The sequence below is a fragment of the Prionailurus viverrinus genome, chromosome B1 (assembly GCF_022837055.1).
Source record: "Prionailurus viverrinus isolate Anna chromosome B1, UM_Priviv_1.0, whole genome shotgun sequence".
In the NCBI taxonomy this organism is placed as follows: Eukaryota; Metazoa; Chordata; class Mammalia; order Carnivora; family Felidae; genus Prionailurus; species Prionailurus viverrinus.
In genome coordinates, this window is record NC_062564.1 from 31,493,706 (window position 1) to 31,631,685 (window position 137,980).

General features: G+C 47.0%; 2 protein-coding genes across 2 annotated transcripts; one reads left to right on the top strand and one right to left on the bottom strand.

Moving 5' to 3' along the window:
- Nucleotides 1–223: 223 nt before the first annotated feature.
- Nucleotides 224–69,466, bottom strand: DPYSL2 (dihydropyrimidinase like 2). Its single transcript, XM_047857019.1, has 14 exons — nt 69,174–69,466; nt 65,680–65,768; nt 63,765–63,949; nt 28,821–28,985; nt 25,852–25,913; nt 25,259–25,339; nt 24,661–24,729; nt 20,293–20,413; nt 11,474–11,630; nt 10,866–11,007; nt 7,976–8,146; nt 3,013–3,192; nt 2,012–2,177; nt 224–659 (listed from the first exon to the last, which is right to left on the bottom strand). Exons 1-14 carry the CDS (start codon nt 69,210–69,212, stop codon nt 568–570), a joined length of 1,719 nt encoding a protein of 572 aa, XP_047712975.1. The 5' UTR covers nt 69,213–69,466; the 3' UTR covers nt 224–567.
- A 64,873-nt stretch (nt 69,467–134,339) lies between these two features.
- PNMA2 (PNMA family member 2) lies at nt 134,340–135,434 on the top strand. The gene has a single exon (XM_047854912.1). It carries the CDS (start codon nt 134,340–134,342, stop codon nt 135,432–135,434), a length of 1,095 nt encoding a protein of 364 aa, XP_047710868.1.
- The last annotated feature ends 2,546 nt before the right edge of the window (nt 135,435–137,980 follow it).

Here is a 137,980-nt window from a genome sequence, read left to right on the forward strand (position 1 = left end):
TAGGATGTCCAGTTCAAACCCCTTGTATTAATATTGAATTAGGCTCCCCAATTTAGTATTTAAAAAAAAAAAAAAAGACAACAACGCTCTCCCCCCTCCCTCACCCACCCTCTCCCCCAGCCCCACAAAGAAAACTTTAAAAATTTAAAAAGAAAAAAAGGCAGCTCTGGGCAATTCACTTTATCTTCCCTCCCTCCCCCCCCCCCCGCCCCCCCAACGAAAAGGAAGATGAGAACAAGTACAACAGAGCTTGGAGATGAAAAATCGCCCTCGTTGTGATTCGCTTTGTGTCACATGTCTGAGTGTTGGGTGCGGTTCCGTGTATGGGGTTGGTGGGCAGACTTGGGTGTGATATTCGTAGATGTACGGGGAAGTGGGTGAGCAAAATCAGTGACTCCGGGTGAGGGACGGAGTGCAGGGCCCGAGAGGGAGCCCCATGAACTGGCTGCCCCACAGTAACTATCACAGGCTCTTAAAAAAAAAAAAAAAAAAAAAAAAGGAAGGAAGAAGTCTCAGAATGTCCTCAGGTGTCCCATCCCCATCCCCAAGGAAGTTGCGGCCGGACCTCTAGCCCAGGCTGGTGATGTTGGCACGGCCACCAGGGGGAGCCACAATGCGCTGGGTGGTGCGGCGGGGAATGTTGTCGTCAATCTGAGCACCTGGAGAGGAGACAGGGACAAGGGGCTGCGGTCAGGGTCAGAAACAGTCCCACCAACGGTTCCTGCTTCACAGTTCCTGCTTCACGCCTGAACAGCACAGCCCAGGAGAAAAAGGGCCCGGCCCGTACTTGCAGTAAACTACATATAAAAGAACACTCAGCTGTTGATTGACTGAGACTACATCCTGCCCCTAATCTCATTAGGCAAATTAAGTGTGGCTTTTCTGAAGGTTTCGAGAGCCTTCTCCCTGGCTTTTTATTCCCCTAACTCTGTACCTCTGCTGTAATGTGCTTCCTGAGATGGGAATGGCCTGGTGAGATAAAATAGAAACATTGGGGCGCCTGGGTGGCTCAGTCGGTTAAGCGTCCGACTTTGGCTCAGGTCATGATCTCGCGGTCTGTGGGTTCGAGCCCCGCGTCGGGCTCTGTGCTGACAGCTCAGAGCCTGGAGCCTGCTTCGGATTCTGTGTCTCCCTCTCTCTCTGCCCCTCCCCTGCTTGTGCTCTGTCTCTCTCTCTCAAAAATAAATAAATGTAAAAAAAAAAAAAAAGAAATGTTATTATGCCCGTTTCGCTTTCTGAGAAAACTAGTAAGGTTGGTTATTTTTTAAACTTTTGAAAACTGGTAAACCATTTAATGGCATACACAGTGACTCTGAAAACCAGCACTACCCGACAAGAAAAAAAAATCTACCGAATTAACTGTTTCTTTAGCATGCCATAGCATAGAGATCTGAATACTTATCTGGGGCTCAGGGAGCTTGAAAGGTGGAAGGTTTCTAGCCGTGGGCCAAAGGGAGGGGCTGGAAGTTTCAAGTAGGAAACTTCCTGAACATCTGGACCTCTTCCTCTCACCTTCCCTGACATCATTCGCTTTCCCCGAACTAACGACTGTTATATTAACGACTATGTATATTAACTCATTTAATCCCCAGCCCCATGAGGCAGCTACAACTCTTACGCCCATTCTCCAGATGAGGGGCCCGAGGCACGGCTGCATCTGGCTACAAAGTGAAGCGATTCAAACTCCAGAATGGTACCAGCTGAGCTACGAGAATACACTGTACACGTGGGGGCGAAGGGAGTTCCAAAATACCACAACACCCTCGGGATGGACACGAGACTCTGGAGAAATGTCCTCTTAATACACTGGGTTATATGTACACAGAGTGTATGCATCAGGACACAGGTGACAGAAACTCATGTGAAGATTCTGAAACGCATCTGGCCATTTCATGTAAGTTACACCTCCGGGGATATTAGTGTTTCTCACCCACATCATTCTGGATTCTAGACTCGCTTGCTCCACTAACGTGGCCCTGCAGAACAGGGCCCCGACACGCCATAACCGTACCAGACAAGCTGAATCCAGACTGGTGCAGGTTCCGGACAGGAGGGGCCTGCTGCTTGGCAGGAGACGTCTTGGCCGAGGAGGCTGGGGTGACTGTCTTGGGCGTCACGGACACCTCGCACACGGGTCCGTCGTACAGGCCGCGGGGAACCCCTCTCAGTTCTGCCAGCTGCAAAACACAAGGGCCCGTTAACTCGGCCCACATTCACAGAGGACATCTCCCCCGCACCTCTCCTAAGAGGGAAGGAACAGCAGTCGGGATGCGCCTGTGAGATGTGCGGACGGAGGGCTCCCCTGACGGGCACGTATGGCAGGGACAGAGGTCAGCGAGGAGCCAGCACCCACGGCTCCAGGCCAAAGCTCCCCCAAGGGGGACCGTGCGTAGCTGGTTACTCCACAAAAACCGATTAACGTTTCTTACCATTTTTTCCCCAGGAACTTTAACTCACACCCAAGGCAGAACCCCTAAGCATGTTGTAAAGAGGATGTGCTCTCTTAGTTAAGATCTGGCCCCCAACTTCCTTTTCAATCTCACCCTCCCTTGAATTCCCTCGCAGCTCCATCCATTCCCCGCCTCACCGTCCCCAAGCACCGGCGCTGTACGATGCCCTGAATACACTGTACATTTTCCATGCTCATGACATTCCAATTCCCTTGTCTCCCTTCTTTGACTTGTCAAACTCCTACTTAACCTTCCAAACCCAACTCAAAATGCCCTCTCCCCATGACACTTTCCCCCATGACTCCGCAGCAGTGGCTGCCTCCTCTGAACCTCACTACTCATCACAGCACATACCACATCATACTTGATTCTGGCTGGCTTAGACATTCCTGACTCATGCGCTGGTATTCCGAACTCCAGAAATAAAAACATCATGCTTCCCTTTATCCCTGAACCATCCCCTCCCCCGCACCCATCTTGATATTCTAACTCGAAGTGTAAGCACTTTTGGAATCGAACTTAACCCATAATAAAAACAATTCGTAAGATCAGAGCTACTCACTCTGCTCCTCGCCTTGATACGCTTGTAAACAAAATCAGGGAAGGGCTTCCGGGGGATGTAGCGCCCAGAGCCTTCGGTGACATGAAGGGTGCCATCCTCCAGGACGATCTTCCCCTGGCTGATGACCACCAGTGGAGAGCCACGGCACTCCATGCCTTCAAAGATGTTGTACTCAAGAGACTAGGGAGAGAGAGCGCATAAACTTTAGCAGACTGCCTGTCGTCCTGGCGAGGTTCAACCAGTCTGGGGGCGCCCCCTGCTCCGTATCACACAGATGAAAGAAAGGCCCAGAGATGAAGTCCTGTCCCGACTGGCCACCCCAGCAGGCACTCAACCTGTCTTGATTTCCCTGTCTAGAATATGGAATAATCTTTCCCTACTTCTCAAAACTTTGGGGGAAAAAACAGCTGGAACAGAAAAACCGTATGGAAAAGCGTGAAGGTTTGCAAATGCTACACTAACGTAAAGAAAACGATTCCTTGCATTAGCAGTGGCTCTGTCCTCACGGACTCAAGCCCCAATCAGGTTAAAACCCAAAGGCTTTCTCTGACCAAGTTGCAAATTTCACTTTGAGATGAGCATCCATGAGCCGGCTTTCCCGGTTTTCCAATCTGTCAGGGATGTGGTTACACTGCGGTCCCTGAACGAAAAGACCGTGGCAACTCAGGCCATGCCTTCAATAACACGTTTGAAGTCTAGCTAACTTCTAGCTAACTTGCCGCGATCCTTCTAGCTTCAAGTGTTGCAGTGACCTCTCCGTGTGTCCTCCTGGAAAATACGCAGGAACCTGACGTGCATGTGAGTTTGTTCTTGCAGAACAAGGCACCGGAAAAGGGGAGGCACTACTCTTACGTGTCACAGTCCCATCCCGTGGCTTCGGCTCACCCACTGCTACTTATCCACAATGCCCCGCGCTTCTTCCTGCCTGCCCCGTGCATCAGTACAAATGGCCGTGGCCGGAGAATCAACAGGCAGTTCTCACCTCAAAAAGCAGCCCGGCCTTCTAGAGAAGTCGGACCAGGTTATCGGCACTAAAGGAGTCAGTCTGTGAACAGAGGGCGGTCACAGGACACTGCAGTTCAGGAGAACGTTTCTGTTTGGCACAGTGGCTAGGCAGTGCGGGGAAGCGCCCGGCTGCCCTAACAGCTCATGTTCAGTGTCAAAATGCAGGGGTGTTGACTGAAAACTGCAAGGAAGGGGGCGCCTGGGTGGCTTGGTGGCTTAAGTGTCCCTCTGTTGGTTTTGGCTCAGGTCATGATCTCACATTTCATGGATTCGAGCCCCATGTCCGACTCTGTGCTGACAGCGTGGAGCCTGCTTGGGATTCTCTCTCTGCCTCTCTCTCTGCCTCTCTCTCTCTCTCTCTCTCAAAATCAATAAATACTTATTTAAAAATATATATATTAAAAAAAAACAACAACAAAACCCTGCAACGAAGGGCTGTCAGCACTGCTCTGAGACTCCCGTGGAAGGAATCCCGTGGAAGCTACCCAAGAAATAAGGCAGAGGCACCTGGGGGATGGGGAGGGGGCTCCACACATGCATTCCGGGACCAAAGTGTGTGCCCCAAGCCTAAGACTGCCTTCCATCCCTGAAATCAGTATCAGCAACAGAGCTGTGCAACCTGTCGGCCTCGATGGAACTGGGCTCTTCCAGCAGGATCCTTGCTTTCCCCCCTGGCCTGGGGGATCACCCCACTGGGGCCATTCAGCGCTCAGCCTGACATTCTCCTAGACCACGCCGGCGACAGGAACTCGGACCACCAGCTTGCCGGAGCACCAGCCTTCAGCTCATCTTCTCAGCGGACGCTTTTGCCTGCCAAAGTTGAGGCACGCCAGATTCTCTGCTCCCCCCTTTCTCCACGGCGGATCCAGCTCTCGCCCAACCTAGGCGACGCACAGGCCAGCCCTCGGTAGCACAGTGTATCTGCAGAGGGGCCTCGTGTTACACGCCTCGTCTTGGCGTGTTTTCTCTCACAGCGGTACGTAAACTCAGGGAATCCCTCCAAATCGGAGGCATCTTAGACTGGGTGCAGTCCAGGCCCTGTGTGTGGGAACTCTGAGCAGGGTCGCTTGAATCCTGCCTCAGAACTCGTGTCTTCATCTGCCTCTCTCCCAGGGCTTTCGTGACGGTGACCGCACACAAGGAACCTATGTGCGTAGATCATGTTGTCAGAATCCTATTGTCTCTGAACTGACCTCTGACGGGGTGTGCATCACCATCTGAGGGCATTAAGCCCTACCTCTTCCGGGTCACTCCGCAGCTAAGTGTCTACACTCTAACAAGCTCCTCTTCTGCCTTACCGAAAGACTGGGGACAGCTCTGGACACGGGGCCATCCATCCGCCCTGGGTTCGGATCCCAGTTCTGCCACACACCAGCTGTGTGACTCTGGACAAGCCCCTTACACTCCTGAGATTCAGCTCCTCGCCGACCGGGGACAAAACCTGCCTCGCAGCACTGGCACCAAGATTCGGTGAAATAAAATGAACAAAAGCATCTAGCACGTTACTTGGCACAGACCGGGAATTTAGGAAATGTTCACTCCTCCACGGCCTGGTTTTTTTTTTTTTGTTTTTTTTTTTTTTGTCCTTTCCCAATAAGATGGCAAGCTCTTCAGTTTCAAAGCCATCATGAGACGCATACACTGAGTTTAACTGCCTGTAAATGACTGATCACAAATGCCTAGAAAGGCTTTCGGCCGTCTCCCATTTTCGCAAGATGGAAAGAACCAGCCCCCTGACTGTAAATGACTTAACATGAACAAGCCCAATGGTTCAGATCACAGCTTAGGGGATACAGAAACTACCCTCTGTCAAACCACGAGGCAGGGAGGCTTCGCTGTTCACCAGGTAGAGACATTTTTAACCCACATCCACCCTGGCTCCCTAAAATAACTCATCTGGCTGGATGCCTGAAAAATCCAAGCAGAGGCTTAGCAACAGGGCTCTCAATGATAGTTAGCTAAATGCTCCAAATTAAAGCTAATTAGCCCAGTGGTATGAAACACTGTATTACATAGGGAAAGCCTCTCATTTGTATTTTCCTGGATGATTAAGGCTGCACAGATGTGCTTAGTATGGGCCCTGAATCAGGTGAGGACAGAAAAGAGGCGTTTTTCTTACGTGGGGTTGCCTGGAGGTAAAGGCAGGCCAGTGCTGTTGCTCTGGAAAAGCGAATGTGTGAATGGCAGAAATCTGTCTTCTCGATTTTTCACATCCCCTCTTCTGCCAGGTGAAGGGCTCCAAGTGCAAACTCCCTAACTAGGTCATCTGCAGCTTAAATAATGAGTCCAGTTCACCCTCTATCACCTCTGCGGAAGGGACTGCCAAGGAGGAGAAGCATTTCCTCCATCGAAGCCTGACCAAGAGGCTGTACATGCAGTCTGGTAGGGAAGAACCCTGGACAATTTTGGCTTCTAATTCTGGCTCTACCACAAAATAGCTATGTAACGTCAGACTGGTCACTTACGCTCTCAAACCCTCCATTTACTTATCTTCCCAATTGGGGTAATGGTGCCACCCCTACATTGAGAAGGCCGGATGAAAAGTAAATGGGACTGTGACGTTCATGAGTAAGAATAGCTAGGTTCACTGGGCAGGACCCCAGGAGCTCTGCCTGCAGAGGCCATTCTGGACCCCCAAGATGTTGTGATCTAAGTTACAAGTAGGTGTGGCTATAAGGCTATGCTGGGAAGCTAAGCCAGCCAATGGGGAAGGAGGAAAAAAGTCAACTCTACACATTGAGAACTGAGCAACCTTCCCGAAAGACATCCACCATCCAGGCACCTACAGGTGTCCACAGAAGCTAGAGGTGAGCCCCATAGCCCAAGCACCTCTGTCCAAACAGGAGAGGCTTGGGATAGAGCAAAAGGCCCAGAGCTGTCCTAGAGAGACCCCTGAAGCCCACCCCGGATCTGCCATGGCACCTGGGGGAGGTGTCAGTATTTGCTGGCCCAGGCTATGTGGGGTGGACCGTCTAGAATCAGATTCCCTATGTGCCCAGCTTTCATTTTGATTTTTACGTAGAATATCCTTTTCATTCATTAAGATTTCTTAATGAATTCCTAAGAGTTTCTGACATAAAACACTTGTGTCCTATGCCCATTTCTTTTCCCTTTGTGTATTTTCTTTCAATATTTAATACACACACACACACACACACACACACACACACACACACACAGTTTTTTCTATGAAGAACTGAAGGTATCTCACAGCTCTAATGCCACTGACCTCGCAAAATCACAGGACAGTCAGAGACTTTGTCTAAACCCCTTCAGGTCCACTGAGGAGCCTGAAACATGACATGAAGTCCCTTACCTAATGTCTAATTAATAACACAGGGCATCCTCAAGCTCTGCGGTGTAGACCAAGAAGCAAGAGATACCCTAAACTACAGATCCTAAAATCATGATCAGAATACTGCTGGAGATAGTTCTTCTATTTGGGAAGAAGTCAAAGTGAATGAATTCCTTTAGGACAAGAGCACCTGTCACTTAGGTTTCTGTCCAACAACACTGAAAAGCAGTGGCTTAAAAGAATCAAACTGTGCATCTCAGGGTGGACATCTGAATGTTTGACGTAGGTCCCTCGTGGTAAGCACTGCCACGAGAGGTGTTGTATCCAACCACTGCACTCATGGGATGGTGCCTGACTTCCAGAAGCTTCTGATGTCCTGGCATGACTTTAGAGGCTTTGGAGGTCTACAGACAAAGACCTCCATCTATAAAGAGTCCATGGGACTGCAAAATGGTGATAAGAGTAACAGTCTTACTGATCTCACCAAAGATAAGGAGATGGCTATTCTCAACAAATTGCAAGTTATACTATACCCCAGGAAATGTGTAATATATCTTGCGGCTCATTCATATTACATCAAGTTCTTTCTGGGGACTCTCCCTCCCTCAGTCTCTGTGACTACAATTCATTCAGATTGGGTCCATGCAGTATAACAGGACTTACACTGTTGTGGGTCTTGGCAGAGATGGTTTTAACGCTGTCGGGGTCCCAGATGACCAGGTCAGCATCGGATCCCACAGCAATGCGGCCTTTCCGGGGGTACAGGTTGAAGACTTTGGCTGCATTGGTGCTGGTCACGGCCACAAACTGGTTCTCATCCATCTTCCCCGTGACCTGAGAAGCACAGCACATACATGCACACACACCAAATGCAGGTTACAGAGTTGAAAGGAGCAATGTGACTTCGCAGAAAAAAAAAAAAAAAAAAGGAACACGCTTTGGATATACACCACAACTTAGACGAGCATAAAGGGCATTGTGCTGAAAGAACCAACCTCAAAAGGCCACAAGCCCTATGATTTTATTTGTATCCCATTCTGAAAATAAAAAAGTTACAGAGATGGAAGACAGACGAGGGACGAGGTGAAGATTCCTCCAGGGGCCAGGGTGGCTATCACAGGGCAACACATAGAGGGTGTTTGTGGTGATGGGGGAAGTCTGGGTCTTGGTTTTGGGTGGTGGTTACATGAACCTATATATGACAACATGACAGAACCACACACACACACACACACACTGTGTCGCTGTCAATGTGTGGGCTTTGATAAGGTGCCATAATCACTTGTTGGTAAAATGGAGGAAGAGCACACAGGATCCATCTCTCTGTTCTGTCTTTGTTAACTGCCTCTGAATCTATAATTATTTGATAGTGAAAAGTTAAAAAAAAAAAATTCTAAAGGGGCTACAATGCCTCTTCAGGAAGGATCACTTCGGGGAGCCTGGGTGGCTCAGTCAGTTAAGCGTCCAACTCTTGATCAATCTCAGCTCAGGTCATAATCCCACAGCTCGTGAGTTCGAGCCCCACGTCAGGCTCTGTGCCGACAGCGTGGAGTCTACTTGGGATTCTCAATCTCTCTCTCTCTCTCTCTCTCTCTCTCTCTCAAAATAAACAAACATTTAAAAAAAAAAAAAAAGGAAACAACATTTGGCCTCAATGACTGTCCTTTTCAAAACTACAAGTCCAGGCTCAGGCTTGCGGTCTAGCCAACCCAGAGGTCCCAGCGCCCGGTCGGGGCACCGCACCCGTGTCATGCTGTAGGTGTTGATCAGTTTCCTCACGCCCTGCCCTGCAGTTTCTCATCCCTACCCCTTAAGTTCCTCTTCCCTTTCAACGCAGATCAGAGGAAATGACCGCCTGTCTCTGAGTTAGGGAAGCCACTCTAAAGCTAGGAGAAAAACGAGCCAAGGAAATGAGCAGGTATTAAAGAGAGAGGAAAATACAAATGGCCAAGAAGCACATGAAAAAAAACTTCACTTTAATCAGTCACTGAAGAGATTAAACGTAAAACAAATTCACCCCTCAGATGGTCAAAGTTCTATTTTTGGATGACAATACCAGTTGGGGCCTGGTAGAAGAAAACGGCACACACGGCTGGCAGCATACAAGTTGGTGTAATCTTTGTGGAAAGAACTTTGACGACACATAGCAAAAGCCTTAAAGATATACACACCCTTTGGCCCAGGAAATAGCACTTCTAGAAATTTCTCCTACAAGCACCATTAAAGGTCTATCTAAGAAGGTGTTTACAACATGTTCATCCCAGTAAAAAAAAAAAAAAAAAAAAAAAAAAAGTCAAAAACAGCATCGGGGCACCTGGTGACTCAGTCAGTTAAGCGTCCGACTCTTGATTTCGGCTCAGGTCATGATCTCACGGTTCGGGCGACTGAGCCGTGCATCAGTCTCTGTGCTGACAGCATGGAGCCTGTTTGGGATTCTCTCTCTCCCTCTCTGCCCCTCCCCTGCTCTCTCTCTCTCTCAAAAATGGATAAACTTATATAAATGTTCAAAGAATTACAAATGAATTACTGTCCAGCATTAAGATGGAATCTTTTGCTACTAATGACCAAGTTTTTCTAAGTATATTTAAGGATGCGAGGACATTTTCATAACATACTGTTTTAAAACAAGCCACAAAACAGTATATATGATGCCCGTGTTACCTACACTCTCACACACATATATCGGATACACATGGGTACTCTTGCACTGGCAGAAACTGAAAAGACATTTGCCAAAATCTTAATTGCAGTTATCTGAAAGGGATTTTTACTTATTTCCTTATTCTTTTTGGAATAAGGATATATGGTGTCCATACTCGAAACAAATCATTAAGAAACAGAAAAACCTGTTCTGTTGTTGTGCTTTCAAACACTGAAAATGAAAAAGCCCAAAGACTCCTGAGAGGTCGGTGTATGTTCAAAGCAGGCCTGCCGGAAGCCTGGAGTGGGCAGAAATGCTAACCCTAGAGAGCCCTACTAGACAGTTTTAAGGAAATTATGTCCATTTCCCAGAGTAGAAGACTGACTGAGACGGTCACCGGGTTGCTAAGGAAGTTTTTTCCTGACTGATCAAAAAAGTCCTATTTTATTATTATTTCTTTTTTTAATTTTTTTAATGTTTGTTTATTTTTGAGAGAGAGGGAGGGAGACAGAATCCAAAGCAGGCTCCAGGTTCTGAGCTGTCAGCACAGAGCCCGATGTGGAATTCAAACTTGTGAACTGCGAGATCATGACCTGAGCTGAAATTGGTTGCTCCACTGACTGAGCCACCCAGGTGCCCCAAAGTCAAATTTTAAAGAGTCTCTGGGTTTTCTTTTTCATTTTCCACTGATTCACAGACGATAACGGTAAGAAATATATATGTATTATTTAGGAGGAAAGGGCCACAAGGAGTGGTCTTGGATTCCTAAACCTAAAAACTCCTGTCACACCAGCACCAGCTTCTAGAATTTTCTCAACTGCCATGTCAAGGCTTCCAGGAGACCCAGGACCCTCAGAGGAGGCAGCCGGGGGAAGCGGACACTAATCCACGAGGGAGGCTCCCGCTCCTTACCACAGCCTTATCCCAGATGACGGACATCCGCTCCTCGGTGCCATTGGTGCCTTCGGGGATCAGGGTGAAGTTGTCCTTTCCCACAGCCTTCTGGGCAGTGTTGAATGTGCAGTGGGCACTGCCAGTGACCTGAAGATCTCCGCTGGAAGGAAAACACACGGCTGGCTTGTAACGAATCTCATACCCCAAAACATCCTTGGACATGTTTTTCTCATTTGCGGGGCCACTGACGGATTTCGAAAGAGCCTGTCCTCCCCTCACGAGATAGGAGATTCGGGAAGAAGTGACATGGTACCAAAGCTTCACACTACATCTCTTTGGTGAGGTGTCTCAGCTTCTGGCCACGCCGCACCACAGTGGGACCCTTTTGATCTCTCGTTCATTCCCTCCGGTCGGCTTTCAAGACGGCCCAGGATTTTATCTAGAATTTCCTGGCAGGACGACGTCAGATCGATAATCCCCTGTTCCTGCTTAGCCATCTGAATCTGGAGAACAGAGGTCTCTCTGTTTGCAAGCCTGCTTTTGCCCGCCATGCTGGACCCTGACAGGTCAGCCTGGTCCAAGGAGAGGCTGAGACGGGGGAGTGTGAACATGTCACCAAGACTCACCAGGACAGCAAGGAGTTCAGGAAGTCCGGAGTGGTCGGGTCAGGGCTCAGGGGTGGGGAGGTGACAAAAGCGGCGGCCTTGGCCCAGTTCTTGCTCCAGTAGTGGGAGCCATCAGTCCCCAAGCTGGCGGTGATGGGCTCACCATACACCACGGTTCCTGTCCAACAGGAAAACAAAGCTCAGTAGGATACAACAAGGGAAGGAAACCACCCTATGGGGAACCACCAACGCCTGGCAACAGGCCAATGGCTCGCCATCCCTTACTCACCCTCTCGAAGGCAAAGACCTGGATGGCCGAATACGTCCACCTGCCAAAGTCACCAATCTAACGTGCGCTCCCTATGATTCTACCCCTGGGTCCCGCTCTTCTACCTCAACACACTCTCTTACCTCCTACACTGCCGATTCCCACGTCTCCTAACAGTCCCCAGCTCAGACTGCGTCCAAGCATCCAGTCCCGAGGGCTGTCTACACTCTTACTTTGGGGTGACCCACGGCACCTCAAACTTGACCTCATGCTCATCAAATACTTTCTCCGCTTCCCAACATTGCCCAGCTCTCTTTGCACGGTCCAGCTCTGGCCCCTGGACTGAGAGAGGAAGTCAGACATGGTATCAGTGGGCCTGAGGTGTTTGAGAACATGTATTCAGCCCTCCAGATGGGTCCAAGAGACAGCCTGGATCCCTGAGTCACTGCCTGAAGGCAGCTGTCCTTGAGAGCCACCAGATGCAGCACCAACTCGGTGAGACTGAGAAACAAAGGACTCTGCACAGTGATGCTACTCAGACGTCAGTGTATCCGGAAGCTTGGTCCAACTTCATACATTGTCCAAGAATGTCGATTCCCTGATGCTCACTCAAATCACGTTCTCTTCTCTGTCCATTCAGGTGCAAGCCACAAAGTCGGGAGTCATCAACCCACTGAATGCCCGTGCTTCAACACTGTAAATACACCCTTCCCTTTCCACCTCGCGTTCCTTCCCTTCCATCAGGCCTTCTTCCTTTCTCCCTGGCTCACTCCAACAGAGCCTCCCGATCAGAGTCGTACTTTTGCTTTCCCAATGTTCCCAGGTTTACTTTTGCTTTCCCATCGTTCTTCCCTGCCTCTCCGCTCATTCTCCAGGACCCTTCCAGACTGATCTTCCCTATGCATAATCTTCCCAAGCCATCCTCTTCCATAAACCCCGAAGGAGCCCTTCTGCTTTCGAGAACGAGACAAACTCCTCCCAGAAGCATCTTATCCAGCATCATGTTAAAGCTCGTCGCTTCCTCGACGTCATCTACGACACACCTGGTCCTCCCTTCCAATAATCATCCAGTTTTCAATTTTTTGATTCTCCGCTTGCAGAATCCCTGAAGAAAAGGAGTCAGTCTGCACACAGGAGGCACTCAATAAATGTGTGTCAAACTGATGAAAGGGCGTAATGCTTTCTTAGTTGAAGGCATCAGGGCTGGGATTTCACCTCAGCCAGCCTTAGGGCCACCAGGAATGTGACTCTCCTTGCCTCCTCCCATCATAGGAGGGCTAACCCCACCCCCCACAGCAGTCAGCCAAGGATTCCCTCTTCTCTAAGGACAAACACTTCCCAGTCAGGAATGTGCCTCCTTGCCTCTCCCCAGCCTCTTCCAAGGACCTATCTCTTGATGACATACCATAACACCTTCTCTGCTGCCCTAGAGCCGGCTCCTCCCGGCTGCCCCCTCTAGCCTCAGGAATTTCACAAAGGAGCCACTCTCCAGCCAGGCAGTGTTCGAGGCCACTGGCAGGCAGCTCATTTGAGGAAATCAAGTTAACCATGCCCAAGCGGGAGAAACCAATCCAGGGCTCCAGAACCCGGGGGGAGCCTCACACAGCAGGAAGCCCCCAGGCAGAAAAGGGCCAATGCTCAGAATCACCTGGAAGGGCTCCTGAGTTCCCGACTCATGCAAAGCCGGCGGGGCGGCTGCAGAAAACTGCCCCCGCTCATCCAGAAGTGGAAAAACACTGCACAACGAACAGGCCTTCACTGCTGCCAGGGCCACTTATGAAATACAAGCGGCTGAGCAGACCAGCGCTGGGCCCTGGGCTCTCACAGGACCTGAGGCTCCTGGCTTTTGGTTTGCACATCAGTCCCACCCCCCCCCCCCCCCCGCCCCCACAACTGCCGGAGCGGGATTATGGCTCTTCTGACCCAGCCAGGAGGGGAGAGCTCAGCAAGTCATTAGGAAAACAAAGGATCTGTAACCCTAAAGGTTACCAGCTTGGGTCATGAGTAGGTTCCAGAGAGCAGAAGTGCTCAGAGAAAAAGCCTGCTTAGACCGTCTTTGAAAATCACCGGTTAAGCGCGGACGTTTTCCTGATTCTCTCGTGAGTTGCTATGGCTCACCCTCTCCCTGGACCTGCTCTTCAGTCCTCCCTTTGGAAGCTTTAGCACGAGGAGGAGCTGGTTCCTGGAACACCTCCTGGATCCCACCAAGTGTGAGTGCCCTTGACTGTGACCTTCATCCCACTCTACTGGGGTGGGTCCCGTTCTCTCTGCGCCTGGGAACATGCACCTCCCTGCAAAGGAATGAACCCAGCCTGCAGCCTCTGAAAAACCTGGAACTGGAGCGGGCGCTTCAAGGCCACTGCGGACCCAAACCTGTCTCCTTAGGCCAAGGCTGAGCCAGGACTCCTCGGCCAGCGCCAGGCTAAGATGGGGATAAGGGAGAAGGAGGGAGGCGTCTTGTAGCTCATCTCAGCTTTGTCCTGTTCAAATTTCAAGGGAATCAGAGGTCCTTGCTGGCTTTCCATTGATTTTTCTTTAGCCCCCAAAGGCAGGGCAGGGGTTAAACCAGCCTGTAGAAGGCCTCCTCCTCCAGGGAGAGGTAGGTCCACAGGTGGGGGGCTCTGCCATTCAAGACTGATGGCCCCCCAGTACCTCCCCAGGGTACCGCTCCCATTTTATAAACACTGTTCCCGAGGGAGCCATGGATGAGCTTCTGGTCCTCCATCAGGCCACAGACACCACTAAACTGCGTGCCAGAAATAATAACCAATGATAATAATAAGCCACGAAATAGGCTTAAAGGGCCTTTCCACACTCCTCTAAATATACTGCTGACCCTCTCTTGGCGGCAGTTAGACCTTCATGACTTTCTTCTCCAGGGAGAGTCTGAACTGCAGGATGTGACCCGGAGCCAGCCTTTGGCAGGCTCTCTAGGATGGCAGGGAACTGCAAGGCCTTGGGGGTGGTGTTTATTCACAACGAGCCTGGGGCCTGAGTGCATTCATGAAGAATAAATGCAAGGCTGGGGTTTAGAAATGTTTGACAGCTCCTGGCTCTGACAGTTAAGTCATTTCCCATTAACTAGAAGCAAGAGGACAAATCCAGAGCAGAAACCATGGAAAACCATGTAGATGTATTTCAAAACACAGCCACAAAAGCACATTATAAAACCAACTGGGACAGTGACTCTCTCTCTCTCTCTCTCTCTCTCTCTCTCTCTCTCTCTCCTCTCAGAGAACCTAAGCCAGAACTCAACAGCCTAGGGCTCGTCCATGGATAACCCTGTCAGATTTTGGTACCAAGGGTGGTTCCAGAGGAACAGAATCAAAAGTTTTCTGAATTGATTCTGGGGTTTCTAGAATTGCCTCTCTAATCTGATTTGATTTAAAGGCACTAATGCCTCTGTTAAACAGACGCACAAAATATCACCACTGCATACGCCTTATACTTATCATAAGAGGCTAAGTCTGGGTTGACCACAGATTTGATTCCTTAGAATACTGTTGGCAAACTGAGTAGAACACGACTGCCTGGTGGGTCCAAATAAAGCAGAGAAAGAAAAAGTTGAGGCCAGGGATTCAAACTGCCAGCCCGAGTGCTATATAAATGACCCGAGAGTTTCTAGATCTGCCCTGAAAGAGACCTTCTCTCTAGGAGTCTTTTTTTTTTTTTTAATTTTTTTTGAATGTTTATTTATTTGGGGGGGGGGGCAGAGAAAGAGAGAGGGAGACACAGAATCCGAAGCAGGATCCAGGCTCCGAGCTGTCAGCACAGAGCCTGATGCGGGGCTCAAACCCACAAACTATGAGATCATGACCTGAGCCGACGTCAGATGCTCAACCGACTGAGCCACCCAGGCGGCCGGCAGGAGTCTTAAGAGTTTAGCCGGCTGGAAACCAAACCCATGGAGTCATCCTGCTGTATTATAACACACACTGAATTCCCAACCTGCCAAGGGCATTGATTAGGAAGGAATTCTGCCTCGAAACAGCCTTCAGACCCAGGTTGCAATATCCACTCTTCCCGGAGTCTCATCTCTTCCCTGCCCCTCCCCACCCTGCAGACTTCAGCCTTAACAGCAACCACATTCGCAAGAGCCAATTCCTTAAGATCAATCTCTTTTTTTTTTTTCTTTCTCTCTCTCTCTCCCTCCCTCTTCCTCCCCACCCCTCTCCCTCCCTCTCTCTTGTAAATATAGACAACAATCTTCTGTTTCTCTGAAGGGCCCTAACACAGATTTTAGTGAGGTTTTATGACATTCACAAGCCAACCCATATGCCACTCTTTGGGTTCAAGGTGCTGAGGTGGCACATTAGCTTAATACTAAGGCGTCAATCCCCAAGTTGGGGTGGTCCTCGCAGGCTCGATGAACCCAAGTTTTTCATGATGCTGGAGTCACTCCTATTGGCCCACAGGGCATAGGAAGTATTGGCTCAAGTGTGGGTTCCCAGGGTTTAACATCCCTCGGCGGTCACCAAATGTTCTAAACATTTCCGCATCTGGGTTACGGGGGTGGGGCGAGGACGATGGAGAAGGAGGTCTATCAGAGGAGACTACCAGGCATGACCTGCATGCTACCATTCACACACAGAGGGCACCAGCAACCACACTAGAGTTCACTCGTGGACAAAGTGCAGTCTGAGGGAGCCCCTTCTAGAGAAATCCCCACACTAGACCCTCAGCGGGGAGACAGGTGGCCAGGAGTCTGGAACTACGGGCTGGATGATCTGGGGCAAGATATTTACTTTCTGCATTTTAATTTCTCTTCCACGAAATGAGCCCTATTAAATCAATCAATGTCTAAGTGCTTTTGAAGAGTAAAAATTGTCCAAAACAGTCTTTTCTTGGCCGTGTCTTCATTTCCTTATCTGCGGAACGGGACTGATGATACACGGCCCTGCTGAGTGGCACAAAACGGAGGGGCAGCGCGCGAAAATTTGGCTCTCTGGGAAGACTGCGTGCGGTCGTGCTAGGTCAAGTGCACGTGGAAAACAGTCTCATTTATATTCATCTCACTTTATCACTTACTCTGTATGCCTTGTCTTAGATTTAGGACCAGCAAGTTTCTAGGTGGGGAAGTATGTGGACATTAATAAAAAGACATAAAATCATGATCTTTCAACGGCTCTCATTTGTAGAGCAATGGTGGGTCCCTCATGCAGCCTGACCAATGAGACAAGGAGGGGTGCACATCCATAAATACTTGCCCCTTTCCTTCCTCTGAGCTCGAACCACACTTGGCTTGCCCCTCTTTTATAACATTGACCATTTTCCATTGTGACTTTTTGTGCATGTGTCCCACCCCTACGAGTGAAGAAGCTGGGGGCTGGGACCATCCAGCACCATGGCCTGAAATATCACATAATAAAAGTTTGCTGAAGGGGCGCCCGGGTGGCTCAGTCAGTTAAGCGTCCAACTTTGGCTCAGTTCATGATCTCATGGATTCTGAGTTCTAGCCCCACATTCGGCTCACTGCTATCAGCACAGAGCCCGCTTCGGATCCTCTGGACCCCCTCCCCGCCTGTTGCCCCTCCCCCACTCACGCTCTCCCTCTGTCTCTCAAAAATAAATATTAAAAAAAAAAAAGTTTAGGGGCACCTGGGTGGCTCAGTCGGTTAAGCGTCCGACTTCCGCTCAGGTCACGATCTCGTGGTTCACGAGTTTGAGCCCCGCACCAGGCTCAGAGCCGGGAGTCTGCTTCAGATTCTGTGTCTCCCCCTCTCTCTGCCCCTCCCTCACTTGCACTCCGTCTCTCTCTCTCAAAAATAAATAAACAACAACAACAACAAAATTTTGCTGAGTGAACGAAGAACCTCTCCATCTTACAGATGAAGAAATGGGGCAGCCAAAAGTTGACAGGGCCTCACACTTGCCACCAGGGACCACGAGGACCCACCTGAGATAGAAAAGACTCCTTAGCAGAGAACCCCTATCTAAGGTCGGCAGGCATCTTCGAACCGGCCCTTCAGTCCTCAGTCATGAGAACAGCGGGTACAATCATTACGTGTCTGTACGCACGTTAGTCAGGCACCATCTCCACTTACAAGACGGGTCGCTACTGCAGATGGAAACTGAGACCCAGCGACGGTAAGGGAGCTGCCCGGCATCACAGGCTGGCGCACAGCGAGCTGGGATTTGATCCAGGACGGGACACTGATCCCAGAGCGCAAAGACGTAACACAACCGTATCCTGTTTTCCTTCTCGGTTGTTTGGGAATCCTTGCTTCTGTATTATGCACAACGCTCCTTGGTGTCAAGCTCTAGTTTCCAGCAGGTTCAGTAAGAACCCCAACAGATACCGGCATTTCTCATACTAAAATAATCTTCAAAGCATGAAGGGTAATTCAGATATTCACATGGATGTTCAGGCCCGAAGTTAGGCACCTGACGATTCCACCGCCCGTTAGCCGTGAGCTCTGGTTTACTCAGCTGCAAATGCAAAAAAATTCCTGCCCGGGCGGCCTCCCAGAGTTGTTATGAAGTTCCAACAAGATGGAAAGAGCCTTAGGAGCCCACAAGCAAGCAAGAAGCTCACATTCTTGCTCATTAGCACCCAAATGCACCAGAAATTCCTTTCTGGCAGCTCAGGCCCATCTCAAGCAAAGGGTTTAGGAGACCAAAGGGTGACAGTCTGAATGCAAAAGCCTACCCCGGGAACCATGATGCAGGCACAGTTGGACTGACACACGGAAAGTTCTAGAACAAAGAGACTGAGGCAGTCCCTTCTTGGTGCTCACTGCCCAATACACACACAGGGTCAAAGTCCTAAAGACGACAAAGGGACATCATCGGGCACCGAGTCACAGGTTACTGGAGCAGGACTGGACTCTACAGTAACACACATCAGCACCATGTCTTGAAATGAAGAAACTGAGGCACAGGAAGTTCTCGAGACGCTTCAGAAGTGCCAGCAGGGCTGGCTCACAGGCCAGCACTGTGCGCCCCAGAGCAGGGCTAGCACCACCTGTCCGGGCCAGGGTCTGGGGAGAGACGGACTCCTCCCCCTCCAGCAGGGACAAGCAAAAGTCTGAATCAGAAAGCAAGTCCTCGGTTTTTACATGCTGTTAAATGGAATGTTTAATTACATTAAAATGTTAAAATGTTTGCCTAACTCCTTGTTTGTTATCATCATCTGGGTCCAGGACGGTTACTAAAATAAATAAAAGAAGCTGCTGCCTAATTTCCTCCCACTTTCCAGACACTGTGCCAACCGTCCCCAGGCTCCACGCAAGGAACGGTTCTGTGATTAATGTTGGGTGTTGAGATGGATGCAAACATGTGCCTGGGTGACAAAGGGCCCAGGTGAGGGAGGGTTAGTGACAGGAATCATCCAGTGTCTCCTGGAAAAACAACTCAAAGCGGATTCGGAGTACATGACGTTATTTAGGGGAATGTTTATTTCAAAAAAGCAATTCCGGCAGCCACCAGCAGAGGGCAGGTTTCCAAAAAGCTAGGAACCCAGCGACCCTGTGCTGAGCAGCCTAAGGACAGAGGCCCGGGGAGAGCTCCAAGGAACTGGGGCAGAAACTGCTGGGTCCATCTGGAAGTCATCATCTCTGGGGACAGGCTGACTCACCGGTCATTGAGCAATTTGTTCTAGGTCTTGTACCAAGTCACCCACCAGTGAAAAACTCCGATGGTGCTCCCTATGCCTGTGGATCACATCCCACAGAGAACTACAAACAGAAGCACAGAGGTCCAATGGTTCCCTTAAGATACAGAAAGAGATAAAGGGATAGAAAGAGACAGAGAGAGAGACACCAGGAGAAAGCTAGACAGAAATTAAGGGAGAAAAGATCAGGCCAGGATGCACCCTCACCAAGTCAGCTACCCATGACCAGCCGGTCCCTGGAGCTACACTCCCAAGCTCAGGACACGTGATGTGACTGCGCAAACTCAGTCGACAGCAGATTACAAGATTCCGCTGCATTCATAATGTATAAGGTGCTCCACGAACAGCCTTTGGAAGCAGCAGTAGAAGCCATACTTAATAAATTAGTTTCCAAGAACCTTCTCAATGGACTCCCTAGTACTAACAGAGCACCAGCCTCAGCCCAGGACCCATCAATATAATTTGTAAGGAATGCCTCAAGCACCGGATACAAGAACCGGACACGAGGAGGCCCGGGGCAAGATCCCCTGCCCTACGCCCCCACAAGACTCTCTTACTTACCCCCATAGAAATCACTACCAGCCACGGAGCGGGGACTCATTTTGCAATAGAACGTTCCCCAGAAGGGTTCTGTGGCAGATGGAGCCTGACGCCATCTGTGTATGTGCCTAGTTTATTTAGACTGCATCAAATTAAGTCCAACTTCGCTATAGAAGCAGGGGCGGGAGGGAAACGCGCCTGCCCCACCCACTCTTTGCAGCGCTTGGCTTTAAATAGACACTGACAAGGCGGCAGCGGTGGAACAGAGAGAGAAACCGGAGCTCCCTGCCTTGCTCAGCTGTAATTAGGTTAATGCTGGAACGCGATAAAAGCAGCCCACTTGGCATGAAGGTCTGGAAACGGAGCCCTCCTCCCTTCCTGACCTGCCCGCGGTCACACAGCCGTGGAGGTAACGCTCACCCTTTTTCCGGGCCTGGGCGATGACTTCGGCCGCGCTCTTGCTCATCACCTTGGTGACGTACAGAGGGCAGTTGGTCTGGTTGGCGATGGTAATCGAGCGATTCACGGCTTCGGCCTCGACCTGCAGAAGAGCACGTGAACGTAAGAACTGTGCCCACTCTGTGCCCACTCCACAGGCCGTCTTCACCCTCAACCCACCGAGAGAGGCCGAGAGGAACAACAGGCCACAGTGTCCTCCGGGTTCTACCCTGAGTGGCACCCCAGGAGGGGGAGGTGACTCTCCCAGTGTCACTCGACACTGTTGGGTGGAAACGATGGGGGCATTTCCTTCCTAGACCCTTTGAGTGGCTTGAAGAGTGCCCAGCCGACCTACGACATCAGCGTCAGCCCGGAGCTGGTAAGAAACGCGGATCTTCAGGCCGTTCCCAGGCCCTCTGGGGATGGGACCCAGAAATGTGGTTAGTCCTAACAGCACCGGGTGATTTTTATGCTTTGCACACATGAGAAAACCACCAGGCAGGGAAACTGCTCCCAAGTCAGTACATTCGCTCCAGCTGTGTGGTCTTGAGTCGAGACAGTCAGTGGTGAGATTTTTGTGCTGGGCTTCTGTCCGACACCCACAGATGAACCCAAGGAACAGCGCGACCTCACAGGGCTCCGGGAACGGAGCAGGCTTGACTGGGAACGTCAAGCAACGGTCCTCAGCCCGTGGTAACACGTCCAAGGCCGCACACAGACTGGTACGGCCTTCCGCACAAGATGGGAGAGCTGCTCTAATAGACGAGTCTTTAAACCTGATGCTTCAATGAATAATATTTCAAAGACCCCGAGTGATTATTGCTAAATACCTGACCAGGTCAGACTACTGAGATCAAGGTATGCCTCACAGACATAGTGTGTGTTTAGAAGGGGCAACTGAAGGACCACGTGAAACTGCAGAACGATGGATCTCAAAAGGCCTCTTGCTCCCTCTCAGATCCTGGAAGAAAGCTGTGGCTTCAACTCCTTGAGACAGAGGGCTGGGTCTGACTCCGAGTTTTGTACCCTCTGTGCCCCACCCCCAGTGTAGCTCCAGCGGGACTACATTAGTTCCCAACACAGGGCCTGGTACACAGCCGCTGCCCCAACATGTTTACTGAGCAAATGGATTCCTTTATGTTAATGGTGAAAGTGAAGCCGTTCTGTAACAAGCTGCTATTTTTTGCAAGAAATAGCTGAGCTCCTAACTGCATTATCTTAGCTAACCAAGTTTCTACAGGAGCGTGGCCAAGAGCTAAGGTTCTATAATTGCATTAACTGGTAATCTAATTTAATAAATGACGACAACTTCATTCACGTTTGCCCTTTCGGGCATCAACCATGTGAAGAGAGAGGTCTCAAAATTCAAAGGCAAACCAAATGGCTCTTGAAAAAGCTCATTAATCGTCCAAATGTTTTTAATTCCTGGAATAGCTGAGCCACTGGCCCTCCCTCTCCTTGACTCCAGTTTCAACAGAAGTGCCTCTGGCCCGGGGAGGCACAGAGGAGGGATGGCCTGAATCTCTGCGGTCACCTCAGAAGTCTACAATGTGAAGTGCAGAAAGGATGCTTCTAGAATCTTCATGGCTTCCCAGGAGTGCCAGTGACTACTCAATTTATTGGCTGAACACAAATCCTTCTGAAAGTGAACAGAGGCACTATTAATGAGTGCATGGGGGCAGCGGGCATGGCCTGTGACTGTCCTGGGTGAACTGGAATGTGAAATTGGACTAATTAGGGAATAAATGGAGCAAAAGTGCCAGTTCTACTGGGGGCCTACCCCTGCGGGACAGGCTTCCCAGGGCCCACTCTGGATTGGCTCATCCACTGTGAGGTGAGCTCTGGTCCCACCCCTGCTCCCGCAGACACCGGGGGATGGCCGACACCTAACTACAGGGCCACCTCATTGAAAGAGAAGGCCACTTAGACCCCATCTCTCTGTGTTCCGCTCAGAACCATGGAAGGATCCACGTTTACCCTTCTGTGTGTACCTGTGCAGGCCCCTTACATGCAGGGAACTGATTTAAATAATATTGACCTAAAATATTAGGAAAATAGTATTACAACTTAAAATTTTAAGAAAATTGTCTCATTATAGAGCTCTGAAGGATTTGGGGGGGTCACCGAGACTTGATGACTTTTAAGACTGGACACCCCAAGATCCAGAGAGGAAAGCCACTTATCTAGGGACATACAACAGCGTTGGCACTCACTGACCACAGGGTCGGTACACACAACAGAATCAGAATACACAACAGTGTCTGCACACAACACCCCCTCTGTGGCTCAGTCCCCCAACTGTCGGCCTGCCCCAGCGGCAGTTCCAGAAAGCCTAGCCAGAAAGCTCTCTTCTCTGGGGAAGCCTCTTGGTCACCATCACCCTCACCCGCGTGTCCCCAACTTCCTTCCCAGATGCCAGCCTTTCGGCCCGGAGCCCCGGTCACATTCTACCCTGCCTGGTTGCTTTCCATCTCTCTCTTCCTCTCCAGCTCATCCATAGTCCCCTTCTCATTCACCTCGCGGTCCCAACAGGGCCCAGTCATCATACATGTCGGGCACCATTGATGGACAGACAGGTGGTTTCTAGATTGCCGCATTCCCTACAGTTTCCCTCTCAGTCTTCTCAGCTGGAAAGGGGGGGGGGGGGGAACCCTGCTGGCAATCTCACGTGGTGGGCTGGAGAGAAGAACAGAGAGCAACAGGAACGTGATTTGTGCAGCTCAAACCACGTTGACCACCATGATGCGGCGACAGATCACGAAACCGAGAAGGAATTACACGTTTGCATGTTATTAACCACTGCTTCATACGTACAGGGCAGTATCTCCCTACCTACACGGTCAAGCTCAAGTTCCTTCAGAACGGTTCCCTGTTTTCTTCTCTTTGTCGCCCACAGAGGGTTTAACGCGATGGATCCCTGGTGCCAAACTGAAAAAGCATCACCAGGAGCTGAGGGAGAAGGGGCCAGCTCGTGCCGGTGGCTCATGGGGCTGTCATAATGGTGCACTTGCTCAGGGGAAGCCCCCAACACTGAGGCTGACCGAGAGCAGGTGCCTCTGAATCAGGTGGGAAGCAGATGACCTTGGAAAGCAGAGAGAAGAGAAAGCCCCCCAAACAGCGGTTCATGAAGCAAGAGGACCCACCCCCGAAGCCAAGAGCTCCTCAAATGGGAGCACTCCAGACCTGCCAGCCCCCAGGGAAGGCTCCACGCTCCGCTGCAGGGGACTCTGAGATTCTCCATGCAACAGCTGCTGGAGAGAAGTCTCCGGCGTGTAACCATGGAAAAGCGGGTTTGATTCTTGTGGTCAAAATCGCAACCAGAACAGCTCTCCCGTGATACCTTTTGCCTGCTCAGTTAACCCCAGGCTTGCTTCCTGTTTTCAAGTCTGCGGGGACGCGGGGATGCCGAGCAGAGAGGAGGAGGAAGGAAAGCAAGCCCCCAGGAAGGCTCTTCCGAGTTCAGCAGGAGCAGGGCTCTCAGAAGTAGCCTCGTGTAACAAGGGAAGCGGCGCCTGCTTTTCTCATCTCAGTGTGCCGCACACTGTCACCTACCTGCACAGCCACGGCAGGGCAGGAGCGGCCCCCAACTGCCCCAGGGGATGGAGGGGAGAGTACAACTTTCCCGGTAAGCCCAGCCCCAGGTATCACCACCCGGTTACAGGGGCCCACGGGCTTTATGGTGAGCTTGGGCTCCCGTGTGTGTGTGTGTGTGTGTGTGTGTGTGTGTGTGTGTGTGTGTTATAGGTACACACTTGTGTACAAAACCAACCTCAGGTCCTCTGGGCATCAGCCACTGAGACTGTCGCCCTCTCTCTCCTGTGAGCTCCTCCCAGTCACTGTCCACCAGCCCCAGAGGCAGCATGCAGCTAACACAGGGGCCAAAAGATGTCACCTTCAACCTCCCTCCCCCATGTGCTGGCCCCAGCTCATCCCTTCGGCTCTTTAGCGTGCGTGGGAAGGCTGGATGGTCGTGGAAGGAGCTATACCCCATGGCCTGGAGAGGGACCAGACGATACTCAAGATGTAATAGGTTCCGTCCCTCCACTGAGGAGAGGAAAGTATCCTCAGGGCCACAGATGGTGTTGAAGGTGCCCCGGTGCATGTGTGTCTGCGGCTCTGTCCCTGTGTGTCTGTCCCTATGAGTCTCTGTGCGTCTATGGCGACGCCTCGGTCTGTGTGTCTGTCTCAGAGTCTGTGTCTCTGTCTCTGTCGGTCTGCGTGCGTTGTGTGTGTGCACACGCAGTAAAAATGCAGAACAAGGAAGTGTCAATCCTCAGTGTGCGGGACATTCCCAGTGCCTCCCCCTTCTCTTTCTTCTGCCTGTTTCTTCTGCTTTCCATAGATGTTCACCTCCTCAGGCCGGCTCAGCACGTGTCCCTCGGGGCCCGTGATGCCCAGATCCAGGATCCTCTGCTGCTCCTGCAAGGTTTAAAGCAAGCCAGGCCATCAGGGAGAGCTGGACTTGAGATGCTCTGATCGCTAGAGACCTTTTACCCAAAAAGCTACTCGCGCGAGATGATCACTCGGCTCTTATGCCAGGGCCTCGTGAAGAGAAGGGTTCAGTATCCTGTCCCCAGTCCTGCCTGAGTAGGTGTTCAGCTCTCCCCCGGGATGCTGAGAGCCCACGCATGCCCGGCCCTGGGCCACAGTGTAAAATGTCTGTACGTGGAAGCCCATGTCGCCCACCCACAGGCGGCTGCCCTACGGCACGAGAGAACTGACTTCTCTGTGCAAAGGGAACAGGCTGTGCATCCCGCGGAATGCAGAGAGGCACACGTCCCCGACATCCACGCTGCTGGTGAGGCTCTTAGCGCCGTGCCCAGGGCGGTCACACCAGGTCACCCTGTTTCTCCTCCTTGCAGCTGAGCCACAGAAGTGGTTTCCCCGTCCCGAGCCCACCTCTCACCCTGCACGTCATGAAGAAACGATGAGGAAGAGGGCCTCATACCTCTGCGATGATGTCGCCGTTTTCTGCGTGGACTTGGGCGATCGCACCGATATCCCGGATCACGCTCAATACTTCATAGATCTGGAGGAGGGGAGGGGATCAGAGACAGGGACGTCCATCTACCTGCTCACAGGTACAGCCACACCCCTGCCGGCCACAGGGGTCAGAAACGGCACCGGCGGCCGCTACTGTTAAGGCTGGCTCTGTGGACAGGCCCCCAGGGCAAGGCTTCCGGCCACACGTGGCCGAGCAGGCCCGCGCGGTAATCAACAGGGGCAGCATAACCTAAGGGACGCGGAGTAGGGGAGGGTCACGGACGACACCCGGCTCTCCGCCAGGTTTGCTCAGGTGGCTCTGAGTACATCTCTGGGCTACGCTGTCCCACAGAGGCAGGTCTGAGGCTGACTCCAGAGCCCCGGGGGCCAGTGCACTGGCTTCAGACCCTCCCTAAAGGTAAAGTTACATCAGGGAGTTCATCCACCAGCCATGTCCCATGAAGCCAAGGGACATACACACACCGGAGGCAGCTTCCAAGACAACGACATTGGCCCAAACGTACCAAATGCCTGTTCAGAAAAGGCAACTTTCCTTACCTGGGAATCAGTTAGCTGGAAGCGATCTTTGAAAGCCATGTACACCAGGAAGGAATTGACCCCTAGCGGACAGACAAAATAGAGAGGTGGACACAGGACTTTAATAAATAAACCAAATAATCTGGAAGCGACTAAGAAAGGTATAATACTATGCATATACGTATATAGATAGAAGAAGGACGGGAGAGACAGAGACAGAGGTGGAGACAGAAATATAAAGAATTGGTAAAAGAGGGTGCAAAAGCTTTTAGCATCCTGACAGTTTTTCTCTAAGTTTAAAACTATACCAAACTTAGAAGTTGCCTGTACCTCTACGTGTATTCAAATGCACAGCAAAGTTATTCACATTAGCCAAAGGGCAGAAGTGTCCGCTGACCGACGAATGGATACACGAAATGTCGTACGGTCATACAGCAGAACGTCACTCAGCCCGAAGCTGGAAGAATATCCTGTCACATGGATGAACCCTGAGGACATTACACTAAGGGAACTAGCCAGTCACTATAGGACAGATACGTAAGATTCCATTTACAAGTCAAATTTACAGAGACAGGAAGTAGAATGGGGGGGGGTGCCTGGGTGGCTCAGTCGGATGAGTGTCCAACTTCCGCTTAGGTCAAGATCTTGCAGTCCATGGGTTCGAGCCCCACGTGAGGCTCTGTGCTGACAGCTCGGAGGCTGGAGCCTGCTTCGGATTCTGTGTCTTCCTCTCTCTGCCCCTCCCCTGCTTGAGCTCTGTTTCTCTCTCTCTCTCTCAAAAATAAACATTAAAAAAATGTTTTTTAATTAAAAAAAAGGAGAATGGGGATTGCCAGGGGTTGGGGGTAGGAGGGACTGGGGGGTTGGTGTTTAATGGGTACAGAGCTTCAGTGTGGAAAAATGACAAGTTCTGGGGATGGGTGGTGAAATGGTTGCACAACAATGTGAATGTACTTAATGTCATTGAATGTATATTTAAAAATGATTAAGATGGGGGCACCCGGGTGGCTCATTCAGTTAAGTGTCCGACTCTTGATCTTGGCCCAGGTCATGATCTCACAGTTCGTGAGTTCGAGCCCCACGTCAGGCTCTGTGCTGACAGCTCAGAGCCTGGAGCCTGCTTCAGATTCTGTGTCTCCCCCTCTCTCTGTCCCTTCCCTGCTCATGCTCTGTGTCTCCCTCTCTCTCAATAATAAATAAACGTTAAAAAAATTTTTTTAATAAAATAAAAATAAATACAAAGTGAAAAAATAAAAACAAAAGTTGCCCCCAGCTGTTGTGACTTTGAGAAGAAAACGAAACCGAATATTCTGTGAAGATCTACAAGATCTAGATCTTTCCTCTGGTAAACAGACTTCCATCCAAGCTGATTTTTAAGAAACGTTCGTGGGGCACCTGGGTTGCTCAGTTGGTTGGGCATCCGACTTCGGCTCAGGTCATGATCTCACAGTTTGTGAGTTCAAGCCCCGCATCAGGCTCTGTGCTGATAGCTCAGAGCCTGGAGCCTGCTTTGGATTCTGTGTCTCCTTCTCGCTCTGACCCTCCCCTATTCATGCTCTGATTCTGTCTCAAAAATAAATAAACATTAAAAAAAAAAAAGAAAAAGAAACATTCTTAAGTAAGAAAGGGTCCAATAAGCTGATGTTGCAATTCTCACCCTGGCATTTCAGAGTCCTTGCCTCCCGAGGCACCAGACCAAACATCCCTGCCTGACATCCATCACAATGGTAAACAACTGTACTGACAACCTTCTAGTCTTGGAGTTTAATTCAAGCCACCTGGGGGTGCTGGACGCTGCCCGGGCTCAGTGGCTCGGGACATCCCAACCCTTCTCTCTGGCCAGGCAACAGTTGCTATGGTGACACTCTCGCCTGATTTGGATTCGATTCAGTTTAAGTATGGAAAGCTAAAGCCTTTAAGACTCTGTATTCTCAAAAGCGAGAAAGGTCAAGTGCTACTTCTTTTCTTTTAGGTGGAACCTTTGTGCCAGAAAGAATCTTAGGATATCTAGTCCAATACCCTCATGTGATTTTTTTTTTTTTTAACGGAGACTCATGAAATTTAAGTAATTCCCCAAGGTCATATGGCTAATGTGAGGAAGACACACTAAACCCAAGACTCCAGAGTTTCATTCTGGGCGTTTTCGGCCGTATTCACAGATACCTACCGTATCCACACCTAGAGACTTCCCTCCTGCTATTTTACCCACAGCGGTACTCCTGGGCTTAGAAGTCTCAGAACCCGAAAGCAACAGGCACTCCCCTGACAGTTAAGATCCCATGAAGCCAAGAGGTCACCCTAGGAGTCTAGTCTCTAGCCAAGCTCAAGAAGACCCCAGAAGATGAAGTGACTTGGCATTAGCACCTGAACTCCCAAGGTCCCTGTGGACAGAAGGGTCCCAAAGGCACCCTGAGGTAGTCCGGATTCTTCCAGCCTGCCTGGGAATCCTCCAGGGCCCAACCCCTGGAATCCTACTCCCTGAAATAGTCCCCTGGCATGAAAAAGACCTTTCAGGTTGTCCCAGAGCCTCCTCACCCTCAAGTCTATCCTGGTCCTCGTGGGTTTGCAGGAAGAGTCCCCCACTCAGCATCCTGGGCACCTCCTCCCCCTGCCCATGACAGTCCAGAATCCTCACTGGGACAGGGGTTCTTATCCTCTGAGGGCAAATCAGTCCCATGGCCTCAACTCTCCAACCTGGCTGGGCGCAGTTCCCTCAAACCAGTAAGCTGTGTGCAGTTGTCACACAGGAACCGGTCCCCCTGGTGAGGCTCCGTCCGGTTCTCCCGTCAATGAAAGCTTCCGTTGCCGCGCTGGGTTTGGCTGCCTCCAGTGGGCACCAGCTGCGGCCCCATCGTCTCTCCTTGCAGGCATGAAGGAGAGGCACAGAAGGGGTCTGCAAGCGCTATTCACAGAGCTCTCCTTCAGAGAGCTGTGCCGGCTCGTGTACCGAAATGGAAATATCCCCGGAGGTGCCGGTCAGCATAACCTACCGTGGTCCTTCACCAAGGCCTCTATCTCCTCCTGGATGCCCTTATGCCACTCCGTGATGTCCACGTGCAGAGAGTAGTCACAGCAGGACTTGCTGTCAGCCCACTCCCTCCACTGGTCGAAGGCTGCCAGCAGGCTTGTCCCGGGCTCGGGCACGACATGGTCGACTAGAAAAGAACAAACATTTGTCGTCATCAACAGAAGGCTCAAGGGCCACGGGTCAGCAGCAGTTTTCCCGTCTCAACCTTGAATAAGGCTTCTTGGGTCCACAACCGAGATGGTGATCTCTACAACCAGCTCTTAAGAATCCACTGAAACCAACGGACTCCCCGAGAGGGAGAAAGCAGAAAGCAGAAACCTTGGCATGGCACGATTACTCCCACGAAACCACGCATGAACTGCCCGGATCTGATTGCCCGGCTCAGAGCCCCTGAAAGCAGGTACCTCGGGACATCTCACGGACAATGAGTCCTTACGGACAATGGCAGTGTCAGATGGCCGGCCGGAGCTGCCAAACCTTTCCGTGTGGCGATAGCTGGCTGTGAGGCGCCCCCCACCAGACGGCAAGGAACTCGAAGATGCTGGACCCTCGCCACGCAGGCTGAGGCTTTCAAAGCTTCCCCAGCGTATCCGATCTCTCGTCGGCGCTCATATTTCTGCAGCATAATACCACTTTGTAATGTAAGGGAGATCTTTTCGTCTTAAGAGTTCAAAGCGTCTTTTAAAACAGTGGTTATTGTTATATAGTTATTGAGTTAGGCTGAGATGGAAGAAGTGGGGCTCTGGACTCCAGGTGAACTGAGTTTGTCTCCTGGCTCCACTACCTGCCAGCAACGCCCTCTTGGGGAAGCTACTCAATCGCCACTACCCTAAATTTCTGTGCTGGTTTAAAATGGGGATATTAACTGCTCCACACATTTGTTGTGAGGATTAAAGGAAACAGCCTATCTATCGATCTTTTGTCATTCCCCTATTTAAATCTTCCAGCGGTCTCCCCTTAAGATAAAGATTAAAGTCCCCAACAAGGTCTGCAAGATTCTGCCCAGCCTGGCCCTTGCCCCCTCTAACAACATCACTCTGGATCAACTTCCCTTTGCACTCTGCTCTCCTCCAACCGCGTGGGCTACCTTTCAGTTCCTGCTCCCTTCTGCCACAGGGCCTTTGCACAGGTAGTAATATCTCTAAGTCTCAGAGAGCTCTCGCCCAGTTACCTTGATGAAAAGAGGGTTACCAGAACAATTATTACCCATCTTCTGCACAGAGACACTAAAATATGCACTGCAATGACTTGTCCAAGATCAAATCAAACTTACGCAACAAAAAAAGACAAAACGCAGGACTCTTGACCCCTAAAGCAATGAATCATTCTTCTAAATAAAATATTAGGTTTCCTACACCCAGGTAAGTAGTTCTCGGCTAAGAAAATGCCAGCCCAGGCAATGCCAGTGAGCTCATATTTCTGAAATGGATCAAATCTTGCAGACGCTGCTCAACCGTCATCAACTGAGCTTGGTTTTGTACGTCTCAAAAATGTGCACATCTGAACTGAATTGTCTTTTGATGAAATGTCCTTTTTTTTCATCAGTAGCCGTATATGTAATTAAGCGCCTAGCTGGTACTGTAATACGTAGAGTGTTATCTAACGAAAGCCATGAGGATGTCACACTTGGGATGCAAGTCAGTTCCGTCTGTAAAATGCTAACAGAAACCCTGGCAAAACAATTCCAATTTTCTTAAACTGTGCCCCACCCCGCGCCCCGCAAAAAAGGAGGAGGAGGAAGGGGGGGGCAGGAGGAGGCAGAAGACAAGGAGGAGGAAAATAGAACTTTGTTGCAAATACAGTTTGGGCAGAATCTCCCTAGTCACGCCCCTGGCTTCGTCACTTGCCCCACCGCACCAGCCTGCACAGGCAGCCGGAGAGATGGATCTTGTCAAATCTTTCCCCAGATCCTGCCACTCTGCCGGTTAATCCTTCGGTGGCTGTCCAGCACCTTAGAGCCAAATTCAAACTCCCCCCTTGGTCCTGTGGATCCAGTCTCATCTCTCCAACACTCTCTTGCCCTTCCCCCTGGCTCATCCCCGTCGGCCCCCTGCCATTACTTGAGCTGCCCAACTCCACCCGACCTCCGGAACTTTCCACCAGCTGTCTTCTCTCTCTGGACACCCATTCTCTTGGCTCTTTGCTTGGGCATCCCTGCCTCCCCCTCACTGGCTGAAGGTCACCATCCCAGCGTGGCATCCTCATCTGCAGTATTTCTGCATCCATCCCCCCTTGTTTGCTATCTGACTCCCCCACGAGGATGTAAACTCCCTCAAAGGAGGGACTGAGTGCCTGGATCGAGGAAGTGCTCAACAAACATTTTCAATAAATGAATACATGTTCCCTTCCAGCTCGTATGCTTCCTTGCAAGATCAGGTCAAGCACCAAAGGAGGTGCTCTCCTGGCAACGTGACCAGATTTTCCGGCTCAGCCTCAAGCATATGTAAGGAGGTCTGGTGCTAAGCTACTCAAACCGGAGTGTGTTTAAGAACTCTCTTGAGAGCTTATTAAAACACGGGTTCCTGGACATCCCCAGAGTTTCAGATTCTGTAGGTCTGGGCTGGAACCTGAGAATTTGCATTTTCTTAAAGCTTATTTATTTTGAGAGAGAGAGAGTTGGGAAGGGGCAGAGAGAGAGGAAGAGAGAGAGAATCCCAAGCAGGCTCTGCACTGGAAGCGAGGAGCCTGATGTGGGGCTCGAACTCACGAACCATGAGATCCTGCATGCCCTGAGCCTAAGTCAGACGCTTAACCGACTGAGCCACCCAGGCGCCCTGAGAATCTGGTTTTTAATCATCTCTCTTGGAGCTGCTGGGTCTGCCTTGGATCACTAACTGAGTGCAAATCTTTTCCCATTTCCTTCTCCAAGCACCTGAACTCACTCATGCCCATCTTTACCCCGTTTTACTACACAACAGCATTGCCACTTACAAAAAAACATCAGGTTCCCTGGCTGGAATAATACCGTAGCCTCCCTCCATGTCCAAAAAACAGCTCCTAGGGTTACGAACTCTTGAAAACTCAGGATACAGACAAAGCTGAGGGCTCCAGGGAAATAAACATGTTTCCTCTAAAAACGAATGACACTCAGAAACGTGTCCATGGAAAGCCTCCTCATGTTTTCCCACGGTCCTTTCCCTAGGAGCTCTCTCCTAGGAAGAGCTGCCCCAGGGCACAGGGCAGAATGTCATCCTCACTTCCGGAGGGAGCAGAGATGACCCACTGGAAGACACAAGCCTGCAAAGGATTTGCCTGGAACTCTCTGGCCTTGTCCCTGGTGATTTCCCTAAGCTGTCCCTGCAAGAGCCTGCTGGCTTTTGCCTCACAGCTGACTTTTTCCCCTTGTGTAAGACGTGAGGGAGAGCTCATCAACCCAGCCCTCCACCAGGAGGTGAAAACAGAATGACCCTGGGATCCAAGAGCTCTGGGCTCCATCCCGGTTCTGGTGGCACCTCTGCCCTGCTGTGTACACTCCACAGGAGCTCGATTTCTGCATATACAAAACACGGGCACGAGAGTACACGCCGTGCAGGGCTGCAGGAGGGTGAAGGAAGCATGGATGAAAGCACCTGGAAAAATGTCTGGCACGCACTGAGTTTTCACCCCCCAGGGACGAACACTCAGAAACACCCTGTGGTTTCCGTGGGAGGCCCATGAATCTGGTTTATGAGAGAGCCAAGAACATGCCCCGGGGCAGTGGCCTGAACTCAGAACTTACAACCAGCAGCCGGAAGTGCTCGCATCTGCAAGACACCAGCCGTTTCCAAAGGACGATTTTTACTTCGCTTAAAACCTAAGACCCGACATTTTTTTAGCAGCTTTACTGAAATGTGATTCACATACTGTGCAATTCACCCATGTAAGCCGTGCAACTCAGCGGTGGGCTAGTCACAGAGCTGTGCAACCATCACCAGCCTCGAATTGGAAAACCCCGTTCCCATCTGCCGCCCTTCCCCATTCCCAGCCCCAGGCAAACCACTAATCTGCTTTGTGTCTCTGTAGATTGGCCCTTTTCGGACGTTTCGTGTCAATGGAATCATACAGCATGTGGTCTTTTGGGTCTGGCTTCTTTCACTCAGCAGGTCTCCAAGGTTCATTCCTGGGGGAGCATGTATCAATACTTCATTCCTTTTTGCCTTGAGTGGTTTTGGTATCTTATTTTACTGTTTTTAATTTAATTTTTTTTGAGAAAGACAGAGCATGAGCAAGGGAGAGGAGCAGAGGGAGAAAGGGGAGGGGGGCAGGAGAGAACCTTAAGCAGGCTCCACGCTAAGTGTGGAGCCTGACATGGGGCTCGATCCCACAATCCTGGGACCAGGGATTACGACCTGAGCTGAAAGTAAGAGGCAGTCAGTCAACTAACTAAGCCACCCAGGCACCCTGGTATCCCATTTTTATGTTTACTGGATATTGGCAAGGTGTTATACAACACGGTAAAGGAGCTGGACCTTGAAATTCAAATACAGAACTCCTCTGGAGTTTGCAGTGTTTAAAAGACCCTATTTTATTTTTAGCTTCTTACTTTGAGGTAATTGTAGATTCACCTGGAGTTGTAAGAGATCCTCAGAGCCTCTGCCCAGTGTCCCCCAGGGGTAACATCTTGCTTAACTTCAACACAACATGACAACCAGGAAGTCCACATTGACACAATCCAAGACCCCAAGTTTTCCAAAGGACAGCAGTTGGGGCTTCTGATCAGCTCCAGGGGGGCAGCATTATCGAAAACACACAGAGATACCACCGCTGGCCCTGTTCAGGGAATTAAAGTGGCTGAGCAGGAACCACCTCCCAAAAGTCCACAGGGGGTAAGCAGGTGGAGCGGAGAGAAGAGGGGGACCCCTGCTGGGGCCCCCTCTGGCTCCAGCCTCTCTGAAGCCTCACCCACAGTCGCACGGAGGCCCACCTCTAGACACCCCGCTTGGTCAGTACACACGGCACCCTGCACCCCGCACGCCAGCAGTATTTACTCTATCAGAATTGCCCATCTCCTGCCTCGCATTCCAGAATCATCCTGACTCATTCTCTAGTCCCTGCACTTAGCTGCATGTGCGTCTGCCTCTCCCTTTCTCATCCCAGATGAATCAGGGGACTTGAATTAAAAGCAAGCCGTCAGGGAGACGACGACACAAACCACTGCTGGCTCATCTCTGTGGCATCGAGCTGGCATCTACTCAGCAAAATGCCGGGCGACCTATTCAGCAGAGAATGCCTTTTGTTGGCGGAGAGATGAGAGCCTTTGGGAGCCCCCGGGTGTGCCAGCTAGGAGAACACAGTTTTATTCTTGGGGGGATAAAAAAAAACAGAAAGGGAAGAGAAAGCACCTGTCCCTGGGAGCGTAAGGGGTGCCCAGAGGAGAGGTAGTGGAGGAAAGACCAGGGTCAGACGCCCGAGTGCCTGGCCCGCTCTGCCCCTTACTCATCGGTGTGGCTTTCTTCACGACACTCCTCTTCTCTGGGCTTCAGATCCCTCCTCTATGGAGCCCATACTAGTACCTAACGCCCAGGGTTCCAGAGAGGTGTAAGCGAGCTGCCATGGGAACTCCCGGGACGAATGCCTGCTACAGAGCTGCGCCCAATAAACACCAGCAGGAAGACAGTTACATGCTCCTCTATAAGGAAAACTACCACACGTAAACCCCTTGTGAAGTATTTGTGAAGTATTTCCGTGCCTCTAATGCACATGCGGACAGGGCTCCCTACTTGCCTGCACAAATACACTGCTTCTCCGACAGTGCAAAGAAGCATTCTCTTACGGGCTGAACTACCTAGGTCTGTGCCTGATTTTCTTATCTACAAGCTGGTGACGATAACACAGCTGGAGTGCTCAGTAAGATGGGGTTCGTAAAACAACAAAGTGCTCTTCCAATATGAGCACCGTCATTCACTTCCTCTTCCCTGCGTCCCCCAAAGCATCCAGCAGGAGGTCCAGCATACAAAAGACTCTCAATAGGCACAGGAGAGACCAAACATCATACACTCCTCTGGCAAGAAAGGCCTTGGCCAACTCAGTACTGGAGCACTGAGAAACCTCTTCCTCTGAGGGGCCCAGCCATGCAGTCTGAGAATCCCCAGCATTCCCTGGAAAAGTCCTAGGCACACACAGCTCTCCTGTCATCTGCCAGAAAGACTCACTATGGCTGGTTTTTAAATCCCAGCCTTCCTGAATGCCGGGCAAGGGGACCCGCCAAAGTGACTACCTTTAACGTAAGTATAATCCACATACTTCAGAATGGGAGTATTAGTAGGAGTGCCTGGGTGGCTCAGTTGGTTAAGCGTCTGACTCTTAATTTCAGCTCAGGTCATGACCATGGTTCGTCAGTTCAAGCCCTACATCGGGCTCTACACTGACAGCAAGGAGCCTGCTTGGGATAGTCTCTCTCCCTCTCTCTCTGCCCCCTTCCCCGCTCATGCTCTCTCGTGCACTCCCTCTCTCTCAAAATAAATAAATAAGCTTAAAAACATGGGAGTAATAGTAAAAATAATTAACACTTATCAGACACTTCCTATGTCTGGTACGATTTCATCCATCTTTCGTGGTTTACCTCGTTGAATCCTTACATCAGCTCCCTTAAGGTCGGAGCCAGTGGTGGCCCCAGTTTTCAGTTGGAGAAGCAGAGAATAGTGGGGTTACGTGACTTGTTCATGTTACTTAAATCGCAGAGATGTATACAGAAGGTCTGCAACATTCAGACCATCTGTGCTTTGGCCAAGCAAGGCCCTGGGAAGAACTCTGGAAGGTGGTCAATAATGGGGTCTTAGCCGGTACAACTGTTGGCTGGCAGAGGTGACCCCAGGACGTTTGACTCCAGAGCCCCTACTCTTAACTGCCTCTGCTCAAGAGTGGTCAGGGAGGTTTGGATCTCTGAGAAGTAAAATGCAGTCTTAGCCCTTTAATATTTTATAACTACAGCATGTAGTTCAGTAATTCAATTAACAGAAAACTGCATCATCAGCCTGACATGTGCAGGAATATAAACTCATGCCCCTCACTGCCTGAACCTGGAGGCACCTGAAGAATTCCCTTATTTCTCTCTTGGCCAAACTCTCTTTCGTGAAATCTTGCTTTTAAAACAAAGCAAATATATTCACATAAACCAAGCTCAGCCATGATTAATTGTTCGGCATCCAGCGATCACTGCTAGAATCATTAAGCCAGAGGCCGGAGGGAATAAGGGCCGAAGCAAGATCCAGTAAAAAATATTTATAAAACAAGCAAACAACCTCTTACGTGATCTGATGATCGGCCAGCTTCAGAGGGAACAGAGATAGAGGATACAGACCATACCCTTAAAATGGTTAAAGTCTAGTTTGGAAGAAAAAATACATTGCCGGGTGCACGGAGGAAATGACCTTGCTCGACCGTCCTGCCTACTACACATTCCCACCCTTGCCTTCCCACCAAGCTCTGGAAAGAGCGGAATGCTGTTGATGCCCCATGCTGTCACCTCCCATTCGCTTCTGGACAGGCTCCACTGAGCCAATACCCCCCCGAGTGAGCTCTCAATTCCTCTCATCCCCTGGGGACCACCACTGCCTTCCACGACCTTGGGGCGTGACTGTCCGCAGTGGCCTCCTGCCCCGTGCCCACCCCAGCTTCTGGACAGCGCTCCGCGTGTCTGCTGCTGCTTCTCTAATAGTCGTCCCCTGGTTCCTCTTTTGCCCCAGCATTTTCAATGCTGGTGTCCCCGGGAGCTCTGTCCTACTTCATTAAATTCCACTCACATTTCTGACATTTATTCAAAAGGTCCTGAGCTGGGCATCTGAACAGCAGACCCTTCTCCAGCTGGCCTGCACGGGGCCTCCGATTTCTTGCTCTTGTCTCTTTTCCTCTCTCATTCCCCCCAGCCGTGTCCTCTCTTTCCTCCCCCACCCCCACCCCACCCCCATCTCCTTCCTCCTCCTTCCTCCGCTTCCTGCAGTCGTCCTGGGGCTCAATATTCGGCGGGCGATGGATGTGGGGACTGGGACTCTGTTCACTCTCAGGCAAATCCCGGGATAAGCAACTGGGAGCAGCAGCCTGTGGTCTACAAGCTACAGCACCTGGAGGCAAGAGTTTCACTTGCAGGGTTCCTTCTGCCACATGAAGGAAGCAGCGGGTGGCTACCAGGAGCTTCCCACACCTGCAGTCCACACCTCCTGCCCACAGATTTCCCTTCCTGTGGCCTATGCCCACCAGAATGAGACAGCCATTCCTTCCAGGCTGCCGGCAGATCACCCTGGGAGCCCAGGAGTCTGAGCTGGAGTCTGAGGGTGGGAAAGGAGAGGCGGGGAGCGAGGCACAGAAGGCCCAGCTTCCACACCCAGTGTTGTGCCTGAAGACGGTCCTGGGAAGACATCCTTAGCTTTCTTCCACTTTCCCCCTTTAATGCAGGCATAACCAGAGCTCCCCATGTTAGAGAAATATATCCACCCCTCTGGAAGTATTCTTCCAAGGGAATGGGACAATGGAACCATGGTGTAACTTCGTATCACCATTTGCATCATTTGATAGCAGTAATACAACCTCCATGGGCACAGCTTCCCCAGCGATTTACAAGGTGCTACCACAAGCCTTATCTCACTTGATGCTTACAGTAGAGAGGCAGACACGTTCACGATGCTGGCGCCACAGATGGGGGGCTGTGGCCAGGAGCCTTGCCTGCAGTCATGCAGACACAAACTCACAGAGCTGGGGTCCAACCCCACTTTGTTTTACAGCCTTTACAGCCTTGACTAACCACCACCTTCTTGGTGTTTCTACGAACACCACTCACCTCAACTCTTCAAACCTAGGCTTTTTTTTAGTATCGAAAACACAGGCAGGTTCACTTAAGTGCACAGCTAATGACCTAGACACAGAAGGAAATGGCCAATGTGAACCGGTGACAGTCAATTTGGAATGTCAGATAAAAAGCTTGTCAAAATGTCAGCACCTCATAAAACCCCTTTCTGTGAGGCTTGGGGTAGCCTGCAAATGGCCTAGCATGCACATGGTATGCGAGATCAAAGGCCAGGCTAATGAAATCTGTGTGTGGGGACGAAGGGTCATTTATAATCTGTAAAACCTTTAAGAGTGGCAAACCACATGGGGCGCCTGGGTGGCTCAGTTGGTTAAGCGTCCAACTTCGGCTTGGGTCATGATCTCACAGTTCGTGAGTTCGAGCCCAGTGTTGGGCTCTGTGCTGACAGCTCGGAGCCTGGAGCCTGCTTTGGATTCTGTCTCTCCCTCTCTCTCTGCCCCTCCCCCACTCATGCTGTCTCTCTTTGTCTTAAAAATAAATAAAACATTAAAAAAAAAAAAAAGAGTGGCAAATTACACAATGAGCAGAAATTGTCTCCCTGACTTAGAAAGAGCAGACAGGGAGTGACTGGGAGAGCCTGAGAGCCCATCGGTAGGCAGTATGGGGTCAACCTTCCCCGGAAAGGCCCATCAGAGTAGACCAGTGGCCTTGGGGAGCCCCACATCTGCTCTGGTGGTGTGGAGCCTGCTTGGAATTTTCTCTCTCTCTCTCTCTCTCTCTGTCTCTCTCTCTCTCTGCCCCTACCCTACTTGCTCTTTCTCTCTCTCTCCGTCTCAAAATAAATAAATAAACTTTAAAAAAAAGGAAAGAAAGGATGGCCCTAAGCTGTGTACTGCCTACAGAGAAGGTTCCATCAAACCCTGAATGGTGAGAACAAATCTGTAGAAACACTGCTTAGCCACCAGGAATGCACAAAGAACTTGGATTGCTGATGCACGAGGATGCTTCCAAATGCCCATGAGCCTGTCTTGTTGATATAGGCAAGTCCGGCAGATTCGACATGAGGAGATCTTATTGGCTCAAATTAGGTTCAGATCCAGGACGCTTAGAAATTGTTCTGTCTTCTTACCAATGAGGAATCTGAGTCCCAGGGAAGCGTCAAGAATTGCAAAAAGATACAGGAGATGTAGCAGTCCCAGAATTAATCCTAGGTCTGAATCCAAAAGCTTACTGTTTCCCTTCCTTTTTTGTATATATAAAAGGAGAAAATACTACGTATAATCCCACCATCCTAACAGTGACCATGAATCTTTTTCTGTGTCATCTTCTAGACCTGTCTTGTGCATATATTTTATATGGGGATAATCACAGGGCACACTCACTTTTTTCTTAATACCGTTAATACCACGTTGTCTTACAGTCTTCATGGTTCAATTTTTATAAGCACTACTTGGTAGGGGAGGAGGGAAATCTGCTATAACTTTCTTAACCATTCCCCCGTGTTGAACCTACAGACTGCCTCCAGTCTTCCTCTATTACATAATGTTCTCGTGAACACATTCTCGCAAATACCTTTCTGCCTCTTCTAAGTGCTTTTCACTGGAGAGGGTCCTAGAGCTGGGATGAACGATGGTTCTTCATACAGATGACCAGGTTGCATTCCAAAAGTGTCACCAGTTCACGCTGCCACTAGCAACCCATCGAGATGTCCCCCCAGCCAATGCTGGTATTTTCATTTTATTTGCTTACTATGTAAGGGGGATGAGAAACAAAGCTCTTTTCACTATACTAAGCCGTCTCTCTGTTTCAGATAAATGGCCACCTTCCAAGACCCAAATAGGGAACTGAGTAATGCACGAGAGACCAGAACAACCAGCTGTACAAAGAAGTTACTGACAATTTAACAAGAACATGATTAAATGGCCACGTCCACCATCTTAGCTCTGGTGCCCCCCAACCCTCCTTCCAGCTTTGTCATGAGAGCCTAAGATGACTCCCACTAAGGCTGTCTTGCTAAGCATCTGAGATGGAGACAGGAGATGGGAGGCAGAGCTGGAGACAGCCCAGGCCCCCAGACCCCAGGGGCACAGAGAGAAGTCATGCTTTGTCTCCACGTATGTTTGCCGAAAGACAGACCCTGAACAGGAAGCTCCATCCCCAAAGCACGATGATGAAATCGTGGCCCAGGGAGAAGGCAGGGAGAGCCAAAGGTGAAAATCCCGGCCAAATTCATTAGAATGCAAAGCTTCAAACTTCAGATCCATGGAGGATGTCTCCAAGAGATGTTGAAATCATTGGCTAAGAGTGGGAGAGGGTTCTGTTTCTTGTAATTAGACAGGCATTCTGAGTCTGAAGAAAGGCCAAGGGTATGGCACCCCCTATCCCTGCACCAGCGAGAGAACCACAGGGTTGGCTTCAGGCTAGCGTTTTGATCCTGGAATTCCTCAGAGCATGGTGAAGTCCAGGGGAGTGACTCCTCCCTACACGGTTTCACAGGCCCTGCGGCTCGCAGGCTCTCAAATGCCCCGCTCAGACAACTGGCCCTCGGCACCAGCATCTGAAAAGCGGGGCTCTCGCTCATGAAGGAAATGTTAGGGACCCAGGAAATGCAGTGTTGGGTGCGAGTGGTCTCTGATGCTGTTAAGCGTCCAGGCCGAATGTGCTGGAAACACGGTGTGATGGAAACCCACAGGCAGTGCACTGCTGAGGTACAGAGCTCACTTGTCTGGGGTTGAATCTCCGGCCCCGCCACTGACTAGTCCTAGGACCTCAGGCAACTTATTTAACTGCCCCTCCCCAGTGCCTCCGTTTCCCCATCTGCAAAATAAGAACAGCAACAGTGACTACTTCCTAGAATAGGGGTAGAAGCGTGAACTCTGAGCTGGCACCCCAACTCTACCAGCCACTGACTATATAACCTTAGCAACCTTTCTCTTCTCTGGGCCTCAGTTTTCTTACTCGGAAGGAGATAATAACAGCACCCGCTCACAAGGCTGTTACGAAATGGTATTTGTAAAGGGGCTTATAACAGAGCTTGGCACAGTAGGTCTTACATAAGCATTTGTTAAATTAAAAGCAAAATAGGATTGTCTTGAGGATAAAAGGCTGCTTGACCCAATTCCTGGCACGAAGTCAGTCTTCCTTCAGTGTTCAATTTTACTTAGAGGTATCACAAAAGGGGGTCAGGGCTTGGGGCACCTTAGGGGCACAGAATCCAAGGGCATTCTTCAGTGCCCCGTGTGGGCCAGGGGCCAGGGACCAGGGGAAGGGCTAGGTGGGGTCGGCTCAGGTAGAAAACCCACTGAGGAGTAACAGGTTATGAGAACAGACAGGATAAAGGCGTCATTGAGAGGAGGCCCGGGGTCACAAGAAAGAACAGCCCAGAACTTTAAGTCTTTTGCATAAAACTAAATAAGACCAAGATAAGCAAAACAAATCTGTCCTGTTTACACAGCAAGTAGGCACTGGTTGTAAAATGCAAGACAGTAAATGCCAGCACAGGAGGAATCAGAGACCCTCTTTCAACCAACATAAATATAGACTTTTCACCTCCCAGGGAACCTCTACCCAATCAGAACAGAGATCACAAACTAATCACCATTATGAGCGTTCCCCTAATTCCCATCACAAGCAAAGAAACCTGAGCCTATCCTGGAAACGTCACTTCAGTTAAATCTCCCCGCAGGCTTTTTAAAACATTGAAACAATTTATATAGTCAAAATCCCCCAGGGATACGGGCACCACAGGCTGGGATCCAGAATCTGGTTCTCCCATGTCAACTTCTGGGGAGGAGAGGACCTAGCAGGTGAGCTTTGTAAGGGCTGGTAGCCAAGGCAGCCCGAAGGTCTGCAGATTTCCTGAGCAGACCCCTTCCATCAGCCCCATTTTCCCGACACTATAGCCTGGGCACCAGCCGGATGACCCAAGAGGGTGTGCGTGCGCATGCATGTGTGAGTGTGTGCATAGGCATGTGCATGCATGTGCATCTGCTGGCCGGTGCGCGTGTGACAGGGACAGAGGGGCTGGAGGGGAGTTCCCTCCACCTCCCGGGGCCTTCAGGCTGCTTTAAGGAAATGGAGATGTCCCTGTTTTCACCACAAAGGCTGCCATAAAGTCAAATCCAGACTACGAACAAATTACAGAAAGAGTTCAGGAAAGTAAGGAGCAACAGGGACCCTAGGGGCCAGGGAACAACAACCTCAAGGGTGTCCGTGTGGGTCCTGGTCAGACTCTGCTCTGAGGAGCTCCACCTCGAAAGAGGGGCGGCAGCTGGCTGCGACAGACCCAGATGAGGTGGCTGGGGAAACATGTGAGTAATGACACTTCCTCTGTTTGTCTCAGCTTTTGGTTGCCCGGGGCTACCGGACCACAGATTCAGTGCTGGCTTGCCAAAAATAAGAGATTACAGGGCTGTGTGGAACATCGCAAAAACATAAAAGCCCCAATGCAAGGCTTTCACGTGCAGAGTGGGTTTGTCTCCGTTTTCCTTCCTGCTGGTCCCCTGTTGGGAAGGGAATCCAACTATAAACTCAAGGACCTGCAGCTTCCTTATTATGGCCCAACAGAAACCCGTGTACTCGCATACATAATGGGTAGAACTATGTCAAATGCTACAGCCAAAGACCCAAGGTCAAGGACAACAACGGAAAAAACAAGAAGCAAATTAAAGAAACAGGGTCATGTTTACATTCCTATTCAAGTAGATAATCAAACAAACCCCATGATCTGATTACAATCACCTTTCTGAGGAAATGTGGCCCAAAATAAAAGATGTCATGCTCACAACTACTGTATTTCAGGACACCATTTATGGGCACACGCCAAATAATATAATAAAGACAACAAGAGGACCTAGTTCAGATAAGAAGTGACGTGCGCTCGGGACTCTAATTAGCTGACGAGCAACTAATCCACCTTGTACAAAGCTGCCTGGACAAGAGTCTCACTGTGCCTGAAAAAGAACATACCGGCTATTGGATGGCAGCTCAACCTAGAAGCAAAAGCATGGGGAGCCTGGTGTCTATTCTGTTTATTCCAGTTTTGCACAACTGTCTTCCTTGCATCCCCTCCAAAGAAAGTTGGGCAGGGAAGGAAGAGTTGGTGATGTCATATGTTGACTGGGACCTATCTAGAGCCAACATAATTGACGGGTGTTTTCCTCCTAGGAACCTGGACTGAATTCAAAAACACAGCATAACATCTCTGGAGTCTGAACCATGGTCATTGTATCATCATGTGCTCCCCATCTCGGGCGGAGAGCTAACGGTTCAATGGGTCTTTTTCCCCTAGTTGATTAATAAGACTCTGAATAACAGCCAATGTATCTGGACAATGAGGTTTAAGCCCGATAAGGGACCCAGCTGTTCAGGGAGCCTGTCGTTAAACCCTATCACCGTGTGGGTAGTTGAAAGTTCACAAACGCCAGCCTGCGCCACGGTACATAAAATCCAAACACTTCCTCACATTATGTTCTCTTCCTCCCCAAGAACGACAGGGGTGAGAGATAATAACCCAGATGCAAAGGAGCGTTCCAAGGAAACTTTTCTTTTTATAAAATTCCTTTAAGTGCAAAAGTACTTAAATGCCAAAAACCTGGAAAACAAGAAAGAATTTAGGAAAAACCCAAAATTTTCTGTTGTTCCATCATCCAAAGAAAATACATGTCTGATGTATGTCTACCCAATCTTTTTTCCTACCCACGTACACACTCACTTACGTATTCTTTACAAAAGTAGTATCCTAACTCTATAGTATATAAGTTATATTTTAATAAAGCTCTTTTAAAAAAGAAGCTCTCTTTAGAAAGTATCAAATCGGGATATAGGGATCACGGTCTACTTTTCTTCTATCGATATGTTGTGAGCATGTTCGTACTCGTAGATATTTTCCACAATAGTTTTTAATGACTACATATCTACCTTTTCCTTGAGATGGCTATCATTTACTTAGCCAATTATGTATTTCGCTCATTTAGGTTGTTTTTCATCTTTTCTCCTCAAACATAATGTTACAGTGAACACCCGTAGAGCAAAACAATGCATACTGATAATTCAGACTCAAGGGGTATGAATATCTCTTGCTTATAAATTTGCAAGGCCCTCGTTAGATACGGTCTCACTCCCCTCCATAAAGGCCAGATCAGTGGAAGCACCTAGCAGGCACTTAGGAGTGCCATTTCACCACAACCTAGTTAACAAGGTATTACTTCCTTTCACTATTTGAAAATTCAGTAGACAAAAATTAGCTCAATGTTATTTTAATTGGTATTCTGTATTACTCATTCAAGTTGAATATTTTCCCTTATGTTTTATGGTAGAATTATTTCTTCGTTTGTGCATACCATGTTCATACCCTTATTTTTTCTATTAGTGTTCATATTTTTATTGAAATGTTAACTTTTCATATTCTATTTTACTTCTCTCTCTCTTTTTTTTTTTTTAAGTAGGCTCCATGACCCCTTTGGAGCCCAATGCCTGAGATCAAGACCTGAGCTGAGATCAAGAGTCAGACGCTTAACCAACTGAGCCACTCAGGTACCCTTAAGATTCCACACTTTAAATGCATCAACCTTTCTCGTATTTTTCAAATCTAATTTCCTACTTCTGGTGTTTCTTTTGACTATTTTACTCTGATGATGTCTTTCATTTCTATGTTGTCATGTGTCTCTGTCTTTTCTGATTCTACCTCTATCTAAAGCATGGGACTCTTCATCTATATTTTCTTCTGGTTCTCTCTTGACTTTGTTGCTTAAATTTAACTTGAACCATCTGAAAGGTATTTGGATAGAGGATGTGAATAAGGAGTTTACTTTTCTCTATTTTTCAAGTGGTTAACTATGCCAGCATAATACTATGCCTGTGCCATCATTTCACCATGAGCTTGAAATGTTCCTTTTTTCACACAAATACCTATAGATTGTCTACTTTACCTTACTGACATTGATGTCTCTTCTAGAAGCAGTGCCATATCACTTTAATTATGACATGTGTATAGCTTTTTAAATATCCCATTAAGTATGGCTCCCTGCCCTTCTTCATTATGTGCTTTTAAAATATGTTCTTGGCTTTTAGGGTTTGTTGATTCTTTAACCCAAACTTCAGAATCATTCAGTCAAGTGTCAAAAAGCCAAAATACTCTTTGAGGTTTTGGTTGGAATCACACTGAATTTATAGATTAATCTCTAAAGAATATGTTCCTTTACAGAATTAGGTCTTTCTGTGCATCAACACAGCATTTTTTTTTAAGTCTTTTCTCAAGTCCCATATATAAGAATGTATTCTTGTAATCCTGTTATTTTATATTCTGTACAGCTATTGTGAATGGGATTCTTAAATTATATTTTCCAGTTGGTTACGTCTGGCATATGAGAAAGCTGTTACTTTTGAATACATATTTTTATTTTTTCACTTTATTAATTTATTTTGAGAGAGACAGGACGCGCGTGTGTGCAACCAGGCACAAGCGGGAGGAAGAGACAAACAGAGAATCCTAAGCAGGCTCCACACGGTCAGCACAGAGCTCGGTGCGGGGTTCAATCCCACAAACCCAACAAACTGTGAGATCATGACCTGAGCCAAAACCAAGAGTCGGATGCTTAACCAACTAAGCCACCTAGGCACCCCTTGAATACATAATTTTAAACTGGTCATGTTAATAAGCTTTCTTCTTAGACCCAATATTTTCTTCAGTTAATTCCTTTGAATATTTAAGACCACCTAACACATAACAATCATTTTATTTTTCCTTTCCAATATTTTGACCGCTTATTTTTCTTGTCTTATTACATTGGCTAGGACTTTCAGAACAACGTTATATAATAGACATAGTAACTGGAATTCTGGCCTCTTACTCAGCAGGGAGGGAAACACTGAAGTATGTGCTGGGCAGGAACTAGTGCTCCTGCCTAAGTTCCATGGCCCAGAGACCTGAGGCAAAATGAAACTTCAAAGCAAAAAGAGAGCAGTTTCTACACACTTTCCCCAACAGGACAAAAATGCCTTTGAGAAACACAGAAGATACTGGATTCTAAAACAGACCGAATGAAGACAATGCCAATATCTCCTACAGTAAATGCAAGACTGGACAGGGAGGGGATTAGAATGGAGATGGTCAGATGTCAGACTTTTCCTGGGTCCTGCAGTGAAGCAGTGTCAAAGCACAGTGGCCACGGAGCCCAAGGAGCAGCCAGCAGTTGATTTCCTAGGTCTGGGCTTCCTCTGACTCTCTCCAGAGAAGAGAGATGTGTTCTCTCACACATTCATTCACCTCTATCCCCAACTAGGCCCATTTCTCACCCCCCACCCCCAAGAAGCCTTCCAAGACCATCCAGATGGAAGCTGTCCACTTGCCCTTCAGACCTGGCAGAGTACTCCTCTGGCTTTCACCTCTTCCCTGGCATAATTTCCAAGACACAATGACACCGCACTATCCACATCTGGCCATCTGACTCCTCACTCAAACTCCATGCAATTGCCCCCAAAGACCTCCATTCAGTTAAAACAAACTGCTCTCAGGCAAGAGTAGTTACAGAATCTCACTCAGCGCCTGCCTCTTCCTACCCCCATACATTAGCGAGGATCTCCATCCCCTGGTCCTCAAGCAGAAGGCATTCTTGAAACGTGAACTTAAAGGAGGGAGGCTAGCAACCACAGTCAGGTATTCTAGTAACAGTAAGAAGTAAGGGAGGCCAGGAAGGGAGGAGGCAGGGAAATGATGAAATGGAGACAAATACTCCCAACAGCTAGAGACCATTTGTGGGAGTTTTTAAAAGCCCAACACTTTTGCAAGCAGCACAATGCTCTAACACAGATTCAAAACAATAACCTTGAGGGGGAGAAAAAAAACTAACCTTGAGGCATTAAGAGTTTAAATTATGTTCCACTCCCTTCACTTAGAAGGAAACAGGCAATATCCCTGAAGAGGTTTTTTGTTGTTGTTGTTGTTTTTTAATACACGAGAACAACAAAGAATATTTTCTTTTATTTTCTCCTACTTTACTATTACTTCTTAAGTAAGCTCTATGCCCAACGCGGGGCTCAAACTCATCACCCCAAGATCAAGATTCACATGCTCTACCGACCTGAGCTAGCCAGGTGACTTTGAAGAGGTATTTTTCATCAAAATAGTTAAAAGTGCTTTTGTTTTAAAGGGTAAATTTTTCAGGAGGGTGGAAGGGGCCTTTCAGAAAGGATGGAATTAACATTTATCATGTGCCAAACACATGCTCGGTAGTTTATATAATCTATCAAATTTAAGCCGTACCGAAACCTTGAAACATCAGAAAACTGTGGCTAAAAATTACCATATGATTCAGCAATTCCACTTCTGGGTGTATATCCCAAAGGATTAAAAGCAAGGACTGGAACAGATACTTGTTCAGAGAAGACTGCTCACAATAGCCAAGAGGCGGTGACAATCCAAGTGTCCATCAACAGATGAGTGGATTTCAAAATATGGAATATCCATACAATGGAGTATCATTCAACCATTAAGAGGAAGGAAACTCTGACATATCCAGCAACATGGATGGACCTTGAAGACATTATGCTGACTTCAATAAGCCAGCCACAAAAAGGCAAACATGTACGATCAACAATTCATAGTCAAGTTCATAGAGTCAGAAAGTAGCACAGTGGTTGTCAGGGGCTGTGGGGAAGAGGACCAGGGAGTTAGTATTTACCAGGTATAGAGTCTCTGGGCTGCACACTTAAAAATGGTCAAAATAGAGGCACCTGAGTGGCTCCGTCGGTTGAGTGTCCAACTCTCGGTTTCGGCTCAGGTCACGATCCCAGGATCGTGGGATCGAGCCCTGCTGAGCGTGAATCCTGCTTGGGATTCTCTCTCTCCCGCTCTGCCCCTCACTCACCCCCCTCTCTCTCCCTCTCTCTCTCTATGTGAAATAAAATTTGTTAAAAATGGTCAAAATGGGGGTGCCTTAGTCGGCTGAACGTCCGGCTTCAGCTCAGGTCATGATCTCATGGTTCGTGAGTTCGAGCCCCGCGTCGGGCTCTGTGCTGACAGCTCAGAGCTTGGAACCTGCTTCAGATTCTGTGTCTCCCTCTTTCTCTGCCTCTCCCCTGCTCACACTGTCTCGCTCTCTCAAAAATAAATAAACGTTAAAAAAAAAGGTTTTTTTAAATGGTCAAAATGGTAAACCTTAAGCTACGTATGTCTTAGGGAAATTTAAAAGAATAAATTAAAAAAGAAGGAAGAAAGGAAGAGAAAGAAAACTGTGGCTCAGGGACGCAAAAAGTACTTGCTCAGCTGGTACGCAGTGAAGGCAGAACTCAAACACCAGGTGGCCAAACCCAGAGTCCCTCCCTGCATCACACCTCCCTTAGGCCATGCCCTGCCCCTAAGGCAGCAACTCCTGAAGACCTACCCTCGCACAACAAGGGTTTCCCATCAGTGCCCCGGTCCTGCCCTCGAGGAACTGACTCTCCACCACCCACAGTCCCTCAGCATTGCCTGGGACAGGACTTGGTTGGGTTTTGAGGCAAACTGGAAGGGAACGGAGTCTGGAAAAAACAGGGGGCAGGGGCTCCCCTGCGGCCTCAGAGATCAGTGGCAGCACTCCTGCCCCAACAGGATGCTCTCACACGACACCCCTCCCCACCAGCCTCCCCTCCCCACTCCCCTCCCCACCAGCCTCCCCTCATGTCCTTCCTGCTGGAACTTTTTTTTAATACCCAGCAATACTGGTTTACTTGTAAATTCTAAAGGGTGCCAGACTCTTACTCACCAGCTCCCACGTGCCTCGATCTGGTCATGCATGCCTCGCTTTTGGCTGGACACCTCCTCCTGCTGCCCACCCCACAATCGGACTCCAGGGCAAAATCCTGGCCTGCCTTCAAGCCTCGGCAGAAGTCTCCCCCTGACCCTCTCAAGCAGATTTTAAAGATGTCTTCTTCTCAGCTGCCCCCTGAACCTTAGTGTAGGGGCTACCACATTATATTGTTAAGCTTTTATTTGTTGGTCTCCCCGATGGCCTCCGAGTTCTTTGAGAATGGGAATCCTGTCTGCAGTCTGAATGCTGAGACCAGTACCTACCGCGCAGCAGAATGAACATCAGCTGAACGGATGAATGAACAGGGTTTTCTTAGCAGTGGAAACCACGGCGCTCATTAACTTTGTTTAAACAAAGCAATAGCTGCGACGGCACTGAGAAAGTGACCACATCCTTCTCGTTATCACTCTCCGCCAGCCCACATCAATCGTGGCCTCCGCAGTCGAGCACAATACCATCAGTTCTCAGATGGAGCAGGTGCTCGTTGATACTACGTCAGAAACATCCAGAGAGCGATGAGGGAGCCGCCCCAAATCCAGCGCGTGCACTGAAACCACGTTCACACGCCTGATGTCCCCTCGTCCGATGACAGAGGCGGGCAACATCCCACCAGGACGAGCCTGCATTCCGCCTTGTATTAGTTGGGTGGCCTTGGGCAAGTCACTTAACCTCTCTACTCTGCAGCTTTCTCATGGGAAATGCCGGGGAAGGGCTGGGGGCGCGGGCGTTTCCCACCCCGTCTTACAGATTGTGAAAAGGAGGGTCCCAGGGGAGAGCAGCTGTGCGTAAAGGGCTCTGTAACTGTAAATGCAGAAGGTAAACTATCTTAATCTAGCCTATGGAGAGGGGGGATGCCCATCTGAGGCAGGAATGGACTGGCCTGGGAGATTCCCAGGTTTCCCCGGGCCTGGCGGGCTTAGGAGCCTCTGCCAGGTTCCCTCCCTGGCACGGGGTAGTTTACCTGACCACCCCACCATAAAGCAGAATGAAGGATGGTCAAAAAGGCAACAAAACAGGACTCACTCTGGGCCAAAGGGTGAGATGAGAGCCAATGTGGAGGGGGCAGAGGCAGTCACTGCAGCCAGCCAGGCCAGTGAACCCCAAAGAGAGAATTTCAGAGGCCGTTGGGTGGGAGGGCTGCTTTTCTGTTGTATACGTGATTTCCGTTACCTGTCTCATCTCGATGAGCATTCCTACACATGTCACATCAGATGCCCCTCTGCAAGGCTAGGAAAACACACTCAAAACCAAGTTCTCACATCACAGATCAAGATAAGCGTGACTAAGGGTCAGTGAGCAAGCGGACCGGCCTTAAAATAAAGCCTAAAGTCAAACCACAATGACCTACGACCTCACTCCCCACCCCGGTGGCTGTGACCAAAACAACGGACAGTAACGAGCACTGGCAAGGATATGGAGAAACCGGAGCCTTCCTACACTGCTGGTGGGAAAGGAAAATGGTGCCGCTGTAGAAGTTTGGCAGGTCCCCTGAAAGTGAAAGATAGAATTAGCATAAACCCCAGCAACCCATCTGCTGGATATACACCCAAGGCAAATGAAAACATACGTGCACACAAAAACGTGTCCACCAAAGAACATTATTCATTTCGCAATGGCCGCAGAGTAGAAACAACCCAAATGCCCTCAAGCGGTCAATGGATAAGCAAAATGTAGTATATCCATACAATACACTATTATTATTCGGCCATAGAAGAGAATGAAGTGCTGATCCATGCCACAACACACATGAGCCCTGAAAACATCAGGCTAAACGAAAGAAGCCAGACACAAGAGGCCACATATTACACGATCCCATTTATACGAAATGTCCGAATCCACAGAGACAGAGAGTAGCTGAGTATTTGGAATGAGCTGGGGGTGTGGCATAGCTGCTAACTGCTATGTGGTTCCTTTCGGGGAAGTGAGAATGTTCTGACTTCAGGCGGGAGTGATGGCTCCACAATTCTATGAATACACTGAAAACCACTGAGTTGTACACCTTAAAAGACTAAGTTTTATGGCATGTAAATTATTTGTTGGTTTTTTTTTTTATTTTTAACGAGTCAGTATAGTTTGTGTAAGCCAACATGCGCATACACACATAAATAACGAATGGATTAGTTAATTAATGAATAAAGCAAGCTTGAACTAATGAGACTATTACCTAACATCTTTTCTCCTAGGGGGAAGCAGAACGGATAGGCAGTTCTTTTTTTTTTTTGCAAATTGCCTTCGAGACAAAGAGAATGCGGAAAAAGCCAGGGTCAAACCAATCCATGAGGAGGGAACCCAATCAAGAAAATAATGTTTTCTGGCACAATCCTGGATGGAAAACCCATCGGTTGCTAGAGGCCACCTTTAATTGGCAAGGAGACAATGGAAATAAGGGATTTATGTCATAGAAACAGAAATGTTGTGCAGAACGTGGTTTCTGGATCATCTGACTCTCAGAACGAAGACAGAAAAGTCATATGCCTATTCGCTCAAGCCAAAGGCAGCAGAAATACAGTTGAATAAAAACTTTCCATCTCCTTACAGAGAATCTATTTCTTTTTTATTTATCAGCTTTTCCAGTCTGTCTTTCACTAGGAGGCCTTGCCATTTAATGAAAACCTACACTTCACTGCAAACAGGAATAACACCTTCTTCAGTTAGTCTCTGGAAAGTAAGCTTTTTCCTAGAGATGAGCTTTGCACGGTAGAAAAGATTCTCTTCGTCAGAGGACTGGGTGAACTTCCACCTGCACTCACTGTTGGTAGTGAACTAAAATGCACACAAGACACACGGATACAGATATAAACATGCACCATGGGACAGAGGTCACAGGAATCATCTCAGTCCCACCCACAAGGACACACCCCCTCCCAGGCTTTGGTTTCCCTGCGGCAACACGAAGAGACAGCAATAAACAATCTCTAAGGGGCGCCTGGGTGGCTCAGTCAATGAGGCGTCCAACTTCAGCTCAGGTCATGATCTTGCAGTTCATGAGTGCGAGCCCCGTATTGGGCTCTGTGCTGACAGCTGAGAGTCTCTGGACTGCTTTGGATTCTGTGTCTCCCTCTCTGTCTGTCCCTTCCCTGCTCACACTGTCTCTCTCTCTCAAAAATAAATAATAATAATAATAAACCATTAAAAAAAAAAACCAATTGCTAAGTCTCAGACACAGCCCTAACCTGGAGCTTGCAATCAGGTGTTGGACTACCATTCATCCCCCAGCAACTACGATTTTAATATTAAAATGTTAACCTGCCCTTTGAGCCAACCGTGATTGAAAAGTACCGTTTTCCAATAAACACGTGGGTCTGTTTCTAGAATATAGGAGAGGAAACGATCAGGTGTCTTAAAACGCAGCAAAATTCAGCAAAGCAAACTCTCCTTTTCCAAACTAAGATGGAAACTATGTTCTCCTGGGGCCAGGGGAGAAGTCTCCAATAACAGAGCTAAACGCTTTCAGCTAGAAAAGACATTCAGGGGGTGGGGAGGATGTGCCATCATCATGTCCAAAGAAATACCATCTTGGAGCTACACTGACCATCTTGACTGAATCTCCATGAACGAAGACAGATGGGTGTATGATGAAAAGTAAGGTGGTTGCTGAAGTCAATCACTACAAAGCAAACGTACCCCCCTTCAAATACCTCAGTCTCCAGGTGTCAAAATGAAACGTTTTAACCGTCAGGGCGCCTGGGTGGCTCAATAGGTTGAGCGTCCGACTTCAGGTCCGGTCGCGATCCCGCAGTCTGTGGGTTCGAGCCCCGCGTCGGGCTCTGTGCCGACAGCCCAGATCCCAGAGCCTGCTTCGGATTCTGTGTGTCCCTCTTTCTCTGTCCCTCCCCCACTCACGCTCTATCTCTCTCTGCCTCTCAAACATGAATACATTGTCAAAGGAAAAAAAAGTTTTCACTGCCAGGAGCAAAACTGGGCCGTGGGGCCCACTCGCCCTCACACACAACCTGCCCACACTGGGTGCCACTTGTGCGGCGTCACCGATTCCTCACTGCAACCCTATTAGGCAGGAAAGTCCAACCCAGGCCCCTCCGGCAACTGACGACACCACGACAGAAACAAGGGACACCTTGCCCGAGCGAATAAACAAGCAGCAAACACCAGAACGAAGGTCTCCTGATTCCTAGCTCCGTGAAGATGTGTCATCAAGAAGCCGGGGCCTCAAATTCTTTCCGTTACACCTCATGCGTCTCCTCGGATTATCTCCGTGCAGGAAACAACAATGTGCAGAGCAGCAATCCCAGCCCTGCACAGCCGTCTGACTTTCCTCCCTGTCTCTGCTGCTCCTCCAACACTGCCATCTGCCTGAGGTGTTTCCCGATCGGACTTGCGAAGAACACAGCCCGCTGAGCCTCGTGGAGGGCCATGCCAAAGCGAGTCAGAGAAATGAGGAAAGACGGGGCCCGGGCAAGGGCAAGAAGATCTTTGAAGCAGCTTGTGTGACAGGACTCAGCACAATCTGGTCCAGCATGGAAAAGAGCTCCTGGGCCTCCCAGAAGCAGGAAAGTTCCACGCGTGAACGCGTGGCATCGGTCACTCCTCTCGATTGCTTTCCGGTCACCCTGGGACACAGGGGGAAATCTAGGTCATCAATCCAGTGCTTCTGTTGGATGGTCAGATACTCCCCTGCCACCCTCTTGGTGAGCGTCTTCCCCCCCCACCCCCCGGACACGGCCTCCTGCTTAGTGAGAGATGGTCACACTATCTGATCACTTCCCCCCTTTATATTACAGGAAAAAATGCTTTTAAATTTTTTTTCAGTGTTTATTCTCGAGAGAGACAGAGACAGAATGCGCGTGGGTTAGGGGCAGAGAGAGAGGGAGACACAGAATCTGAAGCAGGTTCCAGGCTCCGAGCTGTCAGCACAGAGCCTGACACGGGGCTCGAACCCACGGACCGCCAGATCATGACCTGAGCCAAGGTCGGACATTTAACTGACCGAGCCACCCAGGCGCCCCCACCAAAAATGGCTTTTAAATCAAATGCTTTTAAATCTATCCAACGATAGAGAACAAAATAAAGCTTGAACACCAAAATCTTTCTGTTTCTTGGGGATAGCTATCAGCCCAAGGCCTGATCCCAAGCCCTGGACCCCACCCCTGACACTGGGCACAGCATGTCCCCCAAATATCTGTCCACCCCCTAGGGCATAGCTTTCCAACTGAACTCTCTTCTTGCCTCCACTACGGATTTGTTTGGCTTTTTGTCCCCCCGTGATTTTGCAGCTAATGAACCAGGGCAAGAAATAAATAAATAAGAAGAAAGACTCCCAGCTGAAAGGAAGAAGCAGGAGTTGTACAGGTCCAAGAAACAGCAGCTACCTGTCTCTGCCACGACGGGCCAATAAAGGGATCAGGGACCAGCGCTTTCATCTCTGAGGGGTCTGACACGGTCCCTTCATTTGATGTCACAAATGGGTCACTCACCGTGCCTGCAGAGAGGAGAGAGCTCAGCATTCTGCCCGGCCTCTCTCACCACGCTCTGTGAGTGTTGCGTCCCATATGACTAAATCCCTCCTTAGGTGAAACACCCACTGGGGAGGAATTTGTCACCAAGGCTGCCAGAAGAATGACCCCAGGCTGTGCAAGGGGAGCTCGGTGAGCTGTGCGAAGGGAGAGATTTGAGCAGAAGGAATGCGAACCTCCTTGCAGAGACTGTAATGAATCCCCCGCGAGAAACAGAGGGGCCCGGGTGTTCACCAGCACAGGAACAACCGATTACAGAGCTGGCCTCGTCTGAAGTCCTGTTTTGGCTGAAAATTCAAATCTAGCAAGAGCTATTGACTTGACGGGCTGTTTCCTTGTGACATCGTTTTACATCTGTGGGGCGGAGCGTGTTGTCAAGAAATGTAAGCCCCCAATCCTCCAGCAACTATTTGGAGAGGTGGGAAATGAAAAGTAACATTTCACATTTTTGTGCAAGAAGCCATTTTAGAGGGCTCCTTATATATAAACATATATACACAGTTGTTTTTCCTCCTCTGTTCAGAACACACTCCACTTCAGAGGCTCGAAGATAAAAACAAGCCTTGAACCCACCGAGTGGCAGCGAAGGGAGATAGCCCACCTGGAATCAGCGGGATGTGACTGCACTCTTGGAGGAGAGATGAACAGCTCATCAACAGACAGACCAACCGATGGACAGGTAGGTAAACATCAGATTGCAGGATGGGTTACAGATAATAGATGTACCTAGATGCTCGACAGGAGACTAGATAGCTGGATATACACACAGACAGATGATGACAAATCGCATATAGAGATGAGAGAGGAGATAAACAAGAGACAGAAAGACAGACAGGTATAGAGATCAGACTGACAGATAACACGTAGATAGATCCACTGATTCACACATGTGCCAAAAGTGTCCCGATAACCATTTCCAAATACTATGGCACAAACAATCTCACTTACTTTGCACATAACCCCACAAAACAGGGCTGCATTGTCCCCACATTACAGACGTGGAAACTGCCATCTAGAACTAAGGTATCCCATGATCACATGCAACAACAAGGGCTAGAAAGGGAAACTAAACTGAGATCTTGGGCTCCTTGGAGCTTTCCCACCCTTGCCCTGTTGTGTTGCCCTCTGAAGCAAAGCCCTGCAAATTTCCCCCAGCTGGGAGACAGAGGCCAGGACAGAAAATCCGAACGGTTGCCTTAAGAGTCTATGATTCTATGTTATTATCAGGCTCTTTTGATTTTTCCCTCACAGTCTCCCCACAAGGAAGGATTCCAGTTCTGACCTATCATTAGAGGGAGATTAGGTCATAAACACTATTGATTCGACCTAAAGACAGTAGGGTTTTCTCAGGGAAACCAGCACAGCAGGTGGCCCACAGGGCTGGGGACAGCAGTCAACATCCCAGCTCCACTCTGCCTTTGGTACTCCCCCCCATTCACCCCTTGGCCTCATTCCTGCCCATCACTTCCTGCCCCACATCCTCTGAGTCCTAACCAGTGCCCTGTTAGGGCATTAGCCAAGTACAATCCTTCCAGGACACCAAGGACAACAACTGAAGGAGGAGGCCCTTCTTGGTGACACCAGCTGAGCACCACCCAATTTCATAAGCTTCTGGAGGGCACCCACCAGAATCCACCCACCCCAGGGCATGACACTGCAATCCTCCTCCCCCTCCCTTCACAAAGAAGACAGGATACAGGGGTGCCTGGGTGGCTCAGTCGATTGAGCGTCTGACTCTTGATTTCAGCTCAGGTCATGATCTCGAGGTTTGAGATCGAGGCCCACATCTGCAGTGTGGAGCCTGCCCGGGGTTCTCTCTCCCTCTCTTTCTGCCCTCCTCCACTTTCATGCATGCTCTCTCCCTCGCTCTCAAAATAAATAAATAAACTTAAAAAAAAAAAAAAAAGAGAACAGGATACAGAAGAGAACAGAGTGCAGAGGGCACCTCTAGCTTTTAGAAAACTCTGGCAGACATTCATTCGGTTTCAGCCGAAACCAACTGTTGGAGCGGGCACCCAGATCCATAGCTCTTAACCTTGGCCATCACCCGGAAGCTTTAAAAACTACTAATGCCCAGGCCACTGAGAGCAATTAAGTCAGAAGCTCTGGTCTCTGTAGCCTGTGAAAACTCCCCCAGGGGATTCTAGGGTGCAATCGAGGTGTGGAACTACCGCCCTGGCTCAGAGAAACAAAATTCTCTTCCCTATGTAGGCAGCCTCAGCCACAGAGACCCAACCCCCACCGCATCCTCTCTATCATTAGGGGAACATTTAGTCACATTCAAAGAAAGCTGCCTCCCAAGTGGGTTAACCAGAAAGAACTCTAATTTCTACTCACTGTGATTCCCCTTTATCATTACCATGGCAGTTAAGAGGGACTAAAAGCAAGGCATTTGGGTAAATGGCTTCACCCAACAAGAGCAGAAAGTCAGAGGCAGAGCTCTCAAAACCCAAGGAAAGACAATCATTTTTCCAAGGAGAAATGGGGATGGCTTCTCAAAGAGGAAAAAGGGAGAAAGAAGCCCAGCAGTGATCTGGGGCCAGAACTATGAATGGTAGGTAGGAAAATGTGGACACCTTGGAGAGAGAGAGAGAAGAGAGATGGGGGTCCTGCGCCGAAGTCAGATGCTTAACTGACCGAGCCACCCCCACAAAAAATGGACACCTTGGCCACCCTAAGACGGTCATTTTTCCCTGTAAAACACTGTGTATCACTAATTTTTCACACAGGGGACAGAAGAATGTTTACCCATTACGGGCTCTAGTGAAAAGCAAAGCAAACCAGTGCAAACCCAAGCAGGGGAAGGGACACGGGTACTTTGTCCCAGTCCCCGTCTTGAACAGAAGGAGGCACGTTACCCAAAACCACCCAAAACTCACAGTGCGGTTAGTTTTCTTAAATGACTAAGTGGGTACGTCCCTTCTTACTAAACGTCTTTCCCCCCCCCGACGACTTAGCGTGGAAGCAGTGGGGAAGTCAGGGATGGAATGGGGTGCTTTCCCAGCTGGGCTCCCCCAAGCCCTACTAGAACTCCCCAGAGGCAGAGGGGCTCTCAAGGTGGGGAGCACAGTGAGAAAGGGAAGCATGGGCCTGGGCTCTCCCCCAGCCCACTGTTCCAGCCAGAGCAGCTCTGCCCTCATCAGCCTTATCTGCCAGGTGGTCGGGGGAGGGAGGAGGGAGGACCGTCCATGTAGGATTTCACATGAGAAGAGTGGTCCCAGGACAACAATGTTAAGCCATCAAGGTAGAAGGAGGGATGTGGTCCAGGTTTTGGCCCAGACTCGTTCAGCTCTTTATCGGGCAGCTTCCACATATGCCAGGGGCCGTAAACAAAGGGATAGGGCACGAGCTGTGCCCTCCGGAAGTTTCTGCCCAGCTTCCTGAGCCAGAACACAGAGCAAGCGTGTCCTTGGGCTTGTATGTGTCCTGCAGGCTCTTATTTAGCCACATGGAACCCCAAGACTACGGGATGCTGACCACTGAAGCCCGTCCCTCACATTCGAAGACTGGGAAGACCTTGCTGGGGCCCAACATTCCCACTGCCCTCCCTACCACGCCTGGCTCTAGCTGTCATCGTGGGCAACAGGACCGACCGGAAGTTCCCAACAATCGAAACATCCCGCTCTAGGGGAAGGCAGAGAGTAGGCTCTGGGAGCATCCGGGTACTGAGACGCCCTGAACTCTGCATACAGCACCCACAGGCAGGGCCAGAACTGCATCAGGGAGGATAGGACGCCTTCCTAAAAGACGAAGGCCCACCCCCTAGGTGGCCGGGGGTGATTTCCAAATTTTAACTGCCAGCTCTGAGAGCCAGAGGCCAGCAAGAACCCCCGAGTAGATTAAGATACCTGCCACAATGTCCATGGCATAGGGCCTAGGCCCCCAAACAGGAACGTCCCTGCTTCTGGAGGGGCCTCACCCGAAACGCCACAGGGCTATGAGGCTGGCTGGTGGAGCCCGACCCAACGGCCTCCTCCACAAGAAAGGCATTTAGTAAAGTGTGTGTGCGGGCCTTCAGGAAGAGCTGTGCTACTTCTCAGGATGCTTCGTCTGTTCCACTCCCTCCCCCCATTCTGCTCAGCAGCAGGTATTAGGTGATCGGCCCAAAATACTGCAGGGAGTAGACGGATTCTTCCAATCCGGCCATTCGTGGCTGCGATCCGCGTGCCCCCCACCTGGGCAGGCCCAGTCCCACGGGGTCCGCTTGCTGAGGCACTCGTGTCCTTAGGCGAAATGTGTGACCTCGCCCACGTGGGCCCAGGGAGACGCAAGCAGCGGACAGGAAGAGCCTGTGCTGACAGCCCATCGGCTAACGTGGCTTTCTAATCGCCAGGCCACGGGCCGATTCTGTGGCCACGACTTCGGTCCTGGACTTTGAAACTTTAGTCTGATGTGGTCGGCCTTTTTTGTAAACACTTTCTAACCCGAGTCAAATGAATGATGCAAAGGGAATAATCAAAGTATCAATTACAGACAATTCATATTATAGTGTGTGTGTGTTCACACATGTGTACTCATCAGAAGCAGGGAGCAAACCCAAATGCCACATGGATGAAAAAATGACAAGCAGTGGATGTACCACAGTGACACTCGGAGCCACGTCTCCTGAGGAAAGCCCGGCCAGCAGGGCCGTGGGAAGCCACTTCGCCTTCATGTCAGGCCTCCTGCCTCCACAGGCAACACTCTCCAGAAAACGCTGGGACGTGCCCAGGGGGTGTCGGGGAGTGATCGCTGAGTCTGCCACAGTGCTCAGGGCTACTCCTCAAACAGACCTGACCCTGGGCGCTGCGGCCAAGCCCTCTCACAGCAGGACCACATGAGATGTGACCCCCCCTCCTCCTGAAAGAACAATCCAGGTGGAGGGGGAAGGGGGACCGTCCCTGATTACATGGACCCCGATCTCTCCTCTCCTGCCTCCCTCCCCCAACTGCCGTAATGGCTGACTGTGGGGCTAGGGCAGCAGGCACAGGGGCGCCGCTGAAGAGACGGCTGCTTCGGTCAAAACGACCACAGTGGACATCAGACATGTTAACCTGGCCCCAGGATTCCCAGTCCTCTGGCACCAGGCTCAGATGAAGCAGGAAACCAAGTGCTGTTAGCATCTCCATTCATTCAATCATTCACTCATTCATTCAACTGGAAGCATTAATGAAGCACCCCTCAGGTGCTTCCGCTGGGTGGGTGGGGAATACCAAAATGAAAGAGGCAGGAGCCTTGATCATATTATAACACATGATGGATGTCATAAGGGCCCTGGGATAAAAACCCCATGTTTGCTAAGGCATAAAGAAGCAGCAATAGATTACAGGGAAGGGGGCTGAGCAGGGGCTCCGGGACAGAGGTGACACCTAGCTGGGCCTCTAAGAGTAATAAAGATTCCTGGAGGCAAAGAGAAGAAGGTAAGGGCATCCCCTGGCTAAGGTGACAACATCTGGGTCCAGACTGGGGCAGCAGGACTGGGTCACGGCATGGAGCGTTCTGCTGCTTGAGCTGCAACCTCTGGGCAAAAGGGAGCCCCTGAGGGCTGCAAGGGAGGGAAAGGGCATGATCATCGCCGTGTCAGAGAAAGTGCCTGTGGTGCAAGGAGATGTGTACGCTGCAGAGACAGGATCCCGGAGGCAGTGAGACTCCTCCGAAGGCGGGGGCACAAATCCAGTACAGACAACAAAGGTATGAATTAGTGGCAGTGATGGAATGGATGCAAGAGATAAGGGACAGACAAAATTCACTCAACGCAGCACAGGGTGACTTTGTGAGTTCAGGCCAGAATAACTGTGACTGCAGCCCTCGCTGGGGTTGGGCGCCAGAAGAGAGGCAGGACAATGAGAGGCGAGGGTAAGGATGCCTGGAGACAGCTGGATAGAAGTGCCTGAGGCACATCCAAGGAGCCCCATCTAGAAGGTGACAAGTGCAGAGCTCAGAGAGAGGCCTCTTCCAGGCCTGCACCTTCTCTGTGCTCAAGTCCCATGCTGATCTCTGCGGTGCAGGGTGTTGCACTGGGGCTCCACCCCTCCAGGGAAAGCCTGAAGTTCAGGTTAGCAGAAATGACAGTCAGGCTCTTTTCCCTGCACTGTGGGTTCTGGTCCTTAGACATCTGGAGTCCAGAGATCTGGCCTGGACCCCTGAGATCCATGCTTTCGAACAGCTCAAGTGCATGTGACAATCCGGATTCAAATACAGGTTCACAGGTCCCACCAGCACGCTCTCTGCTTAGATATGTTGGGTGGGGACCAGGAAGCTGAATGTCTGAAATGCATGCAGGTGACACCAGGGTCCACAACCTGTCGGCCGTGCTTGGGGAACCCCTGTGGCCTCCTGCAGCTGCAGTCTCTTCTCTCTGGCTCTCTTACAAAAGTAGCGATCGGGAAGGGGTCTCTACAGAGATGAGAGGCTGCTGGCACCTAATACAGATGGAAAAAAAGTAACTTAACCCCATCTGAGTGCTTACTATGGGCCAGGCACTGTTCTCATGTCTCCAAGTCAATCTGTGTAACAACTTTCCCCATTTTGCAGATGAGACCACTGAGGCCTTAAGTCACACACCTGGCAGGTGGGGAAGCCAGCCCCGCAGATGTGTTTTCCACACTGGCCACGAACACCAACACACAGGAGAAGCATCAGCAAGTAATGCCCTTCTCTCTGGCCCTGGACTTTCCCTCTATAAAACGGAGGTAACCATTCCCATCTGCTTCTCTCTGGTTAAGATGCTGGAGTCTTAACTCTGATGATCGTAACGCTCTCGGGAAACCAGTAGCATTTTCCCCAGGAAGCAACTCTGCCACCTCCGTGACCCCTCGGCTGGTCTCGATGCCGCGTGCAGGGCCTGTCTGGAGGCTCCGCCCACCCACCACTGGATGGAAAGGGCAAAGGGCGTTCCGTCTGCCCTGCACTGGGGGCCCCTTACAAAGCTCCCGTTGTGCCATTCTCAATGGGAGGCTCTGTTGGATGGCAATAATATTATTTTCTGCTGCTGACGTGTCACCTCCCTTTTTAAACTTGGACTACTCGGCTACATTTTCCACCTTGGGCCGTGCCATTTCAGACAGACCTGGTAAGGGCACTGCAAATGGCACGTGCAGGTGACAGGCTTGTAGAAACTCAGAGAGATGGCAGGAAGGGGTGTGGGCAGTGGTGCACCAGTTACTTCAAGGGCTTGCTTCTGCAAGTTTCACTTGAATCTCCTCCAGGGCCCTAAGCATTTTTTTTTTTTTTTTTGGCCTCGAAACTCCTTGAGGAAGCTACAATTTCCTTGAAGGAGCAGGTCGTAGGTACCAACGAAGTTACATTAAGCTAGCTCTCCCTCTTTGCAAAACTCTGTGTCTGTAAAGCGTGCTTTTCTGAAGCAATGCCAAAATGTGTTCACCAGCAAGCAGAAGAAATCCCAATTTCCTCATCTGTATCATTCCCACTTGCTTCCCGAGAGAAGGGCAGGCCAGTGGGAATTCTATAGAGGTCAGTAACCACGGGTGGTTATTTGCAAGGGCAGTTAATATTCTTCTCAGGGCTTTAAAAGCAGTGGAGTTTGGGGTGTGACAATTCTGACCACATCCCTGCCACCTCTGATTACTTTTCTTCCTTGGGGTTTGCTCATTAAATCCCTCTGCTTTTCAGCCTCTTAGCCTTACTACTGCATCACAAACCCTACACTGAAATACGATCACATTCTGCCCAGATGTGTAAGGCAGGCAGTCTGACTTCTCCTTCACCCTTATCTGCCATAAGGCCATCTGCTGACTGTTCCCGGCCCCGGACCAGGTGCGGGCCTTGTGGATCTGTCCCTTGTCCCTGCTCAGGAGCCCACTTGGAAGGAAGGGAAGGAAGCCCACTGCTGCTGAGGAAGAAGGTCAAAGAGAAAGTCAGGGCATCGGCAGAAAGGCATATGCCCTCGTGGTGAAGGCAGTTGGGGGGTGGGGGGGGGGTGCGGCGTGAAAGCAGAGAAGGGACAAGACACAGAATGGGGGGCCAAAGAATGGGTCAAGTGCAAGGAGTGAAAGGCACATTCAGGGAGGTAGGAGACGAGAAAACAGAATGGTGGGGTCTTTCAAGTAAGTCTGAGAGAAGACAGGGCTTTAGGCATCTGCTGAGCGAAGTGCACTTGATCACAGGCAAACGGTCTCTGAGCTCGGTGAGTCACCAAATGTGGGGGCTGAAAGGGACATGCAGGGTCAGCTCGTGCAGATCCTTCATCGTGCAGATGAGCAGGCCCGCGAAGTGAGGGGACCTGCCCACAGTCGCACAGCGAGTCAGTGCCGGAGGGAGACCACAACGGCAGACTCCTGGTTGGCGGCATTTCCACCACAGGGGGCTCCCGCCCAGCAATCCCTCCACTGAGAGACAGCACTGACCACTCACTCGGGAAAGATTATTTGTGGCTTATTAATACCCGGTGAGCAACGCGGGGGCCCACAAGGACCTCATATGAACTCAAACAGAGGCAGATTATAGCCTTGACTTGGCCTTGCAGGCTGTCACCCAAGCAGTCGGTGCTTCTCGAAGCTCCCATGTGGCTCTGCAGCTGGCCCTGGAGAAGGGGCAGCCAGGCCCACTGGTGCCAGCTGAGTCCTAGCAGACACGACTGACAAAACGGCAGCCTCTTCCAGTAGGTCAGGGCACTGAGCTGTGGGTGGAGGATCCCCGCCCCCCACGCCCTTGAGAATGGCTCCCACTAGGTTAGAAGGTGAGGTGCGCAGCAAGAGCGAAGTAATAAGGCTTCAACCTGCAGGCTCTATGATTAGAAAGCTGAACCAGAAGACAGTGGTCGCTGATCCGTCAGACACTCTGAAGACCAGGACCAAGAGAGAAGACCAAGAAAGTGCAATTTAAAACGTAGGGGCGCTCAGACTAGGAGGGGACAGCAGGGCAATGTTCGCCCAAGTGGCAGAATAGAAAAAAGGAAGCTGAGAGACGGACTGTGAAGTTACAAGGAAAAAAGCCCGTCATTCTGAAAAATAAGCAGTAACATAGGTTTTTCTAAAGCATAAAATAGCTAAGTTCTTTCTACTTTGACCCTCTTCTGAACTGAACTGTTAAGTTTTGAAGATGGATTATATATTTCCTTTCGCTCTTGGATAAACGGTTTTTGGTTTGTTTGGTTTTTTTTTACATATGTGTCTGATGGGCCATGGTGGAGCTTACCCCCCTCTTCAAAACCAAAATAGCATCTGTCACAGGGGCATCATTAGGCACATTGGAAGCCAACCTTATACAAGCTAACTTTGAACACGCATGCTATGACTCCAGGAAATATACTTCAGATTTTGCCGAACAAAAAGCACAAATTCCTTGGAGCAATGCACGAAGGACATCTGCTGTTGGGTGGCAGCAATTTTCCTACATAAATGACAATTAACAATATCTGTGGGTCGCTCTCGAAGGAGAGCTGCCCAATTCCATTTACGTCAAGCCCAGGCCAGGAAATATTCCCCCCACTTGATTTTCTTAGCAGTGGAACGAATACAGGTTCCTGCTTCCACACTTCATTTGTAGCACCCCGCCGTCACTCCAAGAAGATGCAGCCTCAGGAACTGTTTAAAAGCCAAAATCAAATACTTATGAGCAAAGGCTCAAAACGGACAGCTCTGACGATGACCCCAAATGCAATGTGTTTAAAGCAAAACCACCATCAAATCACATTTTCAGAGCCAGGAAGACAAAAGTTCAAGCCGAGAAAGCAAGAGGCCGTTCCTTTTATCCTACCCCAGTTCTCTAGCACCGTATTCTCAAGTTCAAATGGACACGTCAGAGTTGGACGGCAAACGAGGACAAGGAAACAAGACAAATGGCTGGCCCACCCCCTCCCCCTTATGTGGTAAAGCAATCCACTGCTCAGTCCGGCAACTATTAGAAGGAAAGAATCGAAACAACACAGACGCGTTTTCAAATGATAATGGTGCCCAAGCTCTGAGATGATTATTTTTAAGCTATCTTACTGATCATGGTGGTTCCCCCAGCCAGGGCGGCCTTGGTGCCTTGAAAGAAGTCATCAGCAGAGGTCATTCCTTGGTCAGGCATCTGGAAGCGGGTATGGACATCAATCCCTCCGGGGATCACCATCCTAGAATGGGCTTCGATGGTCTTCACCCCTCCTGGCACAATCAGGTTTTCCCCTATTTGCCTAAGTAAACAGGACAGGTGATAACAGTTATAAATGAACCACTCCTGAGTCAAATGGGCTCTGACAGACATTTCACAAAGCCATAAACTATCCTTCCCTAGGTTCTGTAGACTTTTCGGATTATTATTAATATTCCTAATATGTGCACTCCCCAGTCCCTACCCCAACTAAGAGGCAAACAGAGCATACTACAAAACAAAATTTAAATAAAGCACCAGGACATGCTGATGGAAGAGGTTTAGTTGCCAGAAAAGCCTTAAGATCAAATGATTACAAGGCCCCCAAGACATTTACCTAAAATGCCACAACACTTTCTCCGTAACTAATTCAATTGTATAGCAATTTTCTCCAGACCTGGTTGCACTTTACATTTATTTTCCACACTGAGAAAACAGTAGTGGAAAGACAGTGGTAGAACAAAGCCAAGAAAAAGAAAGAGAGAGAAAGAAAAGGAAAAGGAAAAGGAAAAAGAAAAAGAAAGGGAAGAAGAAAAAGAAAGAAAGAAGAAAAGGAAAAAGGAAAAGAAAAAGAAAAAAGAGAAGTGAACGTTATGATTACAACTATTTAAAAATCTGGAAGCATGTGCTCAGCAACTCAGATACTAAGGACAGAAAAATTAATATTCCGTTGAGGGTCATGGATTCATTTCCAATTTTCAAAAAACACTTTTGCTACATCTTTCTAGCAGTTTTTTTCAGAAGGAAAAAGTAATCAAGGAGTTGATAAAAGTTCTAAAACAAATTAGTGTGGACTAAAAATAGCAAACAGGCATGCTCACTTCTAGGCCAGTATCGGGCTGGCTTCTAATTGGGGGGGGGGGGGGACGGAACATGAAAGTCATAGTATTCGAGAGCCTCGAGCAGAGAATGTCACAAACACACATGGAGAAAACATTAAATGTGGAAATGTTAAAACCTAGTTTAGGTTCATAAATCAGGGCGTGAGTTTCCAGGCAACAGACCCATCCACTCCAGTTTTCCACTCCTCCAGACTGGTTTGCTGCTAGCCTTGATGAATGCTGCTTATTTAAAAGATGTCATTTGCTACAGTGTTTGTCTTTAAACAGATGTGCTATTTCTCCCAGGGCCCTGTGAGTGCTCCCAGTCAGGAGGGCAGGAAGATACTGGTGTGTACTCAGCTCACTTAACCCTCTGTTGTTTCTCTTTTGTAACACAATACACAATAAACACAAGGGCACTCTTATTTGTGTTTGTTGCCACTTAAAGAATGAAACCTAAAATTCCCTGCGCATGAGGCAGTACTTTGTCTGTTACTTGGTAATTCATTTGGTGTCCTTTGGCCTCAGCAACTTGGATGCTTAATTAAGACAGCAGATGTGTTATCTAGATAGAAGAGGCTGGATGCCAAGTTTATGCCTTAGATTGGGCAATCTACCCAAACAACTATATTCTAGGAAAACCTTTAATATACTCAATAGATCATAAACCAAGAATTTAAACTGGCAACAAGAAGATATTGTGTCACCTCAGTTAAAATAGTCAATTACATAACACATAAGGAAATGGGTGTGCATTTAATTGTGCCTTTGAATTCCCCAAATCTGAGTTTTCAAAGTCACTAGTTGCCACCAATCAAAATAAGCTTAAACATATCCTAAGTGAGGCAGTGTGTGAAGTCACTCAAGTTTGATGTCATGTGTGTGAACTGTAGGTCATGTCTGGGAATACTGGAAGGTAGACAAATTCGTCTCTATAATGAGTGACACTTACTTGATCAACCCATCTTCCATGTATATGTCTGCATAGAACGACTGGTCATCATTAACAATTTTACCTCCTTTGATCAGAAGACGATCACTCTGAAACGAAGAAGTAATAAGGTCAGGTAGGACCTATGAGGAACATCAGTGCCAAGACAATGAGCTAAGGACACATTTTTCGGCATTCAAAAGAGATGCTCAAAATGAGCCAACTCTGAAAAGGTTCAGTGACAAAGGTGAACCTGATGTGACAACCTATTCATCACTTGATGAGTCAGAACATACTGGCAAAAGTTCAAAGCTTATTCTAGGTTTAAAGACAAAACAAAACAAAACAAAAACTATCTCTCTCCACTGACATAGAGAGAAAATGAAAGAATGCCTACCAAACTCTCTTTAAAGAACAGTGTAAACGTTTCAGATAAAGAAGACAATATTTTTTAAATGGCTTTAGGCTAAATTTCATTAAAAATAAATACACCCACATGTAAGGAAGTCAATTCTTGGCATGGTTTGTGTAGGGAAAAATTAACCAAGTCTGTTGTCATGGGATACTCCACACAAACACACTTCGCTCAACCACTGCAAAGTTTCATTACAATACGTTCTTTATATTTGCTTTTTATCTTTGGGGTGAATCACATCGATTGTAACAAAGGGGGAGTGAACACTTCAAATACACACCACTTTAACTACTAGGCTGTTAAGAAAAATGTAAAATTTTGTGATAAGATGAGATGGCAAGTTCCAAAATCTACATTGTTGACGCGCTTGTATCTTAAAGGTTGCAAAAAATTATATATGACAAGCAGCATGTGAGGGCCAGGAATGCAAGAGAACTGGTACACTGTGACTCCTCTCTATCCCAAATGCTGTGGATGGAATGGGATATTAATGTCCTGTGTTCAGTGGACATGCACCTGCTGTATCCCCAGGTGGGGAACAAGTTGAACCACAGGCCACCGTTTTAATATGCAAAATACGTCAGAGGATGACATTCATTTTGATAACGGTTACCTTAAAATTCAGTTACAAACCAATATTCTTAGTAAGTGCTATTTGTATTTAGCACCCACCAAAACCAGAAAATTATAGCAAATCTTTAAAAAATATATGGGGGGGGGGAGAATAAATAAAAATGAGAATAAACATATAAGCTGCTAGACACCTAGGGAAAAAAGATACTGTTACACATAAATGCACACACAGCCGGGTATAGAAAGTATTTATTTTTTTCTCTAACATAATGAAAAACAGTGAGATCATTTTAATTTTATACACTGTAGGGTGCATCATCCTACTACAGACTTTGGGAAGTCAAATGGGAATAAACAGTCAACAATTCCTGCACTTGTGTAAGACCTTTACAAAATTCCTGTCAGGTACCTTATATCACCAAGGCCTCAAAACAAATTTAAGAGGTGGGTGGGGCCAGATTCTTATTCCCATGACACATAAAGAAACTGAGGCTGAGAGGTTAAGCCACTTGCCCCAGGTCGCCTGATCCAGTGGACTTTTCTCTGCCCACGATGATCTCCCCCTTTTCCCCCCATTACCCAGCTGTGACAGGATAAACGTCGCCTGGAAGGCAGGGGAGAAGCCCTTAGTCACTGCGGTACCTGTCCCAGCCATCACTGTGAATCCCCGAGCCAACATCATGCTAAGAAGAAAATGAGACATCACCGCCCCGTCCACTCGAGTCCCTTCCAGAAGGCTTCTTACATAAGATGCTGGCCGTGATGATGGAAGGAGGGAAACCATACTATAGGTCCTAAGATAACGTAACCAGATTTTTTTAAGGGTAGAGGGGGCGCTCTTTGGGGGAAAAAAAAAAGGTCTTGATTGTTTGCTTTCTAAATTTTTCTCCCCACACTGTCAAAAGCAAACTGTCTTTTTCATTCACGAAGACAACAAATTATTTGAGGCTTGTGGCAAACCTGCTCCCCACCCCCTCTCCCCAGACTCCTTCCTCCAGAGCTGGGAACATGTAACGTTGGGTCCTCTCCACCCACTCCCTCCTCCCCGAGCCCGGCCCTTTGGGATCTTGGGTCTTTGGCCTTCAAGAAAAAGCTAGTACCCCCCCTTTCTTTAGCACAGCCTGGTTCATCCTATAAAATCCTCCTGAGCACACGCCCCCTCCCCTGTGCATTTGTTTCCACGTCTCTCTCCTGCGGATGGGTGTGCCCTCGTGCATCCAGAGGAAGCCGGGGTGTCCGTAGCTAAGAAGGAAACCAGAGCGAAAGCGCGCCCTCAAATCCAGCCCTAAACACATCTTGAGTTTACAAGGATTCTTTCGGTCTCTGCCTCAGCCCTGGGTTCTACCCAGCAATCAGCTGGCCAATTGCAATTGCACATCATTATGTAACAATGAATTTCCCTCGCCTTCCCTCTCTCCCCGGGATTTCATTCGGGGATGTAGAGAACTAGGACTGGTGAGATTTTTCCAGGAAAAGATGGGGAGAGGGTGGGGAGGGCAGGAGAGCGGTGAAAGCAAGAACCTGTGTTCATTGCCGAAGCATCGCAAATTCATCGCTTAGATGTTTTTTCTCGGGATTTACAAACTAACAACTCCAGGCCCCAAACTGCGCCAACACCTCCGGCCGCAGCGATCATTGTCTGGCCGAGGCCAGGCCGGGCCATCTGCTCCGCGCGTCGCGCAGCGCCATTACCTCCGCGAGCCCCGCTCCGCGCTGTCCCCAACGCCCACCCTCCCAGCCCGCTTTGTATGCGCCAACACAGGCGCCTCCTTGGCTGCAGGAGGGGCAGAAAGTCACAAGAAAGCGAACCCTGAGCCCTGCCAGGGTTCCAGCCCCACACCGGAGGGCGAGGAAGCCGAGAGGGCCACCAAAAACCAGTCCGTGATCGACAAAAAACCCACGCCTGGCCCCCCACCCTCTTCTGTTCATCACCGCGTCCCTATTTTTCCTTCCAGTTTCCACATCATCCCGGCACTCCCGGCCCTTTCCAGCATCCCTCTGCTGTCATTACGCCTCCGGGCTGAAACCCGCTCCTTTTTCTAAGGAGCCGGAGGAAGGCTCCAGAAAGCCTTTATGGTGGGGGCGGGAGACACAGGGAGAATCCATTTCTCCATCTCCCCCAGCCAGCTCCTGGAGTCCAGCCTCACAGCACGCAGCCCGGAGAACAATATCCGAGCTTCAACCATGCATATTCAATCTGGCATCCATTTGCTTACACCCCGCAGGCCAGCACTGCAGCATCTCGAACTGACAATAAAAGGATACAGCGGATCTGGCGCGCTACCTAAGACGTCCTTAATGCACTTACGCTCCTATTTTTATGCCTTACAAATTATGTAGCTTACAATTCTAGACGGCTGCGTCTCCCACTACAATCGCCTTCTTCAGCAACAGGAAAAAAAAAAGGAAAAAAGAAAAGTTAGGTCCCTCTTTCTCCCGCTCCTTAAAAAAAAAAAAAATTTCCTTGGATGTTCCTTGCCACAAAAGGTTGCTGGCCGACCGCAGATTTCCCAAGTACCAAACTCACCGTGATGCGTGGAATATTTTTCTTCCCCTGATAAGACATCTCTCTCCTGGGAAAAAAATAATTTCAAGAGGACACCTTTAAAGCAAAAATTGCCAAGAAAGAGATGGTATTTTTTGCAGGATTGAAAAAGATGCAACCGCTTAGCTGGTCTTGCTGATAGCAGATTTCAAGAACGTAAGGGATAAATGCAATCCTGTCTCTTTCTTCCTCTGCTCCAACACAGCCCCAGCTAGGGCGGAAAAAAAAGAAAGAGAGAGAGAGAACAGGAGGGAAGGGGTGGAAATAAACTACAGCAATAAAAGCCTCGGTTCAAGTCGGCCACCGCGGCGCATGCGCCGCCAGCCACTCCCTTTCCTCTCAGGCAAAAGCCATCCGCTTCGAGAGAGACGAGCCCTGATTGGCCACAATCGTGGGATATGCAAATGAGCGCGGGTGGGGAGGGGAGCGGCGCGAGAGCGCGAAATGCTGCAGTGTGCCGCCGAGGGCGGCGGTCGGTGCGTGCGCCCGAGCGGGGAGCGCGCCTTTCGCGCCCTTTCTTTGGGCCAGGGCGTCGGGGACTGTAGCTGGCTGCCGCCCCGAATGTAGCATCAGCAACTCAAGGACAATGGAGGGGTGGTCTTTACGGGCCGGGGGAGCCCGGCCCCGAGACGGTGGGCTTCGCTGCAGCCCGAGCGGCACGCACCCGCTCGCGCGCGCCCCGCTGGATGCCCGCCCGCGCGCCAATCCGCGGAGGCCGCCGCTGCAGCCCCGCGTGGGGTGACTGCGCCGAGCCAATGGCTTTGCTGGCGGCGAGCGCGCGACTGCACCGCCGGCCGGCGCCGCGCCGCCCGGGAGGGGCTCCCGAGCCCTCCTCCCGCCGCCCTCGCCCTTCGCGAAGACTCGCTCGGCCCCCACCCAGGAGTCGACGGGGAATTCAAATGGCAGCGAGCGGATGGAAGGGGAACGGGGAGGGGAGGGCTCGTCGCGGCGCCGCGCCGACCACGCCCGTCCGCCGCCCGGCCCCCGAGAGAGGGGCTGCTGGACGCCGGCCTGCGAGCCGGGCGGCGCGGGGGCGTCGGGCGCGCGGCCGGGCTCCCTGGGGGCGCGGGGGGCGCCGGTCGAGGCGAGGCGCGGCCCCCTGCGGGAGGAGAGCTAGCCTGAGGGCGGACGCCGGGTCGCAGGCTTCCGTGGCCTGGCAGCGGGCAGTAGAGGCCAAAGCCCTGAGGACCCTGAGCAGGGAAGGGAGGCCGCGCGGGAAGGCTGTGGTCGGCTGCTGGAGCTGGGAGAGACAGGAGACCACGCCCTGAAAGCCTTTTACGGCCCGCGGGGCGTCGGGGGGAAACCCGGTCTGCGGCCCTGCTCTCTTTAGGAGTCAGGGCCGCTCACGCCCGTTTGGGGGTTTAGACGGGCGCATTTCACCGGTGCCTGCGGATCTGTTGAAGAAAAACTTAAGATTACCGTGCCCGAGGATTTACAGTGCTGCAGAGGGGCCTCCACATCACACAATGGGACCGAAAGAGGTGATGAACTGTGGAAAAGCAGGAAGAGGAATGAAAAGATCTTATACCCCCAAAGAAATGGAAACTGAGTCATACGAAAACGTCCGGAATCAGAGTTAATAGGCGACTCTTGATTTCCCAGGCAGATGCTAGTTACAATTTGAATGGCTCTCTTGGCGCTAGCCATTGAACAGGCCTGGAATCCCTTAGCTTTGCGGGTCCAAATCATGCAGTGGCACTCTTACCGCGGAATCCCTGGTCCAGTCAACTGGTCCAGTTGATCCCAAGGGGTCTACCAGGGGTCATCTCTTCGGAGATGTTGCCCAAGCAGGTACAATGACTAAAACATCTGGGCAGGCCCATGGCTTTGGTTTTCTCGACTTGAGATCAAACAATAGAGGAATCCTTCCATAATCTAGGCCATCGGGCAGCCGTGGAAAAAAAAAAAAAAAAGAATCCGTTTAATTGGCTCATACCTGCTCAGCAAAGATTAGCCAGATAAAGACAAAATAATCCTAGGGCTACTGTGGGCCCACGTTCCAATGTCTTTCTGCATCTGGCCACTTTGGATGGTTATCTGTCCAAAAGATGTAAGATTGTACTCTTTCGCTTCTATTCTGATAAATTCTAAGATCCCAGAAAGGAGCTTTAGGGCATGCAGCAAGCTTCATGGTTGATTAATTCACTCAAGTTCCAATTAGCTGTGCATTTTGAAAATAAAGTAGAAGCACTCCTCCTCGCCCCCCCCCCCCCCCACCGCAACTACATGATGTGCTAAGAGCAAAGTGACTTGACGTCAGCAGCTTTTGGTGTCATCCTGTAAGGGTTAAAGTTACAAGTCTGAGAAAGCTAAAATGTACCCTCCTACCAGTGAGAGCCAACTGTAGGTTCCAACAGGGGTGGGGGCAAGTGTCCTATTAAATCATGAAAAAATACCACTTGACAAGCAAGCAAATAATGAGATTCAAATTAATTTAAAACAAAATGACTTCTAATTAAATTGTTAACATTCTTGTTATATTTTCCCACTCCCGAACCTTTTGATCTTGACAGATTGAACTATATCTTGTTATTTTATGATTTGCCATCGAATATTTTGCTTTTTTTTTAAATGTTTTTTTTTTTAATTATTTATTTTTGGTACAGAGAGAGACAGAGCATGAATGGGGGAGGGGCAGAGAGAGAGGGAGATACAGAATCGGAAACAGGCTCCAGGCTCTGAGCCATCAGCCCAGAGCCTGACGCGGGGCTCGAACTCCCGGACCGCGAGATCGTGACCTGGCTGAAGTCGGACGCTTAACCGACTGCGCCACCCAGGCGCCCCCGAATATTTTGCTTTTTAATAAAAGCTCCTAATAGCTTCTATGTCAGTCTTATTTGTATTAGCCTTATTTCAGTAGCCATCAATATGAGTCCACGGTAATTGACATTTCCACTTACACATATTCAAAGATTTAAGGTTTAAGTTGATTTGTCTGTTCTGACTAGAGCCTAAGAGTATTTGGCACAAAGAAGATACCAAATAGTTTTCATTGGCCAAGGAAAAGAACTGTCTGCAATCTGCATTTCGTACCATTCTTACCGCTCGATGCAATGCAGAAAAATAAAAGGGGGTGGGGAAGAATTTTCCACCCACTCTGCACCGATAGACTTGTTAACATAGACTATTTTCTCACATTGTCTTTAAATAAACACTCAAAATTCCTGTAAAGTTACAAATCATTATCCCCAAACCAAATATGTTAGCCTGTTCTTGGATGTGGTTTTTCTAAACTTTTAAAAAATTAAATGCATTTCAAACATGAAACACAAGCGTTCTACCAGGTTCTATACCAGTCTCTGACCACTGCCTCCTCTGCAGCTTTACCTCCCATCCCTGACACCCACGTCTCCTCCCCATGCTCAGGGGGTACACGCAGACGTGCACCAACGCGCACACACACTGCCCCTCGAGGCCGTGTGCCTTCTCAAATCCATGCCCTGCCCTGTGTTCCTCCCTTCACCTCTCTCCCTTTTCCCTCAACCCTTCCTCTAAAAGGGAGCTTGAAGATCCCCTCCTCAGTGAAATCTGCTTCCCTCCCGCCCCCTAACACATTAAGCACAACCTCCTGTTTTCGCCTCTCCTGAAACATACACCCTTCTGTATTGTAATTACTTGTTGGTTTCTTCTATCAGAGCATGACTCCTAAAAGCTAAGAGCCTTGCATTTCTTTTTCTCCAGTGACCGGTACCCTGCCTGATCCGTGGCAGGGGGCCCTCAGTGTTTGACATATAACTAAATGCTATCGTGTAAGAAAAAAAGGTACTTCCATGTCACTGCCACGGTGAGTTTTAATGTCAACAAAATCCCCAACTCAGCCTTTCTCTTAGCACTGTCGCCTTGCTGGGTCTTCCTTCTCTCCTCCAAGTCCCGGAAACTGCAAGATCATTCTTGCAGTTTAGATCATTCTTTTCTCCATTCTTCCGTTATTCTTTGTACGTGCCTGCATAACACCCTTTATCATATCCCACCACCTACACAACACATCCTCCAATATACCATGCTGAGGGGAGCAGGATTTTCCTTCCGTTGAAGGTTTGAGTTCACAGAGACTCAGAACTCTTTCAAAAATCTTACCCACGTCTTCCCCCATACGGGGTCCGACAGGGTGGGGACTTTAGATGTACAAGTGATGACATTCAGTCAGGATTTTTAAGATGTTTGAGTCCTACAACCTGCCGGGAACTGGGGGTGGGGAGATGAAGTCCCATCACTAGGGCGCCGCAGGGTGACTCGGCTGCTTTCAGTTCCTCAGCGCCCTGCACAGTACGTGTCCTGTCTTGGACCAGGCCCACCACGTCTCTTGGTTTCATCTTCCCCCTTTGGGAAGCTGCAAGTAGCCATTTCTGCTCCTATGCTCCCCCCCCCCCCTCCCGCCCCCGGGCCTCTGCGGAAGTGGAACGTTCAGGATGTCACAGAGTAGGGAAACTCCAAAGCATAAATTTTGATGGGAAGAGTGGAGCCTAGACGCGGCAAAGAAGAGAAAACAACAAGGTCCCCACATTGCTGCAGTACTGACACCAAGGGCTACAGCCTGAAGTGCAGTCTGCAGCGGAGGTTAAAATTAACGCAGTGGTAAAGAGAAGGTCCTGGAATTCTTCCTTGCCAAAAACTAAGGGCATTGACTAGGACACTTGAGCTGGAAGTGATGCCTTCTTCTCTGCAGATGGAATCGGGCCATAACAACTGTTTCCTTTGTGTGCATGACCCTGAAGGGGCCCTCTGCAGAGGAATAGCCAAGGGCCAACGGATCCAAGCCTTTCCAGCGGGTGCATCCTTTACCCAGGGTTACGGAGTGGTGACCCATGAGGGTGGATGTGACTGGCCCTCTGAGCCAGATGCTGCTTTTTCTAGCACCGGAAAGAGTATTGGTCAACTCAGTTGGGGCTGGGAAAGTGTCTTGATGAAGCCCTTACTGGGTGAAGACAAGAGGCCCATCGGTGCCAATGCTGTCAGACAGCACGACCCAGAGGAATGCATGAACTTCAGAATCTAGTAGCTTTTGGCTTGCTCCTCTTATGACTCCTTCATTACCTGCCTTGCACATCATCCTCTGTGCCACTGCAGATTTCCCCTGGGCTCTTTGTGCGGGGAGCTGGAGACAGACAGCATGGTCTGCATTGGCCATCACGCCTCAGGCCCGCCCTCTGGTGGTAAATGAGTAGAATGCATTCTTGGTCCCCTCTGTCCTCATCTGGAGGGTGACTCAGGACTAGAAAAAGGCCTTGTCTCAGGGTTCCTGGAATGACTTTGCCTCTGCTTCACAACCACCTGGGGCCCCAGCTCAGACCTCCTGATTAGAATCTCCAGAGATAAGGCCGAGGGATGTTTTTTAACTCGTTCACCTCCGGCCAGTTGCCCACTACATCCTGCTTTTTTACAGAAAAGGAAGCTGAGAGAAGATGAACTAACCCTCAGGTCTCAGGCCGACCGGGGACTTTTCCGACTCCCCAAAGTACATGGATGGCCCTGCTCTTTAGCCTGTGGGGACGCCTTATGAAAGAGTGGTAAATGGTCCCACTATCTTTCCACTTGATCGCCTTCTAGTAAAACGCTGGTTATGTAGTCAGTAGGAGGCAATTAACATTTGGTGGGCACCTACCACCATCTCTGTAAAGCACTGAGTGCTTATTTAATCCTCCCCCAAAATCTTACTAGGGAAGTCTTCATATCCTTATCCTGTAGACAGGAGAAAAAAAAACTCAAAGAAACCTCTTGTCCCAGGCCCCGGTACACGCAAGAGTGAGAACAGGGTTCTTCTAATCCAGGTCTGTGTGACCCCACAGCCCAAGGGGCTAGTTCTTTAAATGATAAAGTACTTTCGTAGCAGAAACCAGGGCCCACGTTGTGAAAGAGGCAGCTGTAGCTGGTCTGCTGTCTCTTTCTTTACCCCTTTCACAGTCCCCGGCTGCCCCGGCTGCCCCTCGAGGCTCCAAGGACCTCCTGCATTCCTTAGACACCCCCTCCCCACCGTCCCAAAATTAATTCTCTGTCTCTCTTTCCTCATCTCCCAGCAGGACTCGGTTTCTGTCAGTGACCAGCTCTCCTTTCATCATAACCAGAATAGATTGCCGCCAACCTGTAAGTGACCGGGAAACCCTTAAAATGCTACCTCTGAGCTAAAAGAGGAAGACCCTGATTGGCTGCTTGCATAAATAAAATGCAAAATGCTACCTCTGAGCTAAAAGAGGAAGACCCTGATTGGCTGCTTGCATAAATAAAATGCAAAATGCTACCTCTGAGCTAAAAGAGGAAGACCCTGATTGGCTGCTTGCATAAATAAAATGCAAACTGTCTGTCAAGACCGCCTTCCTTCCCAGCCTCAACCTGCCCTCCCCGCCTCCTCCCCCTCCTCCCCGGGGGCACCCTGGTTTCCTTCCGTTTCCTAGCCTCCTCTCAGTGGCCTGCTGCTGCTACTGTCCTCTTCTCCCATTCACTGCAGAAACGGCTCCTTCTCTCCCTTCACCGTCCTCTTCAGGAAGACTCTCCCTGACCACCCTGTCTGAAGCCTGCCCCCCACCTCCACTGAATTCCCTATCTCAGCCGCTCCTCAACAGCAAAGATCTCAATTGCAAGTATTTTGTGTATTTGTTCCCTTCTGCATTTTTAGCCTCTATCTCGCAACTGCAAACTCCCTCGGCCACCTTGTCCTCCGCGCCACCTAGCTGAGAGCTCACGACACTCCACGAACAGGAGCCGAACGAGCAGGGCCCCTCCCATGGGCCCCCGGGGCAGATTTCCTCCTAGAAATCTTTGCCAGCCCAGGTGACCCAGGCCTCTCTTTCCACCTCTGCCTCCTCGACATGCACCTGCCACCCCTCAAGTCCTCGTTTACCCAAGTGTTCAAAATGCCAGACGGCAAGAATCCGCCTCGCTGGACTGGGTCATTTGGCCCGAGTGGCAGCCACTCATGACAGTGTGGGCAGGTTTCTCTCCCACTGGGACCTGTCCTTCAGATGCACCAGGCTTGGCCTTCACCAACACAACCCCCGCAGGTGGGTTTTCTTTTCTGAGCCCACGCTTCGGGCTCGGGCTCCAACACACTCAGGAAATAAAAGCAGCTCCGTGTCCGTCTGGGCCCTCCTTGATCCAGAAGGTGCATCCGTTCCGCAAGGGTCTGAGAAAACGTGTGAACTGTGTGCCCAGGGACTACAAATAATAGTTCAGGAGTTTAAGTGTCTTAAAAGAATCCAGCCGCGTTCACATACTGAGAACCACTCACTTATTCAAAAGCACTCCATGCCTCTCGCCCATTCGTTCAAACGGGTCCCCTAGAGACCTCTTTGGGGGCGATTTATTGGCTTAGTCTGTGAATTCTTGGAAGCAGTCCATTTGGATATTGTAAAGATCTAAAGAATCGCTAAATTTTCCCTAATTAGAGGTGTCTTCCTGCCCTCCTTCCTCACTCCCCTGTCCCCTGCCCACCCACGGTTTGTTTTCAAGTTTGAGTTTAATATCCGCAGTGTGCCAGCCCCAGAAGACCAAAGGGTAATCAGGAGGCGAGCTCGCAAGCCCCTCACACACAGCCCCTGCCCTCCCGGGCTCCAGAGAAGCTGTGCCCCCCTGCCACAGGTCTGGGCTGGGGGCTCTGTGCCCCCCACGATGGCGCCCACCAGAGGCCAAGCACCATCCAACTTCTGAACAGGTCCAACCTCCCTCAAGACAGAGAAGGGGACGCCCCTGGGCCACAAGCAGATAAGGAAGTCACTGAGAGGGGAAAGAGCCAACTGGGGCGGTACATATGCGGGCCTTCAAACCAGACTGCGCACCTCCAGGCAGTGCTGACTTTGTGGAGGCCTGCAATCAATCCAGGGGTGGAATCCGAGTGCCCCGAGAGTTCCCTTCTGTGCCCCGGGAACTGAGGAATAAAATTAAATTAGTAAAGTGGCCACTTGAAGGTGACTGGCTAACACGGGAAGATAGTAATCCTGGGGGTCTTGGGAGGGGAAGGGCCACTGCCTTCTTTGGGGTGTCACCCTCTTTCTTTGGCTGAATTAAGTGTTCCACCGCCTCTGGGTCCCATGCTGTCCTGAATCTGTACTTGTCCTAGAGTGCAAATCTGGCCCTGTTACTCTTCTGTTTAAAATGCCTTCATGGCTCCACAATACCTATGTTACCAAGTCCAAAATCGTTAGCACCACGTCCAGGCTTTTTGCATAGTGTGGCTCCTGCCTACTTCTCTTGCCTTCCTGAGCACTCTCTGCGTCCCTGTTCCACACCCCATGCTCCCCGGATGGGTCAGGCTGACGGTAGCCTGTGTCTAGACTCATATCTCCACCCGTCCCAGCACCCCCACCCCCTCTCTGACCCCTCACGCCATCGCCTCCTCTATGCAGCACTCCTGAGACCCCAAGGAGAGCAGATCACTCCTTCTGTTGTGCACCACGGGGCCCTATAAAGACTAGCAGGGTGCCTGAAACAGTTTCCCGTGCAATTTCTTCATACACTGTCCCCTTCTCCTAGATGATAAGCATCTCGATGGCAGAAGACTATACTTCCCTTCTTCAGCACACACCCTAGGGCCTTGCAAACAGTGGGCACACAACAGATTCTGAAAGAATGGATGCATAAGTAGATGGGTGGATGAATGAATAGGTGGATGATGGATGGATGGATGGATGGATGGATGGGTAAAGGGTGAATAGATGAACAGAGCCCCACACAGATCCTTCTTGAGTCCGCGGAGGCCAGGTCTGGACATTCACATGACAACCTCTAAGTCAGATGGTGGAGAAGAAGCGGGGAAGACTACGTCAAGATCATTGTAATTTCAACTAGCAAGGATGCAGCAGAATGTAAGGCCGCAACATCCTAATAAAAAAACACAGCATGCGGGATCGGGATACACGGCCCCTCCTGGCTGAAGCCAGCCTCTCCGCCCATGGATGGCCGCAGCCAGTTGGCCAAAACGCAGCTTGCTTGTCCTTCAGCCCACCAAGGCAGCCCACCTAGGTTAACTGCTCAGCGGCAGTTCTTGCTGACACAACCTGGAAGTTTCCCCCGCTTGCTTGTGAAAGTTAATGTGCTGCTCAGGGTGACAGCCATGAGCAGGCCAGGGGACCCCGCTCCCACCCAATCTCTGCATCACCTTCCTAGGACAGCCACCTGTCCAAATGCCTGACTCCTCCTTTCCCGAAGGCGGCAGGGGCCTCCTGACAGCTTCCTCCAGGCCTGCTGCACGTGCAAACCTTGGGTAGCTCTCCTGTGGCCATCGTGTCTGCCCACACCAACCAGCCAACACGTCCCCCAAAGAGATGGTGTCATTTAGAACGTTACATGCCGTGGCTCTCATCACTTCATGTTCTTACTGCTGAAGCCGCCAAGACAGAGGGTGCAGGAGAAGAAATGAACAAAATTCTTTGCTGGCCCTTGCATCAGCTTAAAAGCACCCTCCAGGCCTTAGTTTGTTTTGCGCTGTTATTATTCTCTTACCTCAAATGTCCTGGAGGTAACGAGAGGACAAAAAAGATCTTTGGTCAAACATAAGGGGCTTCCTTTCTCCTCCTGGTCTCCCCATTTTTTTCCTCCTTTCCCCTCCCTGTCAAGTTTCCGAGAGGTTTGCTTCAAAGCCATTGTTAATGTCCGTACCTGCCCCCCTGACCCTATGAATGCCCCATCAGGTTGTCAACCACAGTCTTCTGTTTCTAGACAAGTCCAAACAGGATGCAAGTGATGCTAGGCGCCAGAGTCAGGGGTGGGTAATAGTGATTTTCAGAGTGACCTCCTCTTGGACCCCATCCTGGGGCTCTACTTAACTGATGGACCTCTGGCCTTTGTACCTTGGAGTCCTCCTCACCCTTCACCAACCACGGCCACTGTTCCCCATTTGCCTGAAATAGGACAAAAGAGTGCTGAACTGTTTGGCGGACTTTGCCTGCCCGACTAAAGCACCGGTCGCAATCTCTGCATGACAGTTACCTTCCTTCCATATCCATTCTGCCGTAGCAGGACGCAGGACAGATCACGGCCCCTTCCCACCAGAGGAACCCCAGCGTTCTGCCTGAAAGGGGTTAGGATGTAACACCTTCTCCTCAGACGAGGTACGTGTCTCAACTTTTACATCCGGAGTGCCATGGATTGAGCCAGGCGGAAGTGGAGGAATCTCCATGACTCACCAAAGTTACAGCCCAGAGACGGGTCTTACTCTTGTGTGCGAGACAATATGAAACTCTGCGAGTCTTTCCTCTGACCCCCCATCCTGGCTATGGGACAACACCTAATTCATCACGTCTAAGAAAGGGAGCCCCTTGTAACAAGATACTACCTTTCAGGCCCCTTCTATCCAGGGAGCTGTGCCTTGTAAAAGAACTTTCTTCCATGAGGGGAATGTTCTATATCTGCTCTGTTCAACCCAGCAGCCACTACCCCCCCCCCACCCCCACCCATGGTTGTGGAGCATTAGAAACATAGTTAGTGTGATGGCGGGGGGGGAGTCTCAATTTTTAATTTATTTCATTTAAATTAATTTTAATTCGACCAGCTCCTTATGGTTATGGCTATTGCATGGGGCAGCACAGATCCAGAGGTCAGAGCTTCTAGCTGGCCTTCGGTGATGGAGAGTATGCAAGGGGCAAAATGGTCGCCCATGGGCCAGATCCGCCCAGAGACCTATTTTATTTCACCATACAGTGGTTTCGGTGGATTTTTAATTTGACCAACATTTTCAAATGAGGAGACTTCTCATGAAAAAAGCCACACGTTCACCTTCTTTTGGAAATCGGAAAGTTCTAGGCAACTCTGGTGTCTGTCTGCAGATGGCCAGGTGGCTGGAGCAGGGTAACCACTACCCCTGGAGAAGGGGTCTGGGCTCCGCTTGTCTGATCTCCATGCTCCACTGGTCCCCAGGTAGCCTTGATGTAAGGTCTGCTCTGGCCAACGTCACCCAACTTTTTGGATGAGGTTTCACTCCGTCTGTGACTTTGAAGAGCCTTAAATAAGCAGCAGCAGAAAAATATTCACTACAAATTGTTACATCCATTATCCACTTCTCCTGTGAAATCAGTGGGATCCGTCCCATTTTACAGATGAAGAGACTAAGGCTGGGAGTTAAATAATGAAATTGAATAACTGGGCCAAAATCAGATAGCCAGAAGTAACATAGCCAGCACTGAAACCGGATAAATCTGACTCCTACGCACTCCATCTGTCCACGGGACAAAGTCACTTCCAGACCATCACACTTCCGTTACCTTCCAAAAGCACCCCCCCGCCCCCACTCCAGTGCCTGTCACGTCCCACTTTCTGGGCCCCTTCTCCAATTTATTTAGGGTGGAAGCGACTGGATCAGTCTTTCTCCCTGTGGCACTACAGCGTGCCAAAGGCTACAGCTATTCACAAAATCCACATTCTCCTCTTCCTCTAGGACACACAAGTGCACCACATTTCCCAGCCTCCTTAGCAATTAGACGTGGCAGGGTTCTAGCCAACCGAACGGAGGGGGGAACTATGATGGTCTCTTCTAGAGACACAACTCTCTCTGTGCTCCCCCGAGCTCCTTTCTCCTTCTGGCTGACTGAGATGACGCTCCCTGGGCAACCTCGAGAGCTACGTGTTGGCGGTCGAGCCATCAGCAGCCCGAGTCTCCAATGAACTGCGTGGAGCAGAGATCCTGTGCCCATCCCCGCCACCTGCTCAGAGACACACACCTTGAACTATCATATGATACAGAAATAAATTCCTCTTGTGCTTGAGCCATTATATGCATTGGGGTCTATTTGTTACGGCAGCAATATTCTTTCTATCTTAACTCCTATCATAATCCTGTTTGGATTTAAAATTTATGAAACACACACACACACACACACACACACACACACACCAGTTCCCTCATCTTCTTGACCCCAGAAGCCTTGGCCTGCCCTTATCTTTAGCCATTGCGTCTCAGGACTTCATGAAGACTCATCCCCACAGAGCATCGTCCAGGCTGGCTGAGTCACCTCCTCCACGCCCGCTGGATCCCACAGTCCATCACATGACCAACTCTCCACAGCAGCAATCCTTCCATTATCCCTCTTACCACGCGATCCCCCGATCCTGGAGCAACCCTAAAACTCTATTCCTGCACCAACGCTGTAGAGAGATGCCGGGGAAAGCTCACACTGCCTTACAGATGGGGACACATCGTCTCAGAAAAGCCCTCGATTTAGTCACACCCTCGGCTGTGTGCCTCAGCAGCGGTCATGACCTCAACCATCTCCCGCTGTCGTGGACCTCACAGTCTGGCTGGCCAGGCAGATGCTAAACAAGGAGCTACAAATGGAATGAGCACTCCCAGCAGAGAATCTTGTATGCCCATCTTCTCTCCTTGCTAACAATCTCATCGGAAGAGGACAGCCTGTTCAAGGGTTCTTTCTTAATCCACGCTGTGTCCCACCCTCTTCCTCCTGAACCTCATCCTTTCTGCCACTCGCTCCCTTCAACTTCGGAACACCCCGCAGCCTTTCCCACCCACCTTGGCCCTGTGTTCTCAGCTATTGCCCTGGCACTGCTCTTCCCTCAGCGTCAAGTATCAAGGTCTCCACCTCCTCAACTTCAGCTCCCACTTGCCTCTTAGCCACGGCAATCTGGCTCTTCCCCTAGCTGCAATTTTCTTTACCAGAAAGAATTCTGGGAAACAGCCCCCTCCTTGGCAAACCTAAGGAACATTTGGTAATCTTCATCTTAATTGGCCTCCCTGTGATATTTAACATTATCACCTCTGTTTTCCTTCGGGGTCCCCTCCCTTGCTTCTTTGATGCCTTTCTTCTGGCCCCCCTCATACATTTATGCCCCTTCTATCTCAATGTTCATTCTTACCCTATCATAAATATTGATTATCTTTGACATTATCCTCTATCTGAGCTTCCTTCTCTGCCATGGGTTAATGGTTAACCACTTAAATGGTTCTGACTTTTAAATCTTCATTTCTGAGCCCTCCCAAACTTCATTCATTCACTCATCCAATGAGGATATTTTAAGTGCTTCCTTAACGCCAGGGGATAGGGTAATGGAAACAAAGAAACTTACAACCTGCCTCATGGAAGTTACACACTACACACAGGTAAAGAAATACACACAAGATAACTACAGATTGTGCTAAGCGCTATCAATGACATAAACAGAGGATAGAAAGATGGAGACAATTTAGATATGGTGGTCTGGGAAGGTCTTTCTGGCCAGTTGACATTTCAGCGGGGATTTAGACCCAAGAGCAAAAAATCAGGTCTTTGCCTCTGGAAGGAAAATCCCAGACTTGGCCTCAGGCAGCAGAGGTCAAGACTTGGACCCCACAGGGCGAAGTCAAAACACGTCGACTGGGAACTGAGTTTAAGACTTCATATCTAGAAGGAGGTATCAGGGCTTCATCACTGGCAGCAAAGTTTCAAAATCATTCTGCGAATTGAAAGTGATGACTTAGGCCAACTCTGAAAAGGAGCCAACTGTGCAGTCACCTGGGAGAAGAGAGTTCACACCGGAGAGCACAAAAGAGTGGGCGAACTCTGAGGTTAGGATTGGGTGGTCTGTTTTCAGAACAGGACGGAATCAGGCGTGACTGGAAACCCGTGAGCACAAGAGAGAGACCAAAAGAAGTGTGGCAGTATGAAGACATTGTCACAAGTCTTCAATATCCTCCTGTTGTGGGTGGGGACCGTGGGTCCTCTCCTTTAATCTGGGTGGGATTGTGATTGCTTTGACCAAAAGGAGTACGTGAGAAGAGATGCTCTTTGCTTTCCAAGTAACAGGTCATAATATACCGTGTTCTGAGTTCCGAGCCACCACATAAGGAACCCAACTACCTTGAGGCAGCCACGATGCAAAGAAGCACAAGCCATGGAGAGGTCAATGTGGGGATTCCAATGGACAGTCCCAGCCGAGCTCCACTTCCCTGCCATCATTGCCAACGTGCCGGATGATTCCATCCCCGGTTGTTCAAGTCACTCCAAGCCATTCAAGTTTTCCCGGATGAGTCCCCAGACATGGTGGCGTAGAGACAATCCATCCCTCCTCTCCTGTGTCCAAATTCCCAGCCCACGGAATCCATGCACGTAATAAAACCATTGTTGGCTTTTTCCACCCCATTTTGGGGTAGTTTGCCGTGCAGCGGCAGTATCTGCCTCTTGCAACTGAAATGAAAGCAGTAGGGAGGGGCTACACGTGGAGGACTTCCTAGGCCACGTAAATTAATTGAGATTTTATGCTACACTTACAAGGAAAGCATTCGAGGGTTTTAATCAGGGAGCAACAAGATCTAATTCCTACTTTCTATAGATCGTTCCGGCTGCAGTAAGCTAAGAGGATTGTTGGGACGCCATCTATAGGAAGGCGAAGCTGCTCGTGGCTGAGAGTAAGTGGAGGCAGGTAACGCTGAGAAAAGCGGGCGGGTAAGTCAGGTAAGGTTCATATCAACCGTGACCACATCTTCAGTGATTACTGTGGCAGGCACCGCTCTTTACATGTGTAAAGTACTTTACGTGTGTCAAGTCGGGTTAATCTTCCTTAATACGTACGTGTAATCCCCACCAAAAAAAACCCCTGTGAAGTGGGGGAAAACAGAGAGAGATTACGGGACTTTCTCCAGGACACAAAACTTGTAAGTGGGCGAGCCAGGAATCAAGCCTCTGCTGTCTGATCAGAGTCGACGTCCCTTCTCACTGCCACTGGCAACAGGAATCGTGGCTGGATTGCATGTAGGTAGGTGTAGGAAAAATATCAAGTGTGAATCCTAGATCTGAGGCCTGCCTCTAGGTGAATATAAGGCCGGTCGATATAAGGCCAGGCCAGGAGCAGGGTGATGTGGGGGCCTAAGAATGTGGGGCTGGTCAACGTTTGCATGGGAGTGCGGGGGGGGGGGGGGGGGGGGATTTCCATTTGACGCATGGTGATTTGAGATGTCTTTTAGATACCAAAGTGGAAACAATAAAGTGCCCAGGTGAGATGCCAGGGCTTAGGTCATTTATTTACGAGTCCTTGGCTCATGGGTGGTAATTGCCATAAACGGTGTCCTCCCGATGTTTGTATATTGAATCCTAATCCCCAGCGTGGTGGTGTTAGAAGGTGGGGGCCTTTGGGCGTTGATTACATCAAGGGGCAGAGCCCTCACGAACAGGATTAGCGCCCTTATAAAAGAGGCCCCAGAGGGCACCTGTCCCTTCTACCACGTGAGGACACAGTGAAAAGAGCTGTCCATGAACCAGGAAGCAGGCTCTCGCCGCACACCGATCTGCAGGTGCCTTGATCTTGGGTTTCCCGGCCGCCAGAACTATGAGAAACAAATGTCTGTTATTGATAAGCCACCCAGTCCGTGGTATCTCCTATTAGAGCGGCCTGAACGAACGAGGACGGTAATTAAAGGCAGAGGACACTCTGAGACCAGCCGGGGAGAAAGTGACCGTGCACAGCAAGAGCGCCCAGCTCCGATATTTCCAATGCGATTAGGAAAAGATCTGCCTGGGAAGACTCCAAAGGAGCGGCCGGATTGACGGGCAGGAGGGCGTGTGGTGTGATGGGCACCGAGGGAGGAGAGTCTTTCAGGAAAGTGGGAATGGCCGACTACGGCTGCCAAGAGGCCAACAGACGATCCCCCTGGGCCCACTGGCGCATCACATCAGAAACCCTGAGTGATGAAGGCCCAGATGAACCTTTCCGCTTGTTGTGGGCAGGCAGCCGTGAGATCACAGACGTCACAGCAATGGGATAGCATGAGGTGCCATTAGTATACAAAGACGACTGCTCTCTCCCCTTCTCTGGGAGACCCCAGTTCAAGTTCAAATTCCTCTTTCGACCTGGAGGCCCCACCCATACAATTAGTGATGTTCTTTCCTTTCTGGTGGGAAACAAGGAGGATCAGCAAATTGTAACTCCTGCCAATTATATTTACGTGGATCACACAGAGGCCCACAGGCACCTTTACCAAAAAGGTAAATTATACAGGATCTCTCCGCACCCAGAAAGTATGGCTGCTTACTTTGTTCATGCTTCTATTAAAGAGCAGAGAGGAACCTGCCCTGAGCGACGTTATCGGGTGTCACCAAGACATTCTCGGGTGTCTGCTCCAGGGAGGGGAGGTCCCCCTACGCCTTCCCTGACCAGTTCTCACTGAGCCCACCCTACAGAGACTGGTTGTGAGCTGTGGACACACTCACTAACGTCCATCTTCAAAATCAAGTAAACAGACACGCAGAACTTCTCGGATTTTCGGCCCGAAGTTCATCTCACCAGCAGAGGGCTGCAATCACTGTGAATAAAATCTAAGCGTTGTTTTAAATAGTGAATAAAGTGGGCAAAGCCTTTGAAGGGGCTCTGTTTTTAAGTGGCCTGAGATCTGTTTATTGCTCGTTTGTAAGGAATCCAAATGAGGCCTGGCCTGGCGAACGGAAACACACCCGGTTTTGTGGAAGTTCTAAAACCCATGCCAGAGGTCAGTCGGGATTACCTGCCAAGACCATCAAGCATGGCGGGGTCTGCTCTGTGATGCATAAGGACACCTGGTCTTTAGCTGAGCCAACTCTATTATGCTATTGACAGAGTGCCTCTTATGGACTCCCAGTAGGGGGCGGAATGTGAGGCAGGAGGAGGAGAATCACCCCGTGGGATGTTTCAACCCATCACGGAGTGATTACTGCACCGTCCTGGACCGCTGCACTCCCAGGGCTCTCCTCCCCGCGTCTCTGACCTCCTTTTGGAACTTTCTCGACTGACAGGAGCCACAGCATAAAAAAACTAGTGGCGGGTAGAGGGAAATTTGTGAAGCCTGACACCAAAGCTAGAAACCATAAAGGAGAAGATTCACAGAAATGTCTCAATATCCTACATAAAAGTAAAAGGCAGGTGACAAACTATGAAATAAGCATTTGGAACCCGTGACCGTAAAGAATTAAGATCCTTCTTTAATTCTTTACAAATCAGTAAGAGAAAGATGAACATTCCAATATATTTAAACACAAAACTAAATTCATATTCATAAAAGAAGAAGCATTCATAAAAGAAGAAACAAAAAGGAACACAAAGGAAAATGTTTAACTTTACTAGTATTCAGAAAAGGACGATTTTTCTTAAAAAATAAGATGTCAGGGGTGCCTGGGTGGCTGAATGGGTTAAGCATTCGACTCTTGGTTTTGGCTCAGGTCATGATTTCCTGGTCCGTGGTTCGAGCCCCACGTTGTAGGCTCTCAGTGTGGAAACTGTTTGGGACCCTCTCTCTCTCTCTCTCCGTCTCTCTGTCTCTCTCTCTCTCTGCTCTCTCTCTCCCTCTCAGAAATAAACAAACGTTAAAAAAAATAAGATCTCATAATTTAGCCATCAAGTAAATGAACCTAAACAGATTGGTAACATTCAGTTTTGACCAAAATCTGAAGAAATGAGTCCTTTCATTTCCTTCACAGGAGAGTACACTGGGACCATCTTTATGGAGGGAAATACAAGTAAAATATTTCATGTGCGTATCCCTTGATACAAATCGGTTCCTTTCCTAGAAACATATCCAAAGGAAATGATTGGCAAACAGGCATGTCGACAGATTTCCTCACACTATTAGAAACTAAAAGAATAGCAACAATGGAGAATTGTTTCAATTCATGATACATCCAACCAGGCAATTATTAATTTTTTTTAACATGAGCAACATATAATTTAGTGGACACAGTAAGTTACAAAACACTTTCTATAAAATAATCCCATTTACTTACATATATATATATATATTTTTTTTTTTTTTTTTTTTTTTTGAGAGAGAGAGAGAGAGAGAGGAGGCCACATTACTGCCTGTCTCCCAAACGGGCTGTGGCCCATATATTCATCTAGCAGAAAACTGTAGACCAGTGTTTTGCAAACATTTGACCAAGATTATTAGCAAAACAATACATTTTAACATCATGACCTGGCATACGCATGTCTGTACAACTAAAATAAAACAAGATATTTTCTTTCTTAAAAACTGACCGTGGTGACCTCAACCACCCATTAGCCCCAACTAATAGATGTTTAGATGACTATAATGAAGAATAATCGGGACAACATCACTGTAAGTCCCTTTCCCTGACTTTTAGCAAAACTTGGTGTCAGGTGTTTAGAGGGTAAGTCTATATTTACATTTTGTCTTCACAACTCATGTGCCACAGAGCTTGTGTGTCCACTTCTCAGGTGGCCAATGTTCAAAACTGGAGAAAACCCATGGTCTTTTGAGACTCTGGTCCTTTCAGGCCATGTAGCAGGCAACTATTGCAAAGCTCACCATGTCCCAGGACCTGGACTTCACAGAATCCTCAAACCACCCCCTCTCCAGGCAAGCTCAACCATCAGGATGGAGCCTTAGGACTGCACGGAGCATGGTCAGCAGGTACCGGTCCTACCCAGTAACTGTAAGAGATCAAATCTGACCTTGGGGCTCAAGACAGATCACTTAGATACCTGCAACCCCACATCTAAGCAACGAATAACTCATACTCCCAAGAACAAAGACTTTGCATCAGATGAGACCTGTCTACCCTGACCTCTGCTTTTCATGAGGGACACTGCAATTATCTTCCCCAGTCTACTCAACAAATAATGTACCAAGCATTCCGCTAGGCCCTGGGCATGTAAAGACAGAAAAGGTCCATATTATCCAGGAACTTACAGACTACAAAAGGAAATAGACAATTAGATGATCACACTAATGAAGTGAGAAGGTAGGATTACAAACTAAAAAAAGGCATTGAAGGAATGAGCAAGTGTGTGTTTTGAAAATATCTGCAGTGTGGAGAATGGGTACAAGAGACTCAGGCCAGGCAAAGAGAGCAGATCCTAGGCTATCATGGGATGCCCAGGGGAGGCAGAGGGCAGCTGGACCAGTGCTGCCTAGTGGAAGGAGATCCAGACTGGTTCTAGTCCTGCCTGTGTCAGAGATTAACATGTTGACCTTGGGCAGCAACACATTTCTGAACCCCAGGCTTGTATTTGTCAAGTGCCAATTTCACAGGGCACTATAATAGGGAAAAAAGCCCTGAAAATTACAAAATGCTACATATTGACATAAGAAGCCTTATTCTTTATGGTAGACAGACTTCTAGGATGCCCCCCCCAGTAGTCTCCTCCTTTTGATACCCACACCTTTATATAATCTCATAACTGTTCCAGACTGAAGGATATTAAAGGGATAAAAACTAAGTATAAATCTTAACTTAGATGTTACACCCAAAAAAGGACATGATTAGATAATTGGCAAAATTTTAATAATAGCATCCGAAGATTAGATGGTAGTGCTATATCAATGTTAATTTTCCAATTTTGATAGTTATATTTGGTTATGGAGGAGAGTGTCCTTGCCTTTTATTAAAGTATGTTTATAAAGTATTAAGGAGTAATGGACATTATATTTTTAACTTTCAAGTAATTCAGAAAAAAAATATACATAGTAGTGTGTGTGTGTGTGTGTGTGTGTGTGTGTGCCTTTAAAGAAGAGAAAGAAAGAATAAGGCAGATGTAAAATGTGAACAATTTAGAGAAACTGGATAAAATTATACAGATATTCTGTACTATTTTTGCACCGTTTCTTAAAATTTTAAATTACTTCAAAATACAGTTTAAAAATAGGCTTAAAAGCAGATGTTGGAAAAAAAGGAGAAGTTGGTTTTTATGAGATACTGTACAAATGACAGTAAAGACTGGGTGCAGCTATAATAAAAACGAACAAAACACTTGGAGTTAGGGACCCCATGCTGAATCCTCCTACAGCTGCGCTTGCCTGGACTCGGCAGAGCTGGGGCAACCGGCCCCAATCAGGCTCCGCTAAATCAGAAGGGGGAAAATCCAGCCCCCGCACCCCCCACCCCGGCTTCTCCCGGAACTCTCGATTTTGCCCTAATTATCCAAATATTTAGGCAGTCGTTAGGAAACTATTGCCCAATCACCTCTGTAAGAATTAGTTTTAGTTCCCACAGCCCATGAACATAAAGGTAGCTGTAAACAAATCTATTTATGCCACTGATCAAAAATGAATCTTTAAAATCTTCTATAAAATACGTATGTTCTTATTACCTACGTAATCTTCCTTTGCATGCCCGTCAGCTCTGAAGGGACATCCGGTTCAATACGCATTTTCTCATGCGTTACCGGAGTCCTCTGGGTAGTCTAAGTCATTCCTCCTTTGCCTTTCCTGTCAATAAATGTGCATCCAGAATCTTTATCATTTCTCTATGACGTGCAAATGCTTCTCTTGCTTCTTGTTTTGCCTCTTTTAGACTTTTCTTTCCAGATTCTTCTTTGTCCAAACACAATTCACTGCCCTTCGTGAATCCACGACTCACGTCTTGCCCACCTAATAATTCACCTTTTCGAAGCATGGTTCCAACAGAGAACTTACCGTTCAGATGAAAGAAACCTATCTGAACTCGTAAGAATAGCATTGCGTGTTAACGTCAAGTCTCTGTTCTGGTTGAAGTGGCATTGTGGACGGTGGCCGTGTCCTGGCACGTTTGTTTCAAGTCAATGTCAACAAATTAACAATCTCATCTTGACCAGCCTATCTAAGTAAACATCTAGTACATTCCAATTCGGAATATTGTTCTACATGACCCCTACGCTGAAAAAAATCCAAATTCTCAGTATTCAATTGTGCATGAACAGGCCTGAAACACGTCATGTTTCTCTTTGTTGCTGTTGTTTTCTACGACAACTGCCATACTTAGTTCCTATGAAATGAATTCAGTCTTCAGACTAAAGCAGGAAAAGTCCATGCAATATCAGAGGTAATAGTTTGGTTTTTAGTATGTGCCAACTCACGCTCTAAAATCTGTATGTCTTACGCATTTAATCCCCCGAAACAAATCTAATGTCATGGATAGAATATTTATGTCCCCTCAAAATTCATATTTTGAAATCTTAAGCCTGAGTGTGATGATATCTGGAGGTTGGGCCTTTTGGGAGGGGATTAGGTCATGAAGGTGGAATCCTAATTGAATCGGGTTAGTTAATGCCCTTATCAGAGGAGGCCAGAGAGCTGGCGCTCTCTCTCTCTCTTCCCACCATGTGAGGATACATGGAGAAGCTAGCTGCCTACAATTTGGAAGAGGGCTCTCATGAAAACCTGTCCAAGCCGACACCCTGATCTCAGACTTCCAGCTTCTCAAACTGAGAAATAAATGTTTGCTGCTTAAGCCTCCCAGTCTATATTTCTGATAGCAGCCCAAACAAATTATGACACCAAAAGACTTAGACGGTGCTCTTACCTTCATTTAAGCAACAAGGAGACAGTCACAAAAATACCATTGCCAGATAAAACACAGGATGCCCAGTTAAATTTGGATTTCAGATAAAACAATGAATGATATTTTTAGTGTAACTATGTCCCATGAAATATATGGGACATACTTACACTAAACAAAGTAATAAATTATTTGACGTTTATCTGAAATCCAAATTTAACTGGGTATCCTATATTTTTATTTATGGAAACTAGCAACTCTGCATGGAAAGAAGCAGCAGATTGGTCAAGGTCATACAGTTGGTAAGCAGTAGCAACTGCCAACATGAAGCCAGATAGCTGACTCCAGAGTTCACACTTTTCCCTCAGAAATCTTTGTAAAGATTAAATAAGATAGTCGAGATAAGTGGCTTAGCATGGAGTCTGACACCCAGTAAGGATTAGAATACAGCTGTTAATAATAATACTAATAAGCAGTATTGTTGCTGCTGTCATTGTTATTAGTCTTAAGATTTTCAACTCCAAAGCATACTGTCAAGAAAGTGAAAAGACAACCATACAACGGGAGAAAATATATGCAAATCCTGTATCTTATAAGGGACTAGTACCCAGAATATATAAAGAACTCCTACAACTCAACAACAAAAAAACAAACAACTCAAGTTTTAAAATGGCAAAGGACCTGAAAAGACATTTCTCAAAAGAAGCTATCCAAATGGCCAACAAGCACATGAAGAAATGTTCAACATTACGAGTCATTAAGGAAATGTAGTCAAACCACAATAAGATGCCCCTTCATACCCACTAGGATATCTATAATCAAAAAGACAGTAACAAGTGTTGGTGAGGATGTAGAGAAATTGGAACCCTCATACAGTTTCCATACTGTGGAAAACAGTTTGGCAGTTCCTTACAAAGTTAAACATATAGCTAAATTCCACTCCTGAATATATACCTTAGAAAATTGAAAACATATGTCCACACAAAAACTTACACATAGGTATTCACAGTAGCATTATTCAGAATAGCCAAAAAGTAGAAACAATGCAAGTATCTGTCAGCTGATGAATGGATAAAGAAAAAAGCGGTATATCCATACAATGAAATATCATTCAGCCAAGAAAAGGATAAAGTACCAATACATATTACAACATGGATGAATCTTGAAAACATTATACAGAGTGTCTTAGTCGGGGCTGCTATAACAGTATGCCATGGACTTAAGTACATTTATTTCTTACAGTTCTAGAGACTAGAATTCCAAAATCAGGGTAGCAGCATGGTCAAGTTCTGATGAAAGTCCTCTGATGAAAGTAGACAGCCATCTACTCAACATATCCTCACGTGGTAGAGAGAAAAAGAGAGAGAGAGAGAGAGGATAGCTCTCTTTATCTTATTATAAGGGCACTAATCCCATCATGGGTGCTCCACCCTCGTGACCTAATTACCTCTTAAAGGCATTACCCCCTACTACAATCCTAATGGCGGCTAAGGATTCAACATATACATTTGTGGGGGGACACAAACATGCAATCTACAAAACCAAAAGAGAGAAGCAAGTCACAGAAGGCTTCTTATTACATGACTTCATTTATATGAAGTGTCCAGAATAGGCAAATCAGTGGAGACAGAAAATAAATTGGTGGTTCCCAGGAGCTGGGAGTGGAAGAAATAGAGAGTAAGTGTGTAAGTGCTTTCCTTTGGAGGTGATGAAAACGCCTTGAAAGTAGCTCATGTGATGGCTGTATAACTTGAGAAGAAAGTGAAATCACTGAATCATGCACTTTAAAGAGGTGAAACTCTATGGTGTGTGAATTCTATCTCAATAAAAAGTGTCTTTACCAAAACTCACTCTTCTCCTGACATGCACCCTGGCCTCACTTGCCCTTGAAGATATTCTCCCTTCCTCTTTCACTTAAAAACCGAGCACACCAGACATCTTCACCTCCATCCCTGGTCACACAGCCTCTTTCCGACTGTAGAGAGAGCCCTGATCATCCACAAGCAACCACATCCATCCTTGCACTTGAAGCCAATCCGTCCTCCTTAGGAAGGAAACCACTGAGGCTTTCCTCTCACTCCCCAAATGTGATCAGGGCTCCCCATTGTACCAAAAACAAATGAACTTACAAACACACAAGGGCCCTCCCCATGCCTGCCTCCCCAGCGAACTACTTGTCTTCCCTAAGGACTTCAAGATGAGAGCCCCCTACCTGGTCCCACCATCTCACCTCCCAATCTCCCCCACCTCACAGCACACAGCGGCTGCGACCCACCCCGCACCACCCTCCCCTGTTTGTTCTAAGATCCAGAGGCTAACAGCCAACCTGTGGTGTCCTTTCAGGTTTCATCCTATTTCATTGTAGTCTGCCATTGACACTGCTGACCTTCTGAATTTTGCACCGTCTGAAATTTCCTTCTCTCCCCTCCCTATCTTGACTTTCAGATAGTAAATAAAATACAAGAGCCATTTATTAAGTACCTGGTGATACTAGGCACTATACTTCCACCAGTCTTCTGGGTTAATCTGAACGATGCTATGGAATAAGGGTTGAGACAGTTAAAAGAGAACTGTTTCTATTTTGCATATATGCAGATTAGTGACACTGAGGCCCAAAATGACACAACTGACTCATCTCCAGCTCTGGATGGCTCCAGGATCAGTGCTCCATGTCCCATGAGACCACACTTGTCTGCTATTTGTCCTACTCCTCCGGCTGCTGCCAGAGATTAAAAAATCTCATTTGGTCATTTTGCCCCCAGGCTCTCCCACATCTAACAAATTCTTCACCCTCGTGCTAGAACAACCTTTTCACAACGTTGAAGGATGACATTCCTGCTGAGAACCCTCCAGGAGAGTTCCGTCAGACCTTCAAAGAACAGGTAAACCTAATGTTATTGAAACCATCCCGAGGGTGCCTGGGTGGCTCAGTCGGTTAAGCATCCCACTTCCGCTCAGGTCATGATCTCGCGATTCACGAGTTCGAGCCGCGCGTCGGGCTGTGCTGACAGCTCAGAGCCTGGAGCCTACTTTGGACTCTGTGTGTCTCTCTCTCCGCCCCTCCCCTGCTCATGCTCGGTCTCTCTCTCTCTCTCAAAAGCAAGTAAAAACATTTTAAAAAATGTAAACCATTCCAGAGCAGTAGGAGGAAAAGTTTCTTATTTCTACAAGCCCAGGAAAGTATTTTCAGTTTTTATTTACATTCCAATTAATTAACATACAGTGTAATAAGAGTTTCACGTGCACAATGTAGTGATTCAACACTTCCACACAATACCTGGTGCTTATCAAGACAAGTGCAGTCCCCAATTCCCGTCACCCATTTCACCCATCTGCCCACCTACTTCCCCCCTGGTAACCATCAGTTAGTTTGTTCTCAATAGTTAAGAGTCTGTTTCTTGGTTTGCCTCTCTCTCTCTCTTGTTTCCCCTTTGCTCTTTGTTGTTGTTGTTTCTTAAATTCCACATATGAGCGAAATCATAGGGTACTTGTCTTTCTCCAACCAACTTATTTCACTTAGCATTATACTTTCTAGCTCCACCCATGTCATCACAAGTGGCAAGAATTAATTCTTTCTTACGGCTGATAAATATTCCATTCTTTTTTTTTTTTTTTAATTTTTTTTTTCAACGTTTTATTTTATTTTTGGGACAGAGAGAGACAGAGCATGAACGGGGGGAGGGGCAGAGAGAGAGGGAGACACAGAATCGGAAACAGGCTCCAGGCTCCGAGCCATCAGCCCAGAGCCCGACGCGAGGCTCGAACTCACGGACCGCCAGATCGTGACCTGGCTGAAGTCGGACGCTTAACCGACTGCGCCACCCAGGCGCCCCATAAATATTCCATTCTTAACGGCTGAGTAATCTTCTCTGTCCATTCATCACTCAATGGACACTTGGGCTGTTTCCCTAATTTGGCTATTGTGGATAATTCTGCTATTAAACATCAGGGTGCATGTATCTCTCTGAATTAGAATTTTTGTAAATACCTAGTAGTGTGATAGCTGGATCGTAGGGTAGTTCTATTCTTAACTTTTTGAGGCCCCTGCATACTGTTTTCCAGAGTAGATGCACCAGATTTAGCTATTCTGATGAGGTGATACCTCATTGTAGATTTTTAAAAAGATTTTATTTTTTTTAACGTTTCTTTATATTTGAGAGAGAGAGAGAGAGCATGAGCAGGGGAGGGACAGAGAGAGAGATGGAGACAGAATTTGAAGCAGGCTCCAGGCTCTGAGCTGTCAGTGTAGAACCCGACGCAGGGCTCAAACTCACAAGCCACGAGATCATGACCCGAGCTGAAGTCCGGTGCTCAACTGACTGAGCCACCCAGGCATCCCTTAAAGATTTTATTTTTAAGTAACCTTTACACCAAATGTGGGGCTTGAACTTACGACCCTGAGATTGAGAGCCACATGCCCCACTGACTTCATCAGCCAGGTGCCCTTCATTGTAGTTTTAATTTGCATCGCCTTGATAAGTGATGTTGAGCATCTTTTTATGTGTTTTTTGGCCGTCTGTATGTCTTTTTTGTAAAAATGTCTATTCATATCTTCTGTCCATTTTTTAAATGAATTAAAATTAAATTTTTAGGGGCGCCTGGGTGGGGCAGTCGGTTAAGCGTCCGACTTCAGCCAGGTCACGATCTCGCGGCCCATGAGTTCGAGCCTCGCGTCAGGCTCTGGGCGATTCTGTGTCTCCCTCTCTCTCTGCCCCTCTCCCATTCATGCTCTGTCTCTCTCTGTCCCCAAAATATATAAACGTTGAAAAAAAATTTTTTAAAAAATTAAATTTTTAAATAAGTTAAAAATAAATTTTATTTCATTAAAAATAAAATTTTTAATTTGGTTTTTGGATGTTAAGTTTTATAAGTTTATATTTTGGATACTAAGTCTTTATCGGATATGTCATTTGCAAGTATCTTCTCCCCTTCCGTTGGTTGCCTTTTGGCAATTAGTGTCACTAATCTTCCTCTTTTCCTTCACTGTGCAGAAACTTTTTATTTGGATGTAGTCCCGATAGTTTATTTTTGCTTTCCTTTCCCTTACCTCAGGAGACAAATCTAGAATGAAGTTGCTATAGCCGATGCCAAAGAAGTTATTTGCCTGTGTGCTCTTCTAGGGTTTTTATGGTTTCAGGTCTCATATTTAGGTCTTTCATCCATTTTCAATTTACTTTTGTGTATGGTATAAGAAAGTGGTCCAGTTTCATTCATTTCCATGCAGCTTCTAGTTTTCCCAACACTATTTGTTGAAGAGACTGTCTTTTTCCCATTGGATAGTCTTTCCTGCTTTGTCAAAGTTTAATTGACCATATAATTGTGGGTTCATTTCTGGATCTTCTATTCTAGTTCCATTGATCTTTGTGTCTATTGCATGCTGGTACCATATTGTTTTGATCACTACGGCTTTGTAATATAACTTGAAGTCCGACATTGTGATGCCTTCAGCTTTGCTTTTCTTTTTCAAGACTGCTTTGGCTATTTGGGGTCTTTTATACACATTTTATGGGTTTGTTCTAGCCCTGTGAAAAATGCTATTGGTATTTTGATAAGGCTTGCATTACATGTGGAGATTGCCTTGGGTAGTATAGACATTTTAACAATATTCAGTCTTCTAATCCATGAGCATGGAATGTTTTTCCATTTCTTTGTGTCCTCTTCAATATCCTTCCTCAGTGTTTTACAGTTTTCACAGTATAAGCCTTTCATCTCTTTGGTTAGGTTTATTCCTGGGTATCTTACTATTCTTGGTGCAATTGTAAATGGGATTGATTTCTTAATTTCTCTTTCTGCTGCTTCGTTATTGGTGTGTAGAAATGCAACAGATTTCTGTATGTTGATTTGTATCCTCAGACTCTACTGAATTCGTTTCAGTTCTGGCAGTTCTTGGGTGGAGTCTTTCAGGTTTTCTATACATAGTATCATGTCACCTGCAAATAGTGAAAGTTTGATTTGTTCCTTGCCAATTTGGATGCTTTTATTTCTTTTTGTTGTCTGACTGCTGAGGCTAGGACTTCCAGTCCTCTGTTGAACAAAAGTGGTGAGAGTGGACATCCCGGTCTTGTTCCTGAACATAGAGGAAAAGCTCTCAGCATTTCCCCATTTAGGATGGTTTTAGCTGATAGTAGGTTTTTAATAGATGGCCTTTATTATATTGAGGTATAGTCCCACTAAAATTACTTTGTTGAGGGTTTTTATCATGAATGGTTGTTTACATTGTCAAGTGTTTTTTCTGCATCTATTGAAATGTTCCCATGGTTCTTATCCTTTCTTTTATTAATGTGATGTATCACGTTGATTGATTTGTAAGTATCGAACCACACTTGCAGCCCAGTAATAAATCCCACTTGATCGCAATGAATGATTTTTTAAATCTGTGTTTGGATTCAGTTTGCTAGCATTTTGTTGAGGAGTTTTGCATCTGTATTTATCAGAAAGATTGGCCTGTAGTTCTCTTTTTTATGATGCCTTTATCTGGTTTGGGTATAGGGTAATGCGGGCCAGACAGAACAAATTTGGAAATTTTCCTTCCCTTTCTATTTTTTTTGGAATAGTTTGAGAAGAATAGGTATTAACTCTTCTTTAAGTGTTTGGTAGAATTCACCTGTGAAGCCATCTGGTCCTTGACTTTTGTTTGTTGGGAGTTTTTTGATTATTGATTTTTTTTTCTGATTATCAGTCTGTTCATGTTTCCTATTTCTTCTTGTTTCAGTTTTGGTCATTTATATGTTTCTACAAATGTATCCATTTTTTTTCCAGATTGCCCAATATTTTGGCATATGGTTTTTCATACGATTCTCTTATAATTGTTTGTATTTCTGTGGTGTGGGTTATTTCTCCTCTCTCATCTGTGATTTTATTTGGGTCCTTTCTTTTTTCTTTTTGATAAAGCATAACATTGTAACAGCAAAACTTGGTAGAAAGCCAATATAAGAAAAAAGAAACTACAACCACACCACTTAAAATATAGGGGGAAAACAACTGAAATACCACCATTAGCATCTCTTCCCCAAACTATAGAAGACAAAGATTTTAGCATGACATCCTCAGCTTCCACAAGGTGGCCTCAACATCCTTTTGCAGCTTCATTTCCTAATGGTTCCCTTTCCTTCTCTGTCCCCTTTCAACTTTCACTTTTTAGCCAGCAGAGTAATTCCTCACAACACATTCCCTCAATTCCATGATATTACTTATTCTCTTTGTTCTTCCTGATCTGGCCCCTTTCTCTTCATGATGAAAAGTCCTACTCGTTCAACACCAACCTCAAAAACCATATCCTCTATGCAGAAAGCCTTGTCCCTACTATATCTCTGTCCATCTACCCATTCAATTCACCCAATAAAAATGTATTGAGTACATCTCTATCCCAGGCACAGAGGATTCAAAAGTTCAAGGACACATGGCTTTGGCTGTCAAGAAGTTTATAATCTGGGGGAGGAAGACCAACATTAGGCAAGTAAATAATATCAGCTAACATTTATGTAGACTTTCTCTATACCAGGCACTGTTTTTAAGAACTTAATATATGCACAGCATTCTACGAAAGGGACTATTATTAGGTTAATAGATAAAAGAACCAAAACACAGGACTGTTGGGTATCTTCTCTCTCTCTAGATCATGCAGTAGGAAAATGGCGGAAACAGGATTTGAACTCAGATGGTCTGGTTCTGAAGTCCATATTCTAACTCCTCTGAATACCTTTATTCCAGTGGCTATTAAGGAACTGAACAGAGATAGGACAGAATATCTCTGGGGCAGAGAGAGGAAATATCACTTAAAGGTTATGCTGCCCAAAAAATGAACTATTGGGACCTCATCAAGATAAAAGGCTTCTGCACAGCAAAAGAAACAATCAGCGAAACCAAAAGGCAACCAATGGAATGGGAGAAGATATTTGTAAATAACATATCTGATAAAGGGCTAATATCCAAAATCTATAAAGAACTTATCAATCTCAACACCCAAAGAACAAATAATCCGGTGAAGAAATGGACAAAAGACATGAATAGACACTCTTCCAAAGAAGACATCCAGATGACTAACAGACACATGAAAAAAGGCTCAACATCACTCATCACCAGGGAAATACAAATTAAAGCCACAATGAGTGGTTTCAGTGGTTCTGACACCACTCAGAATGGCTAAAATTAACAACTCAGGCAACAACAGATGTTGGTGAGGATGTGGAGAAAGAGAATCTCTTTTGCGTTGTTGGTGGGAATGCAAGGTGGTGCAGCCACTCTGGAAAACAACATTGAGGTTCTTCAAAAAATTAGAAATAGAACTACCCGATGACCCAACAATTGCACTACTAGGTATTTACCCAAGGCATCCAGGAGTGCTGTTTCAAAGGGGCACATGCACCCCGATGTTTATAAGCAATGCCATCAACAATAGCCAAAGTATGGAAAGAGCCCAAATGCTCATCAACAGTTGCATGGATAAAGGAGATGTGGTATATGGTGTGTGTGTGTGTATATATATATATATATATATACACACAATGGAGTATCACTCAGCAACCTAAAAGAATGAAATCTTGCCATTTGCAACTATGTGGATGGAACTAGAGGGTATTATGCTGAGTGAAATTAGTCAGTCAGAGAAAGACAAATCTCGTATGACTTCACCCATATGAGGAATTTAAGACACAAAACAGATGAACATAAGGGAAAGGAAGCAAAAATGATATAAAAACGAGGAGGGGGACAAAACAGAAGAGACGCTTAAATACAGAGAACAAACTGCAGGTTGCTGGAAGGGTTGTAGGAGGGGGATAGGCTAAGTGGGCAAGGGGCATTAAGGAGGACACTTGTCGGGATGAGCACCGGGTGTTATGCATAGCGGGTGAATCACTGGAATCTACTCCTGAAATCATTATTGCGCTATATGCTAACTAACTTGGATGTAAATTTAAAAACAAATAAATAAAATTAAAAAAATAGAAAATAAAAAATAAAACATTTTTTTAAATAAAGGTTATGCTATCCAGTATACCTTCCACTGGCCAGTGCAGCTCTTGACCACTAGAAATGTGGCTAGTCTAGGGGTGCCTGGGTGGCTCAGTCGGTTAAGCGGCCGACTTCGGTTCAGGTCATGATCTCGCGGTCCGTGAGTTCGAGCCCCGCGTCCGGCTCTGTGCTGATAGCTCAGAGCCTGGAGCCTGTTTCGGATTCTGTGTCTCCCTCTCTCTGACCCTCCCCCGTTCATGCTCTGTCTCTCTCTGTCTTAAAAATAAATAAACGTTGAAAAAAAATTAAAAAAAAAAAAGAAATGTGGCTAGTCTGGACTGAGATGTGTAAGTAGCTGTAAGTATAAATGAGATACACACCAGATTTTAAAGACTTGGTATGAAGAGAGAGCAACTAGACAACCAAATAATACATCCTTCACTTGTGTACCCTCCACAACAATTTAGCATCTTTCTACAGACAGAAGTGCCTTTGTGGGAGCTATGCGTTCCAGCACCATGTGTGGAGCGATCCAGAAGTAGCCTTGCCCTCCTGTGTGTTGGGTAACAGGCACACAGACCTCAGTCCCAGCTGTGGACTCTCCACTGGCCCATCAACCAACTCCAGTCCCTCGCAGCCATGGGCCGGGAGCCCCCTGGAGAACACAGTCTTAGACAATCACTCACGGAAGCTCAGGTTTCCAGCAGAGAAGGCCCAGCACTCCACTGGAGAAAAAAACAACCCCATGCACTGGATGCATTAGCGTGGTAAGAGAAACAGTTGGACTTTACCCACATCACACCTCCCCCAGGACAGCACAGCTCATTGCCATGAGTCCCTCTTGGACCGTGATTTCTCCCACGGAGAAAACTTAGAACACATGAGTGAGCACCCAGCTTCCCCAGCTGTGTGGAATGCTGCCAGAGAAGCCCTTTCTCTCTCATCCAGAGTCCTAAATCCTGAGCTGCATGCCCGGGGGGCATGCAGAGGCTGGGAGATCAGCAGAGAAAACACTCAGAGGGCAACACAGTAGTATTAACTGCATCTCTCAAGAAGTCACCCAGAAGCCACTGGGGATGCCTCACTTGTGTACCCTCCCAGCTGGTTCACAGGTACCCTCAGTGCTGTGAGCAGCTTACCCACACCCATCCGACCCTGTGGCTGGCTCCTTGTGCATGCTGCTGACAGTGACAGGAGTGGCAAGAGAAAGCTTTGGCAAACAAATAGTGAGCACATGCAGATGGCTGGCCCAAATTTATGGGGCCGGGAGAGGACCCCAAATTTGAGCTTTAGCTCCACCCTCGGGACAGCAAAAGGGAGGCTATCGGAACCTGACTCCTGCACTGCATGATTGAAAGAAGGCATGCAAGCTTAAGGATTCTGCCATAAGAGGAAGCAAGAAAAATGGAGCAGGTATATCCATAGAAGATCTGAGAAGTCTCAGGATCCCTAGCAGGGCTGACAAAGAGCACATCTCTCCCAAAGTCAGCTAGTAATGAATGGGGGAGATGACTGCTACTTCAAATGTGAAGGCAGCAGCCCTAGACTTCAGAAAAACATAAAAAAATCAAGGAAACGTGACCCACGAGGAGCTCACAATAATTCCTAGTACCCTGACCCCAAAGACATGGAGATCTGCACTGTACCCGATAAAGAATTCAAAATAGCTGTTTAAAAAACAATAGCTGTTTTAAAGAAGCCCAATGAGCTACCTACAAGAAAACACAGAAAAACAATTCAACAAAAGGGGGAAAATAATACATGAATGAAACAAGAAGTTTAACAAAGAGATAGAAATCATATAAAAGAACCAACAAAACTCTGGCGTTGAAGATTACAATGACTGAAATGAAAAATTCAATACAGAACATCAACAACAGAGAAGATAAAAGAGAAGACAAAAATCTGTGAATTAGAAGACAGGACCGTTGAAAATATTCAGTTAGAAGAGAATGAAGAAAAAGGGAAGAAAACCCATGTGATCTATGGGAAACTATAAAAAGAAATCTGCAAACGATTGGAATCCCAGAAAGAGAAGAGAATGAGAAGGGGCCAGAAAGTTTATTTAAAGAAATAATAGCTGATACCATTTGGTGGGGATGTAAACTGGAGTGGCCATTGTTCAAAATAGTATGGATGTCCCTCAAAATACTAAAAATAAGACTACCAGATGACCCAGCAATTCCAATTTGGGTATTTATCTAAAAGAAATGGAAGCACTAACTCAAAAAGATATATGACCCCCATGTTCACCACAGCATTATTTACAATACCCAAGATATGGAAACAAACTAAGTGTCCATCAATGGATGAATGAACAAAGAAAACGTGATATATATGTATATATATGTGTGTGTGTGTGTGTATCATGTATATATATATATATATATCATGTATATATATGACATATATTCAGCCATGAAAAGAAGGAAATCCAGTCATTTACAATACCATGAAAGTATCTTGAGGACACTATGCTAAATGAAATAAGTCAGACAGAGAAAGATAAATACCATATGCCTTCATTTATATGTGGAATCTAAAACAAACAAACAGACAACCCTCATACATATAGAGGCAGGGGATGGAGAGAGGGCAAAATGAGTCAAAATCAAAGGTACAAACTTCCAGTGACATATCCTGAGGTTGTAATGTACAGCTTGGTGACTATAGTTTATACTGAATTGTATATTTTAAAGTTGCTAAGAAAGTAAATCTTAAAAGTTCTTATCACAAGGAAAAAAATATTTGTAAGTATGTATGGTGGTGTATGTTAATTAGACTGTGATAATCACTTTGCAATATATATGTATGTCGAATCGTTATGTCGTACACCTGAAACTGTTATATGGCAATTATATCTCGATTAGAAAAAAAGAAGAAAAAAGTGGCTGAAAATGTCCCAAATCTGGGGACAGACGTGGATATCCAAGTTCATAAAGTTCATTGGCCACCAAACAAATTCAACTGAAAGAGGTCTTCTCTAAGACACATTATAATAAAACTATCAAAAATCAAAACCAAAGAGAGAAGCTGAAAAGAAGCAAGAGAAAAGAAACTTGGAATTCACAAGATTACATCATAAGGCATTCAGCAGATTTCTCAGCGGAAGTCTTAAAGGCCAAGAGAGAATCAGAAGACATATTCAAAGAATTGGTGGTGGTAGGTAAATCAAGAATAATCTATCTGGAAGAGCTGTCCTTCAAAAATGAAGGGGGGATACAGACTTTTTCAGAAAACAAAAACTACACAAGTTCATCACCACGACACCTGCCTAATAGGAAATGCTGAAAGAAGCTCCTCAAGCTGAAATGAAAGGACACTAATTAGTTACATGAAAATAGAAAACTCACTGGTAAAGATAAGCATATTGTCAAATTCAGAAAAGTCTGATCCTGTAATATAGTGGCATGTTAACTATTTAATTCGAGTATAAAGGGTAGAGGTCAAAAATATTAAAAATAACTATAGATGTAATAATTTGTTAATGAATACACAATATAAAAAGAGACAAACTCTGATACCAAACACGAAAAAGGAGGGAAGTAAAAAGATAAAGGTTTTTATACGCTATCAAAGTTAACTTGTTATCAGCATAAAATAAATTGTTATAGCTATAAGATGCTTGATAAACCTCATTGTAACCACACAGAAAAAAAAGTAAATACACAAAACATAAAGAGAAGGGAATCAAAGTGTACAACTTCAGAATATCATTTCACAAAGCAAGTCAGAAAGAGAGGAAGACAGAAACAAAGGAACTACAAAACAGTAAGATGGCATTACTCTAAATGTAAATGGATCAGAGTCTCCAATCAAAAGGTACAGAATAGCTAAAGGAATTAAAAAAAAAAAAAAAGACCCAACTATATGCTGCCCAGAAGAGACTCACTTCTGCTTTAAGGACACACATAGGCTCAAAGTGAAGGGATAACAAAAGATATCTCATGCAAGTGGAAACCAAAAGACAGCAGGGGTAGCTATATTTATATCAGACATAAGAGACTTTAAGCCAAAAACAGTAACAAAAAACAAAGGAGGTCATTATAAGATGATAAAAGGTTCAATTCATCAAGATGATATATACACACCCAGCGTCAGAGCACCTAAATGTATTAAGCAAATACTAACAAATCTGAAGTGAGAACCAGACAATACAATAATACTAGGGATTTCAATACCTCACTTTCAACAGTGGGTAAATCACCCACACAAAATCAATCAGGAAATGTTGAATTTAAACTATGCTTTAGACCAAGTGGACCTAACAACCATACAGAACATGCCATCCAACAGCAGAAGAATACGTGAAACATCATCCTAAATAGTTCATGTGATAGATCACAAAACAGGTCTTAGCAAATTTAAGACTGAAATCATACCAGGTACCTTTTCCAACCACAATGTTATGAAACTAGAAATCAATAACCAGGGAAAACTGTAAAATTCAAAAATATGTGAAATTAAACAACATACTCCTGAACAACAATGGCCTACAGAAGAAATTAAAACGGAAATTTAAAAATATCTGTAAGCAAATGGAAATGAAAATACAACATACCAAAACTCAGGGGACATAACAAAAGCAGTTCTAAGAGGAGAGTTTATAACAATAAACCTACATTAAAAAAATAAATAAATAATAAGTTAATAATTAATAAATTAATTAATTATTTAATAAACGACCTAACTTTATACCTTAAGAAACTAGAAAAAAGGAGAATAAATTAAGACCAAAGTTAACAGAAGTCAGTAAATAGCAAAGATCAGAGTGGAAATAAATGAAATAGAGGCCAGAAAAACAATAGAAAAACAAAATTAAGAGCCGGGTGCCTGGCTCAGTTGGTTACGCGTCTGACTTAGGCTCAGGTACTGATCTCGTGGTTCATGGGTCTGAGCCCTGCATCAAGTGCTGTGCTGACAGCTCGAGCCTGGAGCCTGCTTCGGATTCTGTGTCTCCCTTTCTCTATCTGCCCCTCTCCCACTCGCACTCTGTCTCTGTCTCTCAAAAATGAATAAGTGTTAAAACAAATTAAGAGCTGGGTTTTTTAAAAATAGATAAAGAAATGGACAAAACTTTAGCTACATGAACTTAGAAAAAAAATGAGAGGATTCAAACAAATAAAATCATAAATGAAAAAGGAGACATTATAACTAATATCACATAAACACAAAAGGTAAAAAGAGACTATTATGAACAGTTTACTCCAATAAACTAGACAACCTAGAAGAAATGGATAAGTTCCTAGAAACAAAGAATTTACCAAGACTGAATCATGAAGAAATAGAAAATCTGAACAGACTAATAATGAGTAAGGAGATTGAATCAGTCATCAAAATCCTCCCAACAAAGAAAAGCCCAGGGCCAGATGGTTTTCCTGGTGAAGTCTGTCAAATATTTAAAAAAGAATTAACACCAATCCTTCTTAAATATTTTCAAAAAATTGAAGAGGAGGGAACACTTCCAAACGTGTTTTCCAAAGCTGCCATTACCCTGATACCAAAGCCAGTTGAGGACATAATAAGAAAAAGAAAGCTAGAGGCCAATCATTGTGATGAAAATAGACACAAACGTTCTCAACAAAATACTAGCAAACCAAATTCAAAAGCACATTGAAAGGATCTTACACCATGTTCAAGTGGGATTTATTCCAGGGATACAAGTATGAGGCAACATCCACCTATCAATCAATGTGATACATCACGTTAACAAAATGAAGCATTAAAAATTATATGATCATCTCAAATGCGGAAAAAAAATTGACAAAAAATTAACATACTTTCATGACAAAACTCTCAATAACAAGAACATACTTCAACATAATAAAGGCCATATCTTATAAGTCCATGGCTAACATCGTACTCAATATCTCTTAGTACTAGAAGTCTTACCCAGAGCAATAAAGCAAGAAAAGCTGATAAAAATCATCTAAATTGGAAAAGAAAAAGCAAAATTGCCTCTGTCTGCAGATATATGATCTTTTGTATGGAAAATCCTAAAGACTCCACCCCAAAACTGTTAGAACTAATCAAGGAATTCAGTAAAGTTGCCAGACACAAAATGAACCTACAGAAATAAGTTGTATTTCTATATACCAAAAATGAATTATTTGAAAAAGAAATAAAGAAAACAATCCCATTCATAATAGCCAAGGAGCCTCCTTAAGCTAAGGAGGTGAAAGACCTGTACACTAAAAACTGTAAGACCTTGATGAAAGAAATTGAAGAAGATACAAATAAATAGAAAAATATCCTATGTTCATGGATCAGGAGACTTAATACTGTTAAAATGTCCAACTACCCAAAGTCATCTACAGATTCATCTTCACAGCAATAGAAATAAACAATCCTAAAATTTGTATTGAACGGCAGAAGAGTCCACATAGCCAAAGCAAACCTGAGAAAGAATAAAGCTGGAGGCATCACATTTCTTGACTTCAAATTATATTAGAAAGCTATAATAATCAAAACAGTATGGTGTTGGCTAAAAAAGACACATAGCCCAGTGGGATAGAATCCAGAGCCTAGAAACCCTTGCATATATGATCCACTAATATTTGACAAGGAAGGCAAGAATACTTAATGGGTTAAGGATAATATCTACAATAAATGATGCTAGAAAACGTAGATAATCACATGCAGAAAAGTGGAATTGGACCCTTATCTTACACTACTCAAAAAATAACTCAAAATAGATGACAAATTTAAATATAAGACTGGAAACTGTAAAATTTCTAAAAGAAAAGAAGAGCAAAGTTCCCCGGTATTGGTCTTGGCAATGATATTTTGAGTATGACACCAACAGCACAAGCAACAGAGAGAAACTCAATTGGGACTGCATCAAACTAAAATGTCCTCTATACAGTAAAAGAAACAATAAAATAAGAAGGCCACTTACAGAATGGGAGAAAATATTTGCAAGCCATCTACCTGATAAGAGGTTAATATCCTAAATATATAAGGAACTCATACACTTCAATATCAAAAACACAAATATCTGATTTAAAACTGGGCAAAGGAACTGACTAGACATTTTGTACAAACGACCAACGGGTACATGAAAAGGTGCTCAACATCACTAACCATCAGGAAAATGCAAATCAAAACCACAAAATATCACCTCACACCTATTAGAATGGCTGTTATCCAAAAGACCGGAGATAACATGCCTGGCAAAGACGTGGAGAAAAGGGAACCCTTGCACGCCGTTGGAAATGTAAATTAGTACGGCTCCCGTGCAAAATACTATGGAGGTTCCTGAAAAAATTAAAAATATGATCCAACAATTCCACTTCTGTGTATATACCCAAAGAAGACGAAATCACTAACTGAAAGAGGTATCTGCACCCCCCCCATGTTCATTTGTTCATTGCAGCATTTGGTCAAGATATGGAAACAACCTAAGTGCCTTTCCATGGACGAATGGGTAAAGAAGATGTGATACACACACACACACACGAGTATTGTTCAGCCATGAGAAAGAAGGAAGTCTTGCTGTTTGTGACAGCACGAATGGACACTGATGGTATAATGATGCCAATGAAATAAATCAGGGAAAGAGAAATACTATATGATATCACTTAGATGTTGACTAAAAAAGGCAAACTCATAGAAACAGAGAGTGAGGTGGTGGTTGTCAAGGGAAGGGGAGACAGTGGGGAGGGGGCAGAAAGTAGGAGACAGATTGTTCGAGGGGTACAGATTTCTTACTATAAGATGAACAGGTTCTGGTGATCTAATGTACTAAATGGTGACATAGTTAGCAATACTGTAGCAGCCACTTGAAAGTTGCTAAGAAAGGAAATCTTAAATGTTCTTGACCCCCCCAAAGAAATGATATTTATATGAGGTAATGGAGATGTTAACCAGCTCTACTGTGATAATAATTCACAGTGTACACGTATATCAAGCCATCATGCTGTGTGCCTGACATTTATCTCAATAGATTTCATGTCAATTATATCTCAATAAAGCTAAAAAAAAAAAAAAACTTAGTATGAGCCAAAGTATGTAAAAGATGCCGTTAATGATTTTATACCAATTGCCTATTGAAATGACAATAGGATATATTTGGGTTAAGTGAAATATCTTATTAAAATTAACTTCACATATTTCTTTTTACTTTTTCAGTGGGGCTACTAGAAAGTATAATACTACCGATCCCATCATATTTCTACTGGACCTCACTGCTTACATAAAGGGGGGCCTTCCTGTACCGTTCTCTGTAGGAAGATCTTGCTGTAAAGGTGACATTCAAATTGATCCCTGAAGCATAAGAAAGAGTAATTCACGCAAAGAACTGAGGAAAGAACAATTCAAGTAGAGGGAAGAAATAACACAAACACTGGGAGATGAGAAAGAGATTGCCATGTTCAAGGAAGATAAAAGAATCTTAAGAAACTAGAACATAATAAAGAAGGAGCTGAGTGGTCCGCATGCGGTTGGAGTAGAAGAGGCAAGTGTCAAGTCATGAAGAGTCTTTGGGAAACTAACACTAAAACCAGAGAGAGTTTAGGTAGAAGAATGACATAATCTAATTTGAATTTTTAAGGAATCACTGTAGCTGCAATGGCGGAAGCTGGATTATAGTAGCACAAAACTTAGTCAACAATGATAATTAGGAGGCTGCTACTGTGGCCCAGGTGAAACAAGATGATAGCTTGTGGGTAAGTGTAGAGATGGGTGGGGAGGAGCCACCCACAGATCTGCACTGTGCTGTGAAGCTAAACCCTGTGGACTTCCCCTTGGAATGATAATAAGGGATGAGGGACAAGGAAACATATTGGCTATGTACTGTGATTTCTGACTTGCACAATCATGCAGGTGGTACAATGCATTGAGGATGACGTGGAGATGAGCACATTTAGGCGAAGTCAAAAGTTCTACCTGGGACATGTTAATTCTGAGATGTCTAGTATATATATGGGTGAAAATGTTGAGTAGGCAAGTGGACAGGTCAAAGTTGGAGACACAAATTTAAAGTCATCAGCACATGTATTTAAAGCCGAGGGGTTGGAGAACATCTAGGGTTTAAGCTCTAGTCTGAGTCCTAAGGCACTCACTCCAGCACTGGGTTCCTGCAGGGAGGTCTGGAAAGGTCAAAATGATTATGATTATAATACCAAGATGTAATTTTTCTTTTTCAATTCCATTCTTCCATGAGGACACAGTAGGCTTTTCCAAAGGCTGTATGATCTGTGATAACGTCATGGCTCCAATAGTTACTAGAATATGTTCCTATGCATCTGTATGTTTTCTAGAATTTTCTAAAGCAGTAGGCTTAAGTGACAAATTTTGTGTTTTCAGAGATTAATTCTTTCCTTGGGATTTATAGTCTCTTCTTATCAACGGTCATCAGTTACACCTGTTATGATCTCCGTAGTCTCATTGTCATTCAACAGTTATTTTGAAATCCCAGAGTTTCCTTGAGCCCATGTGGAAACATAACTAGAACTAAGTCTACTTTGTTTCCTTGTTTCACAATACTGTTTCTTAAAGTTTTGAAGTATTTTCTAAATTTTTTAAGTTTAACCTCAGGCTGTTATTACTTTAGAATGATATTTCATTTCATTTTAAAATGAAATTTGTTTAGGGGCACCTGGGTGGCTCAGTTGGTTGAGCATCTGACTTTGGCTCAGGTCCCGATCTCACAGTTTGTGAGTTCGAGCCCCACATCAGGCTCTGTGCTGACAGCTCAGAGCCTGGAGCTTGCTTCGGATTCTGTGTCTCCCTCTCTCTGCTCTTCCCCTGCTCACATGCTGTCTCTCTCTCAAAAATAAATAAAGATTTAAAAAATGCAAAATAAAATTTGTTTATAATATTTTATTGTATTTAAAAAGGTTTGTTGACTTTAAAAAATTATTAGAAGACTCAAATCTAGACCTATAGTATATGGTCTACATTTAAAGATGTAATCATATAAAGATGATTTATATGACCTACAGTATATCGTCTACATATAAAGATTAAATCAATATATCAGAATGTTCTTTAGTCACTTTTCGTGTAAAAGATGTTATTTATGTTAGCTTGCAATAGGTTTATTATGGTTATTTTTTTTTAAATAGGCTTCATGCCTAGTGTGGAGCCCCCTGTGGTGCTTGAACTCACAACCCTGAGATCAAGACCTGAGCTGAGATCAAGAGTCCGGTGCTCAACCAACTGACTGAGCCACCCAGGCGACCCTATTATCACTTTTAAGTAAATGAATAAATCCATTTTAATTCCCCGGTCCTAATTTCTAAGACAGTAAATAGAGAGAAAAATGACCTACAAAAACAAAGCCTCTTTGGGGGTCCCCAATTTTTCAGGATTTAAAGGCATCCTGAATCCAAAAGATTTGGGAATCACTGAGTTAGAGGACAGATAGAAGGTGTAAATCAGCAAAGAGGACTTGAGAGAGGTGACTAGGATCATATAAATTACAAGAAGAATGTTTGAAAGAAGAGTGTTTGAAAGAAGAATGTTTGAAAGAAAGAAAGAAGTGAATGGGTTACAGATGTCCCCTATATATTGGTCCCTACGCTGTTTGTTCTTTAGAGGACACTGAGACTGCCAGCTCAAAGCCCACCAGCACCAAACTCAAATTTTTACAGATCTAATTGCCCTCACTATAGCCCAAATCAGCATATTTTTAGCCATATTTTGCCTGCTTTGCAAATCCCACAAAACTGCACCCAATATCTGCTACCCACAGCTAAACCAAACCTTACCGCTATGAAAAAAAATCCCCAAGCTGCTGCTGCCCTTTGAAGCCTTCTGACCCAGAGCTGCCCCACCGTGCTGCTGAGGAACATCACCTAGACATGGACACCCCAACCCTGCGATATATTATGTCGCTCTCCCCCAAGACTTCCCTTGCTCTCTTCCCTTTCTAGGTGCTGTGAGGGACTTGCTTCTCAGGCAACTTGTCAAAGGACGCACCCAAATAAACACTGTTGCATGCTACCGCCATCTAGTGGCCATTTTTTTCTTTACCAGCCCTGATATGCTCAAACCCACTACAACTGGCATGGTCATGAACTACTGAGCTACAAAGTAAGATAATGCCAGAGAAGGATCTCTTGAATCCACTCTATAAAGATACTATGACCTTGACAAGTTTCAGTAGAGATAGAAGCCATATGGAAGTGATCTGTAAAGTAATCTGTGATATCCAAAATATGTAAACTCTTACAAACTGAAAAGAAAAAGACAAATGCGGTAAAACCTTGGTTTTCGAGCGTTAATTCGTTCCAGAAACATGCTTGTAATCCAAAGCACGTGTATATCAAAGCGAATTTCCCCATAAGAAACAATGGAAACTCAGAAGATTCATTCGACAGCCCAAAAATATTCGCATAAAAATGATTACAACACTATAATATAAAATAAAAAAGAAAATACAAAGTATAAAGAAAAATAAACAAATTAACCTGTGCTTACCTTTGAAACCCTTCGCGGCTGGTGTGAGGGAGACAAGAGAGAGGAGGGTTATTTTGTAGGACAACTTTCACTGTGACTAATGGCACCACTGCTATCCATTGGCTCAAAGGAATTTTTCTACGTGAGGGTCATCGTATGCGCTCACAAGGATGTTGACCACAGTACAGTATTAATAAACTCTTGTCATACTGTATTTAACATAACTGGCAATAAGGCAGGAGAGGAAAGGGTCTCTATCCGCAGGCAGCCTGACCTAGAATGAAGCAAAGCATTCCTAAGCTTCCTCTTGTCTCGAAAAGCAAAGGACTGTCCATAGGCACTTTGAAGTGACAAAAAATACCCTAGTGCCAGTTGTGGGCACCTTCTGGCCCACAGAAGTTCTGCCAAACACCCCGGCCCGAAACCAAGCATCCAAGCCTGGCAACAATCACCCACAATCCCGCAGTGAGAGGGAGAGAGAAGAACCATTGGCTCAGTTGTGATCATGTGACATTCGGCATCGCCTACTTCTTGTATTGCAAGATATTGCTCCTTTATCGGGGCGCCTGGGTGGCGCAGTCGGTTAAGCGTCCAACTTCAGCCAGGTCACGATCTCGCGGTCCGTGAGTTCGAGCCCCGCGTCAGGCTCTGGGCTGATGGCTCAGAGCCTGGAGCCTGTTTCCGATTCTGTGTCTCCCTCTCTCTCTGCCCCTCCCCCGTTCATGCTCTGTCTCTCTCTGTCCCAAAAATAAAAATAAACGTTGAAAAAAAAATTTAATAAAAAGATATTGCTCCTTTATCAAGTTAAAATGTATTAGGAATGCTTGCTGGTCTTGCGGAACACTCACAAAACAAGTTGCTCGCAGTCCAAAGTTTTACTATATTCCCACAGAAAACCAAGTAAAGATTATAAACAGGAAGCTCGTAAAAGAAACACTGTAAATAATGCGTAACCACATGAAAAGACGCCCCACCCACTAACACTCAAAGGCAATCTTCACTCAAAGTGGAGATTGTAAGGTACCATTTTTAACCTGCGTGATTGCAAAATGCTTAAAATTTGCTATCAACTTAGTAAAATGGTGAGGAAGCTAGAATGCTCCTATATGGCTGATAGGAATATAAAATGGATGGTCCCTTGGGCACCTGGGTGTCTCAGTTGGTTGAGCATCTGACTCTTGATTTTGGTTCCGGGGATCATGATCCCAGGGTTGTGAGATCAAGCCCTTCATTGGGCTCCATGCTGAGTGTGGAGCCTGCTTGGGATTCTCTCTCATGCCTTCTGCCCCCTCCCCCACTCGCATGCACTCTCTTTCTGTCTCTGTCTCTAAAACAAACAAAAAAGTAAATAAAATGGATGTTCCCTTTCAAAGATGATTTGACAATATCCATAATAATGCTACATGGGCTCACCCATGACCCAGAAGTTTACCATAAACATACGCTCCTGCAGAAGCAAGCAAGTGCAAGGTGCTTATTGAAACGTTGCTTATTATTAATAAAAACTGTAGGGTGCCTAGGTGGCTCAGTCCATTGAGTGTCTGACTTGGGCTCAGGTCACGATCTCACGACTCATGAATCCGAGCCCCGTGTCAGGCTCTGTGCTGACAGCTCAGAGCCTGGGGTCTGCTTTGGATCCTGTGTCTCCCTTTCTCTATCTGCCCCTCTCCCACTCACTCTGTCTCTCTCTCAAAAATAAATTTTAAAAAAAAATTAAAAATTAAAAAAACCTGTAAACAGCAACAACAACAAAAAACGGCTAAATCAGACATGGTCTATTCATACCGTAGAACAAGGTCACGATTAACAACACAGACTCTGGAGCCAGGTGCCTGACTTTATACCCCGACTTCATCATTTACTAAGCACATACCCTTAATTAAGCAAGATGCTTAGTCTCTTTCTGCCTCAGTTTCTTCATGAAAATGGAGACAATAAAACCTACTTCTCGGGGTCATTTGAAAGATCTAAATAAGTAACCATATGTAAAACATGGGACATGGTCAGCACATCATAAACATTAGCAATTACTAATAGAGTCAGAAGCTGAAGGAATGTAAATTTGCATGAACTGATATAATTTTCATATATTAACAGACCTCTGAGACACAAAGAGAGCAAAGGAACAAATTGCTGATACAGAACGGTATCATTTAGGTAAAACACACAGACACGCAAATAATACTACACATTTTTGCAAGGACATATACACATGTAAGCATGCAGAAAAACTGGGCTGGAAGGATAAAAAGAACGCACAGATCTTGGCGATCTCTGGTCAGGAGAGAGACAGGATGGGGACAGTGGTCAAGGCGGGCTTTAGTGATACCTGTTCCTAATGGTATATTTCTGTATGATGTACAGAAAGTTCATTTTCCTAAACAGCGATTGGGAGATGAAGAAATGGAGACAGCAAATATAGATAAGACTGTAGAAAAGTTTGCTAAGGAAAGGAGTAAAAAATTAACAGGACCTGGGGAGGATTGTGAGGGCGAGAGAGGATTGTAGGAGTTTCGTTGTTGCAGTCTTTAATTTTTTTTTTTTTATTTGAAAGAGAGAGAAAGCATGAGCAGGGGAGAGAGGCAGAGGGAGACAGAGAAAGAGAATCTATTTTTTGTTTAAGTTTAGTTACAGATTTTGAGCGACAGAGACAGGCAGAGAGAAAATCCTAAGCAGACTCTCCTCTGTCCACGCAGATCCCGAGGCGGGGCTAGAACCCACGAAACCGTGAGGTCATGACCTAAGCTGAAGCTGGACGCTTAACTGACTGAGCCACCCAGGCGCCCCAAGGAGGTCACTGTGTCGATGCCCACTTTTCAAATGAGAAAGCAGGCTAAGAGAAACAGCTACCTTGCTCAAGCCATCGCCTGATATCATCAAAAGGTTCTCTATAACATGGTAAATTCATCCTAATCTTTTGCACACTATGTTCTCCAGCGACATTCAAGGAAATCTTAAAATGGAGTGTGAAAGGCAGCACTGAAGTGGTTTCCTCACAGAATTACATCTTCTTGCCTGACTAAATGGCCAGAAGGAAGGGAAGAGAACCAGGTGGTGATAACGTTAAGTATTCAAGGGTTCTTTTTTTTTTTTATGAAATTTATTGTCAAATTGGTTTCCATACAACACCCAGTGCTCATCCCCAAAACTGCCCTCATCAATACCCATCACCCACCCTCCTCTCCCTCCCGCCCTCCTCTCCCTCCCACCCCCCATCAACCCTCAGTTTGTTCTCAGTTTTTAAGAGTCTCTTATGCTTTGGCTCTCTCCCACTCTAACCTCATTTTTTTTTCCTTCCCCTCCCCCATGGGTTTCTGTTACGTTTCTCAGGATCCACATAAGAGTGAAAACATATGGTATCTGTCTTTCTCTGTATGGCTTATTTCACTTAGCATCACACTCTCCTGTTCCATCCACGTTGCTGCAAAGGGCCATATTTCATTCTTCCTCATTGCCACGTAGTACTCCATTGTGTATAAAAACCACAATTTCTTTATCCATTCATCAGTGGATGGACATTTAGGCTCTTTCCATAATTTGGCTATTGTCGAGAGTGCTGCTATAAACATTGGAGTACAAGTGCCCCTATGCATCAGCACTCCTGTATCCCTTGGGTAAATTCCTAGCAGTGCTACTGCTGGCTCATAGGGTAGGTCTATTTTTAATTTTTTGAGGAACCTCCACACTGTCTTCCAGAGCGGCTGCACCAGTTTGCATTCCCACCACCAGTGCAAGAGGGTTCCCGTTTCTCCACATCCTCTCCAGCATCTATGGTCTCCTGATTTGTTCATTTTGGCCACTCTGACTGGCGTGAGGTGATATATGAGTGTGGTGTTGATTTGTATTTCCCTGATGAGGAGCAACGTTGAGCATCTTTTCATGTGCCTGTTGGCCAAGGTATTCAAGGGTTCTAAAAGCACCCCCAAGGTCCTGTTGGCTCTGAGACATGTGTAGACTATCTCTGCATTGCTTTATCTGATTTCAAATCTGGGTAATTCCATTCAGGGCTTACTTTCCGAATCCCGCAAGATAATTTCAGAGTCCACACCTAAATTAGGATGTGACCCCAAATGCCATAGACCAGTTCAAGGTTATTTCAAGAACAACGTTACAAGGATATCCTTTTGCTGGGGTGCCGTGGTTACTCTAAGACAGATGTGATAATGCTCACTGTCACTGGAGGAACTCACCGTCAGGAAGGAAAGCTGACCCTGCCTGGAAATCCTGTCTCTGCTAATTCTCTCACCGCAGTTGGAGGAGATTTGGGGAGCAGAACTGTAGGCAAGAGTTTCTTACAGTGGATTTTTTTCTAGCGATCTTCTCTACCAGTTTTGGCATAATCATATGTCCTGTGAGAAATGTAGTTCATTCATATAAATAAATTAAAAGCCCCAGCAGTGCAATGAGCAAGTTTTGGTTCCATGGCTCTTAGTCATTGTGACTATAACTGAACACGCATCAACTTTCTGAAAGTCAGATTATGGGTCTCCAGACTTAAAAAGGCATTAGGCCAGAAATCACAGATAGAACATCCCAACTAGGGGTGCCTGCATGGCTCAGTTTATTGAGTGTCCAACTTGATCTTGGCTCAGGTCATGACCCCAAGGTCGTGCGATCAAGTCCTGTGTCGGGCTTCACGTGGAGTGTGGTGCCTGCTTAAGATTCTCTCTCTCTCTCTCTCTCTCTCTCTCTCTCTGTGTGTGTGTGTGTGTGTGTGTGTGTGTGTGTTTCTCGTTCTCCCTCTGCCCTTCCCCTGTTGACGCACTCTCAAATTAAAAAAAAAAAAAAAGAACATTCCAACTAAACTACTAATGAAGATCGTAAAAATACAAAAGTGCCCAATAATTCTGTAAACCTATGAGCAACAGACACCTAAAACTACGGAGCCAAGTGCCTGAAGCCAGAATCTCGTAATAATCTTAGGTCTACTATAGCCAGCTTGTATTGTTATATTAAATCATGTCTTTCATGTTCTGTGTTTCTGGTGCTTGGACACCTGGGGCTTTACTGACCCTGGAAACACTTTCCCTTGCAGGACTAGACAATTCCTACCTTCTTAGATTCTCCTGGGAGGGCAACTCTCATATGCAAACCCATCAATCCAGAGCCCATACCCCCACCTACCTCTTTTTTGAAGCTCTTAAACTCAAAGTCACTATTCACCTGCCCTAATCACCCCAGAGCTAAGTATCAGACAACAAGGGACAGGCTCTGTGCCCCATAGTCCACTTAAATGATCCAAACTAAGCCTGTTTTCCTTGCCTTACTTGTTCCTTCGCAGAAACCACAATAATGGCTCTTACCCATGTCTTCCCCTTGTCCCACTGCCTCTTGACTAACCCTGGTGATTCCCCTTGTAGCCCCGTGTACATGCTCTGTCGCCTGTTCTAGGGATCTGTGAGGATAAAAATTTCTTCCTTCACGGGGCACCTGGGTGGCTCAGCTGGTTAAGTGTCGGACTTTAGCTCAAGTCATGATCTCACGATTCATGAGTTCAAGCCCCGCATGGGGCTCTCTGCTGTCAGCACGGAGTCCGCCTCTGATCCTCTCCCTCTTTCTCTCTCTCTCTCTGCCCCTCCCCTACTCATGTTTTCTCCCCCTCGCCACCCCTCTCAAAAGGAAACAAAAATTTACAAAGTCCTTTCTTCATGACAGTTATTTCCATATCTGTGGGTCTTACTTCACCTGATTAAAGCAAACCCCAGGTGCATTTTGAAACAATTGCCTACGCTAGCCTGCGAGAGGCCATATCTCTTTATCCAACAGAGATATCAACTTTTGGAAAGAGACTGCTCAAGAAAGGGCAGGCAAGGAGGAGTAAGAGAGACGCCATCTCAACCAGTGCTGAGCTGGTTGCTGATGCCAGGCTGCCTGGGGCAAAGTGTTCACAAGCCTAGGTCAAAGTGAAAAAAAAAAAGTAGGGAGGATACATTTAGCTTTTTGTAAAGTTCAATTTATGCATACTTTGCAATTCTAGAGTTCTTTGCCCTTCAATAGTTTTGGTGCCAAATTGTTCTTCATGTTGTGAGATGATACTGGACAGTAGTGTTTTTGTTTGGTTTGTTTTAGTGTCCCGATTTTGGCAACATAAAAATTTGGCAACCCTTAGGCTGTTCCCCAAATTTATTTTTTGAAATTTAACTGGGGTGTGAAAGCCACAGTCTGCCACCACAGCGCCAGAAAATGGGAATTGGAAAAGCAGCTGGTGCTTGAATCAATTCTCAAACTATAAGCCTAATACAGAAGATTCAACTGGTGCACGTAGTCAGGGGCCAAAGACAGTTCACGCACCCCCTCTGCCAAAAGCATGGCTTCTGACAGCATCTCACTGTAATTGAAGGTAAATACAAAAGGAAAAAAAAAAAAAAGAACACAGCAAGCTTACCAAAAATTATTACAGAACAAGAGATACAAGGTTGATCATGAGGGGGAACATTCAAGAAACTATTTGGCATCTTCCACACAGGGTAGGAAAATACTGCTGAAACAGAAACAGACAGGAAACACTACGGGATACGATCTATCACATTAAACCCTGGTTTTGACAGTATATGGAGAAACAGAAAATAGCAGCCGAGAGCTGGGCCTGGCACTCACAGTGAGGCCTGAGTGCTCTCCTGTTGAACGTGAACTTCACAGAGCATTAACATCAGACAAGGCCACTCAGTGACCATGACGGATCACGACAAAAACAGGACCCCTCCGTAAACACGCCTGATAAAATATAAACGTTGTCTAAGTCAGAAAGTGCCCAAATCCCCCTATTCTAACTATTGTGAGTGCCTGCTGCTTCTTTACCAATCACGGCTCGGCCTCTGTCTAATCAATCTGTCCTTGTATAGGCAAGATTTACTGAGATAACAAATCATAGAATCGCCCTCCTTTTTGGCAGCCCCAGCCCAGAGGGAATCCTCACTTCCTTGGACCCTCCCCCAAATAACCCCCTGAAACCCACATCTCTTCCAAATACCTGTCTTACAGAGATGCCTGCCGGCTCTGCTGGGCTACAGCAAGTAATAAACCCAACAGGTATGTTCCTGGCAGTCGCTGACTGAAGGTCATTACCAGTACGCTCAAGTAGGAATTCAATGATTATTTAACAGGACAGAAAGTATCTCTCTCAAACAACAGTGAAGGTCAAGAAGCCTTCTCATTAAAATCAGAATCAGGGGCTGCTGGGTGGCTCAGCTGGTTGAATGTCTGAATCTTGATTCTGGTTCAGGTCATGATCTCGTGGTTTCTGAGTTTGAGGCCCGCATCTGGCTCTGTGCTGAACACGAGCGGCCTGCTTGGGATTCTTTGTCTCCTGTCTCCCTCTCTCTTTGCCCTCCCCGCCTCCCTCAACCCAACCTGTTCACCCTCTCTCTCAAAATAAATAAATATTTTAAAAATAAATAAAATCAGAAACCAAACAGGAACTCTAATATTGCCACCATTATCCAACATTGCTCTAGAAGCTCTAGCCAATGTAGTCAGACACAAAAGAGAAACAGTAAGTAAAGGCAGTGGAAAAAAGACTTGAAAGTAATATTAGATAATAAAACCGTTCCAAAAGAATCAATTGAAAAGTATTAGAACCAAGAGCAAGTTGAATAAGGCACTCTGTTATCAATCAATATAAAACTCAAGAGTCACTCAGAATGTAAACTATACAATATAATTGCACTTATATTCACAATAGCAACAAAGCGTCTGGGAATAAATGTAACGAAAAGTTTCAAAGAAAACAGAACAAAATACCTGAGAAAAATGGCAAGACCACACTATAAACTTTGGTAGAAAGGCTTACTATCCTAAAATTGAATATTTCTTGTCGTTGGCTATATAACTTTCATATAATTCCGGTAAAAAATCGTATTAGGTTTCTGTAATTGAAAATATCTTGAATGGAAAATACAGTTGAATGGTGGCAAAATTTTTTTTTAAAAAAGTAAAAATATTCAATTAAAAGCAACAGTAACTAAAGCACTATTGAACCACTACATTAGTAAGGCAGATCAATGAAATCCCAGGAAGCCAAAACCCATATCCAGACACACATAAAAGGTTGAGTATATAACAAATAGAGAAACATCAATTATTCACTAACGCCATTAGGATAACAGGCTAACTATTTGGAAAATTAAGTAATACCTTATTTCAAGTTGTAGACAAAAATTAATGGCAAGATTTAAATATAAATAAGCACAGAATCCAAAAAGGTTTTAGAAGAGAATTACTAATAACCTGGTGAGGCAGGAACACATCAGAAAAGATGAACTGATTTAACTTCAAAATTTAAATTTGGATGTCAAAATATAAAGGCCATGAAAAATCACATGCAAACTGGGGGAAAAAATTTGTAACAAGTTGGCCTTAAAGTGGATACATTCTAATGTAGAATTTTTATAGAATTTATTTAATTTCAATGTTTAAAATATGAATACTGTTAATAGGAAAATTGGCAAAAAAGCAGGATACCACTTGTCACCTATAAATTTGGGAAATGTGTATAAAAATAATACCCAGTGATGTCAGAAATGCTGAAAAACAGTATTCTCCATTCATTTTTGGTGGGAGTTTAAAGACTGGAAAAAAATTATAGCAAAATATTATCAATAGTTCTTTCTAAATAATTAGATTATCAAGGATTTCTTTATTTTTAAAAAAAATTTGCTTATCCCTGTCATCCACAATAAACATAGCACTTTGTCATGTCATTTCTAAAAAAAAAAACAAATTAAACAAAATAAACAGTGAATCCAATTCATTTCTCAAATTTATTTTTTCCTAAATTCAGCTTATTAGTCACTACCCTCCTCAACACATCCCTGCTGCTTCCAAATCAGTGGTTTGGAAAACAAGCTTATAACTTCATATATGTACATGCATGTGTGTGTGCATGCTGTATATACATATATGTGCGTGTATGTGTGTGTTGTGTATACATGTGTGCGCATGTGTATATGTGCATGTGTGTATGTGTACCTGTGTATACACATGTGTAGGCATGTACATACATGTATGTGTATACATATATGTGTGTATACATGCATGTATGTGTATATATGTGCGTGTCTGTGTATGGGTGTATACACATATGTATGTGTATGCATGTTTGTGCATATATGCATGTGTTCACATATATGTACATGAATGTCTGTGCACATGTGCGTTGTGTGTATGTATGCATATATATTGTGTATGTGTGTATGCATGTGTGTATACATGTGTGTATGTATATACATGTGTATGTGTGTACGTATGTGTGTATATATATATATGTGTTCTGTGTATATATGTATATGTGTGCATATACCTGTATGTATGTGTGTTGTGTATGTGTATATGTGTATATACATGTGTGTATGTGTATACATGTGCGTGTATATATATGTATCTGTGTGCATGCATGTATGTTTATGTATGTTGCATGTATGTATGTTGCGTGTATATGCATGTATTTGTATGTGCATATATTTATGTGTGTATGTGTGTATGTGTACGTACATGTGTGTATATATGTATGTGTGTGGTGTGTGTATGTGTGTATATGTATGTATGTATATGTTTGTATGTATATATGAATGTATGCATGTATATATACAAGTATGTGTGTATATTTGTATGTGTGTATATATGTATGTATGTGTATATATCCATGTGTGTTTATATATGCATATATGTATGTGTGTATATGTATGTTGTGTGTATATACATATATGTGTGTGTGCATACATATATATGTGTGTGTGTGCATAAATATACATATGTATTCATTATATATATATACATATACATACACACACACACACACACACACACACACAAAATACCAAATACATTGTGATACACACACAGAAAAGAAATTTCCTTATATGAACAGGATCATGAAATAGAAAGATCAGACGTAGGCAGCACACAAAACACTTAACAATATTGACCTATCGCAAATCTATTCTAAATGAATTTTTCAAAGCTCTCATAAAGCAACAGGATTCAGTTATGCGATTATCATTTTAAGAAATGAGGCCCTGGAACTTCTTTGCTGGACTTTAGTTGATCCAGCAGTTTTGAGAACAGTGGGGAATAATAAAACACCAAAAGCATAAGCAACAAAAGAAAAGACAGATAAATCGGACTTCATTAAAATCAAAAATTTCTGGGGTGCCTGGGTGGCGCAGTCGGTTAAGCGTCCGACTTCAGCCAGGTCACGATCTCGCGGTCCGTGAGTTCCAGCCCCGCGTCGGGCTCTGGGCTGATGGCTCGGACCCTGGAGCCTGTTTCCGATTCTGTGTCTCCCTCTCTCTCTGCCCCTCCCCTGTTCATGCTCTGTCTCTCTCTGTCCCAAAAATTTAAAAAAAATAATGAAAAAAAAAAAGTTGAAAAAAAAATCAAAAATTTCTGTGCCTCAAAGGACACATATGAAGAAAGTAACAAAACCACCCACAGAATGGGAGAAAATGTTTGCAAATTATATATCTGAAAAGGGGCAAATATCCAGAATATATAAAGAACTCCTAGCAGCGCCTGGCTGGCTCCGTTGGTACAGCGTGTGACCCTTGATCTTGGGGTTGCGAGTTCAAGCCCTACGTTGGGGGTAGAGATTACTTAAAGAGAATATATTAAAAAAAAAAAAAAAGGGAACTACAACAAAAAGACAAACAACTCAATCTTTTAAAAGTGCCAAAGAATTTGAACAGACATTTTTCCAAAGAAGGTATGCAAATGAACAAGCACATGAAAAGCTGCTCATGTTGTTAGTCATTAGAGGGAAATGCAAATCAAAACCACAATGAGATACCCCCTCACACCCACCAGGATGGCTAGAATTTAAAAAACGGGTGGAGGGAAATAACCAGTGTTGTGGAGGATGTGCGGAACAAAATTGGAACCCTGGTACGTTGTTGCTGGGAATGTAAAGTGGTAGTAAAATTGTGGAAAGCAGTTTGGCAGCCCCTCAGAAAGCGGAACATAAAATTACCACATGATCTCGTAATTCCACTCGGAGGTATAGACCTAAAAGAACTAAAAACATATGTGTAAACAAACACTTGTAGAAGAATGGCAAGAGCGGTATTATACGTAAAAGCCAAAATGTGGAAGGGTGCCCAGTGGCTCACTCAGTGGAGCATGCGACTCTTGATCTCGGGGTCGTGAGTTCAAGTCCCATGTCGGGCACAGAGCTTCCTTTAAAAAAAAAAAAATTATTCAAAAGCCAGAAAGTGGAAACCACCCAAATGTCTCTAAACTGGTGAATGGGGGCGCCTGGGTGGCGCAGTCGGTTAAGCGTCCGACTTCAGCCAGGTCACGATCTCGCGGTCCGTGAGTTCGAGCCCCGCGTCGGGCTCTGGGCTGATGGCTCGGAGCCTGGAGCCTGCTTCCGATTCTGTGTCTCCCCCTCTCTCTGCCCCTCCCCCGTTCATGCTCTGTCTCTCTCTGTCCCAAAAAAATAAATAAACGTTGAAAAAAATTTTTTAAATAAAAAAATAAACTGGTGAATGGACAAATACGATACCCACCCAAACAACGGAATACTGATTGTTCAGTGACGAAAAGGAACGAGGGACTGACACACCACGGGCTAGATGAACCTGGAGAATGTGACACTAAGTGAAAAAAGCCAGACACCAAAAGGCCACATGTTGTATGATTCCATTTATGCAAAATGTCCAGAACTGGCAGTTGCATGGAGACCGAATGTAGATTTGTGGTCGCTCCAGGCTGGGGTGAGAGGGTAATGACAAGTGACTGCTTAATGGATATGGGGTTTCCTCTTGGACCGAGAAAATGTTCTGGAATCAGACGGTCGCACAGTATCGTGAATATACTAGAAGTCATTGAATTGTAGACTGAAACGGTTTAAATGAGAATTTTATGTTATATGAATTTTACCTCAATCTTGAAAAAAACAGGAAAGAAGGAAGGAAGGAAGGTTGGGAGGGACGGAGAGAGAGAGAAGGAGGAGGGAGGAAGAAAGAAAGGCAGAAAGAAAGAGCAGAAGGAAGAACAAACAGCCAGGGACAGCGTAGCTTTCAGAGCCTACAGTGGAAATGAGAGGGGAGCCTTGGAGATTAAGGCGCCGCCTGATGACAGCTCAGGTTAGGTGACTGGGCAAGCGGCAACAGGGACAGGACCGCAAGCTGGGCTTCCTGGCTCCTAGTTCCAAGGTCTTTCCACCAGAGAGCCACCTGGAACTCAGAGACCAGGCAAGCTGTCTATGTATGTCTCAAAAAAAAAACAAAAAACCCCAAGCCACCTTCAAGGCCAGGCGGTTGGTTCCCTTTCAAGGCACTGCATTTCTGTGCAGCTCGTGGCCTATGCCACCAGCCTTTGCCACAGGCTGCAGCCCACCGAACTCAGGTACCCATCAGCCCACCTGCCAATGCTTCTGTTGATGGTCCCCTCATTATTTGCTTGTGGTTCATGATTCACATCAAGTGGAAAAATCATCACATTGCTCTAATCTTAGCAAAGCATGTCATTTTCACTGTCAGAGTTGGCCTGTGTCCCCATGATATTTGAAGACATTTCTTGTGTTTAAAAAAAAAAAAATGATGGACGGGACAGCAGCAGTTTGGGACACATTCATGAAGCCAGATCAATAGTCCTTTTTATAAAGGGCCTGAAAGAGTACACTGTAACACAGAAAACAAGCAAAAAGGTAAGCGCTGAGAACTATTTTGTAATAATTGATTCTTTGGAGATAAAATAAGTAAAGAATAATTATAGAGAAAGCAATTCATGGGGCGCCTGGATGGCTCAGTCGGTTAAGCATCTGACTCTTGGTTTCTGCTCAGGTCATGATCTCACGGTTCGGGAGTTCAAGCCCCACGTCAGGCTTCTCACTGACAGTGTGGAGCCTGCTTGGGATTCTCTCTCCCTCTCTCTCTCTCTCTCTCTCTGCCCCTCCCTCCCTCTCTCAATAAATAAATAAATAAATAAACACTAAAACAACAACAATAAAAACAAAGGCTATTTAGTCACATAGACCTGGTTCAAACCCTGCCTCTGGCTTGGTTAGTTAGCTAGTTGCTTTGCAAGTTTCTTTCACCTTCAGGCATTTCTTTAAAAATTTTTTTTTTCAACGTTTATTTATTTTTGGGACAGAGAGAGACAGAGCATGAACGGGGGAGGGGCAGAGAGAGAGGGAGACACAGAATCGGAAACAGGCTCCAGGCTCTGAGCCATCAGCCCAGAGCCTGACGCGGGGCTCGAACTCACGGAGCGCGAGATCGTGACCTGGCTGAAGTCGGACGCTTAACCGACTGCACCACCCAGGCGCCCCTCACCTTCAGGCATTTCTTTTGCAAAATAAGGGTAACTGTAGTGCCTCCTTAGTTACCTTAGGATTAATAAGATTGCACACATCAAACATTTGGCACAGGGCCTACCCTATAGAACATATTAAGTGTAATGGGATATGAAATATTTTGCCTGCAAAATTTAAATGCACCTTTAAGCTCACTCTCTCTGGCAGTGGAGTGAAACCACAGAATGGTGAATTGCGAGAAGTATGGGACTGAGTCAGGAAACCTTGGTTCAGGTCCTAGGTCAAGCCCTTGGGATTGGTCAGTAAACATCACTAATCTCAGTGTCCTTATTTACAGAAAAGGAAAATGCTCATATCAGAACGTGTTGAGGCAAGTGTTAAAATCATATGCATTCTACACATTCTAAAATATAAGATCTAGAAAGTAAATGTACATTCTGGAATTACACAACGCTACCGAAATAACAAGGTTTTACTGGTACAGGACTGCAGTGGGACTGGGCAGTGACAGGTCTCCATCCTAACCCTGAAAACACCACCTGAATTCCGTGGGGTGAAGCACAATTTCTCTGGGCATCGCTTTCTCCACTGCTAGAACGAGGCGATTGCACTAAGTCTCTCTCAGGCTCTGACATTCACTGGCAGTATACATTCAAATCCACGGTCAATTCTTTTAAATTTTTAAATGTTTATTTATTTTGAGAGACAGAGCGCGAGCGGGGGAGAGGCAGAGAGAGAGAGGGAGACACAGAATCCGAAGCAGGCTCCAGGCTCCGAGCTGTCAGCACAGAGCCCAACACGGGGCTCGAACTCACCAACCTTGAGATCATAACCTGAACTGAAGTCAGAGGCTCAACCGACTGAGCCACCCAGGCGCCCCCCTCTCCATGATCAGTTCTGATGCTCCCTTCTTCTCAAGGAAGAAGAGAGGAACACTAGCACCAAAGGACCCACAAGAATAACTGGCCCATCTTTACCAAGGGTAGGAAAATGCCCAGCCCATTCCTGATTTCCATGGCCCGCGAGTTTGTGAACCATGCGACATTCAACCAGATGTTGTCACTGGAGGTTCAATGGCAGCAATTTCCCTCTCCACCCTTGAGCTACAAGGGAGAAGTATGATAGAGGCTGTTTAGCTGGTGGGAGTTTTATTCAGGTCGTGGACCCCACACTGGACACACAATGAAAGGGAATATCAAATACATCATCTTCGATATAACCTTTCTTGCTTCCTTCCACAATTAATTCACTGCAGATCTATTAATTGAGCAACAACTTTTCAGTCATCAATGACTTATTAAAATTTAACTATAGGAATATTACTCAGCCTTAAAAAAAGAAAGACATCCTGGCACGTGCTATAACTTGATTTAACCTTGAGGACATTAAGCTAAGTGAAAGAAGCCAGTCACAAGAAGACAAAACTGTATGATGCCACTTACACGAGGTATCTAGAGTCGCCTAACTTACAGACACAGAAAGTAAAATGGAGGTTGTCAGGGGCTGGGGGCAGAAGGAATGGGGAGTTATTGTTTAATGGGTGCAGAGTTTCGGTTTTGCAAAATGAAAAGTTCTGTAGACTGGTTGCACAAAACATGAGTGTATTTATACTATTGAATTGTCTATTTAAAAATGATTAAGATACATTTTATGTTATATGTATTGCACCACTATTTGACTTTATTTTATTTTATTTTATTTTATTTTATTTTATTTTATTTTATGTTATTTTAAGTAGGCTCCACCCCCACATGTAGCCCAATGCAGGGCTTGAACTCATGACCCTGGAATCAAGACCTGAGCTGAGATCAAGAACCAGACACTTCATCAACTAAGCCACCCAAGCACACCCACAATTATTTTTTTAGTTTAACTAGTTACATGATTAGTTCAATAATCACTTGGCAACTCAAGGGCAACCAATAAGTGTGAATTCTCACCATATCCTTCTCTTCCCCAAGCACTCCTCTCCCTTTAATGCCAGATGGGTCTTGGGCTTTTGGAATCCTGAACAAATATTCCTATCTGTGTTGCTCTTTTGACACAATGTGACCTCTAAAGTATCAATGAATGCCCTTGTTCTTGGCTTCCAGCCAAATCTTTACCATATATTTGGCTACCTATATGTTCATTTCATTGAACGGGCTAGTCTATTACCAAACAAGTATCTCTGAGGACAACTCATGTATCAGTCATTCACATAACAGATGGAAGCGTTCATCGTTGGGATTTCTCTCTAAGATAAACACGAGGAAGGGATTTTTGAATGAGAGAAGAGAGGGCAAAGGAGAAGAGTGATTTCAGAACCCGTTGGTTGGAGGAAGAAAGATCTAGAATGGGCGTCACCATCAGAATGGGGGAACAACGGCATTGAACAATAAGAGGGCAGCAAAAAAAAAAAACAAACAAAACAATAAGAGGGCAGCAGAGGGGCACCCAGGGCTTGAAGCTAATCAACCTGGGGAGAGGAGACAGAGGGACACCCAATGAAAGGGAATATCAGAAACATTTCATAGATGGGAATTTTGTCAAGTTCAGCAGCACTCTTACATAGTTCACTCACTGGCATCTGCCCTGGAGAAATGGAGAATCATTCCCCAGCCACTCTAGTCCACATGGGTTTGCCACAGAAAGAAGGGCCTGGGAGCTCCTTTGGAAGGGAGGCTCACCATCCAGCAGCCTTGGTTAAACTGTGTCTGAGGTGGAATAGAGGGGATTCTTAAGAGGAAGGGAGGAGACTGAGGGACCCCTGGGCACTGGCGAGGAGGAATTAGACCAATACTGCCCTTCTCTCTCTTCCAAGAGGCTCAGAGTCCTTCATAGGTGCTAATCAATTTAACCTCATTGGAGCCCAACATGGACCTCCCCAAGGACACAAAGGAAAAGAGAGTAAAGAGGTAGCTTTCCTCACTCGTATTCACTACACAGGCTCCTACCCTTCACCAAGACCTAACATCCCAGCCAAAGCCACACCCATTTTTTTCTGGGGCTTACCTGCTAACACCTCTAAATGCGAACGCAGACACTCATCTCCCACAAGCCACATGGCATCTGGGCGAGGGCCGTCTGTTCCCTCATTTCCCAAAACCTTGCTAGGGGAACAACAGTCCCCCTAGTGTGACAGGTGGGCAAAGCCACTTCTAACCAACCATACATTAACAATACCTTATAAATGCAGATTCAGGGGAGGAGGGTGGATGCAAGTCAGGGGCCCCGGGGTCCACTCACTCTCCTCCTCTCTGTGTGCCAGGGCTTCAGACAGGAATGCACTGAGATGCTGGCAGTCACGTTGCTCATTAGCTGAACATTAAGTGATGACTACTCGAGTCAATCAAAATCGTGGGCCCAACAGTGCTTTTAAAATCACCATTATTACACACACACACACACACACACACACACACCCCTTTTCTCTCTTATATAGACATGAAATATTCAACCACTGTTAGTACTGATCCTGGTAAGTGCTCTTAATCATGAGTGAAAATAATCCCTTATGTGATAAGGAAAGACTGAGTGAAAATTCAGGAGAAGCTGCACAAAAAAAAAAAAAAAAAAGCCGGAATCACCCTCTGTTGCTAAAAACTGGGCAACTAAAGCAAATGTGGGTTTGCAGAGGCCAAAAGTGGCTGGGGTCTTGATTGGGTATGTCCTCTTCGAATCTCCTCTTCCATGCACACTAGGTTTACAATTCTGAATTTTTACTAAAGTCAGGAAGTGTTTGGGGCACTTGGGTGGCTCAGTCGGTTAAGTGTCCAACTTCGGCTCAGGTCATGATCACAAGTTCGAGCCCTGCTTCGGGCTCTGTGCTGACAGCTCAGAGCCTAGAGCCTGCTTCAGATTCTGTGTCTCCCTCTCTCTGTGCTACACACACACACACACACACACACACACACACACACACGCTTGTGCTCTCTCTCTCTTAAAAACAAATAAAATCAACATAAAATCAGGGAGTGTTCAAACAAGAAGCTCATAATCAAACATCTAGGGTTCTAAATGGACAAGAAAAGAGATGTGTTATTCAACCCAGTGAAACTTTGCCTTTCAAACGTGAGTTTTAATTCACTGCCATCATTATAAGGATGGCCATTCTCAACCTCTGCCCCCTAATCAGCCATTTTTTAAAATAATCCCTCCCTTATCTCAAGGCATTTTTCTGCTCCCTTTAGAACATTAGAATTACCAACACAACTTGTTGAAGATTAGAATACTCACACAACCATGTTTTATGCATTATGATCATGGTTTGGCTCTCATCCAATGTATTCACATGGAAAAGAATTTCACACTCACTCACCTTTCAGCATAACTTACATTATTCGAAACTTTTGCTTCAGTTGTCTGATCACTGGGATTCAAGTGAGTTATTTGGATTAAGTGCTTCAGGTTGACTCATAGTGAAATATGGATATCAGAGGACAGAGCCGAGGGAGGAGGACTCAAGTAATTAATTGCCCCACCTTTTGAAAATGACAGTAAATGGCTTATCTTTCCTAGAACTGGTACAATAAATGTCAAAAGCTGCAAAATGCTGTGCTAGGTCAGAAAACGTTCTGGCCATTATCTCCAACTCTTAATTGTTCTCCATGCGTTCACCGTCAGCACACAACCTGAATATCAAGTAAATGCTTGTGGAATTGCTCAGTGAATATGCATAGACCACTCCCAATGACTCTGAAAGCCCCTTAAGAAGAAATCACCTTGAACTTTTTATAGCTAACATTCTCCCTGCCCCAAAAGGCAAGGCACACAATAGGTATTCAGTAATCAATCACTGACTGATTTCTCATCTTCACCAGTGGGCATGGGAGAGAAACAGCAAACAAGTGTTGAAACATTTCACACTGGAATTTATCGCTTGAGAAATTAAGGATGTGGGGGGGAAATGCACAAGTGTGAAGGTCACCCTGATAAAGAAAAAAATGTGGTGCCAGGAGACTACAGTGCTTAAAATGCACACTGTTCATAATTGCCAGAGATAACGAATATTTTCTATATTTTGCCAAATTGGTCTTCTTTGTTTCTCCATTAACACGTATAGGGGGTCTAATGCATCTTTGGCAATCTATTCAAACTGTTGAGGGATTTTTTTCCCTTTTCTTTTCTTTTCACCCTTTGAACATAATCCACTAAGTCTCCATCCCCAAAGCACCTCCCAAATAGCGGCGGGGGTGGGGGATGCGCTCTGAGAAGCCCTTGCTGAGATACTTAGCGGAACTTTGTTCTCCACATGAGCTATTTACGAGCGTCTCGGTTTCCTTGGGTGACTCCACAACCTCCCCCTTTTCACGCGGCGAGCAGGAGTCAGGGCGGTGAGATCCTCCCAGGCGGAGCGCGGAGGCGCTGACCATGGTCCTGGCCTCCGAGCTCAGGACTGGAGCACCGAGGGCGCCGAAGAGACGGTGCGAGAGCGAGCAGGGCGAGGCGGGGAGAGGCTGTCGAAGCCCCCGCCCCTCCCGAACCCCGGGGAGCTTTCGGGCCTGCACGCGAACCCTCCACTGCACGCTCCGAGATGCATCAAAAAAGGGTGGGGCACCCAGCCACAACTGCAATCGGAAGCCGCCCGGAAGGATTTAAGAAGAATGGAATCGGTTCATGCCTCCCTCCCCCCACTACCATGCGCCCCCCAACCCGGGATCGGTTCATATTTTACCCCCGCCCCCCACCTCCCAGGCCGAGGGAGGCGCGGGCAGCCTTTGTGGGCGCACAGCCGCCCACGGCCGAGCCCGAGCCTCTGGGCACCCTGCACCGAGAAGGGGCAAGTAGGGCGGGGTGCATGTACAGATTCAAGGATGCAATATTCCTGCGAGGCAGGACGGTGGGCACGCTGGGATGCCCGGTTCTCCACCGAGCTGGAAAGGGGGCGAAGGAGGGGCGATCCCCGCGTCTGGTCCTGAGTCTCAAACACCCCCCACCCCCCATACCAACCTGGTCGTAGATGTTCTGCAGGGCTTCCTTGCCCGAGGCCCGCCGGATCTCCACCTTCCGGCTCGATTCAACAGATGGCTCCCCGCCGGCGCGCCGGCCCTGCCGGGAGTACGGCGGCTGCGGGTCCGGGCCCAAGTGGGCGACGTCCCGCTGCTGAGCCACCACCTGCCCCGAGCCCCGGCCCACGGACAACGAGTCGAAATCGATGGTCTTGTTCTCGGAGGACCCTTCCACCGGGCAGAACATGCCACAGAATTTCTGCCGGGGCTTAGGGCTGCCTGAGCCCAGGTTTTTAAAAAAGGCAGGGACTTCTTCGTCCTCTGCCGCCTTCCCGGATTGCTTCCTCTCGGCCATGGCGCGGGAGCTCGGGGAGGGTCCGCTCTGTCCGTCCGTCCGTCTGCCGGTCCCTAAGTCGGCCTCTCTCTGTGCACAAACCCCCTGGCTGCTGCCGCGGCTGCCGCTCTCTGCCTGCCGCAAGGTGTACAGAAAGGAAGGAGGGCTGGCGAGCGAGCGAGCGACCCACCCCTCCCGGTCCCTCCCTCTGACCCCGCTTTCTCCCCTCCCTGCCCACGCCCCCCGCCGCCGCTCCGGCTCCAGCGACCAGCAAAGTTGGGTCTGGGAGGGCGGCCGCTGCGGCAGCGGGAGCGGAGAGGCTGCCAGTTCCCGGCAGCGGCGGGAGGAGGGAGGCGCGGGCGGGGCGGGGGCGGGGCGCGGCGCAGGGGAGGGGAGGGGAGCCGAGCTCCGGGTAGTGAGGGGAAGGCCCCGCCGCCTAGAGCCCCGCGCTCCGGAAGTGAAGCGGCCAGACCACCCGCTAATGGATGCGGAGCGGAGGGTCGGCTGACCGATCTCTGCGCCAGGGTAAGTATGGGGCAGGGCACGCAGGGGCAAAGGCCGGGGGCGCGGCCTCTGGACTCCACGCCCGTCGCCCCCACCTGCCTGGCCCAGGACCCTCTCCCCCACCGCATTGCAGAGGTGGGCCAGGTGCGAGGGCCCACCCGAGGGAGGACCCCCACCCCTCAGCGAGGGTGTGAGCTAATGGATGGAGCAACAGGGACCAACCGGCTGACGCCTGGACACCCAGGAGGAGGGAAAGGGGCAGCACTGACGATGGGGAAGGGATGGCGCAGACCGTTTGGAGAGGTGGAGGCCTTACGAGGCAGGGGGCACCAAACCTTGTTCACCCACGGGCCTTGTGGTGGGCTGCTGTGGGCAGAGATTGAAACGAGAAGGTTCTCGCTGCGCCCACAGTGGTGGGGGGGGGGGGCGCTAGCGGGCGGGGAGAAATGCAGAGGGGCGTAGCAAAGGAGAGGGGGGAATAAAGACTTAGGTGTGTGGTCTGGGACTGTAGCAAAAAGTGCATTCTGCAAATTCGGGCCCCGAACGGCGACTTGAAGTAAGAAAGGGTAGAGACCTGCTATATTGCCCGGAGGTGTCACGTCTCTTAACTGCGCCACTGCGCCAAGACCAAGCAGGGCCAGAAGAGTCTTGATTTGGTATTGTCTGCCCCGCCTTCCCCGCCAAAAAAAAAAAGGGGGGGGGGGCAGGATTGAATCCCACTCCCCCAAATCCCCAGCCCTTCTGGGCGCCCTGCACGCCCCACCTAGATCCCCCGCCCTCGTTGCGCACTGCGCCACAGCCGCGGGGTTTCCCGGGTTGCCAGACGCCAAGTGCCTGGGACGTAAATTGCGCGCGCGCGAATTCAGTGGTAGAGTAGGAGATGGGGTCCTGTCTGTGGTCATGGCTTGAGTTGTGAGACGCCCCACCGGGAAAGGGTGTGTGGGACTTGGTATGTATGTGAGGCTAAACCATCCACAGCTACTGGGTTGGTGGGCAGATAAGGGGCATTTTGATTTATGCCGGTAACACGGTCTCTGAGAGTCTTTTATTGCTTATTTCTGTCCCCACGTCCCTTCCACGTACCAATCCCTGCCCCTGGTCGATTACAGCCCCGCCCCCTCTTTCCACAGTGGCAAAATCCTGCAGAAATGATGCCCAACCCTTGGTGGCTGGAGACGGAAATCTGGGCATGCTCAGTAACTAGGGTGGGTTTGGGCTAGGAGAAGCTGTTTCTACCACAAGACTATCGCTCAGAGCAGGGTGACCAAGGCTCTATCCTCATCATCAGCCCTTGTCCCTGGCACGATTCAGTACGGATACCCTCCCCCCAAATCGTGAGGGATACTTCGGTGAATGGAGTTAAATTTGGAGGGCAATCAATCACAGTTTGAAGATGAGCCCATCATGGCAGGTGGGAAGGTGGCCCCAGCTGAGAACTGGAGACTGAGGGAGGAGAGGAATGTCTGGGGGTGGGGCGGGGGGGGGGGGGTTGCTGAGGGAACCAGAGGCGGGCCTTTGGACTTTGCATCAGATGTGCTTCGCATTTGAATGAACTGCTTCCACAAGAATGACATCATTGCCTACCCAGGGCAGACCTATGACTCGTGACCGATTTCCGGAGCAGGAACCAGACTTAGAGAGATTGGGGTGCTTTGACCAAGGTCACTATCTAAATGAGCCAAGAATTACAGCAGAAAAGCTGATTCCTTTTCCAACTTATCCCATCTTTACTTGAGAAAATGCAAGAGTTTTACATTTTTCTCATGTCCGATTATTTCCATTGCAGGTAAAGATTGCCTTTGGAAGAAGAAGCCACCCAAAGGTAGCCTAACCTCAGCATGACCTCTATTATGTAGACCTTGGGATGTGTCTTCCTGCCTTTTTACATCTCATGTTTCCTCTCAACATTAAAACAGGAGGAAGGTTACCCCCATATCTTAGAAGGGAAGGGGTGGCACGGAGAAACCCCTGGGCTCCGATCCCTGGGGCTGCTGGCTGAGAGCGGAATCCAGGGTTTGTGCTCCTGCCCCTTTGGCACCTTCCAGAAGGTCTTAGAAAACGTGCCTGCAGCAGGAGCAGTTGACATTAAAGCTGTAGGCTGGCATCTGTGGCATATGGACCCCGTTTGGACTGAGGGGGATTCTTCAGGCCGACAGAAGCATATTCGTAGCCCATTAACACACACTCCACGGCAATAACTGGGAGACGGTAGGAACTCTTTCGTTCTTACGTCACCCGGTGTCCACCACTGTCCACAGATGTGCTTCCTCTCTTACCTTGTACTCAAATGACTCATTCAGGCGTAAATGCTAGGAAGCATTTTTAACATTCACAGCAAAAGAAACACCTCGTTGTGCATTTGCGAGGCCTGCCCAGACCTAACAAAAAAGAATGGATTCGTAATTCCAAGCTTAACTTATTTGGTCCTGAGATTTTGTTTTGTTTTGTTTTGTTTTGTTTTAGATTGCTGGACCTAAATTGGTATACCTATATTATTATGTTATGTTAAAGTGTAGTACATGTTATATTGTTACACCTATATTAAATTGGCTTTTAATGTTTGAGTGATTTCTAGCTTGATTTTAAATAATTGGATGTTAAATCAAAGGAATGCACCAACTCAATATGGTTTGGTAGATTTAATTAAATTGTAAAGGCGTGTCATGTTTTTAAATCATTTTAACGGCCCTCATCACTGGATATTATCAAGCCATAAATAAATACTATTATTATTTATGTGTAACAGGGGAGCTTGGCTTGGCCGGAGCTAAGAAAGACCCAAACACATCCATTGCATGGAGCTGGGTGACATCTTCCTTTTCTGGAAGCTGAATAAATAAGCTGGTGACTCTCACAGGACAGTTGGAGCGCCTGAACAGGTATCTGTTCACATCTGATTTCATTTTTCACATGGGGAAAATCTTGAGTCCTGTCCATCCATAACCGGGGCTCAGACGTTAATTGGCATGACTGATGAGCGGAAGGTGGGGGAGCCAGACGTGGGAGGGTCCCCAAGAGAACTCTAAGCAAAGAAGAGGTCTGACAGAGTGGGACACGTGCAAATCCAACATGAGACGGAACCCCTGGTCTCCCCCCACTTCTGTCCTGAACCAAAGCGCAGTGCTTCCTGGGAAAGAGAGGGCTGTGTGGTAAAACTGACCGTTGTTTCACTAGGAGTCCAAGCCTGCTGTGACACTTCTCTCCGGGAGTTCTGGGTGCCAGAGTGGAGGCCTTACCCCGCTAGCTAGCAAAAGGGGAGGTGAGGAGAGGCAGCAGAAACTGGGGGAGTCACAAAAGCAGCTCTTGCAGGTGCCTCGGGCAGTCGGAGAAGGGTCAGTGCCACCGTGTGGCTGCCAGCGTCGGGGAGAGCATCAGCGGCCACCGGACTGCAGAGCCACAGGCAGTGATGCTGTCCTAGCTGAGTTCTTGCCCCCGGGCAAGTAAGGGTGATTGGTCCAGAAGACTTTGGGGCCGCTGTTGGAGTGGCCTGGGACCCATTCCCTGGTGGGGTGCAAGTTCAGGGGCTGAGCCAGGATATTCTGAGTCCTGATAGGCAGTGCCTGTCCACACCACAAACTAATCGGTACCCACAGAGTTGGAGCAAATACTCGGACGATGGCGCTGGCACTGTTAGAGGACTGGTGCAGGATAATGAGCGTGGATGATCAGAAATCGCTGATGGTTCTGGGGATACCAGTGGACTGTGATGAGGCTGAGATTCAAGGGGTTCTCCAGGAGACTTTAAAGTCTCTGGGCAGGTATAGGCTGCTCGGCAAAATATTCAGGAAGCAGGACAATGCCAATGCTGTCTTACTAGAGCTTATGGAGGATACTGATGTCTCGGTGATCCCCAGTGAGGTTCAGGGAAAAGGGGGTGTCTGGAAAGTGATCTTTAAGACCCCTAACCAGGACACTGAATTTCTGGAACGACTGAACCTCTTTCTGGAAAAAGAGGGGCAGACAGTCTCCGGTATGTTCCGAGCCCTCGGGCACGAGGGGTTGTCTCCAGCCACGGTGCCCTGCGTGTCCCCAGAGTTACTGGCTCACGTGTTGGGACAGGCGATAGCTCATGCCCCTCAGCCCCTGCTACCCATGAGATACCGGAAACTGAGAATATTCTCGGGGAGCGCCGTGCCCGCCCCAGAGGAAGAGCCCTTTGAAATCTGGTTGGAACAGGCCACTGAGATCGTCAAAGAGTGGCCGGTAGCAGAGGCAGAAAAGAAAAGGTGGTTGACGGAAAGCCTGCGTGGCCCTGCCCTGGACCTCATGCATATAATACAGGCAGACAATGCAGCCATAAGCGTGGAAGAGTGTTTGGAGGCGTTTAAGCAAGTGTTTGGAAGCCTGGAGAGCCGCAGGACCTCCCAGGTGAAATACCTGAAGACGTATCAGGAGGAGGGGGAAAAGGTCTCGGCCTACGTGTTGCGGTTAGAAACCCTGCTCCGGCGTGCCGTGGAGAAACGCGCCATCCCCAGGAATATCGCAGATCAGGTCCGCCTGGAGCAGGTCATGGCCGGGGCCAGCCTCAGCGAAGTCCTTTGGTGCAGGCTGAGAGAACTCAAAGATCAAGGGCCACCTCCCAGCTTCCTCGAGTTAATGAAGGTGATCCGGGAGGAAGAGGAGGAAGAGGCCTCTTTTGAAAACGAGAATATTGAAGAGCCAGATGAAGGGGATGGCTATGGCCCCTGGGATAACGAGGCAGAGGACTAAAAACCATCTCAGGGCGGGACCCACAGCCAGTGCGCCCCGGGGAGGTTTGCTGTACCCCGCTGAGACCACGTGGCTATTTTTGTCCGAGGCCTCGGCGCCAGGTCTTGATTCTTCTTTCTAAGAAAAAATACCAGAGAGTTTCTTGGGCCCTACGTAGATTATTAATAAAGGACGAAGTTCCAAGTAAGGAATAGGAAGCCTGAAGGAACCCGCGACATTTCCCGTTTCCCAAATAGACCAAAGTCGTGCACCCATACCGCAGAAGAAAGAAGTGATGCAGGAAAAAGACACCTTTTGTAATCTGTTTAACCTCTAACCCCTTTGACTCCTCGGCTGTGTTCCTTCCTCAAATCAGCACATCCCCTCTGAGTAGCCAGCGGTGTGAGGCACTCTTCACGGAGGTGAGAATCGTAACCCCGCAAGCCTGGGCCGTGCTCTCGGAGCGAGCTCACCGGCTCACCGAGGACATGGCCTCGGCATGTGAGACGCTAGATAATCCTGGGTGTCAGTCACGACACCTGTGGAAGTGCCACTACCAAATGAATACGGCCACCCCCACTGCTATGTGTCTTTCTTTCTTCGCTCGGGAAGCACTCCTCCACTTCTCTGCCACGTGTCGGATGGCCGGTTCCAGGCACTGTGTTAGGCCCTCGAGACACAGACAACTCAGCCCAATCCCTGCCTTCAAGAGAGAGAGCTACGGTGTGAGAGAAGCACTTTCGAGAAAGGGCAGACGCTACAGGAAGGCTGCCTGCGAGGGAGGGTGTGCAGGCCGCGTTTGGATTCAGCGAGCAGACCATTCTGGTTGGAAAAGATTTTTAGGGGCGACCAAAGGGAAAGGGGAGGGGAAAGGAGCCTGTATTTATTGAGGGTCTATTATGTGCCAGCTTGTTTACACACATCTCATTTAATGTGCCCGGGAACCCCTTATGGTATAATTTTGCTCTTTCTGAAAGAGAAAGAAAATGAAGCTCAGATGAGTCGAGTGGGGTTCTCGGGATCGAAACGCTAAGCAGTGGCAGAGCCGAGCCACAAGTCCAGAACTCTCTGCCTCTTGCTAACCCTCTGTCCGCTGTGATGGTGGCTTTCAAATTGTGCTCTATGGTTCTGCAGAGATTTTTCAGCCTGTCCACCTTTAACATGTACTTTAAACTCTCCCGAGCTCTACTAGAAAACAGGTAGACTCAAGTGTGTTGATACCCAAATGTTCACACACTGGCACCCAGCCATGGGCTCACTTCTGTTTCCAGATGGACTCATTTTGTGCAGACCATGGAAGTAAGGTCCCCTTGTGACATCTGAGCACATAGCTGGACTTCTCTTAAGCGTTCATAGATTAAGGAAGTGATGGCACCTCACAGGTGTTTAAGTCACATCCATGCATGTCCCATGATGTAGTGTGCCCCAGTAGAGCATAAATGAGCACCATTCCGTTAAATGCTAGTTGATCTTGGGGCGCCTGGGTGGCTCAGTCGGTTGGGCGTCCGACTTCGGCTCAGGTCACGATCTCGCGGTCCGTGAGTTCGAGCCCCGCGTCGGGCTCTGTGCTGACAGCTCAGAGCCTGGAGCCTGTTTCGGATTCTGTGTCTCCCTCTCTCTCTGCCCCTCCCCCGTTCATGCTCTGTCTTTGTCTGCCTCAAAAATGAATAAACGTTAAAAAAAAATGCTAGTTGATCTCTAGCGTCACGATAGCTTTTTGTATACAAAGAACAATTGCTCACCTTCTCTGAACATCAGTTTCCTCATCAGGAAAATGGGAAAATAATAGAATAGGGTTGTCATTAGGCTCAGATGACATAATGCCTTTGAATCACTTAGCATGATGTCTGGAACACAGAAAGCCTTTAATGCGTTAAGACCCATGATTTTCATGATACTTCCTGTCTGTTCAATGCATGCTCTCTTTATTCTAAGAGTTGTGCCGTAACAAGTCAGTACGGAATCTGTCAGTCAGTTGTGACGACATTGCATTAGGAACCATTTTAGCTACGTTTGAGTGCTTGCTGTCTGTTATCTTTGTGATAAGTATTCCAGCCATTGTTAAAGACTATTGTTAGTGATTTGACTTTGAAACAATAAATTATTCTTTCTGATTTGTGGCTAACTTTAACTGAAGAATATCCTGAGATTGTAAGAAAAGCATTTTTTTTTAAAGTTACCATTGGTGATCATTTCGTCCTAAGTTATAATTTTTTTTAATACTGCTCACCAAAGTGATAACATTTGTCATCCAGTACACCCTGATTTCATGGTTTCTTGTAGTCATAAAAATCACCTCATTGTTCTGGATTATTGACAATATACAAAGTAAAATGTTATAAATGTGAAGTTATAAAATAAATACATGCTAATAAAATTCGGAGGGTTTTTTTTGTTTCATGTATTATGATTCTTTGTTAGCTATGACTTGAAGAAGGAGTTTCATTAGTTAAAAAAAAATATATATGATAGGTAAGGTTAGAAAATCAAACCAAAGCCAAAAGGTCTTGAACCCTTCTAGATAGGAAAACCTGAGAGCAGAGGGCTGGGATAAGAATACTTCAGCT

What these genes read in the sequence shown, in the direction of transcription:
- DPYSL2 (XM_047857019.1), bottom strand. Translation starts at nt 69,212, where the DNA reads ATGTCTTATCAGGGGAAGAAAAATATTCCACGCATCACG. An exon ending in ATGGAAGATGGGTTGATCAA is followed by an intron (nt 63,950 to 65,679) that starts GTAAGTGTCACT and finishes CTGTTTACTTAG; the next exon opens with GCAAATAGGGGAAAACCTGA. An exon ending in CTGAACTCCTTGCTGTCCTG is followed by an intron (nt 11,008 to 11,473) that starts GTGAGTCTTGGT and finishes TTTTCCTTCCAG; the next exon opens with CGGAGATCTTCAGGTCACTG.
- PNMA2 (XM_047854912.1), top strand. Translation starts at nt 134,340, where the DNA reads ATGGCGCTGGCACTGTTAGAGGACTGGTGCAGGATAATGAGCGTGGAT.